Source organism: Podarcis cretensis (assembly GCF_951804945.1).
Source record: "Podarcis cretensis genome assembly, chromosome: 11".
Lineage (NCBI taxonomy): Eukaryota > Metazoa > Chordata > Lepidosauria > Squamata > Lacertidae > Podarcis > Podarcis cretensis.
The window spans coordinates 21800843-21904450 of record NC_137180.1 but is presented as its reverse complement, the minus strand read 5'-3'; the positions used below and the strand labels follow the sequence as shown (position 1 = coordinate 21904450).

Sequence of the window (103608 nt, the reverse complement as noted above, 5' to 3'; positions counted from 1 at the left end):
ACCATTAGGTCCAGTCGCGGACGACTCTGGGGTTGCGTGGTCATCTCGCTCTATAGGCCAAGGGAGCCGGCATTTGTCCACAGACAGCTTCTGGGTCATGTGGCCAGCATGACTAAGCCGCTTCTGGCAAACCAGAGCAACGCACGGAAACGCCGTTTACCTTCCCGCTGGAGTGGTACCTATTTGTCTACTTGCACTTTGACGTGCTTTCGAACTGCTAGGTTGGCAGGAGCAGGGACCGAGCAATGGGAGCTCACCCCGTCGCGGCGATTAGAACTGCCGACCTTCTGATGGGCAAGTCCTAGGCTCTGTGGTTTAACCCACAGTGCCACCCTACTCCCAGGTTATTATTATTATAATATTATTATTAATTTGTATCCCACCCTCCCCAGCCGAGGCCAGGTTCAGAGTGGCTAACATCATAAGGTAAGGGATGCGCATAGGATTCCAGCCTTGGACATCGACAAGGCCTTCCCCTGCCCCTCTGGATTAGTTCAGAATTTGTAGATTACCTCAGGAGTCCTAGTTTAAGGATGACAAGCAGGGCAGTTGCCAGGGCCCACTGCTAATGTCTGTCCTGCGCCCCACCCCTCTTACTGGCGGCCTAGTGATCTGAGCAGCACCAAACTGCTGAAGCTAGCTGGTATTTTAATTCCCCACTGTTCAGTTTCCCTGGTGTAGCATCAGCCTGGGGCACTGTAGGAAATGAAAATGCAGCCCCCAGCCACGCGGTGTGTGTGTGTGTGTGTGTGTGTGTGTGTGTGTGTGATGGTGCTGCTGCCCATCACAGACACAGAAGCAGGGGTACCATGCCACAAGTTGTCCAACCACCCCCCAAAAGCTGGCTCTGTGACAAGATTCAGTAAATAACAACAAGGTCACAATGAATGACGAGGCACTTAACCGCAGTCAAACTAGCATTGTATTGATTGAATAGATCTTTTAATGGTTGGGAGCTGAAAGTGGTTTGTCCTTTTTTTTTTTTTTTAAGGCACACATACTGTAGCAAATGGCTTTTATAGAATTATCTGCTGCTGGGTGTAATGATTTTGTCTCTGCGCTACATCAGAATGGAGACAGCGCTCAAAAATAGTGTTGCAGCCCAACCCTACCCATGTTTACTCAGAGGTAAATCCCACTGATGGGACCTGTTCCCAGGTAAATTTGCAGCCTCAGATTTATATATGCAACATTGCTGGAATTACCCAGATAATAGAATAACTGTAACTCAATGCCGTAAAGCAGGTTGAGGAACCCACGACCTTCCAGATGTTGCTCCTATTTTCCGCAACCAGCATACCCAGAGGACAGAGATGAGGGGATCTGGAGTCCAGAAACTTCTGAAGGACTGCAGGTTCCCATCCCTGCCCTAATTTATATTCTTAATCTGTTCAGCAACAGCTTCAGTCCTAGGAACAGGATTATAGTAGAAGAGGAGGACATCCTTAGTTTTCACTGCACATAATGGGTGTGTGAGGATTGATTCCCATAATAACCTGTAAGGCTCATGGTTGATTCTTGAAATGGATGCATAGGTTAGCTCCCTGCCTGCAACCTGCAGGTTGCACACAGATGTTGCCACATGCAGAACTGGTTTTGTTGCTTGTATACGACTGTTAACATTCTAGAATGCAGGTTTGCAGAAGTATGCAAATAGCATGCAAATGACATCAGTTGTACATGACCCACAGGAAAAGTAGCCAGTGTATTGAGCAATATCAAGCAGATGGTTATATGAACCGTGCATTCCAATAAATGAGTGTTTTCATCCTCCCAAAATGCATGCAACTTATAAGCAATTGCAAAGTTGTTGGTATTTTGGATTAAAGCCCCAGAGTGGGTAGTTCGCTTTTAAAAATGAACTCCCTAGATATCAAGACTGTGACTAGAAAATGCCCACGTTCAGCCTTTTGTTGTTGTTGTTTAGTCGTTTAGTCGTGTCCGACTCTTCGTGACCCCATGGACCAGAGCATGCCAGGCACTCCTGTCTTCCACTGCCTCCCGCAGTTTGGTCAAACTCATGCTGGTAGCTTCGAGAACACTCTTCCACCATCTTGTCCTCTGTCGTCCCCTTCTCCTTGTGCCCTCCATCTTTCCCAACATCAGGGTCTTTTCCCGGGAGTCTTCTCTTCTCATGAGGTGGCCAAAGTATTGGAGCCTCAGCTGTTCCAATGATAATAGGGACGTCCAAAGGAAAAGTGGGATCAAATCAGAAACTGGGATGGCTTCTGTAAATCCAGGACAGTCCCTGGAAAATAGGGACACTTGGAGGGTCTGTTATATCACTTTAAAATAACAACTTCCTCCAAAGCATCCTGGTAACTGTAGTTTGTTAAGGCTGCTGTGACCCTCATAGAGAAGAAAGCATGGAGCTTGCTGCTGTAAAGATGAATGTACTGCCTAAAATGCTTTTTTTGTTTCAAACATTACAGATTGTGGACAAAACAGAGTGTTTCCGGAAGTGGCAGAGAGATATTTCCAAATTTGTCTGGCAGGGCAAAAAGCCCAGAATTAAGCTTAAGATATTAACTGATGCGAAAGAAAGAGGGGGCTTTGCCCTGCCAGACTTAAGGCTGTATTATGAATCAGCAGCTTTCTGCTGGTTGAAAGATTGGCTGCTTCTCGAGGACACTGATGTATTAGATTTGGAAGGTTTTGACAATGCGTTTGGTTGGCATGCATATTTATGGTATGACAAGGTTAAGATTAATAAGAATTTTAAGAACCATATTGTCAGAAAAGCAGTGTTTAATGTCTGGACAAAATACAAAGACTTATTGGAAAATAAAACTCCAAGGTGGCTTTCACCATTGGAAGCTAAGGCCCGGAAAAGACTCAATATGGAGGCCAAATGGCCGAAGTATTGGGAAATATTAGAAAAAGATGGAGATAACTGGAAATTGCAGAGTCAGGAGAAAATGAAAGACAAAGTGTGAGATTGGTTACACTATGCTCAGATTAAAGAAGTTTTTAAACTTGATAAAAAGTTAGGATTCCAGGTGGAAAAATCGAAGTTAGAAACGGAACTGTTAGAGCCTACGACTAAGGTACTTTCAAGAATGTATAACTTGCTGTTAAAATGGAACACACAAGATGAAATAGTTAAATCGGCTATGATAAAGTGGGCACAGGACATTGGGTATAACATTATGTTTGAGGACTGGGAAAAGTTATGGACTACTGGGCTGAATTTCACTGCATGTAATGCTTTGAAAGAAAATGTAATGAAAATGATATATAGATGGTACATGACCCCAGTCAAACTTGCAAAAATATACCACTTGTCTGATAATAAGTGTTGGAAATGTAAGGAAAATGAAGGAACGTTCTTTCACCTTTGGTGGACTTGCCCCAAAGTGAAGGCTTTCTGGGAAATGATATATAATGAGCTGGAAAAGATATGGGCCGGTGCGTCCTATAGGGTGAAAAATACGGTAGTTCCTGGTGCAGTGCCCATCACTGTGGGAAGAGCTGTCTCTGCCCCATAACTGGACCTAAAACTGGATTGAAAGCAATGAATCTAGATAATTTGTGTCAATTAGTAGGAAATAAGAGTTGGGATGCCACCAAACCACTGAGCACCTTGCCCAAGGATGGAGGATTGGAGAAATTGCCTGATACAAAGGAGTTCAAAAAGGACCTTGTTAACTCAGTCTTTACCTGGACCAGCTCGTTAAGGCTGAATGGAAAGCTCCCTCTCAGAAAAGCATTAACCCTTACCACCTTGGTGAGTCTCTCACTGGCAGTACAGTGGTACCTTGGTTTTAGAACAGCTTAGTTTATGAACAACTTGGAAATAGAACACTGCAAACCCAGAAGTGTTTTGGTTTGTGAACTTTGCCTTGGAAGCGGAACATGTTCCACTTCCTGTTGAGTGCGTTCTGTTTGGAAACTAAGTCCCCCGCTGCTAATCAGGCTTTCTGTTGACTGTTGAGTCCCGAGCACCCACACAACACAGAAGTGATATTTTGAGCTTTTGTTTTTGCATTTTTGTGTGGCTTTTTCATTTTTTGACTGTGACTTCTTCTTCGTTTTATGGGACTGATATGTGAGTGTGGCTTGTGACTTTGTTTTGTCACTGTGGCTTGCGACTTCGTTTTTGTGACTTGTTTTTGTGACTGTGTGGAACCCAGTTCAGCTACAGATTGTGCGACTGCAGAAATGGATAAAAGCCCCCCATCCAAACAATGACTACCATCAGTGCACGTAAGAAAAAAATATATTTTATTTTCTATCATCTACAATACTGTCCCAATTATTTTATAGTACAGTACATTATTGCTTTCATTTTATGGATCAGTGGTCTCGTTAGATAGTAAAATTTATGTTAAATTGCTGTTTTAGGAGTTGTTTTTAAAAGTCTGGAACGGATTAATCCATTTTGCATTACTTTCTGTGGGAAAGCACGCCTTGGTTTTAGAACACTTTGGTTTTGGAATGGACTTCCAGAACGGATTAAGTTTGGGAACCGAGGTACCACTGTATCTATAAGCCAGGAAGGACAAACTTAAGGCATACATTAATGGTGTGCATTTTAGACACACAGAATTGTAGAGCTGGAAGGGACCCGATGGATCATCTAGTCCAACCCTCTGCAGTGAAAAAGGAAATGGAAAACTCCCATGCTTTGGCACTCAGCCTCCTGAATCTGGTGTTAGAGGGGATATTTTGTCGTTGTTCATAGGGAGGAAAGATAGAAGAAATTTACAAGGAACAATAAGCCACTGTTCATTCCTCACCTACCTCATTCCGATTATGTTGTTTCTTTTAAAAAGTAGATTTCTAAAGAACAATAACAGCTCTGATTCTTCCATGCTCAGAATCTAGGTGTCTTCTGCCTTCTGAAGTGCCATTATTCTCTGTCCTTTTTGAATCTGAACATGCAGTACCCTAACTTTCCCAACAGGTTTGAATGCCTGCATAGCCTCAGATTTTCTGTAGAAAAATAGCTTATTCAGAGACCGGGAGCTGAAAACCTGACCCGAACATATTATGTAACCTCTCTAAATCTACCCATGGAGTGTGTCCACAGGTTACTTTAGAATGGCAGAATGGCCCTTTTCAGAGGCTCTCGTGGTTAAGGTTACTGTAGTAACATTACTCCAGATCTTTTCTACAGGTTATCCCTGACACAATATACCCTTTATTTCTCTGGAAACTGAGTGCATGAATAGCTATCAAGCTCATTTGTTACGAGATACTGTGCGCTTCCATTAGATAATTCATTAGCTAAATAGCTTGCTTTTTGAATCTCTCGGCACATCTCCAGTACTTTTTTTCAACACTGTCTTCTGTGTTTTCTTTTTGTGACAAAGGATCCAGATTAACAACATGAGCACAGAGAGAATGAAGAACTGTCCTCAACCAACACAGAGGAAAAGACGTTCATAAAGGCGGTAACTTTATACCGCTCGTTGTGTTTGGACCTAGACGGCAAAGCGGATCGATGCAGCCCTCTCCCGCAAGGTAGGTGGGGGCCTTTCCTCTGCTAAAGTCCTGTCACCTCATTCTAACCTATGACAGTGGTCAGAGCTGCTGGACCTGTGACAAATTGCTTTCTTTTCCCTAAAACAGTTCCTGCTGGGCCCGAGGCAAAGTTGCCACAAGAGGAATATTGGGCAACAGCATTTTGTTTGCTTGTTAAATTTCTAGCCCACTCCCTCGTTGATTAACGACCCCAGCATAAAAAGATGCCATCGCAGCCAAACAGCCAACAAAAGTAAACAGAAGATTCAAGATTAAAATAATCATATTCTAGGCTGCATCAACAGAAGTACATTGGTACCTATAGTTGTGAAGGGGATCCATTCCGGAGGCCCGTTCACAACATGAAAAGAGCACAACCTGAAGCGCCGTATCTGCGCTGGGGCATGGCACAATTTGGTGTTTGTGCACATGTGCGAAGCACGATTTAGCGCTTCATGTGCATGTGCGAGTGGCGAAACCTGGAGGTAACCCTTTCCAGTACTTCCGGGTCGCCGCAGGATGTAACCTGAAAGAACATAACATGAAGCAAACTTAGCATGAGGTATGACTGTATAGTGTCCAAACAAAGGAAGTACAGTGGTGCCCCGCAAGACAAACGCCTCGCAAGATGGAAAACCCGCTAGACGAAAGGGTTTTCCGTTTTGGAGGCACTTCGCAAAACGAATTTCCCTATGGGCTTGCTTCGCAAGATGAAAATGTCTTGCGAGTTCCTGCGGGTTTTTCCCCCTTTTTTCCCCCTTTTCCTAAACTGCTAAGCTGCTTATCAGCTGATCCGCTGATAAGCCGCTTAACAGCTGATCGCTAAAAGCCGCTAAACCGCTAATAGCGCTAATCCGCTAAGCTGTCAATGGGCTTGCTTCGCAAGACGGAAAAACCGCTATATGAAGAGCCTCACGGAACGGATTAATTTCGTCTTGCGAGGCACCACTGTAATAGTACCACTCTATTCTGCCTCGGTGGGACCACACCGGGAATACTCTGCCCAGTTCTGGGCACCAGAGTTTAGGAAGGTGGTTGACAAGCTGGAATGTGTGCAGAGGATGGCAACCAAGATGATCAAGGGTCTAGAAGCTAAGCCTTATGAGGAACGGTTGAAGGAGCTGGGTATGTTTAGCCTGGAAAAGAGGAGACTGAGAGGAGATACGCTAGCCATCTTCAAATATCTCTAATGCTCAACTGCATCAGAATGGGTGCAGCAGCTGCAGGTGGTGTAAGCCTTGGCCCTAAAGCAAAGATCTTCAGGGCAGTTTGCCCATCCTGGCCTTACCTCCTCTCCAATTGCCCTCTTTTGGCATTCCCGGCGCTGCCTCTTCTTTGCTTTTGTTTCCTCTCCTGCCCAAACATTCTTTGCCAACAGCCCAATCAGGATGTGAGGTTCTGCCCGATTCGCCCCTTTATTCAGGATACACTCAAAGGCAACACCCCCCCTAAAAATTACCAGTCAATTATGGGCCTAGTATGAAATCTGAGCTGAATGAATGCATGTCTAATAGGAGGGGATATTCCTGCATCTAAGGAGCCCTTTTACGTTGTTTTAATTTCAAATATACCAAACCAAGGACTTGGAATCCTTCATATTGTTGCGCGCCACCCCAATCTCCCGAGTGGTGTGAGATCCCAGGGGTCCCAGGCGCTTAACCAAGGGTTCATGTTTCTTCAGAATGAGGCACAGTGGAATCTCTGGTGTCCTTATGATATATGGTTTATTTGCACATATATACAACTGAATGGAAGTGAGAGCTGGACCATAAAGAAGGCCAATCACAGAAAAATTGATGCTTTTGAATTATGGTGCTGGAGGAGACTCTTGAGAGTCCCATGGACTCCAAGAAGATCAAACCTCTCTGGGTGCTCACTGGAAGGACAGATCCTGAAGCTGAGACTCCAATACTTTGGCCACCTCAGGAGAAGAGAAGACTCCCGGGAAAAGACCCTGATGTTGGGAAAGATGGAGGGCACAAGGAGAAGGGGACGACAGAGGACGAGATGGTTGGACAGTGTTCTCGAAGCTACCAGCATGAGTTTGACCAAACTGCGGGAGGCAGTGGAAGACAGGAGTGCCTGGCATGCTCTGGTCCATGGGGTCACGAAAAGTCGGACAGGACTAAACAACAACAAAATATACAACTGAGTCTACAATGGAGTGGCTCACAGCATCAAGACCCCAAGTGGGTCATTCTTCTCCCATAGCCACCACCTTGGAGTCAAAAAGAAATCAGGCATGGCTTTTTCTTCCAGCTGCCCAGCCTGCAGTCTTCCAGCTTCTAGCTCACATCACTCAAAACTCCCAACTCTAGCCTTTGTCTTTCTAACTTTGGCCTCTGGCACAGAGGCACTTCCTTTGTTGCCTTAATGGCCCATGCTTAGAGGGCCATTACCTCACCAGGAAGCTAGCCTGGCTGTTCCAGGAACTGAATTCGTGCTGGATCTAGGAATTAGAAGTGGGCTCAAGGCATGCAGCCTACCCCCACCAACTCATAGCAATATATTCAAAGCTTATTTGGGCATCTTCAGAAAAACAGTAAACAAAAAACATACCGGATCTTATGGCCAGAAATATCCTGAGATGACACAGGGGAAAGTTAAGGACTGTACATCAAACGACAGTATCCGTCAGTGTCCTGGAGGAAAGCATCATGAACAGTCCAGTTCTTTGGAGGAAGGGTGGGATACAAAATATGGCAAACACTACGAGCAAGAGCAGAAGATTTATCATGGTGTAGCAAATGTTTTTATTGTCCTCTTATGTGTAGGATTAGGTTATTGCCAGGCAACAGAAGGATCCAATAGCGGATCAAAGAAAGCAGTAAAGTATCTCAGTGCAACCAGCCTTCTTGCACTTAGGAATTTTCTTCTGTTAAAACAACAAACGGTGTGAAGCATTTTAAAGCTGAATCTAATCACAGCTACATTTCACTCTCAAGTGCAGAAATGGGTTTGCTTTTTATTCTGCCAGCTGCATCAAGAGAAATGTTCTGTGCTGCTGCGCCCAAGCCATTCAGAGCATAAGAGCATTCGCATTAGTAGCTTATCAATTTTGCATAAACTGTTGTGGCTTTGTAGAGAGGGCCTTTGATGGAGACTGGCAGCAGCCACAAGAAAACAAGGCTCTTCCTTCCCAGTGTGCTCAGGAAAACTGGAATAAAGACAGCAATGCAGATTCCGCTGGTTGGAAGGGCTAAATCTGTCCTTGTGGCATTCCTCATTGGCCGCTACATCCTTCAATGTTCCCACTGTTAGACTGGGTATTTCAGCCTTTGGTAGGAGATGGAGGTATATTGGTTAGTGTGCTGTTACAGGAACAGTGGCATCTGAAGCCATATTGCAATGATCACATAGGCTATATTCAGACAGCGCTTTAGTCAATTTTCCTGAAGTTTCCTTACCTGACAATTTCCACTTCCGAAAATCTAGGGGATTTCTGTGTTGTCTCCAGAAATAAATCTGTTTCCAAACCTGTTAACTCCAAAAAAGACAGGAGTAAGGTAAAGGGACCCTGACCATTAGGTCCAGTTGTGGCCGACTCTGGGGTTGCGGTGCTCATCTCACTTTATTGGCCGAGGGAGCCGGCGTACAGCTTCCAGGTCATGTGGCCAGCATGACTTCTGGCGAACCAGAGCAGCACACAGAAATGCCATTTACCTTCCCGCCTATTTATCTATTTGCACTTTGATGTGCTTTCGAACAGGTTGGCAGGAGCAGGGACTGAGCAACGGGAGCTCACCCCATCACGGGGATTCGAACCGCCGACCTGATCAGCAAGCCCTAGGCTCTGTGTTTAACCCACAGCGCCACCCGCGTCCCTATGACAGTATTGCATTGTAATTTCATGTCGCAAAATTTGGGGTGGTATCCCAGCACCCAGTTCTTTCCCACTATTTAAAATTCTGCGTGACATGGCGGTATAGCAATCAAAAAGCCATAGTTCCATAATGCAGCACATACTGCAGTGTAAAAGGAGCATTAGAAACTAGGAGAGAAACGCTAGCATTATAACCAGCCGAACTAACACAAGAAACCCCACATCTGAATGCAGCCGTAGTTGTTTGGTGTTTTTGCCCATGTGTTTGGGATCTTCCCACAGTATCTCAACCAGATGCCATACAGTTCAAGGCATTGGTGCATTTACTTAAACCATACAGTATATAGCCCATCTAGGAGGAGGAAAACTCTGATCCTAAATCTTTGCTGCTTTGTGGGTTATTTTCAGGAGGAAAAAAGGCTAAGGGGTAAACCCTACACAAATCCAGATTGGAGTCCCTAAGATGGTTTGGTTCAACTTCACCCCGAGAGGTGCAACTTCATTGTCTCTTGAGACAGATGGACGCCAACAATAACCATCCACTAAAATTAATTTCCCAGTAGTGATGTATGGAAGTGAGAGCTGGACCATAAAGAAGGCCAATCGCAGAAAAATTGATGCTTTTGAATTATGGTGCTGGAGTCCAAGAAGATCAAACCTCTCTATTCTTAAGGAAATCAGCCCTGAGTGCTCACTGGAAGGACAGATCCTGAAGCTAAGGCTCCAATACTTTGGCCACCTCATGAGAAGAGAAGACTCCCTGGAAAAGACCCTGATGTTGGGAAAGATGGAGGGCACAAGGAGAAGGGGACGATAGAGGATGAGATGGTTGGACAGTGTTCTCGAAGCTACCAGCATGAGTCTGACCAAACTGCGGGAGGCAGTGGAAGACAGGAGTGCCTGGCGTGCTCTGGTCCATGGGGTCACAAAGAGTCGGACACGACTAAACAACAACAACAAAATTAATCAGAACTGTAAGGGGTGTTTCAGTGTGTTGTTGTTGTTGTTAATAAATAAATCACTCACCCTTTAACAGTCACCACAGGTTGGGATACAACATTTTAAAAGTCAGTATTAAAAACAGTTTAAAGAAATTACAATCAAAAGAACAAGAGGACTCCTGAAAACACTTATCTCAAATATCAAAGACCAGGATAAAGAGGTGCAGCTTCAAACATACAACATCAAAACTACATAATGAAGGTGCTAGACACACCTCTGTGGGAAGGGAATTCCTGGAAAGGAAATGTGTAGAGAAGTAATTACTGAGAATTACCTTAGACATGCTTGGAGTTTGAAAAGTGTTTTGTTTGTCATTCACCACAATGTTTGCAGTGGAAGAACTAAATATGCATGGCCAGAATGTTGGGAAATGCTTAGTGACATAGTCACTTAGCTGTGCATCAAAGGTTATTTTTAAGGCACATTTTATGGTTATTCTGGCATTTTTATGGAAACTGAGATACCAATGGGGGAAAAAGCACATTGACATCCTAGTGATTTCTAATGCAGCTCCTGTAACTATGTGTATATGATGTGGCACCAAAATACTAACTGGGAAGATCTTTTGTGCATCTATATATACAATAATGCAAGTTCTATATACAGTAATGAAAAAGCCGTCAAGCCTCTGGCATTTAAAACCTATTTCTCACATGGCTAACCTTCTCAGCACGTTGGCATTCATCCATGGAAAAACCCTTTCCCCCATTATCACGTGCCCATGCGAGAAGAGTTCATGTCAGAAATGTGGGTTAAATATGTAGACCAATATGAATATTTCATGCATAATTTCCAGTGCGCTGTTACATATTTATAAGCAGCAACCCCCATCTCTATAGCTAGGCATACCATACATACACAGAAGCATTAAAAAAAAGGGGGCGGGACTGTTTCTTGGCAGATGAAGTTAACTGAAACTGCAACCCTATGCATGCTTATTGAGTTTTTAATGTTTTGTTGGGCGCCACCCAGAGTGGCTGGGGAAACCCAGTCAGGTGGGCAGCATATAAATATTAGTAATAAATAATAATAATAATAATAAGTGGGAGTTTCTCCTGAGTACATATGCTTAGGATCAGGCTGCTGTCAGAAAATTGCAGGTGCACTGAGGGTTAAAAACACGAGTCAACTTTAGATGTGTGTTGGCTGAGTATATTAATTGTGCAAAAGAAAGGGACATGGTATCAAAGATTTATGGAAATAGGAAGGGAAAGTGGCCTGCTGGGCAATTAGCTGTGCCCCAGGGCCAAGGAAGGGTCTCTCGGCTGCTTTTCTAAGATAATCAGTTTTCCTTTGAAATGCATCAAACCCTGGGACTTCTCCGCTGAAGCACAATTCCAGTGAGCAAAGAGTTATGTTATTAGGCCTTCTTTGATTTACACCCCCACCTCAATGCTTTTATTCACCCCTTCTCCGTTTTTATGACCTGTTCTTAACCACTCTTTATATTTCCTTGCATGAAGCAACATAGGTTATTTACTTCATTTTGGAGAGGAACTCGACAGCTACATAATCTCCTGCTTCTCAAAGGACACCATGGCATTATTCAAGACGCAGAAAAGGATGAGAAGAATTATTCAGGAAACTGAATACCTTCTATAAATAGAAAAGGCCAGCGATCATTGACTCTTCAGGCGAAACGAAACAGCAAGGACACTTTTATCAAGGAAAAATGCTTGACAAGAGAGGCCAGCAGGTATTGCCCCCCCCCCTTCTACCTACCATAAATATCTCCTCTCCTACTTCTTAGGGCATCACAGTGTCTACATTACCCTGGGAACAAAGGGCATCTTGAGCAAATGTTTCTGAGCACAAGGAGCACTGAAATTCCCCTACAGCTATAGCTTTGATGTCTTTCACAAGCAATTTAAGACATTTGCATATTGGTAGGTGCTTGAAGGCTAATAACCACATAGGATTATTTTATTTAATGAATGTGGGTTGCATTGTGAGCTGGGCAGATGGGGCAACCACAGTTCTCTCAAGCATATACTTAATCCAGTAGCAATGGGTGCACCAAACACCCACACCCACAACATGCAGATTGGTTAGGTGAAGCAGCCAAGTCTGTTAAAAAATAGTGCAATTTCTTGGTTGCGAAACACGGATCAGAGTCAAGTGCACCTGGATTACAGCAGTGGTTCCCAGAGCTTTATCCAGACTTTCGAATTCCTCCCTGTTTTATCCAGAGTATGATGGCTGTCACATGGAAGATGGGGCAAGCTTGATTTCTGCTGCTGTGCAGGTTGGGACATGAACCAATGGATTCAATTTAGAAGATTCCGACTAAACATCAGGAATAACTTTTTGACAGTAAGAGTTGTCAGACAGTGGAATGGACATCCCTGGAAGGTGGTGGTGGGCTCCCCCTTCATTGGAAGTTTTTAAGAGGAGGTCAGATAACCATCTGTTAGGGATGCCAGATTTCTGCATAGCATGGGATTGAACTAAACCAATGTTTGAGTCTCCAGCTGTTTTCAGGCTACAACTCCCATCCCCCCTAGCTAGCTAGCAAGACAAGTGGTCAGGGATGATGGGAATTGTAGTCTGAAGACAGCTGGAGACCCAAGATTGGGACACACTGGACTAGATGGCTCTCAGGGTCCCTTCCAACTCTACAATTCTATGATTCGAAATATGAAGAGCCTCATTTTCAGAAGACACTTTTGAGAGAGAATTCCATGCACAGAACTTCTCCCAGCAGCTGCATTAGGCATCTGAAGGAACCTCTTCACTTACATGATTTGCAGCTCACTTTTCCTCCCAGCGGGATGCGGGTGGCGCTGTAGGTTAAACCACAGAGCCTAGGACTTGCCAATCAGATGGTCAGCGGTTTGAATCCCCGCGACAGGGTGAGCTCCCCTTGCTCGGTCCCTGCTCCTGCCAGCCTAGCAGTTCAATAGCACGAAGTGCAAGTAGATAAATAGGTACCGCTCCGGCGGGAAGGTAAACGGCGTTTCCGTGTGCTGCTCTGGTTCGCCAGAAGTGGCTTAGTCATGCTGGCCACATGACCCAGAAGCTGTATGCCAGCTCCCTTGGCCAATAAAGCGAGATGAGCACCGCAACCCCAGAGTCGGTCACGACTAATGGTCAGGGGTCCCTTTACCTTTACCTTTCCTCCCAATTCAATAGTAAGGTAGTCAAAGCAGCGCCTTGCAGCCTGTTACTTAGAGAGTTTCACAGCTGCACAGACATTTGAACCCAGGTTGTTTTTAACCCAAATCAAACGCTAGGCACTGCACTGGCTCTTCTGTTGAGAAATGGTGGCAATGTTTGCAGATGCAGACAAAGCTACTTACAAGGCACACCACTGTTAAAACACTTTTAAAAATTAACTATGCTACACACTTTTAAATGTTTTAGATGTGATGGTATTTAAAAGCAAACTTAGACAAGCATCGAAGAGGGCAGCAGTTTACGCATGTTGGTGAAGCATTCATAGCGTCTCTGAAGCTGTTCACTCATGCCACACAGTCCCTCATTCCTCTGCTGTGTGTGAGCAAGAGAGAGAGAGAATTAATATGGGGGGTGGGGAGCTTCTCCACTGCCTGTTTGCTTCAGAAACCGTTGCAGCTGCTGAGAGGGCAAGGAGGAAAGAAAGGGGGAAGCAAATAAAAAGAGCCCAGTGCAGACTTGGTATCAGATCAACAGCTGCAGCAGAACTCGGTTGCCTTTTTTAGAAGGAAAACTGTGGGAACTCTTGATCTCCCAACGGCATTCCAGCGTCTCCATGTGCTGCTTGAGATCAACATGCGAGGGGCCCCACATTTCATGAACCAAGATTCCAAAGCGCCACCAGACGTCAGAGGCAACACAGCAAAAGTGAAGTTTATGTGCAATTGTAAAACCTACTCTTTTTAGACTGCAGAAATACGACTATTGAAAACGAAATTGCTGGTACGTGGAGGGGGGGCATGCAATATACACACGCAAGAGCTGTGGAGGAATAGGCAATGGGACGTCCTAATCCCAGGCACTTATATTTAGAAGTAGCCAGACTAGAGTTCCACCCATCTTGTACAAACGGCTCCAAGACTACTTGAAACATCTGAATCCACAGTGTAGCTCAAAAGCCTGGGCATACCACCATGGATTAATGTCATTTCACGCAAGATTTTCGGAGATTATGTTTAGAGTCTAAGGAAAGGAAGCACACTTGGCAGTGTAATCCTAACCATGTCTACTCAACTTAATTCAATGGGACTTACTCCCAGGTAAGTGGGGTTAGGATTACAGCCTAAAAGCTGGTTATACCGTATTTTTCACTCTATAAGATGCAATTTTCCCCTCCTAAAAAGTAAGGGGAAATGTGTGTGCTTCTTATGGAGTGAATGCAGACGGGAGGCTCTGCTCAGCGCTCCTTTTAAAGAGCGTGTGGAGCGTGTGTGCGGCTCTTGGGGGCTTTTCACACGCTCCATGCGGCTTGTGAAAGGGAGCGCTGAGCAGAGCCTGGGATGCATACATGCTCTGCTCAGCGCTCCCTTTAAAGAATATTTTTTTTCCTTGCATTCCCCCTCTAAAAATTAGGTGTGTCTTATGGAGCGAAAAATACGGTACTTGGGTCCCATTGAGATCAATTTGAAACCTTAGTTAAGTCCCTTTCCTTTTGATGGGAAACTGTAACTTAGACTGGATCCAATTCCAAAGCTTTGCAAGGGTCCCCCAACCTGGTACTCTCTTGACGTTTTGAACTACAGCTCCCATCAGCCCTAGCTAACGTGGCCAACGGTCAGGGGTTAGACTTGTAGTCTACAACATAGGGCACCATGTTCTGTTTTAGAGCATGTCTGAATTTGGTCCGAACTGCTAGTGTAATTCTTGCTTGCTTTGCAATGCAAAAAAAGAGGAAATCCCCAGAGCCCTGAGAGAAAAATAGAAAGACCAAGCTACATTTTAGTTTCATGTTACATACTCAGTGCTATTTTTCTGGAAAAAGAGGTGCCGGAACTCACCATGAACGCCTCCCTTGTTCTCTTAGAATGGCAATTGCACCCACCTGAGAGATGCTGGAATTGGGTTCCGGTGAGTTCCAGCTGAAAAAGAAGCCCTGCACACACACAAATAAGAAAACAATAATTAACTGGTAACTGGGGTGGAACGGAAGTTCCAGTTTTATTAAGCTGCTCATGTATTTAAAATTAGAAAGAATCCCTGTGTTGTATTTTAGGGTACTGTGAGCCACACAGCGATACTAATCTCACAGATACAACAACAAATACTCCAGGCCATATCTAAAATCTGTCTCCTACTAAAGCCTTTCTTCTTAGTAGCTGTGTTTATTTTAGGGCCTATTAAGATGGGCTGCACCAAAGGCAATATACTTTGGATGTTTGTAGCTAAACTGTAGGAGGATTACATAGAGATCAGGAATCAAGTTAACATTCGTTAAACTTTCAGTGCTTAGCTGCATTCTGCTAATTTAATAATTGCGTCCCCACCTTTCTCAAGTTTGAACAGCAGAAGTACTGTTAGCAGAGCCTTACAAATTATTGGTTGCCTTAAATGAGCTCTGACACTTGTGAGGAATATATATTTAGAACATCAATATTTTTAAGAAAGTACAATCTCAAATTTTAATTTTTAATAAAAAGAAAAATGTTGACTTTAGGTAAAGAGGAATTCAATTTTAGTGCAAAGTACCACTGCATTATTTCTTGTTTAAATATGCTTGTTTAGTTAAGGGTCATCTGTTAGAAACATAAAATTGTACAGTAAAGGTAAAGGTACCCCTGCCCGTACGGGCCAGTCTTGACAGACTCTGGGGTTGTGCGCCCATCTCACTTAAGAGGCCAGGGGCCAGCGCTGTCCGGAGACACTTCCGGGTCACGTGGCCAGCGTGACATCGCTGCTCTGGCCAGAGCCAGAGCCGCACACGGAAACGCCGTTTACCTTCCCGCTGGTAAGCGGTCCCTATTTATCTACTTGCACCCGGAGGTGCTTTCGAACTGCTAGGTTGGCAGGCGCTGGGACCGAGCAGCGGGAGCGCACCCCGCCGCAGGGATTCGAACCGCCAACCTTTCGATCGGCAAGCCCTAGGCGCTGAGGCTTTAACCCACAGCGCCACCTGCGTCCCTAGGGACCCCAAATCTGCCCAAACAAAATCTGCCCTTATTCCCTTATGGGGTACACAAGAGCCCTTATAGAGTCCTTTGTAGGAGAAAATAACAGAGGCCAGCCAGAGAATATTGAGAATCAAAGCAGCTAGTAAGCCTGATCTTTATTAAAGCTGTTGCAACAGGGTGCTTCCCCTCACATGCAAGGGAGAGGAGGACCACCCAGAACAAAGGTGTGCCTGCCCTTATATAGACATTTTAAACTGCCCGCCCTGGAGTCCAAGACCACCCCCAGAAACATCATACATACATCACAGAAGGGGTGTAGCCCAAGACCACCCCCCAGATACATCATACCTACATCACAGAAAAGGCGGTCTACAACAGAAATCTGAGTGCGTTGTTTATCTCCTGTCTGGCAAGTTACCTGATTGCCTTACCTGATTGCCTTTTCTGGTAGTCTGGCCATTCCTTTGAGATGGTAATCACTTAATTCCTGAGACAATGGGAAGGTTCCCTCCCTCCCTCCTTGCAGAGAAACATTTGGTCAGTTTGGGAGTCAAAATGGTTTCAGGACTGTCTTCCTGTGCTGCTTCAGAATGTGGTTTATATATTTATGTATGTGTTTGCTTGGTAGATTTATGAACATTTATTATATATGCGAGATCTTACAATTTTTATTACAAGGTTCATCTAGTCCAACCCCTTGCAATGCAGGAATCTCAGCTAAAGAATCCCTGACAGGTGGCCATCCAAACTCTGCTTTAAAAAACCTGCCAATTTAAAAATAAGGGATTTAAAATAAAATTACCTTATTGGTTTAATGTTTCTGATTTCCATATCTCCATCTTCAAATGGTCTTTTCAAAGATACCTAAGAAATAACAAATCCCAGAATCCGCATTTTGCAGATTCATCAGTTTGAGAATATAATGAACTGGGTGCAAAACGAGACACAAGCAAATAAAAGGTTAAGTATATCCCTGGTGCCCCTTTGGAAGGCTTAAGGTAGGTTGTTGTCTAAATTGCAGCTTATCAGAACTCAGACTTACATAGTATTATATTAACAGAATCTGAACCACCTTTGCACCCAACAATTGTTCTTTTTCTAGTGAAGACACTTTCAAAAAAACACTCAAGTTTTAGTTTAGCATGGGGATATCAAGCCTTTTTGCTTGTCTGCTTTTTTAAAAAGCCCTTCTGAACACCACAACAGCCAGCTTCACCCATTCCTGTTCCACAATGGCTTGAGCACAAAGATTCAAGCTTGTATTAAGCCACAATTCCCAGTTAGTTCAGATCAGGGAATACTGGCTTAAAGCCAGTTAAGAAACTCCAAAAATAAAGGGAATGAAGGGGTCAAAAAAGTGTGCTTGGCCCAACCCTCATTCCTGACTCTGTATACCATGGTTTATGAAGGCAGGAATTAGCTCCAAGAAGGCTTAAAGGTAAAGGGTAAAGGGACCCCTGACCGTTAGGTCCAGTCGCAGACGACTCTGGGGTTGCAGTGCTCATCTCACTTTATTGGCTGAGGGAGACAGGGGCGCTGACTTATAAAAAATATTGGGGGGGCCCATACCGGGGTTCTGCCCCGGGAAGCTTTCTAAATTTTAGATGAAAATTAGTGAGTTTTAAAGTTTTTTAAAAGTATTTTAGAGTCATATGATCAACATTAGAACCCCGAAAACTCGACTCTCTATAACTCCACACTCCGGGAAACTCGACAAGCCTGAAACACTTTTTGGCTTTGAAAAAAGAAACAAAACATAAACACGCACGGTATTTTCGTAAAAAGCTAATTTAATTTACAGTAACAATTATGCTTATAGACTATTACAGAGCAGTGAATATATAGCTCTGAAAAGACTGAAATGATATTTAAATAAATCCTAAACTATCATTAAAAGAATAAAACATAAAATATTGCTGTCGCACAGTAATAGCACTTTGATTAATAAGTGAAATAACTAATTTAAGCTTACTTTGAATAAGGCTAAGGGTTCATTAAATAAAAATAATATCTCAAAGTTAATGCTTTAATACAGTTAATAAAGTTAATACAGTATGCCTAATACTGTATGTAAATACTGTAATACTGTATGTAAATAACGGGCTTTAATTGGGTCTTACACCCTAAAAATATTTAAGTATTTGAAAATAACTAATACAGTACTATAGTAATATAGAAATACAGTACTAAACTAGTACTAATATTTCGAAACTGAAAATTTAACATTCTGTATGTATTTAATTCTCTATTTTATAAAGATTTTTAATATTGCTCTAAATACCATTATTAGGGCTAGAGTGTCTTTAGAAAGGTGCAAATGTCGACCGTCTGACTGGATTACTGAATATGAAGTCGTTGATGACTGGTCGGATATCCAATTCATCCAAAACATCTTGATGGGCTTGAAGAACAGCCAAGTTGTTCAATCGCTTCTGTCCCATTGTTGATCGGAGATATGACTACAGACGTCTAAGGGCGCTAAATGACCGTTTTGCTGTTGCTGTCCTGATTGGAACTACTTGGAGAAGCTTAATGCACTTCACTACTTCACATAACATTTCTCCAACTGCAGGCTCTTGTGTAATGTACTTTCTCACATCACACATGTTTTTTAAGACCAGTTTTTTTTTATTAGCGATATCGGCTAACATATTCAAGTGTAAGCGCAGTCTCTCAATGTCTAGGTCATTTTTGAAAAACTCAGTTGATTTTTCAAAATTTGTTTCACCTCTGTTTACTAAAAGCAAGCACTCTTGTTCAACTGCAATGACCTGTGTGAATCCAGTTGATGCAAACCGCTCAGTAATGCAAGATTGCACCGTTTCACAAACTTCAATGTAAATAGCTTTGTAGTATTCCTTTGGGGTTTTGAAAGTGTGCAGTGAGCTGGCTTCGTTGTTTTCATACTTCTTTGGTATACGTCGATTCCGAGGAAGCGAAGGATCATCAACTTGTGAAGGTTTTTCTTTTAAACACAATTCCCAAAAATGTTCAAAACTATCACGCCTTCCATTCAATATACAAATCAAGCCCTCATATATTTTTTCCAGATCAGCAACACTTAGATGAGGGCATTGAATTTCTTCATTGACATCCTCTACTGGGTTCATTGCATGGCAATAAAGACGTAAAAAGAAATAAGTTTTGAATTGTAACATCGACTCAAGGTAGCCTGCACATTTGTAACCTGCCTCTGTTTTGTCCTCTGCAGAAAATGTTTCAAAAAACTCTAGAAGTTCTTCAAAGTTTTTCAATATTCTCAAGATACTAGAAGCTCGCATAGTCCATCGAGTCGGGCAAAGGGGTCGTAGACCAGCTTGGTCGTTGGCGCTCTCACAGCGTATGCTTCTGAAAAGTCCCATCCTTTTGTTGGATTCCCTTACGGTGTTTATTAAGTCCTTGGCTAAGGCCATAATATCCCTCATAGACGTAAGATGGCGGAGACTGTCTACAACTGCCAAGTTTAAACTGTGAGCAGTGCAGTGCACATAACGTGCTTTTGGTTGTATATCCAAAACTAACTTTTTTAGTCCTTTGAACTTGCCTCTCATATTCGAGGCACCATCATAGCACTGTCCTCTTAAGTTATCCATTGACAAATCAAGACGAGCAAATACGTCTTTTAAAATACTAAACAGAGTTTGTCATTCAGTGTTGGGGGTCTCGTATAAGCCAATAAAGTCTTCGTTGATAATGAAGGAATCATCGACAGTACGAAAACAAAATGACACTTGTTCGTGAATCGAAGAATCACTTGTTTCGTCAACCATAATAGAAAAATGTTCAGTCTTCTTGATTGAAGCCAATACTTTTCTCAACACAGACTTTCCTAGTAGATCAATGATCTCGTTTTGAATATTGTGGGACGTCCACTTATACCCCGAACGCCCTAACCAATCTTTTAACTCAGGTACGTCATTCTTTCGGAGTTCCAACAATTGAAAAAAATTTGAGTTTACATCTTCGTGCCCTCTAATTGCTAGTCCTTGTTGGCATAAAAATTGTACGGTAGTAAAAATTGTCTCAAGAGCTAAACGGCCTTTCTTCATATCACTATCTAACTGTTCATTCAATTGGGAGGCCACACTTCGGTTAGTGATGGAATTTAGTTTCAGAACACCTTCTTTATGCGTAAACGTATTTTCATGAAGACGGAATTTTTCCAAAGCCTTTTTCCAGTTAGAAAACCCTACGGAAATAAATGCATCTTCTTTTTTTGAAGAAAATTGTAATAAATTTTTAGCATCTGCCTCTTTGCAGGTTTTGCAAAAAACTTTTTCGGTACATGCTTCATATTCTAGCCATGTATATTTGATCAACCAAGACTTCTGAAATGATCTTCCCTTACCGGATTGTCCAGGTTTCGGCTGTGAACGGTTCTCGCCTGAAGACGAAGAAGCAATTGACGACACAATTATTGTCGGAGGTTGACTTGCAGTATCATCAACTTCCAAGCGCGCCTTTTTGGTAACAAATTTATCCATTGCAAACTTAATTCACAATACACTAAGAGACTAAAGTAAACGAATAAAATATAGTCATATAAAAGAGTCCACTAAACACTAAAGTCGGAACGCTAAACACGTCTGCAGCATGCACTGAACGAAACTATCCACACTGAATGACTGCGCCAGCAGGGCGTGGGCTTTATATAGCCGCAGCGTCGTAATGTCTCGAAGCATCAAGGCGACGCGAGGTGGAGGATTCCAGGCGCTTCTGCTCCAGTCCTTTTGATGTCGCCGCGGCCGCAGCGCTGGCCCACCAGACTTTACACGAAGGTTCGCGCACCGGGACAAATTCTAAGTGTGCCCGCAGCATAATATAACTAATAATTTTTACTGGGTTGCAAAATCTCCCATTTTGAAGTGTCTTTTCTCCCAAACTCAATGAATGTGTAAAAGAAACTCTCCTGAAGGGAGAGTAAACAGTCTGGAGGCTGGTATGCAGGCTGTGGGGGGAGAGAGAGAGAGAGAGAGAGAGACCTTTGCTTTCAGATCAGCTTGGATCATTTTCATATTTTGTAAGATGCTAAGCCTATGTTGGACATTGTATGAATATTTGGGACCCGTTTCATTTGATGTTTTCTGCTTTATTTCAATGAGTTCTGCCAGTAAAAGTTTGAATATTTTTATGGGTGTGGACAATGAGGAGCATTTCTTATGCTTAATATCTGCAACACACTGAGTGCTCGTCCAGAAAAGTTGAGACTCACCCTCCAGTGCTATGCTCATGAGGCGCTTTCCTTCTCGTTGCTTAGGACTTCGTAGCAGCGGGGGAACCGCCAAAAAAGCCCCTTCGGGCGTGCGGGAGGAGCGAGCCGCCCGCTTTCCCGCCCTCGCCGGCCTCCTGGGGCGCACGCAGCGCTCGCGCCCTCCGCAGCCCGCCCAAACGCGCGCCAATGCCGGGCGACGCGCCCCTCCGGGAAGCGCGACGTAGGCGCCGCTCCTGCACCCGACGGCCTTTTCTGCAGGGCTTCTAGCGGCAAGCGAGTGTGCGCGCAGAAGGCGGCGCCTGAGGCGAGGTGGCGCGGGGCGGCGTCCTGCTCTCCCGCCCCGTTTCTGGGCTACCTCCTCCGAGCCGGCAGGGCGACTTCCTGCTCTTAGTGCCCGGACGGGATTGGGGAAGCACCTGCAGCGCGCCGCCGAGAGGGTGCAGCTTGCCGGGGCTTGAAGGATCGCAAGGAGCCTGGGCTGGGGAGCGCGCAGCCTCGTCCCTTCCTTCCTATCCATCCGCGGGGCAAAAGAAGAGAGAGGGGAAAGTCCGCGCACCGGGACAAATTCTAAGTGTGCAATTTTCTTAAATTATTGGGGGGGCCTAGCCCCCCCAAACGAATTTTTGAGGGGGCTCGGGCCCCCTCAGGCCCCATGGAGTCGGCGCCTATGGAGGGAGACGGCGTACAGCTTCCGGGTCATGTGGCCAGCATGACTTAAGCTGCTTCTGGCGAACCAGAGCAGTGCACGGAAACGCCGTTTACCTTCCCCGCCAGAGTGGTACCTATTTATCTACTTGTACTTTGATGTACTTTCAAACTGCTAGGTTGGCAGGAGCAGGGCCCAAGCAACCGGAGTTCACCCTGTCGTGGAGATTCGAACTGCTGACCCTCTGATTGGCAAGCCTTAGGCTCAGTGGTTTAGACCACAGCGCCACCCGCGTCCCTCCAAGAAGGCTTAGAGAACCCCAAATAAATGTGGCGCAATTTGCAAAATGAGGAAATGAAATATGGCTCCTTTGCTTTAAAAAAGGGCAAATAAAATAATGTATTGAATGTGCACACAGAAACAGTGGGACAACTCCCCTAATAATACAGGAAGAAGCAGAAAAAAGCCCCAAAATGAAGTGACAGAAACAAAAACAAAGGGCAGTTAAGACTGCTGTCTACACTCATTTCAGTAAAGTATTAGATTGTGTGGGATAAATAAGATCACAGAATGCAGGAAAGACTGGACTACTTTTGTCCAATTTTTTGTAGCAAATCACATCAACTGCAATACTTTTTTCTTTTAGTTATTTCTTTTCAGTTAGCATGATACATCTTAAAATAGCATTAAAGTTCAGTTAAAACTGTGGTACTCCAAATGCTATCTCAAAATATTCCAACTAGCAGCAGCCAAGGTGTCTAAAAAATAATGCAAACATATTGGGTCCATTATAATGAATAAAATAGTTTTTATTTTTTTATTTTTATTTTTTTTACAAAGGTTATAGAATTGCCATCTACCTTAAAAGGACACCTTTTTTTTTAGTAATCAACACTTAATTTATAAGATTTTATATGAAGAATGTATCAAATAAATTTCAGTAAATTCAAGGGATTAAGTATGAAAATACTTAAATACATTTTAATATCCTTTTTATTATCATTACACTTTGCCATTGCACTGTTTAAAGTAATATAATAGAACAACATTGCTTTGAAGGGATTCATTAAAACCAAGACAGCATCTGTAGGGGGAAGCAATTTTTTAAAATTCCAATCCAGAATTACTGGCTGAAGGCCATTTGCTGTCTGAATGATGCCAGTGACATGAACTTGATTGTATGATTCCAGCACTTAAAAAGAGCACATTGGTTATACATGGCTTTTAACCTTGGGCTACAATTATGCTACCAAGCTCAACTGGAGTCTGAAATCAGTCATGTGGCATCGTGCACAGTATCTGAACACTGTTTAGAGTCCTTGGTTGCCCAGATCTGATGAAGGTGCAGCAGGCGCTCCGAGGTTCGTGTGCTTACATTCAGGGCGGGATGAACCTTGCGAATGCCCGACTCCTCCATTAGCGACAGGCCACAGATCCCAAAGTAGGCATGCAGAGCATCTGGGAGGAGACATCAGAGGATGTGCATTATTCTGCAGCAGACAATTGCCATTTTCTCAAGAAAAACGTATCTCACTGCATGCCAGTAGTAAACATAGCATCAACACACAATATTCCTTCTTGCTGTCTGAAAACTGTCTGTAGTAACTTATGGGAGACAGCAAATTGGGGTGAAGGGGGAGAGAAAGGGACCATGTATGCCAAGCATAGGTGCCAACTCGGCCAAGGTCCCTTCGCGTGCCCCCCCAATAAAATGTTTGAGGGAGCCAGGCCCCCCTAAAGTTGATGGGTATTGCCATTAAAATGGTGTGTGTGCGCTACGTCATGTGACTGATTATGTGGGGCAGGGCTTACCTCCCCACCCCAATATTTTATGCAAGTTGGCACCCCTGATGCCAAGTACCAAGGAATTCCAAGCTGCACAAGCGCATGAGATTCTACTAAAGTAGCACTGATCCACCCCACCCCCCCGAAGCAATACATGCTTGTCATTATTAAAAGTTTGCATTACTTAACAGAAATATTCAACAGCACTGGATCCCAATTAGCTAAGTGCTATTGACCCCCCGTTTTTCAAAAGCCAACCCATGGACCCCTTACTTTTGAAAAAAATGTTATTTCTATGGTATTTTTTGTTACGTGAATGGTGCCACGAACCCCCTGGGTGAGATACCCAGGGGGGTCCACGGCCCACCAGTCGGAAACTACTGTTCAACAGGGATGCCGCTGAAGGTCGTGACCTTACTCTGCCTCCTGGGACAAAATACAGTCATGTAGTCATGCACATCACATTACACCTGCTTTTATATTAATCTTTGGCAGAATCCATACAATATTCCAGAAATGAGAAAAAGCCTGGTGAAGAGTTCAATCTTAATTTTTTAAGAGACAAATTTTATACTATATGACAACCCTACATATCGTCCAAAACCAATTTGAAGTCCATATCGTGATATCAGATTCATAATTTTTGACCTGGCACTATACTGCGAATTATGGTTGGTTGGTTGGTTGGTTGGTGTGTGTGTGTGTGTGTGTCCTGCAAAAATCACAATGTGGAAAAAAATGTGAAGCCAGCCAATGCCTCTACATAGCTCCATCCTTATTCCAGACATTGTAATGTATCAGTTTATCACAACGTTTAGATGGTGATATATTGTGATGTTGAAAACCAGGTGTAGCCCGGCCCTACAGAACACCTAGAGGGTCCCAAACTACAGGACAGGTGCCTAATAATTTGCTTTAAAGTTCCCAACAACACCCCACATACCAGGTCATACAGTCAAAAGACTAAAGTCATCACAAGTCTTCAAAGAGATATATGGCAATTCCAAAAGGCACATAAGGGGTGTACAGCAGCTCAGTCTGTTTTGGAGCCGCTGTGTTGTTCCAGTTCTATTCATTATTACAGCCTAAACTTTATCTGTTAAATCTGAAGCTCTACACACATACCCTGACTATATTGCAGAATCTTAAAAAATAAAAAAGTGGTCCACAGCACGTCTATAAAAATTCAACCAAAAACCTAGCACAGTGCATGTCAGTTGCTACAACAGGTGGAAAAACAAGTAATTTGCCAAGACCCTCAGCAATTTCAAGCGATCCATGAGGAGAAAGGTTTGGGAACCACTGTCCTACAGTACTGTGCCTTGCTTAACCCACCCAGAAAAGCCTGCATTTTTTCACCATCTGCCTTCATTCCTGGAAGTACCATCCATGAAAAAGAAGAGAGGGAGATTGTATTATGTTGTTTGATTCTGTTAGGAAAAAATCAGAAAATAAGGAAGCCACTCAAATAGTCTAACTTCATCATTAACGCCCTGACCTGAGAGCCAAAATTCAGAGAATGACCACCAGTGTGAAGAAACCTCTCTCTTCCAAATCATTGTGAATTGAAGCTCCAAGGAAATAATTCACTGTGATTAACAACTAGATCTGTCCATCAAAGTGAAAATCCCTTCCCCCGCTCCTTCCACAACACAGGTAACAAAGGTGGTTGCTGCTTTTTTAATTGTTGCATATTTGGTGAATGGAAAGGATCATTTAAATGGTTGTATCCAATGCACTCATTCCATTAGCACATGAATTTATGCTTGCCCCACCGCACACCCTCCCCCCAAAAGACCGAGGGAACCTACAAAACAGAATTAGGGAATACACAGTGGTGGTGGTGGTGGGAGAAACATGTTGCAAATGTAAAGACTTCCTTAGCGTTACACAGCATTCCACCCAAAACTTTACAAAATTGAATTTGTATGCTTGCTCAGAACCACACCTGAAGAGCTGATGCCAACAACCAAATAATACTAAAAAAGTGCAGCTGGTCAACCAAGTGAGACAGTGTGTTGGATCTGGAGAAACAAAATATACTCCTGCAACTGGGCATTCCTGGTTCCGCCACTACACTGTACAGTGGTGCCCCGCAAGACGAACGCCTCGCAAGACGGAAAACCTGCTAGACGAAAGGGTTTTCCGTTTTGGAGGCGCTTCGCTAAACGAATTTCTCTATGGGCTTGCTTCGCAAGACGAAAAAATCTTGCGAGTTCCCGCGGGTTTTTTTTGCTTCCCCCCCCTTTCCTAAGCCGCTAAGCCGCTTATCAGCTGTTCTGCTGATAAGCCGCCTCTCAGCTGATCGCTAAAAGCCGCTAGACCGCTAATAGCGCTAATCCGCTAAGCCGTCAAGGGCTTGCTTCGCAAGACGAAAAAACCTCTAGACGAAGAGAATTGCGGAACGGATTAATTTCGTCTTGCGAGGCACCACTGTAGTCCCCGCAGTATGAGGAGGCATGGGAGAATGGCTTCTAAAAGCAGAAGTTCCTTCCTGCTCATGAAAGACCACCTTTGAATCTGGATAACTTCTAGATGTCAGACATTTTCCTAAGGATGCTGGGTCATATCCCATGTCTGGAAACACTTCCAGAGAAGTATTAATAAGACAGAAAAAGCTATCCTGATTTTTTTCTTTTCTAAAAATCTCAAGCATTTTCTTTATATCAAGGCTGTGTGTGTGTGTGTGTGTGTGTGTGTGTGTGTGTGTAAAAAAATTTCAGCCCAAAGGCCACATCCCATCATGAACAACCTCACAAGGACCACAAGGGCAAAAGCTGGTTGGGGGCAACAGATTTTTATTCTTTGATAGTAAAGTACATTCCAGCCACATGAAAATCAAATGTTTCTACCTGTCTCTCTCTCCATTCAGGTAAGCAAGAGACATCACCACAATTCAAGGAAACATTCCAGCCGGTCAAAAACACTCGAGCGAAGGGTGTGGCTTAGGAAGTGGCAGAGCCTGGACAGAGAGGCCTGGAAGGCTGAACTTGTTCTCAAGGCCTGAGGTTCCCTACCCTACCTTACAGAAAGGAACAAGGGTGTCAACCTAGAGGCAAGAGAATAGAAATGGAAGCAGAAGAATTTGTGCTTTGATCTGTATCTTTCTAGACCAAAACCCTCATATTTTTACTGCTTATGCTGTTTAGACCTTAAGACTTACAAAGTTTCAATACCTGGTTAGTCCTTAATTGTGGTGGTTCCTTCCTTCTCTCCCACAAGTCTCAAGCTGTTAAATGATGATGCTTAGTTAAACCAGCATTCTGAGCACAATTTCCAACTACTTCTATGGATAAAAGCAGTTTTAATGCCCCTCATTCAACTCAGCAAGACAATTTTAGAAGCTATCAGAACCTTCAGCTGTTTAAGGAATGGCAGAGGCTTGAGACTGCTGAAAATTAGGCCCTCTGATCCAGAAGCCCAACCTCTTCAGCCATTCTCTGTAAGTGCATGGCACATAGTACAGAAGACTCTGGTTCAAAGCATGACAGCAGGAAGCCCTAGCTCAAACAGAGAACTTCAGCAAGCTATTCCATTGCTCTAGGTCTAAAAACGAACTAGTTAAATCAGCTTATTGCTAGCTACAAGTGAGAGATTCTATCCTACCTTCCTGTAGAATAGCAGACGTCTGGAAAAGATGCTAGCTGGGACTGTCAGAATGTCCTTCTAAAGCAGGAGATACCAACACAGAGGCATTAATACCATACTTCACAGGTTCCACGGCTGAGTTCTAGCACTGAAAATACATTAAGCCCCAGCTCAAAATAAGCCCTAAAAGAAGTTTTCTTGCAAGGTTGCCAAAGCTCTGGGCAGACTATCATGAACTGCCTACAGCTGCATGTGGAAGCAAGGGCATAACCTCCTGGCCCCATCCCCATACCAAACAGCACATGCTACAAGTTCCAACTATATAGGGCCCTCCATTTGTAGTCTAGCACACAAAAGCTTCAATTGCTGATGTGCACCCTTCATATTTCAACGGCACACGGAAGATGGGTTGAGAGTGGAGTTCCAAAGTGCTGCTCTACATTCTACACACGAATGCCTGCCTGTCAATTCTATCTCTCTCTCTCCAACAGTAGAAAGGTCTAGAGGGCTTTGGGGGGTGCAGCCCATGGCTTGCCCATCTCTGGTGTAAATGAAGAACTCACAGACAGGGAAGCTGTCATCCAAGGAGAATGGCCTCTAGCAATCTGCAGAGTCTTCTGGCCCCTGGCAATATTTTTTAATTTACAACCGTACACATCATTCCAAATTCAGCCATACTATAAAAGCCATGTTGTGGTCACAGACCTAACAACACTGAGAATGATTTAATTTTTTTCTCTGCTGCCACCAGTTTGACATTTGAGTGACCCCAAGGTTTTCTTCATTAGTCACAGCAGTTCAGACCCCCATGCATATCTGATTAGGATTTTTTGCCGCATTTTGCGTCATTTTACATTTTCTGAAACTGAACCTCGCTTGCTATTTTACTGGCTTTTCACGCAGTTTGGAGACACCTTATGGGGCTCTTCAGTATCAGCTTAGATTTTTTATCATCCTGAATAACGTGAAGCCATCTTCAAACTTGGTCATCCAGGAGTAAGTTGTACAGCTCCATTCTCCATACAAAGCCTTGTGTGGCTGCATGACTTACATCCCTTTATTGTAACAAATGTCCATTTACCTCTACCTTGTTCCTGTTTTACAACCCATTACCAACCTGTAACAGGAAGAGTATTAGTATTTATTTACAATACTTACATGCCACCCAACAACACAACTTCTCTGGTTAGTTCCTATGACTGGTAAGTTTACTTAGGAGACTTTGGCAAGGTATTTTCTCAAAGGTTTTTTGGAAGTGCAGGTATACAATATATAGAGGATCAAACTTTGGTACACATTTGTTAACACTTTCAAAGACGAGATAAGCAGTATATATTCCCTCTGTGGAAAGTGATTTCCCCTCATCAATATCTATCTTCAATAATGGTTCCAAAACAGATGTTATGCTAATGGGTTGTGTAACTAAATGGGAACATTGTCACAACAACAAAAATGGATAGGAAAGAGATTCATTCCTTAGGACAATTACGCAAATGCGGACACCATACTCCCTTTTCTTAATGTGCTACTTCAGCGCCACTATACAAACACTAATATCTACTTCCAATTTCCTTCACCTTTTGTTCTCATCTACTTTTTCGCTACGGATGTAGCGCACAATATTGTTTTCAACCAATCTACTGCTGGTTATGTAACCAAAACACCAGCTAGCACAATCTGTAAAGCCAAAATCATGGCTCAAGAAGTTCTTATAAATGATTTGCGTTAGTAAGAGCCTGTTAGTGTTCAATGTCACTACTCTCTTATACCATACCAAAAGTATTAATGTTTCATTTTCATGTTATAAGAATTTGGCTATGCTTTCTCTTCCTGCCCCCTTTCCTTCCCCCTCGCCCTCTCATGGAGGTGGGCAAAAAAAGTTCATTTACCTGGATGACTATCTGGCCATTTAGCAAATCCACCAACAAGGCGATCTTGGGTTGATAAAATGTAATTCCTGTTCTTTTCATAGTTTGTATACGGAAATATTTTCAGAAGCTGAAAGAAAGGTTTGTCGTGTTAACACACATTATCGGTTTTAGCATGCACCAGAAGTACAAATAGAGAACTGTAAAGTTTGTATACTCTTACTTTTTAAGAAGAAAAATGAATTTCTAGAATTAACTATAGGACATAAAATAGCACCTTTGATATTAAAGGTCAACCTAAATTAACTTATTAATGCAGAAGTTAAATAGTCAGAAGGCAGATTATGAATGACAGTGTCTTGCTTCAACTTTCAAGTTACCTTAAGCGTTGCTCCAACCCAAAATGAGTAGCAGGTATCCACAGGCTTGTTAGGTCGGCCATGATAACCATTCTGTTGCCTCATAATGCACCATCTCCTTATCCTGTCCAGCTGTTTCTCAGAGAATACCTCTTCAAGCTTACCCATTAGGCATAGGGATGCAATACCACAAAAAGTAGAGCCACCTGAAAAACCAGACAAGAGTTTCCCAAACATAGTTTTCAGTCTTCCATGGAGCTACTGAGGAAGCTCAGTTTACATAAACTACTGTATCTAAAAGACAATTTTAAGTGATGCACTGTCATTCACCCTAGCAGAGAGAGGAGGCACTGAGTTAAGCACATGTAGAGCTGGACAAACAATTTTCAAACAAAACGACTGGTAAGCCACTCAACCATGTTACTGTTTTGTTAACCAATTGTCATCCCACTTATACCACAGTATGCATGTGTGTTACTTTGCCTGTAGTTTTAGGCCAGGCGCAGATATAACACCATAATTAAGGGATTAGACTATGCTATCATAGGCTCCCACATGCGCACATTTCCTCCCAAGTCTGGGCTCACTTAAAAACTTCTGCAAAGAGAAATGCACATGCCAAGAAGCTTCCTTTTTGCGCTTGGTTTCATTGAGAGACACTGACAAAAATTGGATATCGTGAATCTTGTGTTGAGACCTCCTTGTTGAAGTAATGACCTTATTGCTTATTTATCACTTTCACAAGGAGGACTCTCAGCACAAGATTCATGATATCCAAATTTTGTCAATAACCTGCAATGAAGCCAAGCTCAAAAATAAAGTTTCTCAGTGCATGCAGTTTTTCCTTGCAGAAGTGTTCTATCTCATTACCACTGTATTAAAGTGATCCTTAAGAAAACAAATACCCTTACCATGAGATTCAAGTCCGGCTCCTTGGGCAAGCCCATTGTCATAAGACTGAAAAGGCAAAAGGCAAGCAAATGTAAGCATTCATGCAAACCTTTGAATGTACATTTCATTTTAGTAAAACTACATGGCCTTGTTGTTTCTAGTCTCCAACAGCCTAGGAGATGACTTTTCAAAGACACTGGACTAACTTCAAAGTTATAACCAAATGTATACAGCTAGACAGTGCTTAAATTCAACAACAACAACAACAACAACAACAACAACAACAACAACAACAACAACAACAACAACAATAATAATAATAATAATAGGTGGTGGTGGTGTTCTTCCACTCTATACAGGGGCCCAGATAATGCCATTATGAAAAGACAATAAATTCACTGACAAGCAGTTGTGACTGCTACCTGTGGGTTTGGGTTGGAAGAATGAAGGCAGCAAACAATGTCCACCCTTTCCTAAAAACTAATCAGCTGACTCAAAATAATCTGCTACTTGTAGACACCGGATGCCCAGATAACCAGGTGTGTCATAAACAATGAGAATGAAACATCACACCAAGTATAAAATAATTAGCTTGAAGGTAGGTAGAGGACCTAGTTTACTCCAGCACCAAACTCGTGATACTTAAAAAAACACAGAACACTGACCTAAGGTTTATCTGGATGCTGAGACTGACTGTTGTCATCTTGCTTGTAAGATAACTGGGAACTTTGCCCTTTTAAAGGAGGAACTGCAATCCTCCGCCCTTCCAATAATTATTGCACTCATATGTTTGACTGACACAAGACAGGAAATGTGAAAAGCCAAACAAACAGCAGCCGTTGCTGTTTGCACAGAATATATATTTTTAGCCTAATTACAGATTCCTAATTTTATTACTGAATGTGTAGAGAAGTTTACTCTATGCTCAGACTATAGCTATGCAAAACTAAAGCACAGCCCTTTAGGACGCTGGGCAATTCTAGAGCAGACTAGAAAGTTGTTTTCAAAACAGTTCCAGGTCATTGGATTTTTCTGTAATATTTCTTGCTGCACATTACCTTTGGTACCGAAGTATTCACTGAGCCAACTTTGACAGTGCTAAAGCTTATGTATCCCAATACTAAACAAACCAGTAAATCCAAGGAAAAAAACAGAATACATGAGGGTCAAGGGGCCCTTAGAATGGCATGGGCTGTGGTACAGAAATACAAAAAGAATCTAAGTCTATGAAAATACTGACTTGAAATAATATTTGACTTGCCAAAGGTGTTGCTACCTAACCAAATTATATTCAGCAGCATTCAAATTTGCACTGCAATGATAAAAACATAGAAGCTTGAACGAGCCTTATTTTCTTGCAAACGACAACATAGGAGATGTTGAAACAAAAACTACATCTTTGAATAATAGCACCCTTCTAACAATGGCATCTGTTTTGCCTGTGATAAAGGGGACATTATCAGTACAAGCCAGAACTGTACATAAATCAACAGTTCACTACAATGAAATACATGGGCACCTCAGAAACGTAGATACGGTGTTGAAAAGAAATACAGGTGAAACCCGGAAAATTAGAATATCATGGAAAAGTTCATTTATTTCAGTAATTCAACTTAAAAGGTGAAACTAATATATGAGATAGACTCATGACATGCAAAGCAAGATATGTCAAGCTTTATCTGTTATAACTGTGATGATCATGGCGTAAAGCTGATGAAAACCCCAAATTAACAATCTCAGAAAATTAGAATATTAAATGAAATCAGCAAAACAAGGACTGCAAATAGAGCAATATTGGACCTCTGAGAAGTAGAAGCATGCATATGTACTCAGTACTTGGTTTGGGCCCCTTTTGCATCAATTACTGCCTCAGTGCGGTGTGGCATGGATGCTATCAGCCTGTGGCACTGCTGAGGTGTTATGGAAGACCAGGATGCTTCAATAGCAGCCTTTAGCTCTTCTGCATTGCTCAGTTTCATGTCTCTCATCTGTCTCTTGGCAATGCTCCATAGATTCTCTATGGGGTTCAGGTCAGGCGAGTTTGCTGGCCAATCAAGCACAGTAATCCCATGGGCACTGAACTAGGTTTTGGTACTTTTGGCAGTGTGGCAGGTGCCAAAGTCCTGCTGGAAAATGAAGTCAGCATCCCCATAAAGCTCATCTGCAGAAGGAAGCATGAAGTGCTCCAGAATCTCCTGGTAGACGGCTGTGTTGACCCTGGACTTAATGAAGCACAGTGGACCAACACCAGCTGATGATTTGGCTCATTTGGAGCAGTTTTTGCATCTTATTTGGAAACCAAGGACCCAGAGTCTAGAGGAAGAACGGGGAGGCACACAATGCCAGATGCTTGAAGTCCAGTGTGAAGTTTCCACAGTCTGTGTTGATTTGGGGTGCCTATCTCATATATTAACCTTTTATATATGAGTTTCACCTTTTAAGCTGAATTACTGAAATAAATGAACTTTTCCACGATATTCTAATTTTCCGAGTTTCACCTGTATTTCCATTTTCCATTCTCCATATTACCCTTTCTGAGAAAAATTCAGGTTGCAAGGTAAGTTGCTATTTTGAATATTAGTGCTGCAAAAATATTCTAGACCAGTTGGGTACTCAAGAGTACACAGTACCAGCAACTCTTTTGTTGTTGTGAAAAAGTGCAACACACATACTGTTACAACTTCATGGTGAGTACCAGTACCTATTTTTCTAGAAGAAGAAAAAGCACTGTCCTAGATTAATCTAGTTTAAGAATAATTGTGCTTGTTAATTCCTAAATATAATACTTTTGCTTCTAGGAGACTCATGTCTGCTATGAAGAAACTCCACTAATGTATTCTGGTGCTGGGAATTTTGAGAGATCTCAAGCACAAAGATAACAAATACCATATTTTTCTATGTATATGACACCTATTTTTTTAAACGCAAACTTAAGAAATCAATATTTTAAATTAGGGTTGCCAAAACCACGAATGCCACTGTAACTTACAAGCAGATGGAAAGGTAAAGGTAAAGGACCCCTGGACGGTTAAGTCCAGTCAAAGGTGACTATGGGATTGCGGCGCTCATCTTGCTTTCAGGCTGTGAGAGCTGGCGTTTCTCCACAGACAGATTTCTGCGTCACGTAGCCAGCATGACTAAACTGCTACTGGCGCAACAGAAAACCGTGACAGAAACCAGAGCGCATGGAAACACCATTTACCTTCCCACCGCAGCGGTACCTACTTATCTACTTGCACTGATGTGCTTTCAAACTGCTAGGTTGACAGGAGCTGGGACAGAGCTGGGACAGGAGTGTGGGACACCCTGTCGTGGGAATCCGAACTGCCGATATTCCGATTGGCAAGCCCAAGATGCCCAGTGGTTTAGACTACCATCCATGTATTAGACGGCCCCAATTTTTTACTAAAAAATAATAATAGCAAAAAGCATTGTCTTATACACGGGAAAATATGGTATATTCACACTGCTCTTAACTGACCACAAAGCAAAAGTCATCACTGTCTTCAGAGAATGCTAGTATAACAGAAATCTAAAAAGGGGCAGACTTTGATAATCAGAGCATTCACCTCTATTCTCCAACCTATTAAGCTGGAAAAGAAATGGAACACTACAGGGTAGGGTAGGACAAAGTGTTTGCATGCAAAGTAGAGATGAGGCATTTTCTGGAGTGCTTAACCTTTCTTAATTACTTTTATAAAATTCTCCAAATGATCCCTCCCCCCCCCATTTCCTAGGAACTACATGTGGGAGCCCCATGCCCTTTTCTTGGTGGTGAACAGGAGTGAATTTTTGTCCCAGGTGAGAAATAGGGATGGAGTAAGTCTGATATTGCTGTGCAGTAAATGTCTCCCAGTTTGATGTTTCTTGGCATCAACATGTAGAATACAGCAACAGCAGCAGCAACAACAACAACAACAACAACAACAACTGGGGGCTGCAGAGAGCAGGTTGCAGAGGAAAAGCAGCAGGCTCTCTGCAAAAGCCTCACTGCCTTTGCTTTATATGTCACAAGCAAAGGTAGGGCCCCAAATTCCTACGTTTGCTGCCAAATGCCTAGTTCTGCTTGTACACAAAAAAATTCTGCTATGCTCTATGAAAAGATTCACATAGCCACTGGCAGAGGAACAGGGGGAGGGGGGAGCGCACTGCCCCCGGGAAGGGGGGGTACCATTGCGGCCACCCCCCAAACACGCGCCACACACACCCCACCACGCTGGGCGGCGTGCCACGCCCCTGAGACACATGCCACGCCCCTGCCTGCTCTCCATCCCCAGTGCTGGAGCATGCAGCTTCGCCACTGCACATAGCACATTTGTAATCACCCTCCCCTTTATATGTCTCTCTCAGAAATATAGCATTCACTGTTTTCCTTATTCTACCAGTAGTATTTTTGACCTTTCAAGCAGCTCAGGATGCATTCTTCACGTTTCAGCTTTTAAACGTCAACTTCCACAATCACCTCCCAGGACACAGCTTACCTAATGGCAATCTACACATTCATTCCTGTACAGCAGTTGAGAGCTGACTGCTTACGGCTTTGGCAGAATTTGAACTAAAGAGGGAAAACATAGAAGGACTATCTGTTTGACGTGCTTTTCAAGAGCAGTATTCTGGAGCACACTTGAGCATTCAAGTGTATAATCAAGTGTACTTGAAGTCTAGTGTCTCAGTACAAGTGTTAACTATGCAAGAGCTACTGGCTTTCTGCACATCAGATCAAGACTAAAAATACAGCATGCCAGATTCTTGGCATTGTGCAGGATTGATGGTGCAGTGCGGGATTCTCTTTTTATGAAATACCTGGTGGCAAAACTGCAGCCTATTGGTTACTGCGCATCTCTAGGAGAAGCCCATAGAGACAGTGCCTAGGAAGTGTCAGTCTGCCATGCTAATGATGGTCTGCTGGTGCAGATTCCAAACTTGTAAGGTAAAGGTAAAGGTAACCCTGCCCGTACGGGCCAGTCTTGACAGACTCTGGGGTTGTGCGCCCATCTCACTCAAGAGGCCGGGGGCCAGCGCTGTCCGGAGACACTTCCGGGTCACGTGGCCAGCGTGACATCGCTGCTCTGGTCAGAGCCAGAGCCGCACACGGAAACGCTGTTTACCTTCCCGCTGGTAAGCGGTCCCTATTTATCTACTTGCACCCGGAGGTGCTTTCGAACTGCTAGGTTGGCAGGCGCTGGGACCGAGCAGCGGGAGCGCACCCCGCCGCAGGGATTCGAACCGCCGACCTTTCGATCGGCAAGCCCTAGGCGCTGAGGCTTTAACCCACAGCGCCATCTGCGTCCCAGTTTAACTCATTTATAGTATCAGCTAAAAGAGAACAGGAAACTCAGGGCCTGGGTTGTTAATCTGTAACCCATGTACTCTGACAGATAATAGGCAATAGCTCATGCTGTTCACAACACAATCCTGTATTTCTATACTTACAAAAGGCAACATTTAAATTATTTGAACTTAAACTAGATTTATACCTTAAGTAAAGCTGTGCCCAACTAGCCACAGCAATTATATTTTCACCATGCTACAGGGCAGGATTCCAGCGTTGCAATCACACTAGTATGGAAAACGTTAACGTAAAATATGAACTGGTAGCTTTTCAGTTTTTGAAAGGTCTATATGCCAATAACATCATAAAGGTAAAGGGTAAAGAGACCCCTGACCATTAGGTCCAGTCGTGGCCGACTCTGGGGTTGCGGCGCTCATCTCGCTTTATTGGCCGAGGGAGACGTTGTACAGCTTCCGGGTCATGTGGCCAGCATGACTAAGCTGCTTCTGGCGAACCAGAGCAGCGCACGGAAATGGCGTTTACCTTCCCGCCGGAGCAGTACCTATTTATCTACTTGCACTTTGACGTGCTTTCGAACTGCTAGGTTGGCAGGAGCAGGGACTGAACAACGGGAGCTCACCCTGTCGTGGAGATTCGAACCGCCGACCTTCCGATCGGCAAATCCTAGGCTCTGTGGTTTAACCCACAGCACCACCCGTGTCCCAATAACATCATAAAAAGCAGCAATATAAGAATTTTGAATGTTGAAATCCTATGGCTATGTACCATATTTCTAAGTAAACGTACACAAGATTGTAATGTTGGAGCCTTACAGTGCAACCGTATGCAAGCATATTTAGGAATAAGTCCCACTAAGTTCAGACTTACTCACAGCTAAGTTCACAAAGGATTGCAGTCTGAATTGCCCAGAAGGGCTAATACTATCCATGAATGAATGCACAGAATACTTAATATTTCTTGTACACAATCAGAATAGGCAACAATTTATATCAAAGTGGAGGCTATTTAGCAGTCATGAAATCCATCATTATTTCTAGTAAGAAGAAAAACTAAGTAGCATATATCACTGTAGCATCATAAAAATTCATGTTTTAGAAGTTCTTTGTGTCCTAAATCATTAAGCATATCCTAATGTTGTCTCTCTCACGCTGCTCATTACAAAGGCAAATCTATGCATTATTGCTATAATATTCTGCATTAAATATGTTTGGATGCAGGAAAACTGGCAAAGAAGCTGCTTTATTGCTTTAGTTCCTCAATCAACACAGGGATACAAAATGTATGCATATGAAATGTTAAGAAAAGATTCTCTGAATAGAGGAAGTTGAAAAAATTTGATTTGCAAAACTCACCATGCTCCTCCTGATATAGTCAATGGCTTTCTTTGTATCCATCCCTGACCAGTTGTTAAGCATGTAGCATATACAAGCAGCACAGTACACAAATCTCATGTCATTTTCACTTCCTTCCAGGACTGCACAAAAACTAAAACATATAGAAGTTATGCAACAGTTACTGCTCTGTTCAACTGAATCTCAATCTGGGTTTGTTTTGGGGGGGGGGGTTAGAACAAAACATAATTTACTTCAAACTGTCAGTTTCTATGGGAAAATGATCTAATTACCTCCTGAAAGCAGAACCCTGTCAGGTGATTACAAGACCTCTTTCAGTCATTTACTACAAAGCCAGCATACACACACTAGCTAGTGAAAGTACCATTTTGACCAGCCAGCATACCCACCACTCACCTGAGTAGCAGGGACTAAACTGAATTATTCTGTGCCATGTCCCATTAGCAAGGCCTTCTGCTTCCTAGAGCAAGGGTTATAAAACTTTCTTCCCCCAAGGTTGTTGAAAATTATGGAGGTCCGCCAGTCACAAAATGGTGACACAGAGAGGCAGGGTTTGGCATAATCAGCAAGAATTCTGCATTTGTAATCACAGCTTTTCATGAAAGCTCATGATTTCTACACCCCTCCCCACAAATATTAAGACAACCAGGTCCATCTGCTTTCTAGAACTTATGGAAACCAGCATATTGCTGAGCTACTAAATGGAGAAGAATTAAAACAAGCAAGATCAAATTATGGTTGTTGCTGCTTTGGTTGCAGCCATACCCAAGATTCAGGAGTCACTTTTTCCATCTATATAAAGTCTGCAGTCTATGAAAGGAGCCAGTCTCAGCAATGGAGGGAAGAATGCTCAGTTTGAAAGGCAAGCCAAAGAGATCAAAGTCATGTCTGTGGGTACACTGGAACAAGGAAAAGGGCTCTAGACCAGACTGGAACAGCAGTAAAAGCATTTGAGCGCCCACGAGGGTCTATTAAGAGGTTCTGGAGATCAGCAGGAATTACCATATATACTCAAGTATAAGCCATTTTTTTCAGCACATTTTTTAATGCTGAAAAAGCCCCCCTCGGCTTATACTCGAGTGAGGGTCCTTTCAGGCTGCTCCTTCCTCCTCCTCTGCCTTTGCCATTCTGTGGTAAAATTAGGTGCCTCGGCTTATATTCGGGTCGGCTTATACTCGAGTATATACAGTACACCTTTAATGAGTTGCTGTGATAGGAGAACTGAGGACATTCAGCAAACTATATAGCACAGTACTCTTCCCTACCTAAATCTGCAAAAGTCTCTTGACTTCCTGACTTCTCTAAATGCTGTTTTTGGTAGCCTAGAGCCCTTTGACCAGTTGCCGGCAATATAGGGAACAGACAACAAGTTACTGGCATTTAAAGACTAGGCTCTGAAACCCCCAGTGAAAGAACACCATTAAATGCAAGAATGCAGGCTTCCTATCTGTGCTATGTGAAATGAAGAAGGAGACATCTCTGCTTGCTAGAATACCCTAGTCTCAGTTTGCTTTCCCTGGCAAGAAGAGACCTCAAAGTATGTAAGCTTCCTCTTGCTTACTGTGCTCAAGCCCTCAGTTTCCTCACGCTGGATTCAGTCTCACCAGTTCCTCCTTTACTGTACTGTGCATTATGTATTTGGATCCAGTTTTCCCTTTCTAAAAATATTTAACACCTGGCAACACAGAATTCACTGTACCTCCCGTCGTCCAGCTGGAGAGCTCTTAGTCCTGCCAAGCAGGCTTCTTTATTTACTCGGCTCAAGTCATCGCCAAGAATAACTAAGCAGGAAAGGCCAGTGTAAGTCATTGCTATGTGCCCACTATCATAGGGATGAGCAATACCGGGACCCTGAAACACAAGAAAATGCAATTATTATGAGAGTTTATAGTTCTCAACGGATGACAAAATAAGCATTTCTTTTAGCAGAAAACAGAGATTGTTTTCCTGAAGTGTCTTTGGGCAGGAGCATTGTTCTAGGCACATTTTGCGACAGAGAACTCCATTAGCACAAACAGTTTCTGAGCTCAGGGTGCAGTACTGAGCCTAAAATTCAGATTTAAACTGCAGAGTGGAAGGAAAGGAGGACCTTTTTCTGCCTCCCCACTTCTAGCTATTCTCTGAAGAAGACCCTCTTAAGAATATTAGAGGGGAGATTGGCAGAGGAAGGACTAGCCCATGTGAAAAATCATTTTTAGCTTTGTATTCCTGTTATTTTAAAAAAAAACGCACCTGGACATTCTGTTGTTGCGTCCATAACCTAGGTTTAAGGTGCCATTTAACTCCTCGCTTTCATATCTCAGTTCCTAACACTGGGTAGGAGAAACATCAGGAGAATTGCCTGAATGGCTAAATATAAATGCCCACCTCTGCATGACCCACACATAGCAGCAGCTATGCAAATAGCAGGAAGTGTGACAGTTATTTTAAGACCAGGGTACATTTCCAGCACCAGAAGAATTTTGCACAGATTTCTACGAACTGATGGCGGCTTCCAGTGTGCCAGTTTAGTCCTGTATGGCAGATCTCAACTACTGTACTAGGATAGATGACCAAACTAGACTTTCCTTTGCAAATATTCCTGAAACGTTCAGTCTAGAAAGACAGCTTGAGAAATAAATAAAATATTTTAACAAGCTGGTCCTGCAGAAAGGACTTCACAATACCTTTCAGTATTTTCTGGGATTTACATTAGAGATTCCAGGTTACAAAATTCTGGCACCATGTAAAAGGATACAATGAGTTATCACCACACATGTAATATCACTTTCAATAAATTTAGAAATATGATCACACCATATAAATAGTGACAACCTAAAAAATAATCACACTCTGTTTATGGGAATTTCAGGGTTGCCATGTGTCCTCTTTTTCCAGGACATGTTCTCTTTTTCAGGAGGTAAATTTTGAGACAAATTGCATTTATTGGCTTGTAAGGCCATCATAGTATCCTCTTTTTTGCTCTTCAAAATATGGCAACCCTATTTTAAAAAGAGGCCACTCAAGCCCAGGTGGCTTACATTCTAGGGATGTGCATTCTCCCTCATTTCCATGAAAATTTATGGAAATATGGATATGATGTAAGTCTGATGTGTTATGCAGCATTTAGAAAGTCTTGTCATTTTTAAAGAAGGACTTCACACCTCTCACAACTGTAAAGAAAAGCCCACACGTGTTGGTTTGCCTGCCCATCATGCTAAGTCTATCTTAAGGGCATCTATTTTTGTGTCTTCCTCACAAGAACCACACTGATGCTGTCCTGATAACAGCAAGACAGAAATGTTAGGAATGGAATTTCTGTCCATGCAGCCAGCCTGCTAGCACACTGACACTGCAGACTTATTTGACTCCTCTGAACTTGCACTCCGTGTATTTGATTTGTGTTCCCTTTCTAACCCACTTTCAATCCTCAGGCTATTCATACTTCAAGGACCCCACTTCTCGCGCCTGCCACAAACTACATGAGACAACCACGTTATAAAAGTGAAGGTTTCCTATGAAGAATATCCTCATTTAGAATACAACATTCAAATGTGTGTTCAGGCAATGCTGCAGGAATCTGAGGATTTGCTGCATTTTTCCGTGTATAACACACCCCCATGTATAAGACTCTTTTTTGGGACTCAAAATTGAGAAAATGGGGGGAGATTGCCCACAGTTATTGAGCTCGGGGGGGGGGGATTGCACAGTACTGGAAGGGGGAGTTTTGCCGAAAATCGCTCACCCGCAACAGCCAATTGCACACACATAGACGAAGCCACCATTCGTCTCCACACTCGCCAAAAGCAAGCACCAAAACAGCCAATAGCCAGCAGACCTTGGCAGACGCACCAATCACCTGCAAAAATGGCGCTGACAATCTCCTGCTCGCGGCAGACACCAATCACCCATCCCACCTCTCCAATATCTGTGTATAAGAAGCCCCCAATTTTTAGCATCATTTTTTAATAAAATAACCTTGTCTTATACACGGAAAACTACGGTAAGTCATGAATTAACACCTTTTGTCTGCACGTGTCCAAGCTATGGAATGACGGAAAGAGAGTGAGCAAGATTCGCATCTGATAAAGACCCGAAGGAGTTGCAAATGGCCATGATTTGTGCAAAGTTAAAAGCAAGATAAACCTGAATAAAATCAGAACTACTTTTAAAAGTAGTGTTCTGTGGGCACATCTTGAAAGACCTGTGGTTCCAAAATAAAGAACTGAACCGAGCACATACTCCAGAAAGCACTGCTGCTGAGCAGATGCTGTTGGTTTTAACAGACCTCAAGTAGGATATGAGCAGAGGTTGCACAGCTTCACTGCTTAGTCGATTCTATGAAAAGTGAACAGAGTACCCTATGTTCACATCAACTTGAAATTCTTGGGTCACAAAGGTTCACAGAACAACCAAACCATTACATTATCAAGTCGCAGGCTTCCACACATCATACCTGCCCAGTTACATTCAATGTAGTTACTTTAGTAACTTACGGTGCAATCCTAACTTCACTTATCTGGGAGCAAGCCTCATTCAATTCAATGTGACTTGCTTCTGAGTAGTCAATTTCCCTATTTCTATTCTTATTGGTTTTAAAAGCATAAAGCACTTTAAAAAGTTGTGCATCCATTTCTAGCTTTCATTAAAATATGGCTTCGATAATAAGAGCACTGTTCTGCCTCACAGAAATGTTTTCAATTTACGAGCAGAATTTACAAAAATAGAGTGCTATTTTTACTTTAAAAAATGCTCACCTCAGAGCCTTATTTCATGATCATGTAAATATTTGTTAAAAGGCTGCAAAGGAAAGCACTGTAATTTTTTTCATGTAGTATTCACTAACCTTGGACGGATTGAATGGCATTCCCAGATACGAAGAACCACGGAATCCACAGCGATGCATGTTTGATCCTTTGTAGGAAACAAAACAACCCTAGTTTAACTTTGTGCATTCATTTTCAAATTACTAGCTATTTGTTTTAAACAATTCTACTGAAACTTAAAGTCTTTCTCTGGCTCATGATTAATGCCAAATCATATTCCCTAGCTCAGACTGCTATCCTGCAAACTTAACTTGGAGTAACTCCTATTGAACTCTGTGAACCCACTTACTTTTGAGTAAAGGCGCTGGCAACTGTTCTGTCCCCAAAGGCCACATGCAGCTCTGCATTTACAACCATTTTTCACAGAAGGCCAATGGGAGTGGTTAGTTTTTCCACCCTGCCACATACGCATCATTTTCTGAGTTCTACAAACACTCCATCCTACGTAGTTGATGTAGAAATGGTCAGCCAGCCATTTTCAGTCTATCCCCTCCTCAGACTGACCTTCCAGGAAAATACAGCTGCTGTTCTGGGATCTAGCCTAACACGCTTGCAGAGATAAGAGCTGTAATAAGCAACAGCTAAATAAAAACAAGCTGTATTTTACAAATTGTTAGGAGTCATTCTGCAAAGAAACAGAAAAGATTACTGTAACTTTAAGAACTGTTTCTGTGAGTTCTGGGTGTGAGTTCTGGGCTGATTAGATACAGCTAGTGATGAGTACAAAAGGAGGAGAAGTTGCAGTTTGAATTTGTCTGCAAAAGAGAACACCCACATGCTTTGTGTTTGTAAGTTTGTAAATAAAACTCTTGCTTGAGGATTTTACACCTGTCTCATGGTTCTGTCGTCTGCTGCCAGGAAGATATAGCTCCAACACAAATGTCATACAAGTATATAAACTTTGAGCCAAAGTAAGGCATATAGAACCATACAAAAACAAATTTATTACAGCAATTATATTAAAGAGTTCATGTACCAATTGTTTGTCTTATGTATATTCTCTGTCTAAAAACTGAAAGAAAAAGAAAATTCATGCAAAAGTACCAGTCAGATCCCCCAATAGGGGTCTCCAAGGATCACAAGCATACAAAGCATTCATCCTGCACAAAGAAGTCTTGTTTAAAGAGGGGGGTTTTCCATCTGAGATATACTAAATAATGAAGGTCGTCCTACATATTAATTTTTAATGTCACTCCAGTATTTATGGTGGTTTGTATCCAATGCACCCTTCCATTCACGGAAGACTCTTTGATTTAGGGGAGGCTAACAAAAGTGGGACGCAGGTGGCGCTGTGGGTTAAAGCCTCAGCGCCTAGGACTTGCCGATCGAAAGGTCGGCGGTTCGAATCCCTGCGGCGGGGTGCGCTCCCGCTGCTCGGTCCCAGCGCCTGCCAACCTAGCAGTTCGAAAGCACCTCTGGGTGCAAGTAGATAAATAGGGACCGCTTACCAGCGGGAAGGTAAACGGCGTTTCCGTGTGCGGCTCTGGCTCACCAGAGCAGCGATGTCACGCTGGCCACGTGACCCGGAAGTGTCTCCGGACAGCGCTGGCCCCTGGCCTCTTAAGTGAGATGGGCGCACGACCCCAGAGTCTGTCAAGACTGGCCCGTACGGGCAGGGGTACCTTTACTGTTACCTTTAACAAAAGTGGGAAGGGGGCAAAGCAGTGACTGCAGACAGTCAGGTCGTGTATCCACAGCAGTGACCAGAGGAGGAATGAGCTCTGGGAGGAGCACAGAGAGAAGAAAACACCATGGTGCATCTGCAGCAGCACAACTGGATTCCTCTATCTGCTCCAACTGCAACAAAACATCTCTCTCCCATATTGGCCCCAAAGCCACAGTAAATGTATAATGGCATAAGTTAAACCCATGAAATGTCCTCCACAAAGGCAAATATTTATAGAGAATTTACAGATGATTTTTCTCTTCTTTTTAACCTGACATACCAAAATGCCATGAAATACAGTGGGCTGTGACATTTCCCAGCAAAGCTAAACCTATATGTGAAAAGAATGCAGCTGTGAATTGATAACCTGGGACAACTGTAAGTGACTCAATTTTATTTTGAGTACTGAAATTAATGGGCCCAACTTAGTCATTACAGTGGGTCTCCTCTGAGTAAAACTTGGTCGATTGCCACCCTTGGTTTTGCTCTTGTATTTCAATTCAGAAAATACACTAAATTAGCGTACAGAAGAAGCTTCAGAACATGGTTCTAGCTATTAACTGGCAGGTTTTCATTTCAGTGCCTGTCTTCATTGTGTTTTGCAGAAAGCTGCTGTGAAAGAAGAGCCAAATCTATTTTCAGCTCAAAGAGCTTTTCTTGAATCTTTCACTAACATCTCATTACCCATCCCAAGAGAATGCGGATCATAGTCAAGAGTTTGTTTTGGTTTTTTAAATACCTTCATTAGCTTTGTTACTTTTAAGTTTCCTTTTGCAAGATGACCTTAAAGGTCCCATAAGCCTTCAATTCTTAAGTCAAGCACTCCAGAAATTAACAACCATGGAGAACGCCACACAGAATTGGAGATTAACAGACAAACCATGATCACTATTCATTGAGTAGGAGTTAATCCAACAGTTTCAAAACAACAAGAGCAGCTGTTCTGAATCAATTATTATAGATGAGGTCTTATGGTAATTAGTCAAGAAGACGGTCTAAGGCTAATATTGAAGCTCCAAAATTTAAAAACAGGTTTTGGGAGATGTTAAGAAAATAAGAAGTATTTTAGCTTCAGTGGGGATGTTTCATGTGAGTGCATATCTACTAATATGTCAATACTATTGATATGTGCCACATAAAACTACATCTTCAAAAACCATGTTACTGAATTTTTAAGTATGGGGGGAGGACAGTTTCATAATCATTTAGTATTTTTAATCAGCTACAGTTAAAGATTAAATGTTAAGAGAAGTCAGAGAAATCACAACTGGCCGTACTATGGCAAAAAAATCAACAAGCTGTTGTCAACAAGTAAGAGTCTCTTGCAGCATCTTAAAATCTAGGAAACCTATTAAAGTATAAACTTATGCTGTAATAAATCTGAGAGTCTTAAAGGTGTCACAAAACTTTAACTGTAGCTTGCCCCTTGTTTTTACTGCAACAGACTAGCACAGCAACCCCTCTGGAAGATGTCACAGGAAGGATTTAATACTTCAGTTATGGAATGGCACCATCTAGTGGTTGTTCTGCATATAAATGGTAAAAAGGTAAAGGTAAAGGTACCCCTGCCCGTACGGGCCAGTCTTGACAGACTCTGGGGTTGTGCGCCCATCTCACTTAAGAGGCCAGGGGCCAGCGCTGTCCGGAGACACTTCCGGGTCACGTGGCCAGCGTGACATCGCTGCTCTGGCGAGCCAGAGCCGCACACGGAAACGCCGTTTACCTTCCCGCTGGTAAGCGGTCCCTATTTATCTACTTGCACCCAGAGGTGCTTTCGAACTGCTAGGTTGGCAGGCGCTGGGACCGAGCAGCGGGAGCACACCCCGCCGCAGGGATTCGAACCGCCGACCTTTCGATCGGCAAGTCCTAGGCGCTGAGGCTTTAACCCACAGCGCCACCTGCATCCCATATAAATGGTACTACTACTGAAAACAATGGAAGCTTTAACAACAACAACAAAAAAGATGTAACACACTCCAATGAGTTATACTAATCATTACTCTAAGGAAACAAAACCGGAGCCTTGTGGCACCTTAAAGAGAAAAAATATGTTTGTTAAGCTGTTGCAAGCCTCATTTTTGTGCGTGCTATTAACAGACGCACAATCCCTCTGGAATTATTTTAAAGACAGCTGAAATCAGAGGTAATGGGAGGAAGTCTTATTTTGTAGAGAATATATCCTCACCACCACACAACTATGCAGTAAGTTCATGCAGTAAGTTCCAAAGACCCATTCAGTCCAACATTCTGTTCCCACAGTGACCAAACAGATGCCTAAGGGAAACCCGCAAGGAGGACAAGAGCAACTCGTGATCCCCAGAAACTTGCATTCAGAGATATGCTGAAAACAGTAAACTGCCATCATAATTAGTAACTAGATAGCCTTATCTTGCATGTGTTGGCTTTTGGTGATCAGAGATAGAGTGGCACGAGGATACTGATTTTATACGTATATTTCTTTTTTAAATGTTTCTAATATCTTACACACACCAGCAGCCTTAGTGATTTCAAGATGTGGAACTAAGGAGGAAGGGGTATGTACTACCAGTACTGCTCTCTTTTTCTGAAAGCCTGCCTCCTAGATGGAGCAGAGAGCACAAGAGTACAAGTCCACTGACTTCCAACAAGTAGGGCAACAGTGCATTACTGTATTGACATCTGACTCAGTTCTATCAATTAGCTTGAGTTTCCCTGTTATTCTCCCATTGTTCTCTTATAGTAGTGGTGGGTTTGGCTTAACATTCATTAATGTAATAATAGTTCTGGCAAGTTATATTAGTTGCATATTTCTTGTAGAGCTAAGCTAATAAGTCTTACAAGGAAATTCAGTACAATTAGGAAGGAACAAAGCCATTGACCCATCTAAGCACATTTAAGCAGCTTTATAAAAAACTATCATGAACATGTATTGTCATGATTAGACAAAATACCTTCTGAATGTTTCTAACTTAACAATATATTAAGAATTTCAACGTATCCTTCTAGAACCCATCAAAGCAACATTATTATTTTTTTTAAGCAGAGGGTTCCCTGCTTGAAAGTTTAACCTACTTTGCTTAATACAACTGCATCTATAACTCACTATAGCTCTTTGACAGGCTTCACTGCACAGTTCTGTGACCTGGCTAAGAGCATCTACATTTTAGTACTGCTAAGCACTTTCAATTGTTACAAGTAAGATGGTCACTGCTCAGCATCTCTATGAACAAGGGTTTGCTCTCTATTATCAAAAGCTAAAAGCAGCACAAATGAGTGTAATGAAATGTCAGTAAGAGAAAAGCTAAAAACTCACTCACTGTCTTCTGTGGGAAGGACCTGCAGGGAATAAATCCATTCTATTATATCTTCTTTGTTCACCACATCTAAGGAATCCAACATATCCAGACCGGAGAGTGCAAAAAAAGCAATTGTCAACCTGCGAGGGAAGAAAAGCAGGATATTACTACCCGCCATCAATATAAAATGGTTTGTAAGCATGAGAAGTCGTACTTCTAAGCCACAAAGAAGTACCTGTGTTATGTGTCAGCTCCAGCACAAACTGAAAACAGACATGAGTGCTGCAACCTGACAACATGCTGCAGGGAGCTGGCTTACATGTAACTCTGCAGGCAGAAAGCCACGCTGCTGTCAAGCTTCACTAACCAACTCCACCTGGAGTGAAGGAGTGAAAACCCGATACCAACCAGTCTCTCCGACTGATGAAGCAGACCACACATAAATGTAGAATAACAACATGTTCAAGAAGCTGTAAAATGACTGGCTCATTAGCATCAAAATCAGGAAAAAATGTCTTCAGCACCGAGAGCCATGGAAGAAAAATGCAATCTGACAGGTAACAAACACAAATCAGACACATTTTGGTGCTAGAAATTACACAGATAAAAAGGTAGTGCAGGTGTCCCTACAATGTGGCTCCATACAGTTGCGTGTGAACAATGCAAACCGTAGACCATCTTAACTGTGAGCCCTGCAAGACCTGCATTGCGGGCCTATTCCCACCTGGCCTGGGACAGTAATGCAATGACTGCTTCCAGCTACAAAAACTGTTACTATTGAAAGCGATGCAGACCATCTTGTTTTGAGTCCAGAAAAACATGATGATCATGATGCCTAAAACTATCAGGATGCAGTGCTGTTTAAGGACTTGGGTTGGGATGAAGATTTAATTTTGGAGCCCTGTTATTATTGTTGTTACTAGGATAATATTTTTGCATTTTATTGTTAGACCTTATTCTGAATCGTAAGGAGACTGATTTTGTTGCATACAATCAACCTGCAACTTGAATGATCACAGCTTTATGTTTGGCTGGCCAACTGCAATTGCACAAATTAAACACACACAAGGTGGAGAGCTTAGATGCAGAAAGAGCTATTAAGCTCTCATACTTGGTTACCAGGTTCTGGGAAGCTCCAGCAAGAGAGCCTGGTAAGCAAGGAGGAGAGCTTAAAAGCGATTTCCGCAGCAAGAAAACTTGGCATGGAAAGAGCTTTAAAGCTCGCAGAAAGCACCTCCAGAGCCTTTGGAAAGGCAGAGGTGGACATAGGGACAGTTCTGGGGTTGTTCTTACTATATGTGATTTTGGCTTTACACACAATCCCTAAAACCACAGCACAAGTTGCGAGTCAACTGTATTTCTTAATGAGTTGTAAATTCAACATTTAGACCACTTAGAACAAGGGTGGGAACCTTTTGAACTCAAGGGCCACTATCCAGGGGACACATAAAAGTGATAGGCAGGTCCAGAGGCAAAAGTGGACAAAGAAAGGACGTAGCTTATGTTTGTACAGTAGGTTACATTCCAACATCACAAATGTCAGAGGTGTTTATGCACACACTCATGAAACATTGGTGGGTAAGAGTATGGCATAGAGTGTGCCAAGAGCCAGCCGAAGAGGCCTGAACGGCTGCATTGGAACCTAGGTCTCAGGTTCTTGACATGACGTAGAATTTTTTTTATTTTTTTAAAGAAATCATTGATTTTTATCCATCCTGAGATAAAACAATAAATAGTAATCTTAAAACACAGAGCTGCTCACTACTGGTACAATAAAAAAAATCATAAATACCCGAGAAAACAACTAGGTTTCAACTTTGCAATAGAACAAGGGGAAAGTTGGTGCTTGGTGCACCTCCAAAAGGAGGGCATTCCATAATTGACTTTATCTTTAATTCTCAAACGTCTTTTGTTTTATTAATATACCTGTCTGACACAGTTCCACACAAACTACTTTAAGAGTATATTTCTTTCAAAATTGCTGCCCAGAACATATTGTCAGATTTTTGCCGAGTAAGCCAAAATTAAATCTAATAAAACACCCAGGAAGTTCACCTAGTAATTTCCTAGTACAATGAGTAGTGGACAGTGTGGATGGGGCTGCATTGCCAATCTGTCTTCCCAACATTGTGCATAGCAGTGAATGGGAAAGAAGGGAAGGGAAAGGGAAAGGGGAAGGAGAAAGGCAGTGGGAGTTTGGCACATGTGCAACAGCTGAGCCAATATGATGCTCCCACTACTGCCCACCATGCTGTGTCCAATGTGTGGTGTTGGAAAAGCAATGCAGCTTCACCCGCACCACCTGCTACTGAGTTTGACAATACCCCTACAGAGGTGTTGCAGTACATCAGAGCTTTCCAAAATGTGTGTTGCAACACACTAGTGCGTCAGCTGCAGTGTGTAGGTGTGTCGCAGTAAAACTGAATTTTTGCTAGTAAAACTGAATTACTGTGTCGCAAAATGATGCACGTCTAAAAAGTGTCACCAACTTGAAAAGTTTGGAAAGCTCTGCAGCACACTCTTGGATTCACGTGACATCAGATTTCTCTACAAACAGAGATGTCATCTAATTACATTTTGGTGGCACATAATAGTTACCAGACACAGACCAGTAGCAATTCAAGTTATTAATGATTTGGCCAGACAAGAGTCCTTATAATTAAGCATAATGTACACTTTGCTTTGCAGTCTTAGTTAAAATGCTTTTATTCACCTCTATCTGGGTTCTGCAACAACCTCCAGGTCTGCTACACCCATTGTTACTTCTAACCTGTTTTGCTTTTCACAGATCACAGACTACTAACTAATCACACTGCTTGCAGCATTATTGAGAGCCATGGTATAATTAAGTGCACAGATTACCTGCATAGCTATTAGAACAGGTTCTTTAATAGGTGGCTCCATATACTGGAGAACATATTCAAGGAAAAAATGCTGCTGCCCTGAGGAGGATTCTCCTAAATCTAATATTCAGTGGGTCAGCATTCCCCAATCATTGGTAGAAAAGCTGCAACATAGAAAGTAAACATTTTTTCTCCTTGCTCTTTCATAGTACAGTCATACCTCGGAAGTCAAACAGAATCCGTTCCAGAAGTCCATTCGACTTCAAAACATTCAGGAACCAAGGTGTGGCTTCCGATTGGCTGCAGGAAGCTCCTGCAGCCAATCGGAAGCCACGACAGACATTCAGGTTCCAAAGAACATTCGCAAACTGGAATAATAACTTCTGGGTTTGCGACGTTCGGGAGCCAAAACATTTGTCTTGCAAGGCGTTCGACTTCTGAGGTACGACTGTACCGTTTACAAAAATATTAAGTGAGGGGTCTCATTCCCATTAGCTAACTAAACAAATTCCTCCTGTTAGAAAATAATTTCTACTTAAGTAATTGATTTCTTTTAAACTGACCAGTAGGGGGAAAATGAACTATTTCCTAAATGGTGATTTCATTCCTAAACATAAATCAGGTTTCAAACTGAATTTGCTTCTTGCTGACCAAATTCAATGTCCTCTTTTTTTCTAAGGGGTTTTATTTCTCCTCCAACTCTTTGAGCTTTTTCATACATCATAAAGATGACTTTAATATTCAAGTTCTAAACTCTTAGCAGCTCTCTGCAATGTTTGCGTTGCTCTCCAGCAAACTACCCAACTGGGGATTTCTACAGATTGCAGACCAGAATGAGAACCACTCATAAAAGATTCTTCTAAATAAATTTTAAAATATTTTTCTCACCACAGCTCTTGTCACTTCTAGAAATTTTTCCAGCAAATTGTTTCCCCTCCTTCCAAATTTCCAGACCTTCGTGTTCCAAGAGCAATTCTGAAGCAGTTTCCAATCCTATGGATGTTTACTCAAAAGCAAATATCACTGCTTTCAATAGGGCTTGATCCCAAGTGTGCATAAGACTACACTTATATAAATTCAACAGTCTTACAGTAGGATAATAGCCCTTCTATTTAAATAGGATTAAGGTTTTTTTTGTTTCTAACACTTCACAAAAACTGTCCCAGGGTGACTGAGTTTCTTAGACGAAAACATGATGTTAAATATGTTCGGCATATAATCTAAGTCACATTCTGAGGGTACAAGGAGTGGGACTGTGGCGTGCAGTATCTGTAGGCCCTGTTGGAATTTATAGGCCTGCCTACCTGACTGCTTTACCAAAGCAACACTCAAGGTAGGGCATAAAGTAAAAATCTGGTTGGTCATCGTTGCCGTAAGAAAATGAGTTGAGTTCAAGAGAATAACTGAAGAAAAGAACCATTGCTCATATTTAAAAGCAATCAAGGAAAGTAGCTAAAGTGCTCTTTTTACTTGCCGTAACCTTATTGATGAATAGATTCTGGCAGGGAGCCGTGTTGGTCTGACGCAGTCGGGGAAAAAAAAAAAGTCCAGTGGCACCTTAGAGACCAACTAAGTTTGTTCTGGGTATAAGCTTTCGTGTGCATGCACATGAAAGCTTATACCCAGAACAAACTTAGTTGGTCTCTAAGGTGCTACTAGACAATTTTTTTACTTATTGGTTAAGCAGGAGTAGTTGTAGCTGCCAGCATCTCCTCCAGCACCAACTAGACCACTGGTTCCCAAAGCGGGTGGTACCACCCCCTGAGCGGGGAACAAGAGACTATCAGAATTTTAAAAGCTTTGATGAACTGGATCAAGTTCATCAGTTTTGTTCAGTTAAAACTATTTAGCTTAATTCGATTTTGAATACTGTAATTGTTACTATTTTGAATTTTACTGTGTTATTACTTTCCCTGGTAGGTTGTGTAAACCACGATTCTGAATAATGCTTTTTATAGAGTAGGGGGCATTGAGGAACCAAGTTTATGGAACCAAGAGAGCAGTGGCCAAAAAAAAAGTTTGGAAACAACTAAACTGAAAGTTGGGTCAGGAAGCGGTAATAGAGAAGATAGAAGAGGAAGAAACTGAAAAGATTCTGGTGAAGCCAATAAAGTAAAGTATTTGCTTTTGTGCTGTACTAAAATTATTTCTCTTTGCATAAAGGAGGTGTTGCTCCCAACTGAGACCAAGGCTCTGAAAGAGCGTTCAACTTGTATTCCAAAACAAGTTGTATTGTATGAAGGAGCGTTCGACTTGCATTCCAAAACAAGCTCAACTTGTACTCCAAAACAAGTTGAGCTGCGATAATCATCTTAGCTGGCACATCTGGGAACAAGTTTCTCCTTTTCACATTCCTTCTGTACCTCCTTCCTGTTTTTGTTCATCTTACAAGAAAGCAGAACAGAAACAGACCTCACCATGTCATGTTCAGCCAACACTTGTTAAGCCTCAGCACCAAAGACGGTTTTCAGCCACTAGGTTTAAGCACATGAATTTAGTGGACTTTAAAGAGAAAGGACACGGCGTTCCTCACCTCTTCACCATTGCTCTTATCTGAAAAGCTAGGATAGAGTCAGTTTATATTTTTATGCTGTGAACCACCCTGAGATCTTTGGATGAAGGGCAGCATAGAAAATGAATGAATGAATGAATACATGCATACATACCTGTACATAACAAACTCTACCTTTTACCAATTGGGTTGAAGCTTAACATGAGCAAGAGTACCCAAAGAGCATACACAGAGTTCCCCTCAGTTCTGAGCTATACCACAACCAACATGGATTGGGGGGGGGGGGTCGAGAGTTGGACGGGGTTAGGGAAGCAGAAAATCAGATTTCGAAATGAAACCTTGGGCAGGTCCAGAGGTCCGGGGGCTGCCGCCACCGCTGCGCTCCCTGACACGCGAGAATGAACGTGAGGAAGAGACGCCACGGGATGCCCAGCCGCCGGAGGCAGGCGCTTCTCCTTCTCCCACCCCCGCGAGGGCTACCTGCTGGTCTCCAGGGACGAATAGCGCTCGGGCAGGATCTGCAGGCAGCGCTGGAAGAACCGCACGTGCCGCTCCTTCAGGAAATCCAGCCGCTCTCCGTCCCCGAAGCCCCCGTCCTCCTCCGACGCCGCCATGTTGGCCAACCGCTCCCTAACCCCGCGCGCGCGCAGCGTCGGTCACCGCCGGCAGCGGCCGGCGGGTCACGTGGGGCGGCGGAGGCGCGGCGCTAATTGGGGGCGGAGGGAGGAGGGTCCGCGTGCGGCTCCAAGGGGCGGGGCCAGCCGGCATGGGCGCCAATCAGAGGCGAGCTCAGAAAACTGGCCGTCGTTTAAATAGGAAGCGCCTTCGATGGGTTGGGGAGCATTGACGGGAGAATGCCACGTTTTCTTGTATAGGCGCTTGAGAGTTACTAGTCTTCCAAAATAAACGCCTTTTAAAAAGAAGAAAATGTTGGTGCTGGAGTGGTAAAAAACAAAAACAAAAAACCCTAACCTGCATACAGAGCAGCTCCACACAATGGCAACAGCCATAGCTGTCAACTGACAGATTTGAAAATAAGGGACCAGCAGCCTCGAAAATAAGGGATCAGCAGCCCAAATAAGGGATTTTGGCTTAGCTTATACAGAAATCCGGCACTCATGGAGCCAGGCTGCTTTGGCTCCCACTGACTGTGTTTTGCAGGGTGTTGGACTAGATGATCCTAAGGGTCTACAACTCCCACCAAAGAAGAGTGGCAGACAAAACTCATGAAGGACCTCGAGATGGCAAAGCTTACAGGTAGAATTCGAAATTCTTTAAATTATAAACTTTCCCCATTCTTTGTTAGTTGAAAAGCTATTGTAAAGAGTTACATACATTGGTAGGATTGACAGAAAACTTGTAGTAAACATTTGAACAAATGATTTATAAAAATAGAGTTAGGAAAGGAATGCAGAGGGGGAAATAACTACATTAAGATGTCGCACTGGTTGGAGGACATGCTAAGCAGCACGTCGGGGCTGCCGTTGTCCTGGTGCGAGGAGTTCCATCGGCCCTTCCCCGCCTGAGAGGGTGGAGGGAGGGAGAGAGACTCTCGCCCACGCCGCCCGTGAGCCCGACATGAGGTGGTTGCAGCACCTCCGCGGCAACTGAAACGTCGCCCTTCTGCATCCCTCCCCACCCCCACTCTTCCTCCTCCCTCAGGCCATCTCCTCATCCGCCGCGGCCGCCTCTGGCTTCCCCTGGCAGCACGGCGGAAGTCTCGCAAGAGAGGGGCTGCCTGCCAGCCCGCCGCCTCCCCACGACGCGCCCGAGGGGGAAAAGGGAGACGGAGACGCAGCAGCTCGTGCGTGCGCTCTCTCTCGCGGCGGAGGACCCCTAGCTGCTGCTTCCCTCCCGAGCTGGGAGAGCATGAAACCCGGGAAATTTAAGGGACATCATCAATCCAGGACAGCAGCGGGAAACAGCACTGGGATAAGGGAGTTTCCCGCCAAATAAGGGACGGTTGACAGCTATGGCAACAGCTGTAATGCCATGCTTTTTAATACTCATTTTATTCCATCGCTGCAGTGACAATCATGGCTCAAACCCAACATCCAGATTAGCTTTCTGAGCAAAAATGATCTTCTTTGAAGGATTCCCTCAATTTTTAAATATTTTTTAATTTAACTGCAAGATTTACTGCACAATGTGAGGGTGTCCACGGCTAAAAAGACTGCAAAGTAGTCACAACAGCAGCATTTTACAGTTTGTAAGTTGATGAGAAAGGCCGTCCTTCCAGTCAGGCTTACAATATAAAAAGATGACACAAAAGGAAAGTGGATGTGGTGGGAGAAGGAAACAAGCAAGCCCGGTTTCAAGTTCTTAGTTACAAGTTGTTTTAATAACCACCTTAAATGGGAAAGTGCTGACAGGAGGCACCAAAAGTTGCTGGTATCTCAGCTGCACTGATACAGTGGCCTTGCATTCCTTCTGTTCTCTCCTTTGCTGCAGCCAGATAAGCGTAGCAGCTGCCATGTGACACTTGATGGAGGGAGGAGTCTGGTGCCTTAAGGACATAAGGGTGCTGTTGAATCAGGTCAAAGGCCCATCTAGTCCTGCATCTTTTCACAGTGGCCAGCCAGATGCCTCTGACGCCACAGGCAGGACCTGAATGCAACAGTGCTTTTCCCACTCATGATTCCCAGCAACTGGTATTCAGAGGTACTCTTAGCTTATATCCTGCCCTTCTTCCCAAAGGAGCCCAAGGGCCCACCCTCCATTAATTTCTCTATAAGCTTATTTTAAAGCCATCCAAGTAGGTGGCCATCACAATTTCTTGTGGGAGTAAATTCCATAGTCTTAACTGTATGTTGGGTCCCCATCCTGAGCCTTCCAACATTTAACTTCATTAAATAACTCCCAAGTTTTATGAGAAAGGGAGAAAAACTTTCTATTTATTTTCTCAACCTCAGGCATAATTGTTTATCCCTCCACCATACACGTACCCAACTTTTCACTAACTTAAAAAGCCCCAGATGTTGTTTCCTTATTGCAGAGTTGCTCTAGGCCCTTTTATCATTTTGGCTGTCCTTTTCAGAACCTTTTCCAGTTCTAAAATATTCTTTCAATAAAATATAATAAAAATAAATAAAATAAATAAAGTAAGTTTGCTGGCTTGCCATCTGATTGGGTTCCCCCAGCCACTCTGGGTGGCTCCCAACAAAAAGTAGTAAAAACACAACACAGCATCACATACTAAAAACTTCCCTGAACAGAGCTGCCTTCAGATGTCTTTTAAAAGGTGTGGTGACCAGAACTGAGTTGTTGCACCATAGATTTATATAACTGCATGATGATATTGGCAGTTTTATTTTAAATTCCTTTCCTAATAATTCCAAGCATGGAATCTGCCTTCTTCATAGCTGTCGCATACTGGGTTGACGTTTTAATCGAGCTTTCCACTTTGACCCAACCGTCTCATTCCAAGTCAGTCATTGCTGGTTCAGACCGCATGAGTGTATATGTGAATGTAATTATTATTCTTTGCTCGAATGTGCATCAATTTATACTTACTTCCGATGAACTGCATTTGCAATTTTACAGCCCATTCACTCAATTTGGAGATATCCTTTTAGAGTTGCCCTTTCTTTTAATTTCCTTGAACAATCTGATTATTAGCAGCAAACCTGGATAGGTGTTTGCCTGACAACCATGTACAACATCTGGGGTTCCATGTTGATAGGAAGTCAATACATAAATGTAAGATAATAAGTAAAATAGTATGGGACAAATTTGACTTATCAACTCAATAACCCAGCAAAAAAGAATTTATAATGTAATTAAATTTATTATAAAACAATGCATTCATTTATAGTCACATGCCTAGAACTAAATTGCTAAATACAGATTCAAGGGGGCAAATAAGAAAATTCAAATAAAGTGAGAAACAGTGCATTTTTACACATTTTACTAGTAATTTTTGGTGTAATATACATAAGGATGTTAAATAAAAGATAAAATATACATGACATAGAATGCAAATTTACAAAAATTCATACCCTATATAAAATATACATCATTTATTACATAATAAAGTCTTACAAAAACAATAACAGGAATAGTAAAACAATTATTCAGGAAATTTATACATGCTTTGCTTATCTTCTAGTAAAACTGTGCAACCATCCAACTATTGTCCTTGTCGCCAGCTTGGGACAGCCCTGTAAAAATAAAGAGGGGTAAACATTCTGGGATGAATTACATTAAAACATACAAATAGCTTTTGTTTCCTTACCTGTGCGGAATATGCAGAAGTGGCCCGGAACCTTCTGGTCCAATCTCTTTTGTTCGTTCTTCCCAAACTTTTGTAGGCTTCAACAGCCTACGTGGGTCTCGAGGAACATTCATTCCAACCTGTTGACAGTGAAAACTTTAAAAATCATCCTAAAAGGCAACTGCAAACAGTAGCTATTATGTAGAAGCCAAAATGCAAGCCCTCCATTGATGTTGTTTTGCCTTGGACTCACTTTGTGATTAAATACAAATATTCAATGTGAGTTCTAACAAAAATGGAACTGGAGAAGAATCAGCATTTTCAAGGGGGAACCCCTAAGGTTTTCAGTTAAAAATAAAAAATTCTAAGGGGAGAATCCTCCCTGAGTCAGATCAGGGCCATCAAGGTAGGCAAAACCTTAACGTTCTCCACTCTCTACAGCAGATCAGACCACCAATGCCTCCTGATTATACTACCAAAAATGTCCCATTCATTCCTTTTTCAGCAATGCAAACTACAGTTATGAAGGGTTTAATACGGTTTAGGATCATTGCTGGAAGAGGTGTGTCAAGGTCCCCAATACCTCGTCCTGATCCAAGTTCAGCTCTCAGCTGCTGCAATCTGCATGTGGTGGTGGTATGGATGGGAAATTGCGAATGGAGTCAATGGGAGGAGGGAATGGGTGGTGTGTGAAATGGGGTGTTAGTGTGAACAAATGGATTATGATGAGCTGCATGACAAATTCACGTATTACCTTCTCTCTCAACTTTTCTCTCAATCTTCTTTCTTTTTCTATTTTTTCGTCTTCCTTTGCCTGTTTTTCTTGAATCTTAAACACAACTTTAGATAAATCCTAAACAAAATACAGTGAAAGAATAAAATACAGTGGGGGAAAAATCTCTTTAGAATTAATAGTACTAATTTTCAAGCAAAACAAAGCATCTTCTTATGCAACAGTGTTTAAATAACCAAGATCAACCAACTCTTTTTGAGAGTAACGTTCAGTGAAAGTTAGTACACAAAGCCCTCTGCTAAGTTAAGCTTACAAATAATCAGGGTGGGAGTTCACCCCCCCCCATCCTTCATACCCTTGCCTGACCACTTTTGCACTATTTATTCCCCAGAGGACACAGGGAGAGAGTTATTTTCATTTATACAAACTTCCCTCCCCAAGTCCTAGAAGATCATGAATGTCAAGCTGCCATTAAACACTGTGCTTCCTCCACAACCTCAAGGGGTCACTGTTCCCTTCCAGGCTTAACTCTACGCGCTGGTGCACATCTTTTGGGATCTGCATGGTTGTATCTGCTCAATCAATTTCTCTTTATCACTCTGCCTACATTATGATATCTACTCTAGAGACTCTTTTCCAGACGTCACAGGCTTTGCAAGTAAGGCAGGCAGAGACAGGGGATCCTTTTGGGGGGTGGAATCTGAGCTGCAGAATGTTTTCCCCGCAGGAAGTCTTGCCTGGCACCCACTTTGTCCTCATTTTAGCACTAGTCAAACAAGCTTTTATTTTTCCACTCTTTTAAACATCCCCAACTTTTAGAGGTTTTAGTTATTTTATGCAGTGACCTTTATCTTAAAATATCTGGGTTTTTGTAATGTTTATTTACTTAAAACTATTTCTATTCCCTCTTCAACCAACAAGGCTCCCAGGGCGGCTTACATTAATTAGATCAGTAAGAACAAGAACATACTATTAAGAGAGTAAAACATGCTATTAGAAGAGGTGGCTGTTATGAACCATTTTTTCCTCCCCTGCTGCAGGGCAGTTGGTTCTTGTGCAAAATGCACCACCTACTTTAGAACTCTGTACCTACTGACGTCAGGCAGGCATCTTCACTGACTCTTTTTAGCAGCCACTAAAACATTTTTGTTTCAGTGAGCCTATCCAGACATGCAGAAGTTACATGTGTTTTATTTCTTTTAGGTACTGTTGATTTTAATAATCTTTTAAGTATTTTAAACAACTGTTTTTAATGATAATTTTATTTATTTTATACTTCTGTAAACCACTTAGAGGCTTACTTACAAGCAAATGGTATGTAAACTTTCTGACACAAACCAACCAACCAACCAACCAGCAGTCTCTTTGAGGGGTGAAGGGGCAAGACTCAGCCAGTGAAACTACAGCAGGAGTAGGATACACATTTGCCTTGCCTGAATCCAATTCTTATCTACCCCGAGAAAAATACTCACTTTTCTTTTACTGTTTTGTAACTGCCCAATAAGTGTCAATTCTCTGAAGGGTGGCGAATACATTTCAGAGATAAAATACAGAAATATTCTCTTTCTCCAACGCACATCAAGGGGAGAGGGAACTATCAGCCAGCACTATCAGCCAGATGGGCGGGGTATAAATAATATCTATCTATCTATCTATCTATCTATCTATCTATCTATTTTTTCTTCTTCTTCTTCTTCTTCTTCTTCTTCTTCTTACTACTACTACTACTACTACTACTACCTCTTTAACAGAGAAAGTACGGATAACAAACTGGCCACAGTATACTTGCATTTCTTTCTCTCCGTTTCCCACTCCTGCAGAGAGAGAGGGCCAATTGGGGCACATATTTCCAATGCAAAGCTTTGGAATTGTCTCACCCATTGCTTTTCTCTCTGCCTACTTGAAGAATGTTGCCCGGGGAGGAGGAAGGAGCCCAGCATGCAGCCTTGAAGGTGGAGGGTGTATGCTTTGGAAACCACACACGTAGCTAGTCCTTCTCCCTTTTCCAGGAGGAGGAGACATGCAGCTCCAAGTATTGGTTCCAGCGTTATACAGCAATTGAACGCTCACAAGTTTGTCTCAGTTCTTATTCACCCTGGGCAAAGAGATCAACCTGTAATAGTAAGCACTGGGACTTGTTGCTGTACCACAGGCAGCACCAATTAAAGGCAGGTGTAAAGATCAACATGTATTGCTAAGAAACTTGTCGTGCATTTCGATACCATGTATTTTGGTATCTTTGTTCTGTTTTGCTACACAAGGAGGAATGTGAAGTAAATATGCAGGAGATCAATACTCACTCGCTCTTGGAACTTAAGAATTTCTTCTGCAGCAATTCTTCTCTTCTCTTCCCTTTCAGCTTCCTCTCTCTTTTTCTTCTCAAATCTCAAAAGCTCTTCCTCCTCCTTTTTCTGCCTACTATAGTCTTCCAACAGCAACTTTATATGACATTGCCGCTGCCGTTCCTTCTGCTTTTTCTTCTCCTTCTGTTCCTCTGCTTGTAGCTGAGCAGCCTGTTTCGTGGAATATTCTATTGCTTTTTGCATTTTCCACAATTCAAGTTCTTTCAGTCGTTTTTTCCTTTCCTCGTCAACTTTTTGCTTCTGGGCGGCTGCATGCTGTAGCCTAGCTGTAGTGAGCCCTTCCTCTGGCTGCTGCTGCTTCTTCTGGGCTAAGATTATCTCTCTCTCTTGTAGCTTTTTTCTCTTCCATTCTTGAATGGACTAGAACAGACCAATTGAAGCAGATTATATTGTCACATTAGTTCCAGCTTTCTGAGGGCTATCAAAAATGAACAATATATTTCAAAATCCTTACTATTAGAAACTCATGTCAATTAGGAACTTGGCTATTTTTCATGTAGAGTGAAAAAGTAGGTGTGGTTTCTTAACAGAATCTTATGAGATTTTCCTCAACAAACCACTTAACAATGCTTTGAACCCTCCGCATCAAATGCCAATATAGGAAGCTTGCAACTTATGCGCATTTAACCTGTGCATATCCAGCTTTATGTGGCAAATATTTTTGAAAAAAATTAAAGGGGTGAAAAGGAGGCGGGGTTCCAATAAAATGACTTCGGCAATCCCATCTGCCACTGAACTCAATGTGTTCTGACTATATGTAATTTTGGCTTTAGATGCAATCCCTGGAACATAACTCCTGAGTAAGTTGCGGGCTTACTGTAGTATTTACTTAACCAGTCTGTATAAAGCCTTGCCATATAAGAGGCAGTTCTGTAACCCACTTCATTGTTGTTGTCTTCTTGATTTAAACAGGGCTGCAATAATGTAGCTGACATTGACTCATTCATGCCTTTGGCATTTAACTTAAGGCAAATTACAGGTTTTGCCCCAACTTCTTTAATGCCTAGTCCAGAGGTTTTCAACCTTTTTGAGCCCACTGCTCCCTTAACCGACTATATTATTTCTGCAGCGCAGCCCCCCATGTAGGGCTCAGGAGCCCTGTGATGTTACCCCTTGCCTGCAGAGCTGGCAGCCTCTCATCCTCCCTTGTGGAGGGCTCTCTCAGCCTCCTCTCCTCTCCCTTCTCCTTGTGAGTCCTCCAGGCAGTTGCAGCTGCCACCCCGGTCTCTGAGCTGCCCTTCCTGCCCCAAAGAGAGGTGCCTCCTCACACTGCCCCACAAGGACCTGGGACTTGTCTGTCTATTCCCAACAGCAACGGCTGACAGGCTGGCTGGCCGGGCTCCCTTACCTGCTTGCATCCTTGCTTACTCCAAGGCCACCTCAGCTCCTGGCAACCAGCACCCCCTGGCCAGCCCCAGAGGCACCATTTGCCTGCGGAGCACATTGTGGCCTTGGCTGCTGCAACAAACAGCTGTGCAAGCCTTTGGGAGGCAGAGACAGAGAGGGACAGAAGCCAGTGTTGCCTGTGGCACCCCTGATCATCATTCAAGGCACCCCTGGGTGCCATGGTACACTGGTTGAAAACCACTGGCCTAGTCATCGATTTTCCTATGGAAATCTGGGCCAGGCAGGGACAATTTGCAGGGGAGAACTTTGGGTGGGAGGAGGCATTTAATCCTTTTAGTTGCCAGTTCTCAAATCAACATCACAATTCCACACACACACACACACACACACACACCCCCCAACTATTTTCTTGCCAGCTATGGGGAAGCCCCATATTGTGTGAAAAATAAGTTTCATCTACCTGCCTAAAGCTTCCCTATGGCAAACTACTCCCTTCTCATTCAAATCTGCAAAGAAGCAGCAACAGTTGGGCTTTAACACAAGGTTCAGGCAGAATGAGTAACTCCATACTGTGACGTTAACATATATGAGAGAGTGCTGGAGGGGAAATAGTTAAATAGGTTACATAGACAGGACCCAGGGGGTGGAGTCAGTGGGTCAAGACCATAAAACTAGTTCTGGGTGGAGTTCTGGGGGGAGTTTGTTGGGAGTTGTTGATGGGCAGTTGGTTGGTTTTAGTGGGTTGGGAAAGGCAGTTGGAAAAGGCAGTTGGGAATAGAGAGACAGTTAGGGCAGTGGGTTCTTGAGCGTGGGGAGGTAAAAGAGATAGAGAGAGGAAAATAAGACTAAGAAAGTAAAGAGCAACAATGTTTGGAATGCTGTAAAAGTTTTGTTTGTGTCTGAAATAAAATACACTCTTCTTTATTAATTGAAAAGCTGAGACTGAAGTGATTTTGCCAGGGAGGACCTGGTTGGTGGCAGCGGATTAGTGGTGTACGGGTCAATAGTCTGTGAGACGACTGGGGGCTCCGTACGAACGCCACACATACTTATTCCCAAGTTACCTGCTTAGACTTATTGCCTAAATTCCACTGCAATTTAAGAGATTTCAGATTATGTTTGCCAGCACAAAATTCCAGAAAGAAAAGGTATGTGCTAGTATGGCAAAAACTGCCACACCTGTACCCTAAGCTGTTCCCCACAAATTAAAAACTACCATGTAATGAAGCCTCTATGCAGTGAAAGTAACGTACAGAATGACCCTTACTTTGTAAACTGTTCAGGAAATGATCAGGATTACAATTTTGTTACCCAAAAACCTGGGCATGTAATCCTTGGACGAAAAAATATTTTTAGCAATCTTTAATTTTTTTAATTGACAGAGTAGCTGGGTTCTTTAAAAAAAAAAAAAATCTGTTTTTATAAATAATTAAGACTAGGGTCAGTGGCCACTAGGATGAAGTGGCACATTCCTGATCTGACTGGCTCAGACAGATGTTGGGGATATGTTAGTGGAGGGCAATAGTAACTTTCATATTCCATTCAATTTCTAGAGAAGGGGCTGAGGACAAGGGGTGCTAAGGAGAGAACAGAAAAATAGAGTAGTGGTAGCTATGGAGTGGGCACCCACAACCAGAAGGTGGGGTAAGTCAAAAGAAGCTAGGAAGTGGCTTAGTGGTGGCCACAGTGACAGCAGCTATCTCAGCAGCCCCTACAATAGGCGAGAGGGCAAAGGAAACAAAGAATGCTGCGGAAAAGGCAGCTCCTAGGATAACAGCAGAAACAGCAGCTGCAACCAGGGTGAGGTTCAATGGCTCCACAGGATACAGAAGGATATGGAGTCTCCTCCCAGCAAACGCTCCTGTAAACTGAAGCCACAACTGTGTAAGGGAGCAGAGAACGATTCCTATCTGTGGCTAAACATCTCAACAAGGAATAAACTCCAGGTCAATACCAATACAGCTGGTGATTAGAGAAACAACTAAGTGTGTGTCTAAGGCTGCAAAGTTATGCCCTCTGATAGTACAAAGCCGAGGCATTGAACAATAAAGTTTGCAAGGTGGGAGGAGTGGCCCTATACAAAACCCTATGAAGGACAAGTTTTTCTCTCAAAGGCACAATACTGTTTTCTCCTGGATAAAATGACAGAATACTACCACCTACTGAATATTTAAAAAGTAGCATGTCAACCACAGAGCCTAGGACTTGCCGATCAGAAGGTTGGCGGTTCGAATCCCCGCAACGGGGTGAGCTCCCGTTGCTCGGTCCCTGCTCCTGCCAACCTAGCAGTTCGAAAGCACATCAAAGTGCAAGTAGATAAATAGGTACCGCTCCGGTGGGAAGGTAAATGGCGTTTCCGTGTGCTGCTCTGGTTCACCAGAAGCGGCTTAGTCATGCTGGCCACATGACCCGGAAGCTGTACGCCGGCTCCCTCAGCCAATAAAGCGAGATGAGCAGCGCAACCTCAGTCGGCCACAACTGGACCTAATGGTCAGAGGTCCCTTTACCTTTAGCATGTCCTGCTTACCAGCAAAGGAAAAGAAAGCCATAGCAGCAGAGCTAGGGATGAAGAAAAGAGGGTGAACTGTCCCATTGTTTTTGACACAAAGTTGTTAAAATGGCAAATGCTAATTAGCAACATTATCTCACCTCCTTTTTTTGTGCTTCTAAAATCAGAAATTCTTGATACCATTTCTCATGCTGCAGAATATCCTCCCTTGTTCTGTCAGGAAGATGATCAAGGACTTCATCAATGTACGATGGTTTTCCTTTATGCTTTGTCCACAATTTCAAAAATTCTTGGTGATCATATACATCCCAACCTCCTTGCTTGCCCCCTGTCTGTTGAAGGAATTTATCAAGCTCAACTACTCCAGGAGGCAGGTGATTTTGTGTCTTTTTATCCACTACAAGCATGCCTTGTTTAAGCGTATTTCCTGTTGCTGAAGTACCTAATGCCCAGAGCTCAATTTTTTTCTCCAATGCATTAATCTCATTAGTAGCTGTCTTCTCCTCTCTCAGAAGCTCCTCATATCTTAAATAAAAGCATAATTAACAAACCATTAACAATTAGCAAAATAACTATCCAACAATCCTAAAGACAGTAAGATCTGGATAACTATGTGACTAGTACCAACCATGCTTGCCTGGAAAAATATGTTTGAAACTGAGTAGATTTGTAAAGTAGTTTTGGAAGGCAAGCTGATCAAAGTCAAAAATCCCACTGAGGATGCCTAAATTATTGGATGTGTTCAACAACTGGAGCCTGACAGTGGCAGCAAAACGTTGGAATAGTAAGTTTTCAGACAGTACTTATGCCAAAAGGTCATATAAACACTCTCTTGTCTATGTAGATGTAGGGCGGCATGCATTCCTGAAAATTGGGAAATACTGTCATCCCTGACCACTGGTCCTGTTAGCTAGGGATGATGGGAATTGTAGTCCCAAACGTCTGGAGGGCTGGAGTTTGCCTATGCCTCTTCTTGAGTAAAGTTCTCATAATACATCATCATTGGCCATGCTGGCTAAGGCTGATAAGAAATGTAGTCAAAAACATCTAAAGGGCACCAGGTTGGGAAAGGCTCTTCTAGTATAACAACTATCAGATTTAAAACCAGAGCATATGATGTACAAGATAAGAGGGCTTTCATGGTAGCTGTGCCCAGAATCTGGAACTCTCTCCAAAAGGACTTACACCATGCCCCTTTTTAAGTGGCTTGCTAAAACCATTTTAAAAAGGCTTAAATTGCTAAAACCTTCCTTTTAAGGACCGGATTTTAACCCATAAATGTTAAACTGAATAACTTTTAACTGCTAGAAACTTAGTAGTTACTTTTTATTCTCTGTTCTGCTTCTAGTGTTGTTATGTTGATTTAACTTTGCTATTAACCACTTTAGCTCTATCAAAAACAGTCAGGATATTAATGCTTTAAATAAAAATAAAATACTTTTGTCGCTGTTCTTCTTTAAAAGCATTTATTGACATTTCAGCGTCTTCCATCATTTCTCTGAGTCTGTCAACAACTACAAAATAGAGAGAACTTTAAGTTTATATATTAAAATAGAGAGGTTTGCTCACACCAGATGCTTTAAAAATACTAACACATTGTAAAATAACCAAATTTAAAGAAAAGGGAAATGAGATAAAACCAGGACATTTCTGCTAATGCAAACATCATCTACAGTTCCAAATATCCTTCAACAGCCACCTAGTGAATTTATGTCAGGAATAGATCTATAATAATCCAGTTCTAGTAAGATGGGTGGGGTACAATATATTATTATTATTATTATTATTATTATTATTATTATCATTACCGCACAAACAAGTGAGCTTGATCACATAACGAAATGACACTTCCACCTATCACAGCTAAAGCAGAATTAACGTTCATTGAATAACAGCAGTTTGGCAGTTCCCTGCTCTTATACGTTGCAGGCCAACATAGAAGAGACCTTCAGCATGATATAATGAAGGTTTCCTCAGAAATAAGTCTCACTGACTTCCGTTAGATTAAGTCCCTAGTATGTGAGCAGAGGACTGCAGACTTTGTAAACTGGGCTGCAACTGTGTTCAGTTTAATCCAATATCAGCCAAGTGCACAATGAAAACCCTTTCAGAGCTAAAACACAGGGAAAGTGTCAATCTGCAACACAATTATTCAGGCAAATTATAAGGATTTTCTTTTTCCTAGCAAAAACATTAGTAATAAGACTTACATTCTGGGGTTGGCTTTACATGTTTTAATTGTCGTTGGAGTCCTTTAACATTGTTATAAATTCTGCCCAGTTTTTGTTGGATATTAGCTTCTGTGAAAGTAAGCAAAATAAATAAATAAATCACCTTACACCTTCATTTTAAAGCATCTTCAGTCCATTCTATGGAAATACTACAGAAATCAGTATAATGTTTGCTGCCCCAATTCAACAATTCCTTAAGGGCGCAGGTATTCCAGTTCACAAATAAGAAGGACATGCTGGCAGAGGTGCCCTTCCATTTAAGTGAAAATAGAAAACCCTTCATCCAGGAGCAATATGAGCACATCTGAAAGCTCAAGGAGATCTGGATAATGAACAGTGTATTTAGGATCTGGGTGTTAATGATAGTTTCATATAACCAAAATACACAGAGAATGGGACATCTTCTGCAAAATGTTGTTGTTATGTTATCCGTCATACAGGCTATCCTATGCGTATTTACTCAAATGTGCCTCCATGTTCAACAGGATTACTTTCAAGAAAGTATGCAGGCATCTGTTAGCATGCCTCTTTATACATAGTAAGGTAAAGGTACCCCTGCCCGTACGGGCCAGTCTTGACAGACTCTGGGGTTGTGCGCCCATCTCACTTAAGAGGCCAGGGGCCAGCGCTGTCCGGAGACACTTCCGGGTCACGTGGCCAGCGTGACATCGCTGCTCTGGCCAGAGCCAGAGCCAGAGCCAGAGCCGCACACGGAAACGCCGTTTACCTTCCCGCTGGTAAGCGGTCCCTATTTATCTACTTGCACCCGGAGGTGCTTTCGAACTGCTAGGTTGGCAGGCGCTGGGACCGAGCAGCGGGAGCGCACCCCGCCGCAGGGATTCGAACCGCCGACCTTTCGATCGGCAAGCCCTAGGCGCTGAGGCTTTAACCCACAGCGCCACCTGCGTCCCTCTTTATACATACACTTATTAGTAAATTCTCAATTTGTAGCAACAACTTTTACACAACCACAGTGTTAAATTATAAGTGAGATCCAACCTGCACCTCCTCTGCAAGTGTGTGAGCAGAAAGTATTTCTTCTAACTCACTGGAAGCTAATAGGAAGTACGGTACTTCCAAAAATGATCTTAAGAAGGTGCTGCATTTGGGAATTTTGATGCTGTAACATGCGCACATACGTGTTTTTAAAGCGGGGGGGGGGGGATATTTTATTCTTTAAAGAAAAACCTGGGCAAAAATACTTGATACACACTGTGAAAATGCAAGTTTAAAAAATCATTTTCATTTTTGTTCATTGTAACTGACATTATCATTTCAATAAAATGAGCAGTTACAATACTACAGAGCCTTATTTGCACATGTGCTACCCTCTCCCAAGCTTCATCTTAAGGTTCCTACAAGATTCAAACTCATGACTTTACCACCCAGCATTTTCCTCTCTCAGTTCATTGTTTTGCTTACCATTCTGGAGAACTTGAAGCTTGCACACTACTTTGTGAGACTTTAGCCTAATAAAGGTATTGCCCTAATATAGATTTTAGAAATGGGCCAACACAGCTACCTTTACCTTTTGTGGTGTTTGTGGGACATAAAATGTAGCAGGAAATGCTTTTTTTAATCAAACTGGTAAATGAATATATATATATCTATATATATATAGATATATATATATATAGATATATATATATAACAATATTTTACTTTCTGCTTTCCGGTTCTTAGTCAGTTGATGTTCCAGTTCTTCCAATACGTTATATTCCCTCCTGAAGTCACTCTTCTTGTTGAAGAGAAGCATATTTTTATCCCTTTCAATGCTCAGAAGTCTAGGGACAAAGTTTGGTTTAAAATGCATATTTGACAAATAACAGAATATACATTGGTACCAATTAAATCAAAAATAAAACGTTTTGACCAGTTAGGTCTCCATGCAATACAAAAAAATACACTACTCATATTTTTCAGTTAAAATGCATTCACCCAAGCAAAGCAAATACAATAAATAATTTTAATTACTCTATAGTTTGAACCTGTAAATTATTCTAGTAATAAGTAAAAAATGAATCAAGAAATAGTCTTAAACCACATCACTTTCAGAAAAATATAAAATTATAATTTCCATAAAAACACACCTCATTTAAGGGCAAACTAGGCATGACCAGGAGATCTGCATTGTATACACATATCCTGCCACTTTTTCCTGATTAAAATGCCACTCAAGCCAAATGCCCTGCTGCGTAAAACATGTAAGTACCACAAAGGCAATACTCTCCAATGTAGTCCTCATATGTCTTTAGGAATGCTAATTAATAATAAATTGGATTTTGATCAAAGCCTTACTACAAATCAAATTTCATGATGGTTATCTTAGGGACAAGTCTATTATAATATAAAATTCAACAGTCACATAATAAAGAAGAAATTTTGCTCCTTTTAAACTAATCATACTGAGTGGAAATGTTATGATTTAAGAACTTTTTCTTATTTGATTGGGCTTTGCTAATAGCTACAATCCTATGCACATTTACTAGTGTGTTATACAGTAGGGCTTATTTCTGGGTAAACATGCTTAGGATTGGGCTGCACATGTTTGTAATATATGAACTCTATGGGTGGGGTCATCAAAATGATCCAAAAGTCTCCTTTTTAAAGCTGAACAAAGATTATACTTCCTTTAAAGATTATTATAACCATCTATTATAACCAAGAATATTGAACTATATGAGTTCCAAGTCACTATCCTGTTATAATTTCTGACAAAAATAACTGTTTCTTTGTAATTTTAAACTTTGTAATTTTAAATACAACAATAGAAGATATACACTTACTCTTTATTTAGTTTGTCCCCTTCTCTTAGAAATTCAGCTTTCTTAGGCTGATCAGCTTTCATCTTGCAGTTCTGAAATTTTGTTGAAAAGCAAATGAATTACTGAAAGAACCGTGATTTTACCCAAAACATGAGGAGGAGGAGAAGAAGAGGAGTTTGGATTTGATATCCCGCTTTATCACTACCCGAAGGAGTCTCAAAGCGGCTAACATTCTCCTTTCCCTTCCTCCCCCACAACAAACACTCTGTGAGGTTAGTGAGGCTGAGAGACTTCAGAGAAGTGTGACTAGCACAAGGTCCCCCAGCAGCTGCATGTGGAGCAGGGAATCGAACCCGGTTCATCAGATTATGAGACTACCGCTCTTAACCACTACAGAAAAACTGTGGAGTTTTTTAAATTATTATTTAAAGGGTACTTAAAAAATAAAAGATGAATGCCTGATTGAGTCATCTTTCACCTGAATCTTAAGGTAAAGGTAAAGGGACCCCTGACCATTAGGTCCAGTCGTGGCCGACTCTGGGTTTGCGGAGCTCATCTCGCTTTATTGGCCGAGGGAGTCGGCATACAGCTTCTGGGTCACGTGGCCAGCATGACTAAGCCACTTCTGGCGAACCAGAGCAGCGCACGGAAACGCCGTTTAACTTCCCACCGGAGCGGTACCTATTTATCTACTTGCACTTTGACGTGCTTTCGAACTGCTAGGTTGGCAGGAGCAGGGACCGAGCAACGGGAGCTCACCCCGTTGCGGGGATTCAAACCGACGACCTTCTGATTGGCAAGCCCTAGGCTCAGTGGTTTAACCCACAGTGCCAAGGGTGCTTAAAAAATAAAAGATGAATGCTTGATTCAGTCATTTTTCACCTGAATCTTAGTCAGTTGAATTAAACCACTACAGTGGTACCTCAGGTTAAGTACTTAATTCGTTCTGGAGGTCCATACTTAAGCTGAAACTGTTCTTAACCTAGGACACCACTTTAGCTAATGGGGCCTCCCACTGCCGCCACAAGATTTCTGTTCTCATCCTGAAGCAAGGTTCTTAACCTGAAGCACTATTTCTGCGTTAGCAGAGTCTGTAACCTGAAGCGTATGTAACCCGAGGTACCACTGTAATGGCAAATCAAATAAAGGAATTTAAATGTCCCTTTAAAACATTCTAGCGCAATATCTCATTGCAATACAGTGGGACCTCGGGTCACATACGCTTCAGGTTACATACTCTGCTAACCCAGAAACAGTACCTCGGGTTAAGAACTTTGCTTCAGGATGAGAACAGAAATTGCGCAGCGGCAGCAGGAGGCCCCATTAGCTAAAGTGGTGCTTCAGCTTAAAAACAGTTTCAGGTTAAGTACGGACCTCCGGAACGAATTAAGTACTTAGCCCGAGGTACCACTGTATATATCTCCAAGATTCATTCTTTTACTGTGGCATTTGGGGGCAAACTCAGAGCACACCAGAACTTTCACGCACAGAATAGTTCCTGCGAACAAGGCCCATAAGCTGGGCGGTTGCGGATCCGCCGCCTTCACAGGGTCCCGATCCCCGCTGCGCCATGGCGGAGCCGGTCCTGACGGTACCGGATCCCTGTATTTGCGGGAATAACAGACGCGTTAATGGAGGCTCTGACGGCATAGGGAGCAACGGTGGTAGTTTTCAGACACGTGTATGAAACCAGCGAAGTCCCGTGTTAACCCTCGGTCTCTGCCTTTCCTCCCGCGGCCACAAGCAGAACCCCACTCAGAAGCCCAAGGAGACAAAGCTCGATACAGTTGGAGGGTGATGGGGAGTATTTACCTGGTTGCTCCTGGTTACCGTCGCTAGCGCTGCCGTTGCTAGGGCGGCCATTGTTACCAGCCCTCAAACAGCGCGGGGCTGCATTGGCGACGTATCGCCGTTGCCTATGGACGACGTGGGGCCCGTGACTCGACGACGTCACAATGGGGCGGGGCTAAGCAGCGCTCTTCCGCATAGAAGAAGCTAGAGCGCCAGTTTTTCCTTCAGTGGCAGTTTCCTTTCGTTGCTGCCGCCGTGGTTGCCTCCGCATAGGAATCGATGGAGAAAACCCCGCATTTCATTTGTTCCCTTCTTACGTTTCTGTCCCGCCCTCAAAGAAGCCCAAGGCGGCAAACAGCCAAACAAAGCAGTTAAAAAAGCATATTTAACAACACTAGGGACATCTAAAAACAATTTTGAAAAACAGGAACATGCTCTCATGGGTGGTAATTTCGAGGTTGCCAGGATTTTGACACATCTGTATCGGACAACAGCGTTTCGTGGCACTGTGAAGGCCACAGCAGCGCCCAGTAAAAAATCAAAATCGCACAGCTGAAAGGGTCATCTATCCCAAAGCAGACTTTAGAATAAACATATTTAGGATTGCACTTATTATTTGGCAATTCTAGACACAGGTCCAAGCGGTTTCCCCCTTGCTCCGCACCTAACCTGTCCCCTTCACACTAAAGAGCGTTTTTTTTTGGGGGGGGCGGACATTGGGAAGAGAGAAAGTGTGGGTTAGCCCTTTGCAGAATATGCATTGAGCATTCATGTGGTAAAGACATCCCTCCCACCCCCAACACCCAGCATACCATCCAACTTTTTCAGGCCCAATACTGGCATGCGCTCCCTGGTGAGTCGCATGACCCGCAGCTCACTCTCGCTCCAAATAAAGCACTTTTTGGGGGGCGAGAGTGCAGCACCCAAAATGACCACCACAATCTCACACGGGGGAAAAAACTGGATGTCCTGTTTTTTCTGGGGCACCTGGCAGGTATGCCCTGGCGTGAACACAAGCAGAAATGAATCTGGCACTAAGATGATGCAAAGAGCTGGGAGGAAATCACTGTGGAATCCACGGATTAAAAACTTCACTGATCTCTAAGCTGGTACTGTAATGTGAACATTCCCTTAGAAGCAAAGTCTTATATAAATGCAAACATTACCCCTAAAGGAGTGGATGTGACACATACAGTACTTCTTCTGGCTACTCAGTACTTTTTCAAAGCTGCGTCCCTTGACCTGGAAATTCTGCTGCTAAAACTCAGACTGGCTGTCATTGCTTGGCAGCATTATTTTTTCCTGCCCCCTTTGCTGCGTTTCTATGTTTGTCTTGAGACAGCAAATGGCTGCAGATGAATTTACGGTACAGAATTGGGTATTCTGCATCAAGCTTCTTAAATCTTTTCCAAGAACCATGAACCATAACAGAAATAATTTACAGTCTAACTCTGTAAACAGATAGATCAGTGACTGAACCTGCACCTCTCAATTACCTTCACTTTTAAATGTCAAAAGACTTTTATTTATTTTATAAAATTTATACACCACTTGATTGTAAAAAAAAAGCACCTCAAAGCAGTTTACAAAAAGATAAATCAATAATACTGAGAAAAATTCACAGCTCTACTTTAAAACCTTAAAATTTACCTCTACTTTCTAAGCATCCAGCTTGTCTAAACAATAATGTTTTTAGTAGACACCAAAAAGATTACAGTGAAGGCATCTGTGCAACTTTTTCTGAATGCTGTATGGAAAAGGACATGAATCTGACCTTGGAGAGTTTGTAAGTAAACTCTGTCTACAGTAAGAGAAGCAGAAATTTTGGAACTCACAAGGGTATATTTTAAATGTCTCACAGCCTATGTTTCCATGTTTACTTTGTTGCATATTACGTAATTTTGAATCTCTGCTTCTGTTCTCTCACCTTCTCTCACCAAAGAGTACTTGCCCCCACCCCAAACCTGGATCTTGGCATCTAGGGAATTCACCTTTATACCAATATTTTTCCCCTGCCACCAACACTTTCTGCATTCACTTGTTCATGAGTTATTTCATGTTCATGTTCACATTTAATCAGCTACAATGATTCAAAGAGAAGAGAGTGAGAAGAGGAAGAAAACAAACCTTTACTTCCTCCCTCATAGGACTCTACCAATTACGGTACTTTTCCATGGTCTGTCAGCCTTTTCGCAAATACAGCTCCATGGACCCCTTTCATACAGTACATTAACTAATGCTGGGCTTGCTAGTTATGTTTTGGCTGCAAAATCTTCCACACTAACATGGGCCTGAACACAAACAAACTCCAGATTCTCTGCACTTCTTTGTATTATTGGAATCTGTGGCTGATACTCAACTATTTGAAAAGGATAGTGAGTGGAAATGTCTTTGCACATCAATTGGCTACATCTTGGTCACACAATGTTGTCAGAAGGTCAGACTAGCCAAATGTACTTTTGTTTATGAAAAAGAGCAGCCTGTAATTAATGTGTTGTGTTTCACCTAATTTGCTGTACTGAGTCACCAGCATCATTAATATGAAGGTGCACAGGGCACAGAGGCCAGAGAACAGTGATAAAAGAGGAGGAGCAGAAGGGAACAAATCTTCCTGCTGTATTTTGTTCATATACATGGATTAAAATCAAATTCGTAGAGCATCATCAACCAAACTTTCTGCAGCAGATATCAAAGAGAGACACTACATGATGAAAATCACTTTACAGACTGGTGTTTTTTCCAGCTGCAGGACACAAAAAATATTCATAGGTGCAAAACAAAATGGTCTATTCTGATGACATTTTATTGTCTAATAAAGTGTTTTCAGAGCGCCTTCCTGCTGTATTTTTCCTTTTTTGTTTGTGTGGCTGCAATTATGTTGGATTCTTTTGTGTTGATGGGTTTTTTAAAATGTATTTTACTTTGAATAGGGATTAGCAAGTAGTGGGAAGAATTCTAAAGCCTGAAAATAGTCATCAAAGCACATTAAAGAGAATTGTTCTTATTGATTACTTCATGGAGTAGATTGAAAATATCTCTTTGTTCTGCCCCTGCAGGGTTGTTTAATTCTTTGTCTCAAGTTGCAATGCTGTAATGCCAGGGGAACATGTTGTGCCCTCTGATGCAGATTTTGCTTTGCTTTTTTATTGAGTCATCACCAACCATTCTGTTCTCAGGTTGCTGTTGTTGCAGGGATTTGCAAACTTTTTCATACTCAATCTCACCATGTTAAAAAAGTAAATAAATATCCAATTGTACCAAAAACAATTACATGAAAGCAAAACATACACAATTACAAAGGTTTACAGTGAAATCTATACAGTACATGTCTACTCAAAAGTAAAATTCGGTGAGTTCAATGGGACTTACTCATAGGTAAATGTGTACAGGATGGCAGCTGAAGTTGCCTAGATGACTAGACAAAATCCTTTTATGGACATCTTATGAGGACACTTATAAACCACTTTATAGTAGTATTGGTCAGATAAGGATGTAGGTGCAAATTGTCATATTGGTGATAATTTTAAGTGATGCTTCAAACAATTATCTTGCCAGCTATGCTTCTTTCCTCCTCCCCAACATCCTTTACTTTCTTTTCTGCTTTTGTTCACCCCTTCATTAAATACTCATGGGCAAATTTAGCCATCAGACAAATTATCATTTTGTACATGCAAGTTGCAGGGGAACCAACTGCTCCCCCTTCTCAAGGAAGGGACCTTAAGGGTCATCTAGTCCAACTCCCTGAGATGTAGGAATTTCAGCTAATACATCCATGACAGATGGCCACCCAACCTCTGCTTAAAAACATAAGGAAGGAGAGCCCACCACCTTCCGAGGGTGTCCATTCCATGGTCAAACAGCTCTATCCATCAGAAAGTTCTTCCTGATGTTTAGTCAGAATCTTCTTTCTTATAACTTGTAGTCATTGGTTCAGGTCCTCCCCTCCAGAGCAGGAGAAAACAAGCTTGCTCCATCTTCCATGTGGCAGCCTTTAGATATTCGAAGATGGTTATCCTACCTCCCCTCAGTCTCCTCTTTTCCTGGCTAAACATACCCAACTCCCTCAACTGTTCCTCATAAGGCTTGGTTTCCAGACCCTTGATCATCTTGGCTGCCCTTCTCTGCACATTTTCCAGCTTGTCTATTATCCTTAAATTGTGGTGCCCAGAACTGGACACAATACCCTGGGTATGGTCTGACCAAGGAGGAATAGAGCAGAACTATTACTTTCCTTGATCAGGACACTAAACTTAATGTCCTATCTGAGGAAAGCATCACATTTCCTTACATACTGAATAATTTGCTCTGGGTGCAGGGTTTTGTGAGCCTATAAATTCAGTGTATACGACATCCATAAGCCACATGGGTACAGTGATGCTTTCTGCCAGTCCAAATCAGTCATCAGAAGGGAGAGGATGGACCGTGAACACAGAGTCAATCTCGTTCTAGATAGATATACTTTCTCCATGAGTGACAATAGTATGCATTCGAGATGGCAGAAAGATGTCTGGATTCAATCCCATGTAGATAACTTAACGACACATTTATCAGCCTAAGCTAACCAGAAAGTCATTAGCAGAACATGATGGAGGCTTTCAGTGGAGAGGTATTTCCTTACCAGGATAGTCATTTAAACAGATGTGCATTAAAGAGCTTTCTTAGTTACACAGTGGGCCTTACAAGATGTGCAATTAATTATATCTATTCATTCACCGGCAAATGTCTTTAACAGAAACATAGTTGATTCTATCTTACCATCTTGAGTCTAATACAATTTTATTCCTTCAAACCTTTGATTCCTCTATCGATATTCCTTTCACTTACATTATTAGGCACCTAAACAGATTACCCTCTAGATATTGTGTATGATGTCCAAGGAAAATAAAGGAGGACAACTATGTTTACAAATACACATACGATTACAATTATGATATGTTTATTGTCGTTGTCCCTTGCAGAACAATGAAATTGAAAAACTACATAAAAACTACATTAAACTACCACAAAACTACATAAAACATTCAAAAACCCCTAAAAACTCTAAAACCCCATTTTAAAATACACTATACTACAGAGACCCCTTATGCTGCGTTTAGAACCAGAATTGCATTAGCGTAGAAACTGTTTCTCAGGTGGGGTGACACATGGGGTGTATTATTACATTTCTTTAACATTCCCTTTTAAATTGGTGGCTTTTAGCTCTCTCCCTCTTTTATCTAATCTGTGTCTAACTCCTTGGAACAGAATCATCTGGAAAATATTTTTATTTTATTCTTAAAAACCCTCTTTGAAAGTTGTTGTTTTGCGTAACAGTTTTTTATTACACTCTTTACAATGGGAATGCATCCAGCTTAGCCTCCTTCAACCTGGTGCCTTCCTCCTGTTTTGGACTGCAATTCCCATCAACCCTGATCAGATTGCCCAGTGGCTAGGGTTTATGGGAATTGTAGTTCATAAGAGCTGTAGGGCAATAGTCAGGGATGACTGATCCAAATGCTCAATTTGCCATTTAGTCCTAGCTCTCTTTCAAAAGGATGCACTCTGACTTTTAGAAGACATCTGAAAGCAGCCCTGTTTAGGGAAGCTTTTAATATTTGATGAATTATTGTATTTTAATATTTTCCTGGAAGCCGCCCAGAGTGGCTGGGGAAACCCAGCCAGATGAGCAGGGTATTTATAATAATAATAATAATAATAATAATAATAATAATAATAATAATTCCACTTGAAGCTCATAGCCTGTGCCTATGATTTATTAATCTGACCTGTTCCCACATCTGATCCAACTCGTATGATAATTGCTGCAGTGATTTGCCAGTGCAGGGTGAACTTACTAGAATCTGGAGTGGAATGGAAGTCAAAGCATCCAGCGGAACTTTCCCCAACATGGGAGCTTGCTCTTTTGGAGGAATATGGGAAGCTAGGCTCTGTATACACTATAACTTTAAAGCACGTTGAGATCACATTATTCCCCTCAAAGGATTCTGGGCACTGGAGTTCATTAAGGGCTGCTAGGAATTCTAATTCTCTGAGGGATGAACTACAGTTCCCAGAATTCTTTGAGGGAAAGAATGTGCCTCGAAAGTGCCTTAAAGGTATGGTGTGTACACAACCTTACAACTGAATCACACAGTTGATCCACTTAGCTCTGTGTTTTCCACACTGGCTGGAAGTGGCTCTCCAGGGTTTCAGACAGCCATCACCCCCACTCCCACCTGGAGATGTTATGTATTACTGGCTTATGTATTACTTCTCGCTTTCCCAGCAATTTAATTTTTTATTAAAAAAAAATAAATTTAAAAAACAAGAACAAGAAAGGGAAATGTGTCTTTGCTTCAAAAATTATGCTACCTACAGTTCAAATGCTTGCTTCTACCAAGCTCAACTACAGTGTCAGGGAACAGCCATCGGAGCCAGAGGAGGAGGGAGGGCTCCAGAGGGATGCCGGAGAGCGTCCCAGGAGGGAGAGAGGCAGCCCATCTGCGGGGGAAGGAAATCAGTGTAGCACCAGTGGAGAAGGGGGGGCAGGTGGGAGAATCGGTGAGGAGGCTCCATGACTCCTCGCCGGAGACCAACGGGGAGAGCACGGGTCCTCCACTGCCCACACCCTCCCTGCGCAGAAGACTTCCGCGCAGGGAGAGTAGGCGGAGACTTGGCGTCAAAGAACTTCTTTGCTGGAAGAAGTTCAAGAAACGCCCACTGACGGATTCTGCCAGCGACTGAGACAGCCACGGATGGGTGGCTGTCTGGACAGAAAGGGTTCACCCAGGTGACTCAGCCAGGTGTGGCGACGACTTACGCACGAGCAACCCCCTAGAACCACTACATACAGCAAGCTCAGATTTAGATATCATAAGAATACAGGCCCTCTATCCTATGGGTAAAAGTAGCCAATTTCCCAAGGTTAGGGCTTAAATATCTGAAGCTCGGAACACAGAAAATCCTCGTGGAAATCCTTCCATACATTTTGAAGGCAGCGGGGCGAGAACCACCAAGTGCATCTCTGTGGAAAGGATGAAATGCTTTTTGTTCTGTGATTGTTTTGAACCTCTGAGGATTTCTCATCTTATTTTTGCACAGCATCAAATATCTCGGCAAAGAAAAACATTTCTTTACTCTGGTGGCAAAAGGAAGTGTGCCTTTTCAAAGATTCACAACAGCAGCACTAACAGCCCCTGTTCCTCTTGCATCTACACAATTTCCAGTGTCTTTTGAAAGGAGCTGTAATAAATTTAACTGTAAGCAGCTCTGAGCTTTTAAAACTGATAAGAAAGAAAGAAAGAAAGAAAGAAAGAAAGAAGGAAGATGGAGGTGACTGGTTTCCTGCATAGCTTTTCAGAAAGAAAAAAAGACATTCAGTCAGGAAAATAATTCTACTTACAAAAGAAAGGGGGCAGGCTAAGGTTGTCTTCAGTATCAAAAATAGCCTTGCCACAAACAGTTCCAGCTATCTTTGAAAGGCGATTCTTCGCGTTGTCCTGATGACACCAAATGTCTAAATTCCAACAAAACATTACCCAAAAAACACAAACCTATGTGTAGCAATACTTTCCCAACTAACTAACTAACTAACTAACTAACTAACTAACTAACTATATTTATAAAACTGAATTAGAGGGACTGTCTGGTCCAATCTCCTTCTCGGTGCAGGGAACCCAAAGCTAGAGCATCCTTTAGAGCAGTGTTTCCCAAACTTGGGTCTTCAGCTGTTTTTTTTGTACTACAACTCCCATCATCCCTAACTACCAGGACCAGTGGTCAGGGATGATGGGAGTTGTAGTCCAAAAACAGTTGGAGACCCAGGTTTGGGAAACACTGGTTTAGAGCATGGATATCCAAACTCTAGCAATGGCAAGAACCAACTTCCTTGGGTTCCATTGCCAGACTGTTCTTACTGTGTAGAAGTTTCTCCTTCTTTTTGACCAAATTCTACCTTTGTTTTTTTTTTTACCTGAATAGACAGATTTCTTATAAGCACATTAGGCTGCAGTTATTTACCTGGGAGTAAGCCTCATACGTAGTAGGACTTACTTATGAATGCTGCAAGCGACTGGGCTGTGTGATCAGTGGAGAGGATAGTGAAGGAAATGAGGCAGGGACAGGGAGGTTTATTCACTGTCAAACCATGAAGAAGAAGAAGAAGAAGAAGAAGAAGAAGAAGAAGAAGAAGAAGAAGAAGAAGAATTTATTCCCCACCTTTTCCCTGACAGGACCCAAAGCAGCTTACAGATAAAAACACGAATCACTAAAAACATAGAAAAAATAATAATTAAAAACAATTAAACATAAATAGAATTAAAACTATGTCCATATAAAAAAATATGTTTAAAACATACAAATAGTTACAAGAACAACAGCATTGGACCAGCCCTTTCATGAAAAGCAGCTGATTCCGAAAAGCCTGTTGGAACAAAAAAGGACAATAAGCGGGGAGCCAGTCTAACAACTTCAGGGAGGTGGTTCCAGAGTCTGGGGACCACCATTCCAGTACGTTTCTAAGCACATTTCAAAGTGTTGGTGCTGACCTTCAAAGCCCTAAACAGCCTCGGCCCAGTATACCTGAAGGAACGTCTCCACCCCCATCGTTCAGCCCGGACACTGAGGTCCAGCTCCAAGGACCTTCTGGCGGTTCCCTCACTGTGAGAAGTGAGGTTACAGGGAACCAGGCAGAGGGCCGTCTTGGTAGTGGCGCCCACCCTGTGGAACGCCCTCCCTTCAGATGTCAAGGAAATAAACAACTATCTGTCTTTTAGAAGAAATCTGAAGGCAGCACCGTTTAGGGAAGTTTTTAATGTTTCATGTTTTATTGTGTTTTTAGTATTCTGTTGGGAGCCGCCCAGAGTGTCTGGGGAAACCCAGCCAGATGGGCAGGGTATAAATAATAAATTTATTATTATTATTATTATTATGAAGAAGAGCATCACATTGGGATCACATTTAAGTCTAGTTATAAAGCTTTATGGCTATGAATCAAGGTATGCAAATGTGGATCTGCCCTTCCCCACATGGGATATAACGCTTGATGGGACATAACGACAAGCATAACTTGTGAACAGTGATGAACTGCTGTGGGAAAATATTCTGAAGTGATAATTAAAGCACCCAAAAATGCACTCTTGTTTGGGCCTTGAACTACAGAAGGTATTTGAATCATAGCCAATGAATACAGAACCCCATTTCTCATCTCAAATGCCAGTGTTCCCAAATGTTCTCATTCATTCATTCAAAGTTCAAATGTTCTGAAACCAGATTATCCTCTGAATTTGGACTGTTGTATCAAAAAGAAAAAGAAGGCAAGTTTCTCCAAAGGGATACTGAACTGAAACCTGACAGAATTGGAGATTAAATTTACCAAACGTATGAAACATTGCAAATTATTGGTACATTGATTTTATTGTCGACAAATATAACATGATGTGAGGTGTTATCGTGGGGAAACTGTGTGCCTGTTGAATTAATTAGACAGTGCACAGAAGTAGAATTTAAAGAGTCAGGAGAGCATTTTTCATCCTCTTTTCAATTGCTCACACTACAATGGAAAAAGAATAATTGCTCAGACAAAAACAATAAGAATTGCTGATGCACAGGAGAGAGGCATGGTGAACACCATCTCCTCCATCCCCCTCTTAAGTCCTGCATTCACCCAGCAGATAATTCCACTGAATTCAACATGGCTTACTTCTGAATGAAAACACATAGGATTGACTATTAATAGTAAAACACTCCCCCCACCACAAGTTTAAATCACATTATTTTTTCAGGAGCTGACAATGGCTCTCTCCAAGGTCTCAAGCAGAAAGGCATTTTTTGTTTCATCTGTTATGCGATCTTCGTAACCAGAGATGGCAGGGACAGAACAATGACTGTACAAATTGACAGAATTTGCAAATATGACAGCCAAAATAAGGAATCAAGATTAAAAAAAGACAAAGCGCGAATGGGACAGTTTTGGGGAATATATTTTTTTAATGATACTAAAAATCAATTTACAAGTAGAGGTACAGTGGTACCTCGGGTTAAGTACTTAATTCGTTCCGGAGGTCCGTTCTTAACCTAAAACTGTTCTTAACCTGAAGCACCACTTTAGCTAATGGGGCCTCCCGCTGCTGCCGCGGGAGCACGATTTCTGTTCTCATCCTGAAGCAATGATCTTAACCTGAAGCACTATTTCTGGGTTAGCGGAGTCTGTAACCTGAAGCGTATGTAACCTGAAGTGTATGTAACCCAAGGTACCACTGTATTCCTATGAACAACAGTTAAATACAATGAAGGATTAGAAGAGGAAAAGTAAAGTGGACTAATAAACTGATAAGCAGCAATGTTAGATTTATCAATAATGCCATGGAAGGTCAGGTTGGGAAGTCTGCACAAAAATTATGTATGATGGTAAAGTATGATGTGTACATAGAAAAATGGAAAATGCATAAACAATTTAAAAAAAATAACCTGGCACCTTCATGCAAACCATGTTCTCTACCACTACGTTATTACAATCTGAATAACATAACTCGCCGCCTATCCATTCTCTTCAGCCCCAATCCGTTCTCTTCAATCTTATGGACCAATCCATAACTGAGCTGTGTGGGAGAACACAGAAGAAAATAAAAAGCATTACAACGTGTGAACATCCTTCTGTTCAAAACATCAGTTTCCTGATTTCCGCTAGTGAATCTTCACTACAGGAAGCCAGCATTTGTTTATTACTGCAACCCTGGTACAAAAGGGAGAGGTCGCTCAATATTTTTAGAGCAGCACTTATTGATTACACTCATGGAAAAATATAGCTGAAGGTGCATTTTGCCATATTACGTATCATTCCAGTGCTTGCTTAAACTGGATAAAATTGAGAGCTGAGGCATATACTGTTGTTCTATGTTTCTGCAACTGAAGCTATTAGGGTTGATTGCACTAAAGCAAAAAAGTATCAATAGACTGCCAGTGTGTTTTCGTGGGAACTAATTGTTAGATTACTTCCCTTAAGTGTTCTTAATGGCTACAAAATACCCCCCTCCCTACTAACAAAGGAAGCTGCAATCTAGGCGTCTGTGTGTGGAGACAGATGGCAGTTTCAGGCCCACAGACCGCAATTTCAGAGTGACCCAGAGATCTGAGTGTGAGCTGTTAAGCTATCGGCTATCTCCCTGGAGATCTAATGTGAGAGCAGTAGACTTTGGCTATCCCTTGATGTGTTTAAGCTGTGCCTCCACCTATGTTCAACTTCATATTTGCAAATAAACACAATAAATCTCCAGAGATCTCCTTGCAAAGGAAACCAAACAATGGTAAGTGTTGCAGTTTTGGAGCTTTTCACTGTTAGGAGAAGTCGGGTGAGCGTAAGAAAATAATTACCCTTCAAGGTCTAGGCAGGTCAATGGTTCTTTAAAAAAATAAAATTAATTCCCCAATCCCCCACTCACAAATTTTTGCTGTAGGTTGATTTTTTTCTAAGTCACAAATGGCAAAAAGTTTTAGTTCAGGATACAAATTAATATTGCCGTTTTCTCTCAATGGCAAAGTACACATTGCGATCCTTTTTGCAAGTGAGTGAATCATGGAATCGGAGCTCACAGTATATTAGGATTAGTCACACAAGACCACTTTCAGAACATACTTCACTGCAAAATGACAGACAAAATCACAGATGAGGTGTTAGAGAGGCTATTGGGAAAACAGTTGAGTGACCTAGCCAACCCCCTAACCCTATTCCTGGCGTCTCTTTCTGGTAGATTAACGGAAGCCAGAGGTAGTAGGAAAGACATTACCAGAAAAAATAGCTTTGAAACCAAGAATAAATGGTTTCACAAGGCACCACTTGGATAGTCCTCTGTGCTGTTAGAGAAGCCAGATCAAAAAGAGCAACAGCTGCTGGTTCAATTACTTTTGGCCACATCTGACATTTATTGACTTTCAGCCAAGACTAGGCCACTGAGGAACATAACTTATATTGTTCTATTCAGGAAATGTTACAGGTAAATGAAAAGTGGCAGACTGGCTTTTATTTTGAGAGTCTCAGAGCCTTCTGTACAATTATTAATGGGCTCAGGCTTACCGCTTCAAACCATTAAGGAGAGTCAAAGGAAAGGACAATTGCAGGGTGCATTCATTCTGCAGCTTCCTCTGCGACATCAGGAGTGAAGGTGTGTGTCCTTTTTTCCTATAGCAAAAATAAAGCATTGACCTGAAAATCAATATGGCCCAATCAGAGAGGTAAGGAAACTCTGATTGCAGAAATTCAGAGTTGAGCTCGCAGGGAAGGTGGGATGTGTGAGGAAATACTAATCTCCACAGTTGACATGACAGAGCTTTATAAAGCGGTCCTTGACTAAATGGCAGAGGGATACTTCATATGTCATAGCAGGAACAACTAATGCGGAGCCCCAACTTCCATCAGTCCCAAACAAGCATGGCCAATGGTCAGGGATTATGGGAATTGTAGTCCAACAACACCTGGAAGGCATTGCATTGGGTATCACTGTGTTAGAGATGATGGGAAATATTCAACTAAGTCATACTCAGAGTTAGGCCCATTAAAATACATTGACTTAAGTTAGTCATGACCTACTTGAGTCCATTAATTTCAGTGGGTTGTATCCAGCTAAGTTCCACTGAGTAAACCCATTGATATTAGTTGCCCTATGTTGTTGTTGTTGTTGTTGTTTAGTTTTTTAGTCATGTCCGACTCTTCGTGACCCCATGGACCACAGCACGCCAGGCACTCCTATCTTCCACTGCCTCCCGCACTTTGGTCAAACTCATGCTGGTAGCTTCGAGAACACTGTCCAACCATCTCGTCCTCTGTCGTCCCCTTCTCCTTGTGCCCTCCATCTTTCCCAACACCAGGGTATTTTCCAGGGAGTCTTCTCTTCTCACGAGGTGGTCAGAGTATTGGAGCCTCAGCTTCAAGATCTGTCCTTCCAGTGAACACTCAGGGCTGCTTTCCTTAAGTATGGATAGGTTTGATCTTCTTGCAGTCCATGGGACTCTCAAGAGTCTCCTCCAGCACCATAATTCAAAAGCATCAATTCTTCGGCGATCAACCTTCTTTATGGTCCAGCTCTCACTTCCATACATCACTACTGGGAAAACCATAGCTTTAACTATACGGACCTTTGTTGGCAAGGTGATGTCTCTGCATGGGCATTTATTTCAAAGAGTCTACTGTAAATATGATGAGCATTGGATACAACCCAACTGGTCTGCTCTGAGTAGGACTCTTGTCAGTTAGTTAAAGGTAAAGGTAAAGGTACCCCTGCCCGTATGGGCCATCTTGACAGACTCTAGGGTTGTGCGCTCATCTCACTTAAGAGGCCGGGAGCCAGTGCTGTCCGCAGACACTTCCGGGTCACGTGGCCAGCGTGACAAGCTGCATCTGACAAGCCAGCGCAGCACACGGAACGCCGTTTACCTTCCTGCTAGTAAGCGGTCCCTATTTATCTACTTGCACCCGGGGGTGCTTTCGAACTGCTAGGTTGGCAGGCGCTGGGACCGAGCGATGGGAGCGCACCCTGCCGCGGGGATTCGAACCGCCGACCTTTCGATCGGCAAGTCCTAGGCGCTGAGGCTTTTACCCACAGCGCCACCCGCGTCCCGTGTCAGTTAGTTACCACCTTACAAATGCATATGTCTATGTGACAGACACCATAATGTTTCATGTGCTATGGAGTAGAGCTGGTAAAAGGCTCCACACAGGTGAACAATGAGTAGATAGAGGGAATGCTCAAGGTGTGTACAACTGGGAAGGTTCAAAAAGCTGGGCAGGGTGTGTGTGAATTAATACCATGGACAGGGAATGCAGAGATACTGTTTACAATTACAAGTTAAAAAATAAAACATGAAGAAAATATCCAGCAGGCTCCCAGACTTTTCACATGGGGAGAGTTCAGGTCAGCATAAGCAAACAAAAGGTTATATTCCCCACTAAACATAGATGGATCAGCCTATTTCTGTCCCATTACATTTTTGCACGTACTCAATCACAGGTCCATTCTACCCCATTTTTAACATTTTTTAAAAAGCATGAAAAGTTAGCATTTAAATTGTGCACATTTTTAATGCATTTGACACATTAAAAATACATTTTTGCAGTTATGTTTTTTCCTGTGGGGGATGCAGGGGTATGCATACCTCTAAACATTTTGTGAATCTAAGTTTGGCCTCATTGAGGGGCAGTATTTAAAAATGAGTAGGAAAATGAGAGTACCCCTAAACATTTTTTTTAGAAAAAAAGCACTGCATTTTTGTACTTTCCAATGCATTTCCCACCCACAAAACTAAAACAAAAAAACCATGCAGCTTTCCGATAAATGTGTGTTTTTGTACACATTTTTCAAACTAAAACTGCACCACAAAATTCCAGGAAGTGCGCACTCCAGTAACTGTGTTCTGATCTACATATAGGTCTAGCCCTGGCAAATTAAGCTGCTTCACTTAAAACGTGTGTGGACTGAACAAATTTCTCTACCCCTCACCCTCTTTTTTAAAAACCATTTCTGCTAAAAAGAGGCCTAATTGGTTTTTCACTATACTGTAGAAGATACATTGCTTCTGTGTGCAAACTAGCTGACTCATTCCATTCATCAGACGAGCCCTCTCATACGTGCAGTAGACAGGGACTGAAATCAATACCCCTAACTTAACTTAGCCATAGTGCTGAGTGGGCCCAAGTCATTAATAGCACGCGAGGGAGAAAACAGCCTTTCTGTAGCATACATCCAGTCAGTTATCTTTGCAGCCTTTCCTCTTTCCTTAGGGCAATGCAAAGACTGACTAACATATGAGCCTGGATAAAAATCTGAAGAGATTTAAAAATACTTCAACACTGCCTGGAGGTTGAACAAGCAGCCCAAAGCTATCCTTGCTCCAAGGAAGCCTGTTCACTCTATAGCTATGATTGCCTGTGCATAGTACTTCAGAACTGCACACATTAGTGATGGAATTATGTGGGGAATTTCCCTAACTGGGAACCACTGATCTAATCCAACCCTCTGCAATGCAGCTGTCCCATACGGGAGTCAAACCTGCAACCTTGGTGTTATTAGCACCATGTTCTAACCAACTGAGCTATCCTTCTACATACTAATTTTTATTAAGTGTGTGATGTTATGAGCTCAAATAGGTCACTAGCCAGGAACGTCATATTATAAGCACATACCTTTTTCAGAATGCCATTTGTGTTGCCAACTACCAGCAAATGAAAGCCTGTCAATACAAGGGAAAGGAAGAAAATGTGAATATTTTTCCTCATATTTATCACTGCTCTCTCATATCATTGATTGTAGGCAGGGCAGGGCAGGGCATTGGGGTGGGGTTGGGTTGTGCAGGAAGAGGCATGGGCCAATGGTTGCTCCAGAAATCTCAAAACATCCAGTTGGAGTTCAATTTACAACATGATCTGTGCAGGATTTTACACCAGTACTGTGTATGCATGTTGGTCCATCCTTTAGGTTTCCTATACAGCCAAATCATGACCCAACCAATCACATATTTTGCAGGAGTACTCATCCAACAGTTCCAATCCACAAATAATACCATTAGATGGGTACTCAAAGGGTGCAATCTACTACTGCTTCATTCTGCTTAAACTTTTGTGATCCTACAGTGTCTTTCTGCCTGAATAACTTTGGAGTGCTCCCTGCCATCCTTCTGAGGAATTTTCCTGGAATCCAGGCAGAACTTGTGACAAAGCTGAGTTGGGTCTCAGCAAGCTAGTTAGGAAAGCGGGAAACAATGATTGCCAAGGAAAAACACAGAACATGAACAGTAATGGTGGAGCCTGATCTTAAAAAAATGTGGCTCTAAAAACTTCCAGCTAAGTTATGTGGAAATTATCAATTCTTCACAGAGAACATGATCCTCTTGTCTGAAGGTTTAGTAATAAAATTATCTTCAAGAAAGTGTGGGTATTTAAAATGCCTTCATATGTTCCGGAGAAGAGGGAAGATGTTATAGCACATTTAATTAGCCTTGCCCGCAGTAAAATAAGTATGCCTAGGATTATGCAAAGTTATTAATATGTGAAATATAGAAACTAATTATGATGCTATCTTTTGGTGCCAGAATTCCATCAAGCATTAATTTCTATTTAAGCCCCTGTTTCTTATGGTAATCTTCCCCAGTTATATAAAACAGTAATAGATGCACAAAGTCTAGAGCACACAATTTAAAGTAAAACCAGCAACTTAGGAAGAAAGTATAATTTGGGGCATAAATGCAAATGCCATGGAAGACAAGAGGTGAATAGGACAGTACAGTAGCGTAACATCGGTGTGGGGGCGGGCACAGGGGTTATCAACACCTGGTCCAGCCTCAATACAGCTGCATGCTTCTGTTGCTGGGCTCCATTGAAAAACATCCCACAAATGGGGAGCCAAAACAAAAAAAGGCCTGTTCTCCTTTTGCCACCCTCTGAACCTCTTATGGGGGAGGCACACGAAGATGGGCCTCAGATGATAATTGCAGGGTCTGGGTCAGTTCATATACAGTGGTACCTCGAGTTACATACTCTTCAGGTTACATACGCTTCAGGTTACAGACTCTGCTAACCCAGAAATAGTGCTTTAGGTTAAGAACTTTGCTTCAGGATGAGAACAGAAATCGTGCTCTGGCAGCACGGTGACAGCAGGAGGCCCCATTAGCTAAAGTGGTGCTTCAGGTTAAGAACAGTTTCAGGTTAAGTACGGACCTCTGGAACGAATTAAGTACTTAACCAGAGGTATCCCTGTATAGGGAAAAGTGGTCCTTGAGAAATCACAGTTCTGCACTGTTTAAGGCTTTATAAGTCAAAACCAGCAGGTTGAAATGAGCCCAGAAAATAATTAGCAGCCCATGCAGGCAGGCCAGGATCTATGTAATCTGCTCCAATTGTCTTGCCCTGGCGACAGAGCTGTAGCTAGGTGATCTTGCGCCCCTGGCTGAACCATCCAGATTGCACCCCCTAGTCAGGGAAAATTACCTCTTCCTTCCACCTCTCCTCCAAACCCCCCGTTCAATTCACCCTCTATTTAAAATCTTTTCTTATGAGGCAATAATCAATATTTTTATTTATAGACATATTTATGGACCTATTTTTAGCTGATTTTGTGCCAGCCCTTGCCTGCACCCCTGGCAGGGGCCCACCTCACCACCCTCTAGCTACGGCCCTGCCTGGCGAGCAACCTGGCCACGAAATTCTGCACCAGCTGAAGTTTCCAAACCATCTTTAGAGGCAGCCCTATGTATAATGCATTGCAGTAAGCTAACCTAGAGGTTACCAGAGTATACCTGTCCAGATAGGGTGGAAGGCACTCTGAGCCGCTGATGCTACCAGAGACTCAAGCGACAGCGAATGATTCAGAAGTATCCCGAAGCTACATACCTGCTCCTTCAGAGGGAGTGTAACCCCATCAAGAATAGGCAGCTTCCCATTCACTGGGTCTAGGGAACTGCCCACGAATAGAGTCTTAGTCTTATTTGGATTGAGCTTCAGTTTCTTGGCTCTCATCCAGTCCATTAGGCAAGAAAGAGTCCAGCACATCCTCTGCCACACTTGCAGATGTAAGGAAGTAGAGCTGTGTGTTATCAACATATTGCCGACAGTGTACTCCAAAATTCTGGATAACCCCACTCAGCGGTTTTACATACATACAGATATAGTTACAGTGGTACCTCGGTTCTTGAATGTAATCCGTTCCAGAAGACCATTCGAGTTCCAAACCGTTCGAAAACTGAAAACTCAATCCTCAATATGGAAGCTGTGTGGCATGTTTGAATTCCGAGGCATGTACAAAAACAGAAGCATTTACTTCTAGGTTTACGGCATTTGAAAACCAAAATGTTCATCAATGGAGATGTTCGAAAACCGAGGTACCACTGTACTGTATATATAAAATGTTGTACGCAATTTTTCTAATATAAACATTTTCTGTAAGCACCCTTTCCCAATATAATGCATTTCTGTTTGTTATTTTCAATAATATATGCCTCTTCATGCATATATTTTCCCCAATATATGCATTTTAGCAGTATTTTTAAACAGAGAACTGCCAATCAAATCCCACCCCCCAATCCCTATCCACAGCCAGAACTTTTCTAATGAGTCCAATAAGCTGGACTTGTGCAGCCCAGCAAGAGTTCAACTACTCATCCAGCGCTGAAAGAGTATATTAATAGCTAGTGCTAGCATAAGAAATTGTGCAGCGAGCAACTCATATATAAGACGTAGATCAGTTGACCTTTGGAGCCATCTGCACGGAAGAGTGAGAAGGCATTGAGCAAGGATGAACTCCAGCTGTCACTGGTGTTATCATGACTGTTCCCTCTTGTTAATGTAGCTTTTGGCCAGGCGTAGCTAGTAATGTAATCTCTTGTTATATTAAAGACTCGTTCTGTTCCTTTCTTTCTGGGGAGTTAGTGAGAGGTGTTCCAAAGCAACAACTAGCAAATGAAACCTTTCCTTACATGTATAAAAAGGTTTCATGTTGCTGATTTTTCTAAATGGTATTTTACAGTCTCCTGGGGAGTAACATGGCAGGTAGACAAGAGCCACATCCAGCAAAGTCAGAGCAGATCCACTGAAACCATAGAAAAACAGAATTACAGATTTCAAAAGTCCCAAAGTGCAATGCAGTCACTTTCGTTTGTCGCATCTAACCTGCAGGTATTGGGCGTTATACAAATTTGATAAATCATCATCATCATCATCATCATCATCATCTATTGATTGCAACCCATGTTGTTTGGAACCTGTTTAACTTTCCTCTCTTTACCCAGATTTCCCCCCTTTTAAGATACAGTTGGACCTGACATTCTTCCCTGCACAATATAATTGATATATTATTTTAAATGGGGTTTTCTTGTTATGTGCTTTGAGCCTGAGATGGTGGTGGAAGGGGGTTTCTAAATACTCTAAATAAAATAAGTATGTTCCAGCTCAGGTGAACCCACCAATATTTTCCTTTGGTACAAGTGCTGTTGACATCAGCACGGCTCATGTGTGCCAATCAGTTCTTAGGGTCCTCCGCCTAAAGATTGGTTGTGCATCTACAAACCTCAGCATTATCCCAAGTCGGCTGAATCTCTCGTGTGTATGGAGTAGTTCTGGCTACCTAAACATGAGCATGGGAAGCCTTGATTTGGTATCAGAAGGAATGGCCATGATTATTACTCTTGCCAAAGGTAACGTACTGTACTGTAGTTCTAGCTTCACTGGAGAGAAACTTAGGCAGTGTTCAAAAGAACCGTTGTTCTAGGCACATTTTGCGAAGGGAATTTTATTAGCATGAGCAGTTTCTGAGCTCTGGTGACACTGTACTGAGTCTTCTGTCAACTTACATCAAAGACATGTATGCACAAGAAGACCAAGGTGAATTCTACCTCCTCTTCTGTGTGACCCAATTTAACGTGTATATTTTCTGCTTTCATCTTTGTGTGTACAGCCCCTTGGACGACTGGAAAGGAAAATATCAACCTGCAGGCTGGAAATATAAATATTGTTTAGATGCACCAGAATATTTGAAGACATGAGTCCTGGACAGGTCAATCCTATTGTCTTACTTCTACTACCTCAGCAAGGCTAATGATGGCAAAACCTTTGTCCAGATCCTAGCAGCAGCAGCAGCAAAAAGCCCAGTAATTGTAGTGAGAAAAAACAAACCAACCAGCAACTTTAACGAACAATACTCGCCACTCCCATGGAAACTCTAGGAACTCCACCCACCAATCACAATGTTGCTCACTGTCAGTGCCCTCTATTACCCATGAAAAGGTGACACCAATCAACACACAGGGTTGCTATGGTGCCTTCATGGAATCCACCCCGCCCTTTTGTTTACCTCAGTACATTAAATAGGAGGTTCCTATCTCCTAATTGTTAGACTTAGGCTACGTAGGCCTGCAGTTTCATGGTCAATTTAACCTGAGTCTGGGGACTCTGCACCTACTACAGTGGTACCTTGGTTTATGAACTTAATCTGTTCCGGAAGTCTGTTCTTAAACCAAAGAAAAGCCGCCAAAATTCTCCACTTCCTTCTCTGACAAATCTACTTGATGGCTGGATATATAGATGCTGAACTACTGAGAGATATATGGACAGGTCTGATTTCCACTAAACTGGTCATCATGTGGACAACCCCCAAGTTACATGTTCATAAATCAGAAGCTACAGTTAGTAGTCTGCAGTCATGGACATCATGCTATGCTAGGCTTGCCCACACCGTTGCTCATGCAACTGTTGGAACATTTTACACATCACAGTAGCTCCTTTGCTTTTGATGATACCACTTTGTCTAAGTGTTTCCTTCCGATATTTCATTGAGAAAGCTTTTTTCCATAGTTGTACTGGGCAGCCAACGGAGAGATTGCAGCACGTTAGCAGGGCTGATGATCTTCCCTTTCCCCCCTTCTTCTTTAAGAAACAGGATCTATTACATAGTGATAAAATAAAAAAATTCCTTCCAGTTGCACCTTAAAGACCAACTAAGTTAGTTCTTGGTATGAGCTTTCGTGTGCATGCACACTTCTTCAGATTTTTTTATTTTGTTTTGACTATGGCAGACCAACACGGCTACCTATCTGTAACTGGAACTATAGTGATAAAAGGACAAGATCATCAAGAAGTAGCAACGTCTGTTTTAAAGAGACTGAAATGCTTGGAAGAAAACAGGCTCTTGCTTATACAGCTGTGGGTTTCTGCAAACCTGCAGCATGATAAAAGTGCCACATAAATATAACTTACTGAGAAGTACTTGGGGCTGTTTTGTCCCATAGCAACTGATGCTCTATAAATAGGAAAATGGTTTCCAGGAGCCAAGGCTCTCATTAAGCTGTAATTGTTTGATCCTTTTTCTGGTAGTAGCCTACTGAGTTGTCACAACTGTGTATCAAAAGTGACTCGAGGTAGGTAGGGCTCACACCCAACAAAAGCTTTAAAAGAGAGACAGAGAAGAATAAATCTCTTTGAGACTTCTTCAGGAGAATGGTGAAGAGCACAGCATGTATTCCCAATGGCCCCTATTCAGCAGGGAGAGGCTGTTTTTGGACACAAATTTCCAGTAAATCAACCCAGTTCTGGTTGTTTTTCAGTGGGTGATAAGTGCCTGTTTTTCTTTTTTTGTGTGTTTTGTTGTCTGGCATTTTGAAAATTCTTTGATCAAGACATATTGTTTTAAAATGTCCTTATTTCTGCTTCTTCTGGAAATCTTGTTAATGTGAGCTGCTAGAATTGGCATCAGGGTTCAGCTTTCTCCCCAGGGTCTCTCTAGAACCTAAATCTGCGTTTTACAATCTGTGTGCGCACATCTTGTCTCTAGCTAAGGCATGACACCACGCACAGTTTGTCCTCTCACATGCTCTCCAGGCTAACTGTGAATATTGAGGAGACAGCTAGTAGGAGACACATGCTTTTCGTTGCATATGTTTAATCAAACTTGGGAAGAACTACCTACTTGGCTTTTAGAACAGAGTAGAACAAACGGATGGAAAATACATGACTTCACATTACAGCAGAGTACAGCTTTCAGGAATGTGCCATTATGAAGAAGAAATACTTTAATTCCTCATACAAGTACAGGGTCATTAGAATCGTGAATTTATTTATTTCATAAAATTTACATACCACTTGACTGCATACAAACAAACCCTCAAATGTGGGATAGTACACAAGCCTGTTCTATTCCATTCACACTTGGCTCAAATGCTTAAATTATGCTTGGTTTCTCTTTCTTTCCTTATTTCCTTGGGTGTCAACACTTATTTATTTGACAAACTGCACATCCTTCTTGATTGTAATAAAAGCTTTAAGTGGTTTACAAAATATAAACTAAAACATTAAATCACCCCCCCCAAATAAAACAGTTACAAACAGGTATTTAAAAATATTCAAAAGATTATTCAAATCAACTAAAAAGAAATAATGCACATGTAACTTCTACATGCCTGGATAGGCTGACCTAAACAAAAATGTTTTTAGCAGGTTCCAAAAAATGTACTGTGAAGTAGTCTGCCTGAGTTCCAAAGTATACGTCATGCCACACTAAAAGATCCATTTCTTAGTGCCAGCTCCGCAGATTGAAGCAGTTGGTGGGCATACATGGGGTGAGGTGAGCCCTCAAGTAAAGTGGTTCCAAACTGTAGCTAACATGATGCCCTCAACTCTCATTGACCCCAGCCAGGTAAAGGACCCCAGGACGGTTAAGTCTAGTCAAAGGTGACAATGGGGTTGCAGCGCTCATCTCGCTTTCAGGCCGAGGGAGCCGGCGTTTGTCCACAGACAGCTTTCCGGGTAATGTGGCCAACATGACTAAACCACTTCTGGCACAACAGAACACCGGGACAGAAACCAGAGTGCATGGAAACACCATTTACCTTCCCGCCAGAGTGGTACCTATTTATCTACTTGCACTGGCGTGCTTTTGAACTGCTAGGTTGGCAGGAGCTGGGACAGAGCAACGGGAGCTCACCCCGTTGCAGGGATTTGAACTGCCGACCTTCTGATTGGCAAGCCCAAGAGGCTCAGTGGTTTAGACCACAGCACCACCCACATCCCTGAGAATAAACCCTGGCAGTGGTACATATATAGGCCACACATATAGATATTTACATTAGCTTACAGTACGGCAGGGGTGAGGAAGGAAGGAGTTCATATCATTGAAAGATTGTCTGTTTCTGTCCACAATCTATGCACACAACAACCCTGTGAGGTAGGTTAGGCTGAGAGACGGATGAAAGCAGAAAGAATCCCCAACCTTTTCCTTTCTGGTCTGAGACCACCTTTAAACCCCTCTTTGTGAGAGGCACTAAACCAGTCCCACCCTGCCATTGACCTTTTTTCCTGAGGCTTCAGGGCTTCAGGTATGAAAATCCCTGCCTTGGAACAACAAAGATTCAAACTTTGGTATCTGGGAAGTATGTGTGTGTGTCCCTTTCTTGTTTAATAGGCTATGCTGTTATTCCATTTGATGAATCATCACATATCCCATCTGCAGCATGCACTGAAAAGCAGAACAAAATATGTGCCTCAAATAATTAAGCACTCTATCAAAAACTTATAATCAATCCAGCATGAGCTGATGAATCAAGGCGAAATCCAAAATACGTCTTCCAAATTGATAGTTTGGTCTGCTTTACTGAAGTTACCCTTTTAAAAGAAGGCAGTGTATTTTGTGATTCATATCCATACCCACTGTCATAATTGCATGCTAATTCTATTTTAACGCCCACAGATACAAGGGGTTTACTTTCTACCTTTTTATTGCCTGCTTGATTTTTCATCTTGCTGAGGTTCAGGAAGGTCCCAGAACTTTTTTTAAAAAAAAATCGAAGCAGCTGTAACAGAAATTGCCTCCTTAAAAAGCTTTCCATACCGAGTCATGATTATCCTCTATTTTATTCACATATATTTAATTTCACCTTCTCTGCTTTATTAAGCTAGTCAGAGCTGGGGACTAAAAAGTAAAGCACTAGGGAGGCAACTAAAGATATGAACCCATTATTCTTTGTGAACATTCATTCATTTATTTAATCCATAACTTCAACCCAGAGGTTCTCAGGGCAGAATCAAAGGAAAATCTTAGGGCATTTTTTCAGAACCACAATGTGGCTCCTTCTCTTCCCATTCATAGGACAGTTCTAGCCAATATAGGTAGCATTACACTTGTACTGGAAAAAATGTGTTTGCGACAACCAAGAGGCAGGTACAAAGGACACCCATATCCTGGACCTACAGCCAGAAGAGTACCCAGATTCTGAGCCTTCACCTTTAAAAAAAAGCAAGTCTCCAGCTCTCCTAAAAAGAAAGTTATGAAGCAGAATGTACAGGCAACCTTCGAAGCAAATTCTGAGAGATGAGCCAGTTTGGCTACTTCCACCTCTCAGTGTATCTTAGACAACGAGCGAATTCAGAACTGTGATTGATGGCTGAATGCCAGGCAACAGGGATCTTGGGGTGTGAGGAGGTCCCCTTCTCTGCAATGCACTTTCCCTGCTTCTGCTTTGCTTTCTGGTCCTTGGAAACTCCATCGCTTGCCCTTTTCCCCCTAGCAACCAGGATGCATCTTTCCCATGGTGAGTTCACTTCTGTCTAGGCTCTTATTGTTGCCATCTCTACATTGCACTAGAACTGCTGCTATCTGGAAGCGCTCTTGACCTGAACCAAAATTTCCCAATGTCCCTCAGCCCCCATCCTAAGGACCAAGGGTGGATATGGACACATGCAGAGCACAATAAAACTGATGCAATAAATGGTCCTCTGAATATTAAATTCCATGTGTAAAATTAAAACGTTCATGTCACCTTAACCTTGGCTTCCAGAACTCATACTCCATGTTGGGAAGGTAATGGGGTAACACTTAGAACCAACAGCTCCATATATCTTCTTGTCAAATAAGGATGTAACAGTGAAGAGGAGATTCTGGTTAGAAACGAATGGAGGTTTTCTGCTCATTTCTAGCTCTCAGCTGCTGTACAGAATAACATGGCTAAGGGTTAAATAGGTAAAGGTAAAGGGACCCTTGACCATTAGGTCCAGTCGTAACCAACTCTGGGGTTGTGGCGCTCATCTCGCTTTATTGGCCGAGGGAGCTGGCATACAGCTTCTGGGTCATGTGGCCAGCATGACTAAGCCGCTTCTGGCAAACCAGAGCAGCGCACGGAAACGCTGTTTACCTTCCTGCCAGAGTGGTACCTATTTATCTACTTGCACTTTGACGTGCTTTCAAACTGCTAGGTTGGCAGGAGCAGGGACCGAGCAACAGGAGCTCACCCTGTCGCGGGGATTCGAACCGCCGACCTTCTGATTGGCAAGTCCTAGACTCTGTGGTTTAACCCTCAGCGCCAAATGGCTCTTCCAGCAGCAGAATAATGATTCAATAAGATTTGGGTTGATGGGAAGCAGGCTGTACAGCCAAGCCCCAACTCTACAGAAATACTGTACGCTTTATAGACAAGTATACTACATATGTTACAGCAGGGGTTTCCCCAGACGTTGTGGGACTTTCCTCCTGCAGACTGTTGGTCTGGGTGACTGAGGCTGATGGGAGCTGGAGTACAAAACAGCTTAGCTACCCCTGCTTTACAGGTTGAAAAACTCTTATACAGACACCCGTTATTACGATTGAAATGCATAACTATACCCCACACACTCCCTCTAACGCTGAATACATGCCATGCAATATTCTCATTGATTCATCCCAAAAGGGGAAATGCTTCAGGGTAAGCCAATTCTAGCATTCCAAAAATGAAATTCTCCCCAATTTTCTAGTTAGAAGATTTGTTGTTCGTGCAAAGTCTAGTTTTAAAAAAGAAAAAGAAAAAGCATATCAAACCAGCCTGTTTCTGTCAGAGTCGTGACTGAGTGGGAATGCTTTCAGCTCTTTTCCTTTCATATGTTTTTTTGTTTTTAACCTTAGAAGACAATTTAGCAATTTTCCCAGAGTAGGACTGAATCATACATCAAGTAAAGGTGGCAGGAAACCAAAAGGTCAGACTTTTAAGTCCATCAGCTTTGCAAGCTATTGAGAGAGCATCTCTCAAACCTGCCTGGGTGTCAGAAGCCATGGGGGATGAAAGGGAGCAAAGCAAATGAGGAAAAAGGCCTGCTATTTGTACATATTTCAGAAATAATAACTGGTGCTGGAACAAAGCACAGAGGCACAACAGCTTAAGGGGAAAGTGTTTCCCCCATCACCCTTCAATTTCAGCATAGGAACATCTCATGCGTCACTAGGAGCAGCAAACCAGTAGGAGTGGGGGGGGGGGACTGCAGGGGTGGACATAAATGAGTCAGGCCAGGGTGGATTTCTACATAATGTTTTTCAGCTGAAGGTTCCTGTTCTAACATTGCCTGGATGGGAACTGTTATGTACTGAAGTTCTCACCCTGGGCCAGCAGGAGGATACTGTAGATAGTTCAGGTCCACATACACAAATAAGGGATCGAAAGTGACGTTCTGTGATTGGATAGGTACAGAAAGTTGTTACAGTTACGTTGTACTGGAGCTCTATATAAGCAGGCTGGCTGAACCCTTCAGTTCAGTTCTGTTCTGACCTGTGAATAAACAAGAGCTGTTTGGAGAATCGCTGTGTCGTCTGATATGTTCACCCACAACTTAACAGGAACCACATGCACCACCAGGAGTTCCATGTAACAAGGGTGACATATGAGTGGGACAAATGGGTAGCATGCAACTAGGTTTTACTCAGACCCAATAGCATTTAAGGGGTCTAAAGTTGTCATCCTTCAACATTGTTATTTGCATTCATTTCTCATATTGAAGTTATGATGGTAGCAGCTTGGATGAAGACACCTGAGATGGAGGAAGTGTGGGAGACACACCTTCTCCCCCAAAGTCCTTCATGAAGACACTTCCAGTGTAGCAAATACCCCCACTGCTGCACCCGATTTTCTATCCATTTTGGCTGGTTCCAGTGACATTGGAGCAGGCCCTGCTGCTGATTTTCTTCACCCCAGTGCAACACAGTTAAACATATTAAAATGGGAATAAAAGGTATCCTCATATTTTTGTGACATCCTTCAGAGCCAGGAGGGCAGACTCGCATACAATTGTTGAACCCCAATCCCTATCTTGAAGCCAATGCTCTTTTGTCTCTTTTTGTCTCCAGTTCAAAAGCACATCAAATGCAAGTAGATAAATAGGTACCACTCCTGCGGGAAGGTAAACAGTGTTTCCGTGCGCTGCTCTGGTTCACCAGAAGCAGCTTAGTCATGCTGGCCACATGACCCGGAAGCTGTACACCAGCTCACTCGGCCAGTAAAGCGAGATGAGCGCCACAACCCCAGAGTCATCTGCGACTGGACCTAATGGTGGGGGTCTCTTTACCTTTACCTTTACTCTATGGAGTAAGGGCAAGATCTACTCAGACCACAGTCACACATGCCTGGACTTGTATCCAAGCATCCTAAGATACTCTGCAAGGAATCCCTGGACAAATCTCTCAAACTGCATCTGTTTCATTGATGCCCATATAAATGTTGTCATCCTAATATTTTCCTTGTACATTTGGGGCTGGGCCTGAATATTTGCACACTAACCGTATGATTCATAACCTGGTAATTGCCAGCGCCTCCTTTTTCTTTTGCTATGAGAGGAAATGTCTATAAACATTTGGAGGACTACAACTACTGACTGCTGACTGTAACAGCAACTAACACATAGGTTTCCAACCACACAAGGAATATTTTCTTATTCATAGAATTAAATAGAGAAGCTCCTGTGTGCATGGAGCGCCTTGCACTTATTGGAGCCATAAGATATTGACTTAAAAGGGCTAAGAAATTTGTTAGTTGTTGCAGTTACAGTCAATGCGTAAGCTTCAGAAATCCTCAGGAGTTGCTGAGCTTCCAGAAGTTGTAGTTTTCCTGAAAATGTAATTCAGACGTTAATAGAGGGGGTAAGGTAAAAGGTAAAGGGACCCCTGACCATTAGGTCCAGTCGTGACCGACTCTGGGGCTGCAGCGCTCATCTCACTTTATTGGCCGAGGGAGCCGGCGTACAGCTTCCGGGTCATGTGGCCAGCATGACTAAGCCGCTTCTGGTGAACCAAAGCAGCGCACGGAAACACTGTTTACCTTCCCACCAGAGCGGTACCTATTTATCTACTTGCACTTTGACATGCTTTCGAACTGCTAGGTTGGCAGGAGCAGGGACCAAGCAACAGGAGCTCACCCCGTTGTGGGGATTCCAACCACCGACCTTCTGATCGGCAAGTCCTAGGATCTGTGGTTTAACCCACAGCACCACCCGTGTCCCTTATAGAGGGGGTAGGGACCTTCATAGACAATGCAAGATGATCTGTAAACATCTCGATATATTTGAATATGTTCCTTGCTTTGCCAGAGTCTAAGAGCTATGCAAGGCAAGCAGATTTCTCAGCTGTATTCTGAGGGCTTCCACAGAGCAGTCCTAATGTGCATATACGGATCATGTTGCTATACATATACCATTAAACAAAATAACTACCTCAGCCTCTCTAACACTGTCAGAGAATGAATTCATGTGACCACATTTTCTTTAGAGTCAAGCACACAGAGAAAGATGGAAAGTGATATCGATTCTCTCTACAATAGTTAAAAGCTATTTTAACTTAACAGTGCAGCTCTGAATGGGGTGATCATACACTGAGTGCACTTCCACGCTTTTAACACTCATTCTTTCTGTAGATTATCATGTATGATAGAACACATTTTACTGCATGTGCATACACCAGGAAGACATGAGTTCCTGGGGCTTCCAGTACCATCAGTGAGTTGCATGCAGTTACTTAGGGTTGCCATATTTCAAGAGGTAAAAATCTGGACACAAAAAGATATTCAGCTTTTTTAGGGCAATCGCTCTGGCCACCCGTGCCAGAGCCAGAACCTGAACAAGAGCAGCCCATGCACAAACATAAAACTCCAAATCCAGGATATTTGCTTTAAAATATAAAATCCCCCCCCCCCGGATGGGCATGTAGGGCCACCAAAAGAGGACACGTCTGGGAATTCCCAGACATATGGCAACCCTAAATTACTACAAGACAGTACAGTGGTACCTTGGTTTAAGAACAGCTTAGTTTATGAACAACTTGGTTTAAGAATGCTGCAAACCCAGAAGTAGGTGTTTTCATTTGTGAACTTTGCCTTGGAAGCAGAACATGTTCCGCTTCCTGTTGAGTGTGTTCCATTTGCAAATTGAGTCCCCCGCTGCTATGGGAAAGCACGCCTTGGTTTAAGAACACTTTGGTTTAAGAACGGACTTCTGGAACGGATTAAGTTCGTAAACAAAGGTACTACTATATTGTCTAGTACTGGTGAGTAAAACAGCTCATGGATTGTTCTAGCAGAACACTGCTAGTTCTAATATAACACCGCAACAGCTAAAGGCATCCGATTCACCAGTCCTCAGATTTTATAATCACAGAAAACAAGCCTTACTAAAAGTAGATGCTTCCCACAAATGGACAAGGAGTTTGCTTACTGGATGAAAGTCCAGCAGCTGAGACATCACCCTGCCCAAATTGAGCTACTAGCAGCTGCGTTCACCACAGTGAGATGCCATCAGTTAATACATCTGGAATGCCAGTGAAGATGGACCCTGGTCATAAATCTTTAGTCAGTGGGGAAAATCTGTGGGGGAAAGCACCATTAGGACACCAGTGTGTTATGCTTTGCCTAAAGAAATATGACACACATACTCCTGACAAAGGAATATTTTCCTGAAGAAATAATTATGCAGTTGAAGCCACACCCAAAGTTACAGGTATAGAGTTACAGGTATGGAATATTCTACTGCAAAATTGCTGGTGAGTAGAATGCCAAGAACAACCTACCTTCTTCACAGATTGCAACTATCATATCATAAAGGAGCCCAGGAGACTCAGGTAGCTGGAAGGAACCAGGTTCAATGCATTACCGAGATTGTACAACTATGCCACTGTCTCTGTTAACCCTCTTGAGATGCTGTTCATGTGCAGACAGAGATAATGGTTGGGAACCTGCAAAGCAGTAATAACACTTCCAGGTGTCTGCTCATACCAGGAGAGAGAAGGGCAAGCTGCAGATACAGCAATGTCCTCTAAGGGTAGAACAGGCCCGGCCCAAGGCTGATGTGCAACAGGACCATGCACAGCAGACAGACTGAGAGAACCAGGAACGCTGGGAGCAGGAAGAAACAGAGGACAAAGTACCATTTGTGGCAGTGAACCAGTCACAAAAGCCCACTCACACCGCCCACTTCAGGAAAACCAAACATCAACAAAACCTTCTGAGCCCCCAAACACCAGAGGGATAGACATAACTTGTGTGTTGTAGACACCTGCACGACGTTTTTATGCAGGAACAGAAGACAGAGCCTATGCTCCGCTGGGTGGAAGGCCAGCAACTGTTGAACATGTGGCATTCATTGTGAATTTTGGATTTGCTATTTATTGATGATGTGAGTTTCTCTTTGCATTTACCAACACACAAAAATGTCATTTAAAGTATATAACCGAAGGAAAGAAATTGGGCGTGAGCCTAACCATAGCGCCAACTAGCTACAGTGATGGCAGGTACCACGCATTTGGGAAGAGGGGGAGGAAGGAAGGGAGGGCAAGGGAGGGGGAGGTCAGCCAGAAAAGGCTGTCCAGTTAATGTACTACAGACAATTGCCACTGAGCTCAATCATAGTTTTACTGCCATCAGCTTCATTGTCTAACATGGCTGGCCTTATTGACCCATTTACTTCGGGCTTGCATTGGCCACAACCGTATTTGATCTTGAGCTTAAGACATTTCCTGCAGTTCTTCAAGCCTAGACAGCCGAAGAAACTTTACTATCAGCAGCTTAAAATGAAAATCACAGACTTTGAAAACAGGAGATGTTTTAAGTGCATATGGTTGAACAGCCAGTTTAGAGAAGAGGAAATAACACTATATCCAGACAAGCATGGGTGTGTACGGGACATTTTGGATTGTAACCTTGTTTGTTTAAAATGTGTATGTTTTTATGTTTGAACCAAAAGGCCTGAAGGAGGCATTGTAGCATATTGTGTAACACTGTTTATTTAAGAGCACTAGGACCAGCAGAGGGAATGCATCCTTAGAACGAGGAAGAAATGTGTGAGTTTAGAGAACAAACTCAATCCTAGAAGGAGCCATTTTGTATTAATTCTTGAAGAATGAAAGCTTAAAAGAGGTCCAGGAAGCCCAAGACCAGAGTATTCTGCACCAGGCCCCAATGTGTTGCCCATCCCCCTCTTTTAACTTGGCTTAGAAAGTAGCTACGAAACCTAAGAATGTACAAATTGCCTTGCCAGATGAGACCAAGCATCTACCCAGTCTAGTAGTCTGTCTCCATTAGTGGTCAGTCTAATAATAATAATAATAATAATAATAATAATAATAATAATAATAATAATTTATTTCTACCCTGCCCATCTGGCTAGGTTTCCGAAGACACTCCGGGTGGCTTTCAACAGAACATTAAAAACAGAATAAAACTTCAAACATTAAAAAATTCTCTAACCAGGGCTGCCTTCAGATATCTTCTAAAAGTCAGATAGTTGTTTATTTCCTTGACATCTGCTGGGAGGGTGTTCTACAGGGCAGGCGCCACAACCAAGAAGGCCCTCAGCCTGGTTCCCTGTAACCTCACTTCTCACAGTGAGGGAACCGCCAGAAGGCCCTCGGAGCCAGACCTCAGTGTCTGGGCTGAACAATGGGGGTGGAGATGCTCCTCCAGGTATACTGGGCCGAGGCTGCTTAGGGCTTTAAAGGTCAGCACCAATACTTTGAATTGTGCTCGGAAACATTTGCTATGGGAAGCTTATGGGTTAGGCATCACAGTCAGAGTTATCACATGATCTAGCATTAAATCAAACAATAATTGTCAGTGGAGACATTTCACACATTTTGCTAAACAGATGTGCTCCATGTGTGTGTGAATCAACCCAGAGATACACCTCTGGCAGCAAAATCTTGGCCACCTTAATTAAATGTCCTTAAATATGATTTCTGCATTCTGTAAAACAGTGTGTTAGAACTTGAAGGGATTTTCCTGTCATTTTGAATAAACCACCAACCCTCAGTACTTTATTGCTCCAACGACCAGCTGTGGAAAACAAGACAGAGAGCACACATTAAATATGTTCACAAATTAAATATGCTTTCCCCCCTCTAATAAATCTAAGCCTTCCTCGAAATCTGTTACAGAGTACAATTTGTTCAAATTATATCCATAATCATTCCACACAGAATTCTCTCTGTAGAAGGAGATGAAAATTAGAAGTCATTCAATGATTCATGACAGAAGGAAAGGAAGCCAAAAATACAAACTCTGAAACAGAGAATATTATCTCCCTTCCTCCCAAACATTCTGTCGTCGTAATTTCAGTGCCAACAATTCTCGGTATAGTTTAAAGTGTGTTGTATTTGCTATGGGGATGAAGACACTGTTAAAGATTTATAGGTGCTAGAATTTAAGTAAGGTTTGGGGGAGTCAAAGCTATTTTCCTTGGTGGTGATAGTCAGACCCAAGTGTATGTAAAATAGATCTGTGTGTGCATTTAAGCTGTGTGATGGTCCCCGTTAAGCCTTTAATGTGAAATCAACATGGATGCCACCCCAGTGCAAGATAACAGGCGTTGAAGGTGCTTTACCCAGGTTCTGTGTTTCCTTTTGGACCAAGAGGCATGGTGAAGTCTGTGGTGCCTTTATGATATATGGTTTATTTATACATTTATACAACGTATAAATAAAATCATTGTTGTTGCTGATAATGTATCGAAGAATGCCGTATGGTTTATTGTAAGTCTGGCCGAAATGCAGTGCAAGTACAATTATATTTGTCAGCTGCTTAAAGGATTCCTCAATCATTTTTTAGCTATATACCATAGTTCTTCGTAAGTTTTGTCTACTGAGAAGGCAGAGGGCCTTCTCAGTAGTGGTGCTCACCCTGTGGAATGCCCTCCCATCAGATGTCAAGGAAATGAACAACTACAGTGGTACCTCAGGATGTGAACGGGATCCGTTCCAGAGCTGTGTTCTCATCCTGAAGCGAACGCAACCTGCGACTGCACGTCTGCGCGTGCGCAGGTTGCAATTAGCCGCTTCCGCTGCATGCGCATGATGTCATTTTGACCACCTGCGCATGCACGAGCGGCGAAACCCGGAAGTAACACGTTCCGTTACTTCCAGGTCGTCGCGGAGCGCAACCCAAAAGCGTTCAAACTGAGGTATGACTGTATCTGACTTTTAGCAGACACCTGAAGGCAGCCCTCTTTAGGGAAGTTTTTAATGTTTCATGTTTTATCATGTTTTTAATATTCTGTTGGGAGCCGCCCAGAGTGACTGGGGAAACCCAGCCAAATGGGCAGGGTATAAATAATAAATTATTATTATTATTATTATTAGAATGTACGTTTTGCACTTGTACGGATATTTTGTCTACTTTATTGCAAACTTCTTTTCATTTATCAGCATGTTGTTGTTCGCAGCCATTTGCCCTCCAGCGTTTTTTGTGGAACAGTGCCCTTGCATGTGACTCGGTAACGAAACCTTTAGTGTCATCCGCCCAGTCCTGTGGAATGCTTTTTCAACAGTGATTCAGCAGGCGTCGTCTAATTTAAGCTTCAAACGTCTGCTAGATATTTTTTTCTATGCCACCAAGCTTATGAAGGCAATTAAGAGAACATCGCCTGCAATAGTATTTTTTAAATTTTATAGTGTGTGTGTGTGTAAAATAGTTGTAAATTACTTTGATA

General features: G+C 42.5%; 2 protein-coding genes and 2 long non-coding RNA genes across 8 annotated transcripts; 1 reads left to right on the top strand and 3 right to left on the bottom strand.

Annotated features, from left to right (window-relative positions):
* The first annotated feature begins 4253 nt into the window (after positions 1 to 4253).
* LOC307226882 lies at positions 4254 to 26967 on the top strand. Its single transcript, XR_013843650.1, has 3 exons — positions 4254 to 5466; positions 11755 to 11987; positions 26869 to 26967. It is a non-coding gene; the product is annotated as an uncharacterized lncRNA (long non-coding RNA).
* Positions 22996 to 53104, bottom strand: PGGT1B (protein geranylgeranyltransferase type I subunit beta). 3 transcript variants are annotated; one of them, XM_079995755.1, is made up of 10 exons: positions 52929 to 53103; positions 47115 to 47233; positions 42173 to 42240; positions 39047 to 39198; positions 37348 to 37480; positions 30723 to 30768; positions 29833 to 30017; positions 29474 to 29582; positions 27603 to 27662; positions 23534 to 23669 (listed from the first exon to the last, which is right to left on the bottom strand). In XM_079995755.1, exons 1-9 carry the CDS (start codon positions 53060 to 53062, stop codon positions 27637 to 27639), a joined length of 972 nt encoding a protein of 323 aa, XP_079851881.1. In that variant the 5' UTR covers positions 53063 to 53103; the 3' UTR covers positions 23534 to 23669; positions 27603 to 27636. The 3 variants fall into 3 exon arrangements, with proteins under 3 accessions (XP_079851880.1, XP_079851881.1, XP_079851882.1); XM_079995756.1 differs by lacking the exon at positions 23534 to 23669 and adding an exon at positions 26927 to 27045 and having other exon boundaries at positions 52929 to 53104; XM_079995754.1 differs by lacking the exon at positions 27603 to 27662 and having other exon boundaries at positions 22996 to 23669; positions 52929 to 53101.
* Positions 53105 to 56452: 3348 nt separating this feature from the next.
* CCDC112 (coiled-coil domain containing 112) lies at positions 56453 to 71901 on the bottom strand. 3 transcript variants are annotated; one of them, XM_079995615.1, is made up of 11 exons: positions 70422 to 71901; positions 70098 to 70211; positions 68631 to 68701; positions 67507 to 67628; positions 65824 to 65913; positions 65052 to 65127; positions 63754 to 64138; positions 59695 to 60117; positions 57416 to 57514; positions 56683 to 56801; positions 56453 to 56608 (listed from the first exon to the last, which is right to left on the bottom strand). In XM_079995615.1, the coding sequence occupies exons 1-11, from the start codon at positions 70470 to 70472 to the stop codon at positions 56578 to 56580; spliced, it is 1581 nt and encodes a 526-aa protein (XP_079851741.1). In that variant the 5' UTR covers positions 70473 to 71901; the 3' UTR covers positions 56453 to 56577. The 3 variants fall into 3 exon arrangements, with proteins under 3 accessions (XP_079851741.1, XP_079851742.1, XP_079851743.1); XM_079995616.1 differs by lacking the exon at positions 70098 to 70211 and having other exon boundaries at positions 70422 to 71898; XM_079995617.1 differs by lacking the exon at positions 70422 to 71901 and having other exon boundaries at positions 70082 to 70400.
* Positions 71902 to 80404: 8503 nt separating this feature from the next.
* LOC307226934 lies at positions 80405 to 85614 on the bottom strand. The gene is made up of 3 exons (XR_013843714.1): positions 85552 to 85614; positions 82450 to 82554; positions 80405 to 80977 (listed from the first exon to the last, which is right to left on the bottom strand). It is a non-coding gene; the product is annotated as an uncharacterized lncRNA (long non-coding RNA).
* Positions 85615 to 103608: the final 17994 nt, after the last annotated feature.

Bases quoted from the DNA above. Each gene is read 5' to 3' on its own strand.
- PGGT1B (XM_079995754.1), bottom strand. From the start codon at position 53,062: ATGGCGGCGTCGGAGGAGGACGGGGGCTTCGGGGACGGAGAGCGGCTG. The intron at 37,481-39,046 runs GTACAGTGAATT...TATATGTTTTAG, and splicing joins CTCCAGCTGGACGACGGGAG to TTTTTGTGCAGTCCTGGAAG. The intron at 30,769-37,347 runs GTGAGTTTTGCA...TTGCCTTTTCAG, and splicing joins ACTATATCAGGAGGAGCATG to TCTTATGACAATGGGCTTGC.
- CCDC112 (XM_079995615.1), bottom strand. From the start codon at position 70,472: ATGGCCGCCCTAGCAACGGCAGCGCTAGCGACGGTAACCAGGAGCAAC. The intron at 64,139-65,051 runs GTATTTTATTTT...CTTTTATTTAAG, and splicing joins AAAGAAGAACAGCGACAAAA to ATATGAGGAGCTTCTGAGAG. The intron at 56,802-57,415 runs GTAATACGTGAA...CACTGTCAACAG, and splicing joins GAGAAAAGTTGAGAGAGAAG to GTTGGAATGAATGTTCCTCG.